Source organism: Dermochelys coriacea, chromosome 10 (assembly GCF_009764565.3).
Source record: "Dermochelys coriacea isolate rDerCor1 chromosome 10, rDerCor1.pri.v4, whole genome shotgun sequence".
Classification (NCBI taxonomy): domain Eukaryota; kingdom Metazoa; phylum Chordata; order Testudines; family Dermochelyidae; genus Dermochelys; species Dermochelys coriacea.
In genome coordinates this window covers 47,350,247-47,489,579 of record NC_050077.1, presented here as the reverse complement: position 1 = coordinate 47,489,579, position 139,333 = coordinate 47,350,247, and the positions used below count along the sequence as shown (strand labels likewise).

The 139,333-nt window shown below is 49.8% G+C and overlaps 2 protein-coding genes across 5 annotated transcripts; both read right to left on the bottom strand.

The window, feature by feature from the left end:
* Positions 1-16,880: 16,880 nt before the first annotated feature.
* Positions 16,881-28,883, bottom strand: CPLX3 (complexin 3). Its single transcript, XM_038418098.2, has 3 exons — positions 28,322-28,883; positions 26,438-26,525; positions 16,881-17,969 (listed from the first exon to the last, which is right to left on the bottom strand). Exons 1-3 carry the CDS (start codon positions 28,480-28,482, stop codon positions 17,745-17,747), a joined length of 474 nt encoding a protein of 157 aa, XP_038274026.1. The 5' UTR covers positions 28,483-28,883; the 3' UTR covers positions 16,881-17,744.
* Positions 28,884-65,253: 36,370 nt separating this feature from the next.
* CSK (C-terminal Src kinase) lies at positions 65,254-134,063 on the bottom strand. Of its 4 annotated transcripts, none has more exons than XM_038418097.2 (13): positions 133,390-134,063; positions 80,052-80,126; positions 79,545-79,658; positions 77,677-77,789; positions 75,109-75,328; positions 72,627-72,720; positions 72,448-72,513; positions 71,739-71,838; positions 71,345-71,435; positions 70,255-70,328; positions 69,006-69,201; positions 68,222-68,308; positions 65,254-66,381 (listed from the first exon to the last, which is right to left on the bottom strand). In XM_038418097.2, the coding sequence occupies exons 2-13, from the start codon at positions 80,064-80,066 to the stop codon at positions 66,199-66,201; spliced, it is 1,353 nt and encodes a 450-aa protein (XP_038274025.1). In that variant the 5' UTR covers positions 80,067-80,126; positions 133,390-134,063; the 3' UTR covers positions 65,254-66,198. The 4 variants fall into 4 exon arrangements, with proteins under 4 accessions (XP_038274025.1, XP_043350227.1, XP_043350226.1 ...); XM_043494292.1 differs by lacking the exon at positions 133,390-134,063 and adding an exon at positions 98,336-98,452; XM_043494291.1 differs by lacking the exon at positions 133,390-134,063 and adding an exon at positions 83,744-83,892.
* Between the last annotated feature and the right edge of the window lie 5,270 nt (positions 134,064-139,333).

The following is a 139,333-nucleotide window of genomic DNA, read 5'->3' as shown; positions in this document are numbered from 1 at the left end:
TTGACAAAGCGCACTTGAGAGCCTGCAAAGAAGTGCAGTTCACTCCATTCCCCCCAGCCATTGAAATGGAAACGAACCTGATTTCCCCACCCTCTGGGCTTTCAGGAGGCAGGGGGCGGGGGCAGCAGCAGCCCCCAGGATTCTTGCCAGCTGCACAATAACACAAAGAAGCCTTCCTGATTTCCCTTGGGGAGTGTCCCAGGGAGGAGAGAGGAATGAAGATGGATTCCAGAAACAACCTCCATCCGCCCCCACCCTCCATACATTAAACTAAAGAATCTGGAAGGACAAAAGGTCTGATCCTGAGAGGTGCTGAGCGCTCTCAGCTTGGGTCCCAAGGGCTTTGTCTGAGATGCTGCCAAACCACTAAAATCAGACTGGGTTGCGTTTCCTTTGAGGCACGCATTGCACCCTGAGAGCTTATCTGCACCGGAAAATTCCATTGTGTTAGAACACGGCCTTGTGGAGTCATGGTAACACAAATTAGCACATGGTGTAGACCCAGACTGTTGTGCATAACATTGTGGCAACAGGTTGTGGTTAACCTTTAACAAGCTGAGAAGACGTTAACTATGACCATTTTTGTCTACACTGAGGCCATGTCTATGCTAAGGTGTGATTCTAACCTGTTACCTAATGGTGTAAATCCTGGTGTAGACAAGGCCAAATTTACATCAGCCTAGGGTTTACCTCAATCAGCTAATGTGTTAAAACTACACTAGGATTTTAGCTGGTGTTAAAGTGATATGTACCTGGTGTTAACACATGTGATGTCTTTATTCCTAGTGGACAATGCCAAAGTTCTAAGTCGCATTTAACATTGTCTTCATTACCATGATTCCTCGAAGTTGTGTTCTAACATGTAGCTGCCCCGTGCATGCAAACTTTCAGGTGTGCTAGGAAGCTTTTTTCAGCATTGATTTGGGATGATCACTTTACTTGTGAGTGGTGGAACCATCTCAGACTCATGACTTCTACAGCTCCAATCCATCATCCATTCTGGATGGATTTTACAGGAAAACTGTTATAGAAATGTCATAAAAAATTATTTGCACTGCTACTAGTCCTGTTTTTTCTATCCTTCCTTCTGTAAAATTACTTCAGGACAGTGAGTCCAACCATTCAGGCCACAACTTGGGAGTCGTGGTGGAGATTCAGCTGAACATGAGCTCCGAGTGTGATGCTGTGACCAAAAGAGCTAATGTGATCCTGGGATGCATAAACAAGGGAATTTCAGTTAGGAGCAAAGAGGTTATTTTACCTTTATATTTGGCATTGGTGTGACTGTGGCTAGAATACTGAGTCCGGTTCTGGTGCCCACAGTTCAAAAGGGATCTTGAAACATTGGAGAGGGTTCAGAGAAGAGCCATGAGAAAGATTAAAGGATTAGAAACCCTGCCTTACAGTGATAGACTTAAAGAGCTCAATCTATTTAGCTTAACAAAGAAAAGGTTAAGGGGTGACTTACAGTGTATGTGTGTCTATCTGGGGAACAAATATATGATAATTGGCTCTTCAGTCTAGCAGAGAAAGATCTGACATGATCCAGTGCCTAGAAGTTGAAGCTAGACAAATTGAGAATGGAAATAAGGCATGATTTTTTAACAGTGAGACTCATTAACTACTGGAACAAACCATTGGAGCAAGGGTCAGGGTGGATTCTCCATCACTGGCAATTTTAAAATCAAGATTGGATTTTTCTTCTCGGAGATCTGCTCTAGGAATTACTTGAGGGCAGGTCTCTGGCCTGTGTTATACAAGAGGTCAGACTAGATGTTCACAATGGTCCCTTCTGGCCTTAGAACCTATCGCTCAATTCTAAGTAATACCTTTTACCTGAAATCACTTTTCCACATATGATGATGGCAGGATGTTAAGGTCTGATATTTTATGATCTATAGCACCACAGTTAAAAGTCCCTGAAAGCAAGAGGAAAGATGGATCAGGCCTAGGACTTGGGAAACCTGGGTTCTCCTCCTAGCTCTACCATGGTCACTTAGCCATTCTGTGCCTTAATTTCCCATCTGTAAAATGGGGATAACAGCACTGCCGTACTTCAAAGGGGTGTTCAAGGATAAATACATTACAGCTACAACAGTAAGGGGGGCCATATAAGTACCATGGTAGATAGACCTTGCTGACTGTAGAAAGTGCCTCGTATTAGCCTGGATAGGTGATAAGATATTGGATCTGGAATCTGTCACTGAAGATTACATGTCCCGGGTCTCAGGTGAGTGTAATTTTGGATGATGATAAGGGGAATCTCACATCCCTGTGAAAGAAGGAACGCTTTTGCTGGTAGTTGTTTTCAGATGGCAGCAGCTGGGATACATCAGGGGCTTGTGTTAGTGGATCTATGCTGATGGCTGAAATCAGGGCAAATCTCCCATCTAGACAAGGCCTGAAATAATGGAAATGTGCTGCATTTAAGTATCTGTTTTCAGCTGTGCCTTTGTTACACTCTCCCATGCATTTTTGGCAAGGTTAGTACAGAATCTTTACACATCAAGGAGCCAGTTTTGCAAACCAGCCCCAAATAGAACTTTGCCTGGAGTCAGTGTGGGCATGGCTGACCTTAGACGCACTTGAAAAATGAGAGGGGCATTCAGGTGAAAGGAGGACTTGCAAGCACACATCTGTCCTGAGATAATTTGTCTCCCACCAATAAAGTCGTTAGCAGCTGTCCTTTTACATTTAAAACAGCTGCTCTCCAGCAGTCTAATAATACTCTTGCATGAGTGCAGTGGCATGGCACAATGGAGGAAGAAACAAATTGCATTAGCAATACTGTGCACAAAAAGGTTATTATAGCTGAGATGGTGGAATCTAAATCCACCAATATGGAAAGACTGGGAGACAGATTCTTAGCTGGTGTAAATGGGTGGAGCTGTATTAAAGACAATGGAAGTACACTGGCATAAATTGGCTTTGATGGCGCAACACCAATTTGTATCATTGGGTAATGCATGGGAGAGGTAGTGGGAACAGCTCTTTTGGTATCAATGGAGCTACCTTGATTCCCCCCAGCTGAGAAACCGGCCCATGCCTTTTCAGGGTCTGCTGCACTGACTGAATGCTGACAGAGCAACATTTCAGGAGACACGGGAGAAATGTTTGGAACTAAAATATAATTGACGCAAAGAAGAAATATAAATTTGTTCCTATACTTGTAGAGGAATGCTGCCCACAAAGGATTGGAAAGTCTCTTCCTCTCTGTGTGCACAGCACCCAGCACATTATAAATGCAGATTAGGGCTTTTGGGTACTACTATTATATAAATAATTGCTAGTTAATCATCCATTTTTTTCTTTTCCTCATTTCAGTCCACAGTCAAGGTGTTGTCTGGATCTGTGTGTGTTTTTTTTTTTTTTCTATTATGCAGCAGCACAAGTCACATCTCACACCGGTGCAGCACAGCTGCATTGGGGGGGAGGGGAGGGTTGCACTTGTTTTTCTGGTGCAAAAAAATCCCAGTGTAGATGGGCCTAAATAGGCTAAACAAAGGTGGATCAAATCTCATGCATCAGGGCCCTCAGATTGCCACTATGGGGGTCAGGAGGGAATTTCCTTCTCTGATGTATAATTGGCTAGATGTGTTATCAGCAGGGATAGATTAACCACTAAGAACAGTAGACTCATGCCCTGAACTCAGGTCATGTGATGATGCTAAAGTAAAGACACCAAAGCCCCAGGCGATAATGTGTTTAAGCCCTGTTTGCCTTAATCTTGCCCTAATGCTGAAGACATTTTGCTTTCCACTGAAATATTGTGGTGGTCACTTTTGTGGTAGCCCCTCATACTGCAAGCAGTTCTGAATGCCAGTGAGATCTCTTAAAAAAAAAAAAAAAAAAAAAAAGGAGCACTTGTGGCACCTTAGAGACTAACAAATTTATTTGAGCATAAGCTTTCGTGAGCTACAGCTCACTTCATCGGACGCATTCGTGAGATCTCTAAATGCTAAAATGTGGGTCAGAGCAGAATAGTTTTGTACCCAGTGTGATGCCAGTGCTGGTGTTCAGAACCAATCATTCACACTCATTGTTCTGTGCTGGAGGTGTATAATGGCTGAGAGGGAATTCTCTACACACCAGATGGCTGAGTGTTCAGATACATAAGTCTGTGCCACGAGTCCTGAAGAACCTTTGAAAGACTTAGCAAAGTCAAAGTTACCTAGCAAAGGAAACTGCTAGATTCCTAGGCTGCATTTTGAACCCACTTGTTAACTTCAGGTTAAGGGGCAATGGCAAAGATATACTTCAGAAAAGCTTCTGCAGATCCCCAGACCTAGGATGCGTGTGAGCCCGAGGCTATTAGATTTTGTGGGGTCCCTGGGGGTTTGGAGTAGGGGAGTGGGTTCAGGGCTGGGGCAGGGGATTGGGGTGCAGGAGGGGTTGCAGCTCCAGCTAGGGGTTGGGCTCTGGGTTGGGGCCAGAGATGGGACAGGGGGTCGGAGTGCAGCAAGAGGTTCAGGGTGAGGGCTCTGGGTGGGAGTTTGGGGGCTCTGGGCTGGGTAAGGGGTTGGGGTGCAGGAGTGGGTGCAGGCTCTGGCCAGGAGGCACTTATCTTGCAGAGCCGGCACTGGGGGTGGGGGCAGCGTGCAGAGATTGTCTGAATACTCCTCGCCTAGGGGCTGCAGGGGCACATCAGCGAGCCGGTGCTCATGGCTCCAGCTCTGGGGGAGGGGGCACCAGGGCTTGGGGTCCAGTGTCCAGCCTGTGGTGCAGAGACTCGCTGCGGGCCAGATTAAAAGAAGCAGTGGGCTGCATGCGGCCCTTGGGTGATCCCTTAGCCTGAGGTCCTGAGCTGGCAACCCCTAAATCCCCTGCATTAATCCAGCCCTGCTGGCTGAATTTTTGTGTTGGGTTCGCTCTGTAAGCCTTCAGGGATAGTCAGTATCACCTGTTTCAGAGTAGCAGCCGTGTTAGTCTGTATTCGCAAAAAGAAAAGGAGTACTTGTGGCACCTTAGAGACTAACAAATTTATCACCTGACATCCCTCTCATGGAGGAAGCGCGTAAACCTCCTGCTGCTCACTCTGTTGAATCGGGCCTGTTTAGTGAGTCTGGTTGTTACAGTCAAATGTATTAAATCTCATATTCAGACATGGTATATGTTAGCTACCGTCCCTATCCCTGAAGGCCCAGGGTCACTTAGATCAAAGGCAGCATATATGACGGGTCACGTCTCTTGCAGATATTTGCAAGGCCCTGCTGGAAACACCATTCCAAGCTTTAGGCAGCACTGCTCTCCAAATTTGGCATCTCATTCTGACGTCCACTTTTAAAGTCAGTCCTCTCCTGGGGCTGGTTATACTGCTTGCTGACCTCCTGAGAGGCGCCAGCCCCAAAGCAGGAGAGTTTACTTACCAAGAACTGTAGTTCTCTGTGTGCTTTGCCTCTGCAGATTCGTCCTCCTCACTCTCCTGTCCCTCTCACTTTGAGTATTTGCGACAGTAGCGTGAGGTAGAGGAAGGCCCTGCAGCGAATGGGGTGGCTTCCTTTTATATTTGTGCCAAACATTTGGGCCCCTAAGGAGATGTGAATGTGCAGCCCCACCCCAGTCATTGTGGCATTGAGGGCACCCAGCCCCAAAGTATGGCGCTACATGGGCAATACACTTGAAGAACTGCAATTACTGGTGGGTGATCTTTTCCCCTTTAATTCACACTTGGAGCAGCTAATATGCCAGACTTCATAGATGCATGGATTCTAAAGCCAGAAGGGACCATTGCGGTCATCTAGTCTGACAATCTGTATGACACGGGCCAGAGATCTGCCCCAAAATAATTCTTGGTGCAGATCTTTGAGAAAAAGCATCCAATTTTGATTGATCAATGCAGACATCAGGGTAGCAAATCCCTTCCCAGCCCTCCTCTCCCCGCCCCCAAAGTACTGGCCACTGATGGGAGTGTTGCTTAGGAATTGGACAAGAGGCCATGTCAGTTGCTGGCAAGGTGGAGGCTGCGAGGTCCTTGCACTTCCCATATCGTAATAGGAACAATGTGTCGCATGAACAACCTGGCCATGATGCATGGGCCCAAGGCTGCTGAGCACACTGCTCAAACCCCTTCCCCTCTATACCTAGATACCAGCCATGGGCACCCGTCAGAGCTTGCCACCAAGTTACTGCCTGTGTGTTCAATCCCCCTTCAAATCAGGTATCAAGCCAGTGTGTATTGTAACAATAATTCTTCTGAACCTACATTTGAATAAAGACATTTTATCAGTTGAATTGAACCTTGTCATAGGACTGTTGTCGTCTGCTTCCCTAAGACAAATGTCAGCAGCCAAAAAGAGATGGTTATTTTTAAATCCAGAGGTGACAGTGTCCTCTTTCAGTATCTCTAAATTGTCTTTGCAGAACAGTCTTGAACATATACCAGCTTGGGCACAAAATCCACTTGCTTAGGCTATTACTGAGGGAACTGCTAGTGATATTTGACTTGCCCCCAGAGCATGGGTGAGTAGCGTTTTGCAAGGCTGATGTAAATGAGCATCAATCATTTGAGGTATTAGAATCAATTGTTTTGCCTGATGGATCCTGCTGTGATAAAGCAGCAATTGTTTATTGTCTAGTATGATTGATTTGGGCTTTCTCATTGAATGGTGCACACAGTTGTGCCATTCCCTGAGCCAATCAGAGAACAGTGGTTCTATGAAAATACTTCTCCTTTTAGCGTGTACAACTCTAATTGGCTGATGTGTGCATTTGTGTAATTTTTTTTTTTTAAGGAGTTCATTGCTAAACCAGGGTGAGCCATCCAGCTGGTAGACTGGTTTCATCTAACTGGCTGGTTCAGGTTGCGTTTGGCATGCCACTGTACTTCTTGTTATCAGATGATAATGGGATTAATCTCCTTCAGCCTTATAAGAGGACATGTCCTCCTTTAGAATTCATAATCATTCATTTTTGTCATGTAACTTTTGATCTATGGCTAAAATAGAAAACGTAAGAGAATTCTTTGCCAAAGTTGCCATGTCTCTAGTTTTTGGATCAGGGTCTTTAGTTCCATTCCCCCCTTCCACATTCACGCGGCCTAATATAGCTGTTGTCTTTTCACTCTGCTACTCCAACTAGAATTTACTTCACTGGCCAGCCATGCTCCTGTTCGGACCCACATCTGCAGAGGGAAAGTGCACTCCTGGATAGATGTGCAGATGCATTCTTAAGTCTAAGTGGATAAATGCATTTTGAGGTTTAAAGAGCTTTCTAATGCTAGCTTTCTCCCCCACTTGTCTATCATTGGCGCAGCTGTGACAGCTGCCCTGGGAGCTGTCTGAAACAGAACTGGGTTGATCAGTTGATAGGCTACCATAGGGGTTGTTTTCAATGTACTTTCATTATCTTCTGCAGAGGACACAATCTGGAACAGAAGGGTAAATCTGAACCCAGATATGCTCTAAAAGAGAGATGCAGTCAGTGGCCATTCTCTAAGGGCATTTTCTTTCCTTCACAGTAGCTTGTTAAGATAAGAGTTGCATGTTGTTTTTGCGAATACAGACTAACACGGCTGCTACTCTGAAACATGTTGTTTGGTGTGTCAGTGGCAGGTGTGTACTTAGCAACTATCCTCTTGGCACTGCAATTATCCGTAGTGTGAACCTGCAGTCCTATCCTGTGCTCTGCTAAATTGAATATAATACATGGTCTGCGCTGTGGGGTCAAGTCAGAGGTTCCTGTCTGGGCAGATCCCAGTCAGCATTTGTCAAGGCCTGAAAAAAAAGCCTCCAAAATGTCACTGCGCATACTGAAGCTAATGACGTGTTGGTCCTGGCAGTGCAGCGAGCATTGCCTTCTGCACGAACTGAGCAGTCTGCGGTGCGACAGCGCGGAGTCAGCCCAGGTGGCGGGCACGCCAGGCCCCTCTTCTGCCTGCGGCATCTGTCAGGCAGGATCACATCAGGGTCAGCATCACAGACTTACTGATGATGGAATAATAGACCGCCTGGATTATCCAGCCTAGAGCCCCTGCAGAAAGCAGGGACCCTGTGCTGTACAGTGGATACACTTATCCTTGCCTTGGGAGGTTCTTTCATGTGCCTTATCAGTCCCACTAGGTGATCTAGCCGTCCTTATCCTCATATAGATTTCTAAGACAGCTGCATCCTCTCGTCTCCTGTAACCTGTTACTTCTGGTTTTATTACTAGCCACAAAGGGGGTCGCTTGGTGACACAAATGGCTGCTAAATGTAGAGCAAGTACATTGACATCCTTGTGTTTCAGCCTGTGGATTACTCTGCCATAGAAGGCCAGAAGGTCAAGTAATATAGCTGGGTTTAAAAAGAGGGGTGGGAGAGATTAGATAATTTCATAGCTGCACGAGCAATAGTGGAATCTCCCTTAATTCTAAATAATCCTAAAGAGCTTTAGAAAGCATAGCTGCGGCAGCACTGAAATGCAGCTATCTCCGGAGTGGAGAGCAGCAAGCAACTAATACATTGCATCTAGGTGAGAGGAGGGAAAATTTTGTCCAGGGACAGAGGAGCAACACCATCTCCACTCTAAATAAAAAATGTTTTGTGATCTTTAATATCCAGACAGGTCAGATAGGTTTCTAAAGTCTCATCCCAAAGACCCCTATGTGGAAAACTAAATTTGATCCTGTGCTCCAGGAAGAGAATACTGTGGTGTATTGAAAACTAGATTAAAATTACAAAATTATTACTTTAAGTTTTTAAGGGTTTTCCTGGTCCTGCTTGCAGGCTAGAGGGCTCTGTAGGGAAGCTTGCGATCTGGGTCTTTCAGCAGTTAGTCTGTAAAGAGCAAGGAGGGGTGAGATGTGCTTCGCTGCCTTAGGGACCAGCCTGCTTTATCTCCCAGCTTTTGGTGCTTGTGTGCAAAGGTTCTGGATTTCAAGAAATAAAGTAGGGGCATGTTCCAACCTTCCAGAAAGAGCATTGTATGTTTTTATCTAATTTCTCTGTTTATGTGTCGAGAACATAACAGATCCTGATTTTCGGGGATCGGGAACTATTTTTGTCCCCAAATAGAGCATCACTCTGTTGTCCAGGTTCATTATGAGTTGGATATTTATTTATTTTTAAACTATTTATTTAGGAAGGTATAACGAGTTTACCAAGTCTTGCTGTATAAATATCAGAAACGAAGCAATCGTTATGCTAGTGAGCTGTTGTTTAAAGGGACATTATAGGGGAATATAATTATCCAATCTTTCTGTTTAACAGGGTGTTACTCTATTACAAGTGAGCATCATTACAACACCTATGTCATTTCTAGTGATTTTATGAAATGGAGGGAAATCTAAATATACATGAATTTAACAGGCCAGTATGTCTATCAAATGTTAATATTCAAAAAAAATTGGATAGGTGTGCCGGGGTGTTTTTTTGTTTTTTTTTGCAGATGAACGTACTTTGTCTGAGTACTGAATAAAAGGTAACAATGAAGTGAGCTGCAGCTCACTTCATCTTATGCTCAAATAAATTTGTTAGTCTTTAAGGTACCACAAGTCCTCCTTTTCTTTTTGCGAATACAGACTAACACGGCTGCTACTCTGAAACCTGCAAATATCTAAGTGTCTCTCTGTCCTCTGTCTGTTTTGTTGGGTATGTAACTGGTGTGTTAATTTTTCCATAATCACAACCTCCCATAGTTTTTGAACCATTCCTCAATAGTTGGGCTATTTTTCTTTTTCCAGTGAGAGACTACCAATAGCTGAGAAGCTACTAGCAGATGAGGGATTAATTCTTTGTTTCCTTTTGTGTGACCGTTTCCATTAGGAAGCCCTAGGAGGTTTGCCAAAGGATCGTTTAGTAATAAATGTCCAACCATTTGTAATATTTGGTTACAGATTGCATCCCAATACTCTGTAATGACTGACCATGTCTGCCATATATGCATAAAATCTTCTTTTACCACAATTCTCCAATATTTGTCCCCATTCAATCTTGCTCTATTTTTTAACCTGACTGGCGTGAGGTGCCATTGAAATGGTATCTTAATTCCATATGAATCATTGGCTATTGGTCACTGCTTGAAGCAGGAGAGCAGGCTTGATGAATCCATGGGTTAAGCCGGTCTGGCAAATCCTATATTCCTATTTGTTTCCCTGATTTCAATTATCGCCCTTTACATTTGCTCTTTTAGTTTCTTCTTCACTGGGGAAAAAAACATGATCAGAAGAGCAGAGCGACTGGAAATGCTGCTCTCTGATAGCAGCAGCTGGGGCCCAGGACTGAGACGATAAAACAAAGCCCTAGAATCAAAGTTTAGGGAATTATATGGGATTTATGGTACAGTTGAGGGAAAATAGATTCTCTGGCTTAATCTCCAGTAATGCTTTGTTTAAAGTTATTAGGCTGTGTTTTATGGCCAGTCCTTTCAGGTGGCAAGAAATCCAGGGCCAGCTTAGAGCTGCGAGACAGTGAAGGAAGAAAGGGTTTTCATGCAGGGTGGGGCCACTTGTCTTTGCGTTGGCAAGACAGCCCCAAGGCTCGATGGAATGCAATGCATGGGATGATGCTGGCAAGTGGGAACTTGTGTTTTCTGAATAAATGGGGTTATTGACCAAACAGGAAAATGGAGTCCTTTTAAAAACAGATTGTGGATCTTCATGGAGAGACTCCTCAGTATTGAAGCCAGTGTGGATCAGAGTTGCTGTGAAGGCCTGTGCAGTGTGCATGTACATTCAAACCAATCTAGAACCTAATATCAGTGGCTGATTTAAGGAGCTGTGCTGTCTAAAGTTGCACCCTATAGGTTATGAAAAGCGCAGGCATTTAGGGACAAATTATTCATTATTATTTATTGGTTGTATTACTGTAGTGCTTAGGAGCCCCAGTCACGGCCCAGGACCCCATTGTAATAGGTACTGTACAAATATAGAACAAAAAGACAGTCCCTGCCTGCAGTCAAACCTATGTAACCCCTCCCCCCCCATTGAGTTCACTGGAATTGCACGGATGGAGGGGGGTCAACTTTTTGTTGATAAGGGTGAATATAGGGATAATAGCAATGGTACCTGTCTAAGAAAGGGCTATTTTAAGAATGAACTGTCTTTCCAACGATGTTTGTGTGAATTGGAACCCCTAAGTGCTTAAGAGAGGTTCTTATTCGTAGAGTCAGAACACCCAGGTGACACAATCTGACTGTCGCAGCTAGGAATGGAGTGGCACTAGAGAGAGCTGGTGAGGATCTAGTGCTAAACACCAGAGAAATTCCCCATCCCATAGTGTAGAGCTACTGCTTTCTGTTGCCTTATCAAGATCAGACACATATAATATGCTGATGCCCCTCTGCTAAATTAGCTGGGTCATTCTTAGCAATCTGCCTAGTAGGTATTTCTGCTGCTCCTGCGTCCATCACCAAGGTATCGGAGCCCAGGGTTTTAATCAACAACACATACAGCTGCTGCCGCACTTGGCAACCATTAATTACTCCCCACGGCATCTGTCTGAGGTAGGTACTGTGAATCTTCTTATCCATTTCACAGATGAAAATGCTGAGGCAAAGGGTGACGTTTTCCAGCTTGGCTTCCTAAACTGAGGAGCCCAGCTCCATACCCAGAGAGGAAGGCTCAGTGGTTTGAGCATTGACCTCTTATACCCAGGGTTGTGAGTTCAATCCTTGAGGGGGCCATTTAGGGATCTGGAGCAAAAATTGGGGATTGGTGGAGGTTAGACTAGATGACCTCCTGAGGTCCCTTCCAACCCTGATATTCTATGATATATAGGCACCAAAATAAATGGTCTGATTTTTCAAAGGTGCTGAACACCAGCAGCCCCCATGGAGCAAGCCCAGAGATGCTGGGCCAGATTCTCTGCTGGTGTACACTGCTGCAGCCCCAGAGATTTAATGGTGCTGGGCTAATTGACACTAGCAGATCATTTGTCCCACTAGCCAAAATTCTATGGCAAGTCCCAGCTTGGATGCCAACACAAGTGCTGCTGCATTGCAATGCAACAACTGGCTGCTCTTACTGCGTATGAAATACTCTGGCATGGCAATGGGCCAGTCATGTTCAGAGAGCACAGGAAACAGCACTGACTTTCTGCTGTTGTGGGGATGACATGTAGAAGACATGCAGTAACTGCAGGTCTTCAGCTTGCTCAAGAGAGAGCCTCTCCACCCCCAAAGGATACCTAAAAGAAAGTGGAACAAAGGACAGTGACCATGGAGGTGTGAGTGACTGCTGGACCCAGACTAAAAGGAGGCTAGTCTGTAAAAGAGGCTTATTGGAACATCTCTGAGGTTTTGTTTTTTTTATTTTCCTGACTTCTCTGTCAATTACAAACGTTAATCCTGTCAAAATGAGTGTCCTGCTCGGAAGATGTTGCTAATCAAGTATGTATTTTCCACCAAATGCATCCGATGAAGTGAGCTGTAGCTCACGAAAGCTTATGCTCAAATAAATTTGTTAGTCTCTAAGGTGCCACAAGTACTCCTTTTCTTTTTTTGAATACAGGCTAACACGGCTGCTACTCTGAAACCTGCAGGGAATTTGTCCCATACTGATCAGTATCCTAGTGCAGGCTCAGAGACTCCCAGGAGTTTGTGATCGTTTACAGGCACCTATGTTTAGTGCATGATCATTCCAGTCAGGATAACATGCTGCTTTCTTGTCACACGACTGGAGGTCATATTGCCTCCTAAAATAAACCAGAGGAACATCACATGGCCTTGGCAGAGCTGAGATTTCAGAGCTACTGGTAAAAAAATCCCAAGCTGAACAGAGACCAGAGAGGATAAAATAGAAAAAGAAAAGGGAGTCAGGAAAAAAGGGAGATTAAAAAGATACACACACAGGGCTAGCTTGTCAGTGAGTGTAAATTGGCAGGTCTCCATTGAAGTCATGTCAGTTTCCACTAGCTGAGGGTCTGACCCCTTTAGTAGGGTGTGTTAGTGTGCACACACTCTGATGCCAAGGCTGATTTTCCCAAAATTGCTCAGTAATTTTCTCTAATTGAATGAAGAATCAGGACTGTTCGAGCCATTGGCAACACTAAGCCCCTATTAATAAAGCCTCTGGATTTGAAATTAGCTGGAGAAATGGGGAAAAAAAAAAAGACAAAGCAGAAGCGAGACTAAGCAAAACACATGGTTTCTAGGAACAGTTTGTCTCTGGAGCTAGTCAGTCTCTTAGAGTCCTCCCAGCCCCTGTATATTTTAACTGTGGGACTGTTTCAGATGGAAATGATGCCTGTTTGGTACAATCATTCAGCCTTCCTGCCCTACAAAGCCTGCTCTACCCAAGCTTTTGGTTTAAGAATCATTCGCTGCCAGTTAAGCCCCTCTCTTTTCTTCCTTGACAGCTGCAGGCCCCACCTTCAGGGAGGCTAGCTGCAAGGGTACATTTCATGGACCTGTAAAGCGAGGCGCACCATTGCCCGCTTCCTGCCTATATATAGCCAATCTGCCGAGCTGCCTGTTATGAATAAGCAATAAGACACAGCAGGCTGCCTTGATGTTCTTTGCTTCTACTGCCCTGAGGGGGGACGAAGCCCATGGCAGAGTGACTTTGACTCTACAGACACCCTAGATGTGGGCGAGATCCTTCTCCCTAAGCTGCTCACTGCTTTTATAAATGGCGTGGTTTAAAACAGAAAAGTTCCTGGGTTAATTAAGACTGAAGTGCAGATATGCTCTTGATTCCTAAAAGCTGAACCCACAACCTGTCATTGCCTAACCCAGCACTTACTGCAGCAAAAGGAAGTTTTATTTGTGTTGTTATTCTTCCTTCCCCTCCCTCCAGTGAATGTATCTGTGGCAGGCTGACAGCCCTAGGTGTTGCACTGCTCAGTACAACCTCAGGATAAGCCAAGAAGGGCCTGCAACCCTAGCAGTTTCATCCATGCTTCTCCTCCAAACAGCCTCATTCTGAAGGTGAGACGATAGGTCAATTTCTATGTCTTGCTTTGTGGCTGGGATGGTAGGTGCAGGCTCCAGGAGGCCCTGTGTATGTGATGATTATGACTTGGTTATGGTCCAACCATGCCTTCCTCCAGCTGGAAATTGGGGTTCACCCTTATTCCCACCAGGGTGGAGAGGGCTGGTCCACTCATCGAGACTGATTTCAGATTTCCCGGTGAGAGATTTCCCTGCATCTGCTGGCCCTCTCTGTCACAGGTCATTATGATCCTCCAGATAATTGGTATTCAGATGACCTGCGACCGAAAAAGCACACCAGGTGGAGGCTAGAGTACCTTGGTGAGCATCAGTGGAGACAAAGAGAGTTTTTTAAGTCTTGTGGTGAGGTTGTGTTGGGGGCAAAGAGCTAGCTTCCTTCTCTAGAGTTCACAAAGGTCCAAGTGGTGGAGTTACTCCAGATAGCAGACAGATAAATTGAGGAGTCCAGGCTTCCCCACTTAGAAACAATGTGAATGTTTCTTGAGCGGAGTTTTCAGTTCGGTGGACAAATTGTTCAGATTTGGACTAGGCTAGCTGCTGCGGTAGTGGCAAATCCACATTGACAAAGGCACCCTCTTCACTGCTGGAGTTCCATCCAGTTTTGCTCAGGGAAGTTCTAGGTATGGGGGAACTTGCTGAGAACAGAGCTCACAATCTGGATGTGTGTCCCTCTCATCTAATAAAGCCAACCAGAGTGGATTGTTGGTGGAGATCATGAGTTTAAAGTCAGACATGACCGTCACATCATCTAATCTGACCTTCTGCATATCACAGGCCATCAATACCATCCAGCCACTTCCACTCCATGTTCAATAATCAGAATTAGATCAAAGTATTACAGCTCCCAGGACATAGGCACTGACTCCATGGGTGCTCTGGGGCTCAAGCACCCACGGAAAAAGCCAGCCGCAGCTGTTCAGCAGTGCCACAGATCAGCTGTTTGGCAGCTGGCAGGAGGCACTAGAGGGAGGGTGAAGAGCAGTGAGTGGCAGGTGGGAGGGGGGCTTCAGGTAGAGGAGTGGAGTAGGTGCGGGAAGAGATGGAGCAAGAGTGGGATCTTTGGGAGAGAATGGAGTGGAGGCAGGAAGAGGTGGGGTGAGGGCAGGTCCTTGGGAAAGGGGGTGGAGCGGGTGTGGTAAAAGGTGGAAGGAGGGCAGGGCCTTGGGGGAAGGAGCAGAATGGGGGTGGGGCCTCAGGGTGGAGCACCCACGAGGAAAAATAGAAGTCAGCATCTATATCCCAGGACACTAAACTATGGAGTGCCACAGGCAGAGAACAAGGGGCTGCTCCAATGCAATGGCAGGGGCTAGATGAAGCGAGCTATGCCCAGATGATCCAGGCTTTCCAAAGGAAAGGCAAGATGGTGGCTTCCTTTGCAGGAGCAGTCAGTCATTAGGTCCGTGCTCCAGAAATGTCCTGTGTGGCTGCGCTTTCCAATTATCACCCCACATCTCGTGGGGAGGCAGCTTTGATGTTATCCCGAGAGGCTGCAGACTTCCTCCATCACAGCAAATCCGACCTCTGGGCTGCGTGTGACCTGTGGGGCATCCTTGATGGGTGCTGTCTCCCTGGCGCTGTCTCTGATGAATCTTTCAGAGGGCTCAGAAACCCTGAATACAATTGGCCACCAAGATGTGTTGAATGGGGAGAGGGGATGTGCAGATATTTTTTGTACTATTCCAATGTTTGCTGCAGCTGATCAGGACCTGCTGTGGTTGGAGCTAAAGCTTCACTTCATACTCCTGAGCCTCACCGCTAGGTCGGCCTACATTTTAAGTGTGACCAGGCCTCATGCTAGATCGTGGGTTCTCTACTTTGGGACCAGTCGGCCCTTCCCATGTTGCTAAATGGGAGAAGGGGCCCAGCTTAACCCTAGCTAGATGGGAAGATGGTCCCACACTGTAAAGAGAACCGCTGGCCTTGGTCTGCACTTAAAAATTATATATCAGCACAGCTTTGTTGGGCAGTGGTATGAGAAAAACACACCCCTGACTGACCTAGCTATGCTGGCAAAACCCCCAGTGCAGATGCAACTATGCCAATGGAAGAGCACTTCTGGTGACATAGCGAACGTTTGGGGAGGTGGTATTCCTGCACCGCTTTAGGCAGCATCTTCCCTCGGGGGGCTATGCCGGCACAGGCTCTGTAGTATAGACATAGCCTAAATGATCATAATGGTCCCAAATGGCCTTAAAATACAAGAAATAGCCCTGTGCCTCAATTTCCCTATCTGTAAAATAGGGATAATAATACTTCCCCCTCTCCCAGGGGTGCTAAGGCTCACATCTGTAAAGTACTTTGATGGAAGGTGCTTTGAAAGTGCAAAGTATTTCTTACCATCGTCATTATGAGATGTGGCAGAGTTGCTTGGAGATTTAAGCATTACTCACCTGGACAGGTTATCCTTTCCAGACATTATTTCACCTGGAGAAGGCATCTTTTAGAAATCTTGGCAAAGGTTGGAAAAAGGCTAAGCACTTCAAACATACACACACCCCACAGACAGATCTGAGTCCACTGAGTTAAATGAGGTTGGGAATGAGCGGCAGGGAATGGATCACTTGATGCTTACCTGTTTTGTTCATTCCCTCTGGGGCACCTGGCTTTGGCCACTGTCAGAAGACAGGATGCTGGGCTAGATGGACCTTTGGTCTGACCCAGTATGACCATTATTATGTTCTTAATGCTTTTTAAAAGGGATCACAGTCTAAGTTAGTTCGCTGAGTCCATCCTTGGCTACTGCACAAAGAACACTGACTGTACGGGGGGGAAAAATGGCCCATGCTGGACCACCCATCTTTTTAGCATGGCGATACTGGTGAGACAGAAATGCATAGAGATCTCCTGGTATTTATTCCATCAGCTATATCAATACCATAGAATAAGGAGGGTATATAAGGGGTAGAAAGTCAGACAAAAACTTGGCATGGTTACATCACAATGTATAGATAGATTTTCCTCTCATTACACAGAGTTGAATTATCCTCTTTCCTTCAAGGAACATGAATTCTAGTAGGCCCCATATTGTAGAAGTGACACAGCATTTGAATGCATTTCCAATAAGTGACATTTCTTACACCGAAGGGGATTGTGGTGTAAGCTGACTGAGCCCCAACTGGTCTGAGCTCTATTCCTGACCCTGCCACTGATTTGGGCAAATAGCCTAACCGCTCTGTGCCTCAGTTTCCCCATCTCTAAAATGGGACCGATATAGCTGTCCCTTCCTTTGCCAAGTGCTTTGAGATCAATGCATGAAAGGTGCTATCAAGGCAAAGTAGTAGTATTATTTCTTGGCCTTAATTACGTGGATGTGGGAAATTTCCCTGTCATGGCTTGTGTCTGGAAAGCAAAGGGAACACCGGTCATCTCCTCCAGGAGATTTGCTCCAAATCTCCTTCACCAAGATGGGAGTGAAGGCAGAGCAGCAATGCCAGTCTGCTCCTCTAAAGAGGTTCTTTGCTCCCATTCCCAGGCATGGTTCAGCCACCCTCATCACAACCCTCCCGCCCTTCTGCACTAAACGATTCAAATGGACAGAGGAACATGGTCACCCCCGTGAGCAGTGGTACAGGCAGTTTTAGATCTGAGCTCAGGAGAAGTGGTTGGGGGAGGACAGTGCTGCCTCCTGGCTCTGGCCTTGCACTGGAAAACACACTTCCAAGAGGAACAGGACACGTAAGACTGTTTGGGGGAATCTAGGTGGAGCATGGGTTTAGAAAAGGTATCCAACTCACACAGGTAAGGGTGACAAACTCAGTGGGGTTCCCACTGGTTCATTTTCATACACCATCGTTTCCCCCAGACCATCCATTGCATCCCTCCTCCCTGCAACATTATATGGTTAAGAATAGGATGTTATGTCGAGGGAACCAGCTGCGTCACATAACAGAACACTTTTCAGCTGACTGCTTCAGGTCCTCTAGTGCGGCCTGGGCTTTATCCTTCAGGGAATCAAGGTCCAGGTTCTGGATGTTGGTCAGCTGTCCGATAACAGAGTCCTTTTCCTCTTCCTCCTCGTTGTCTTGCTCGATCATCTTGGCCAACTCCTTTGGGAGCTCCACATCCCCTCCTGCCAACTGGATCTGACTATCATCTGTTTCATTCTACAGGAAGGTCACATCAATCAAAGAGAAGAGCATGAGTGAGTAGTTCAGAATCAGACTCTGGGACAGAGATAAGGAAGGAGAGAACAAGTAGGAAGTGGACGAGATTAGAAGCCCCAGTTCAGCATTGAACTTAATCACTTGCTCAGCATTAAGACTAACATGGCTGCTACTCTGAAAACTGAAATCAAAGAGAGTGGAACATATGCCTCAATGTTTTGCTGAGTAATGCTGGATTTCAGCATATGCTTAACTTTACTCAGGCGCTTAAGTCACCTGCTGAATCAGGACCAGATTGGGGGCATCAGTACACTGACGAACCACAGGATGACTTTGAAAGAGTCGGCACAACAGCTGGAGAGGGTCAGTAGCTATTGCAGAAAAGATTCACGGAAGAAAATTGCCTATGTATTCAAACAAAAATATCAATGCTAATGAGAGCTGGGTGAAAGAGGCAGAGAGACTCGTGAATTAATACATGTTCCTTCACTTTGAACATATTTCCCCCTCTTCTGTGTTTACAGAAACAAACACCTGAGCGATCCACTTACCTGTCACTAATGTTGGTAGAAAATGATTTTTGCCCTGTGTATAAGATGTGCATGTCTGTTTATACACTAGGGACACTGAAACAATATCAAGGGACTGAGCTGACCTTTCAAAACTAAATCAACACAAGGGCAATTTAGAATATTCACAATCAAGTCAGAGAATTTTTAAAAAGTGCTTTTTTGTTGAATGCACTTAAAGAAACCTTAACCTTAACCCTAACCCTAAGTGCTTGAGTTAGTCCCTGAACAAAGAAGGAGACTGAATTTTCATAGATTAAATTGTTCCCAGTGAATCATTTATACAGCTCTAAGCAGACGTACCAAAATAGGAATTAGCCTAAGAAAGAGCAGGTGAAATGGAGGGGGGAGGCAATGCCGGTTAAAGGAAGATATTATTACTCTACTGTCAATTAAATCAATGGGAATTAGGTGCCTAAATACCTTTGAGGATCTAGACTCAAGTGACTGACTTCAGTGGAGTTTCTCCTGATTTGCTATTTATATTGAGGTAGCAGCCAAATCCCTGGTGAAACAGATCAGAAAGAGTAGCTACACAATGGGGCTTTGCAGACAGAAAGTGATTTTGAGCAAGAGAAGGTGAGTTGACAGTACAGCATAATGGCTCACATGACAGATTGCCAGAAAAAAAGATGTACACATTGGCCTATTACTAATTGCCACTCAAAAGGACTGCTGTCTTCTGGCCAGCCGGACAGGTGGCTGCATAGTGCAGTGGTATTGCTAGCGGCTAGGCATTAGCAGGTGAGCATCAGCAAAGGGTTCCCAGTGCAGAGCTGTAGGGAAGGCATGAGAGTGTTGCACTGTGGTTTTTAAGAGGCTGCAGAGCTGGTATTGTATCTAATCCACCAGCCAGATATAAAAAGGAGTCTGATTAATGAGTTAGAGGAACCCATCAGCTAGATAAATGGCATTGCTGTCACATTAGATGCATATCTGGTGGTCATCACTGGGGCAGATGGAGATGCTGGTAGTGGTGCCGTTTTTCTATATCACGTAATGTTTAAATGTCATCAGGGAGCCAATCTGAAGGAAACCATAAAAAGGATCATAACTTCAAGATACATTGTCTAATTTTGATCAAAATTGGCAGAAAACTTCTAAATACAATTGATAGCGCAATTATATACTCAGAACAGTACTGGTTTGGAAAATCTGGGAAATATTTATCCCCAGGTGATATATTTGATGCATTTTCTTGTCCTTTTAGGCCTTTGGGTAAAGCAAAAGTCTGTAGTCACACAACAGTATGAGCTTGTTTCTACCATGTAATACCTCAAAATGTTTGTCCTTATTTGTAGAATGGACTGATATTGAGATGTTTTTCAGTCTGCTATTTTATATTTTATGACTATGGGCTATTGTCCAATGACCCACCAAATGAAATTAATGAGCAGCAGGTTTAAAACAAATAAAAGGAAGTTCTTCTTCATTCAGCGCACAGTCAACCTGTGGAACTCCTTGCCTGAGGAGGTTGTGAAGGCTAGGACTATAACAGGGTTTAAAAGAGAACTGGATAAATTCATGGAGGTTAAGTCCATGAATGGCTATTCACCAGGATGGGTAAGGAATGGTGTCCCTAGCCTCTGTTTGTCAGAAGGTGGAGATGGATGGCAGGAGAGAGATCACTTGATCATTACCTATTAGGTTCACTGCCTCTGGTGTACCTGGCATTGGCCACTGTTGGTAGATAGGATGCTGGGCTGGATGGACCTTTGGTCTGACCCAGTGTGGCCGTTCTTATGTTATTCCTGCATTGGCAACTGATGTTAATGCAGCATATACCATGATGATGAAATATTTTGAGGAGATGCTGCACTCTCTGAGCCAAGACTGGGCCTATGTCGTGTATGATGAAGCAATCTACTGCAAAGCACAGATTATTAAATGGAGGAATCAAAAGGAATTCGACCATGACCACCTTGATGTGGGAGGCATGCATCGTGCAATGAATTTTGTGGGTGATATAGGTAGTGTGATGCAGGAAAGTGGGTTTGAAGACATCCTTGTGGAAGCCAGCAACTATGGTGCTTCTACCATCAGCCATACTCTAAGAGGGAGAGCATATAACTGTGGTGTTTGAATCCACAAACTTATAAACGAGGCAATGAATTGCTTGAAATGGATGGCCCTTGGCCATTCCATGAACAATGGTGAGAAGATGAGGAGAGATACATCTTGGAAAAAATTCAAACCTTCATTGAAGCATTTGAAGCTGTGGAGAAGGCACACAGAGAAGACAGAGTGGAAGCACAGAATGCTGTGGCAGACTTCATGAACAGAAACCAATCAGCTCATGGGACATTTATGTTACCCAAGGAACAATCTGTTCAGATACATTTCTGTTCTGGGAGAACTATGTAATGGATTTCTCCCAGCTACTGATGGATTACAGAGCAGCAAAGAGAGATGATAACAAGTCTAGGGAACTTGAGACATTTGCAGTGTGATCACGTGAATTATGCTAGGTGGGGATGTGTAATTGTAGCAGAAGCCAGATTTCTGGAGGAGAAGCCAGCTAGATATCATGCCCTAGCTGATAGCCAAGGAGCAGTATACCGAGTGGCATATGGCGTGACATGGCCATTGAGCAATCTCTCGGCAAGGACTGTGGGAAGCATCAGCATCTTTGACAAAAGATAAGGTTCTGACTGAGTATTACCTGACTTCACATTTTGAGGCAGTTGTAACAGCTATGACAAAACAAATGTGTGGAATGCAGCCTTCAGCAACAGAGCTCCACCAAGAAGCTACCACACAACGCATGGCTGCAGATGAAACTGCTGTCCCAGATATTAGAAAAGTTGTGACTGAATGACAATTCCTTTTAGCCCTGAACTTGGAATGAGCCCAGATGACAGACAGCCACATGTGAACATTGTAACCTCTACTAGGGCCCCACCTGAAACTGCAGAAACTTTGTGCATGAGAAGAGAGAATGGCCCACAAGAAAGGAAGCAGTTTGTAACCAGTAGGCTGCAAAGGGGTGAGATAGATCTCTTTGATCCCATAGAAAGGTCTAATCTCAAATCATTGGTAATCTCAACAAGACAATCAAACAAAAGAAGCAGCAGACAGCACAAGGGACCACTATTGATTGTCAGATATCCCGCAAGCTGACAGTTATTGCCTAGCGCAGAGATGTTGGTAGCCAGTGTTTGATGAAGTGTGAGCTGGCACCTGTTCCACTTTCCCTCTTCAACTTGGAGGGAACTCTAAAGACCCCAAAGAGCAGCACACTGTCTTGGCTGGAGAAAAATCTATCAATGGTTGAGTTACCAGCCACCTGTGAGCCAACATTAGCTATTACTGACATCATGAGGATTTTGCTGATGCTGTGCACCAATCCTGCCAAGTCAAAGTCTTTCGGGAAGATGTCTGATGAGCTACTGACTGGGGAGGGAGGTGTCCTAGCCGTGGGTTCAAGAGTGATTCACATGTTTTCTGTGACCCAATACATATTTAATAAAAGGGGGAAGTTGAAGTGGCAGACCCCTGTTTGCACCCTTTCTCCTCAAACACAGAAGAGAATGGAGCCAGGTCTTCAACAGCCCAGCTGAGTGTCCTAACTGCTGGGCTAGAGAGGGCTTCTCATGCCAAGCTACTCTTTTGATATTTAGTTAAAGTGGATCAGCTTCAACAGGAAAGATTGAAGAAGCTCATGACTTGTTTCTCCTCAGGCAGCTGGAGGAGTTGAACGAGGGACTTTAGCATCCCACCTGAGTACCCTAACCACTACAGAGGGCTACTCTTGCTTGTTTTTGCCCAACTGATATTTAATTAAAGCCCAGGGGAGCTCGCTGTTCAAATTGCTTTTCCTCATCAGGAAGCAGGAGGAATCAAACTAGAGTCTCCAACAGGCTAGGAGAGCACCCTAAGCACAGAGGGCTACTTTGGCTGCTTTAGCTCACTTAATATTTAATTAAAGTGAAACAGCTGCAACAGGAAAACCTGTGGGAACCCCACTTCTGAACACGTCATCGCCCAGCTGTTAGGACAGTCACTTGTGAGGTAGGAGAGCCCTGTTCAAATCCTGTCTCATCAAGCAACAGGGGTTGACCCAGAGTCTCCCACAACCTGGGTGAGTACCCAAACCACTGGCCCACTGCATGATTCTCACACTCTCTCTGGCCCAATGAATAGTTCATTATGGAATTAAAGTGGATCAGCTTTGACAAGAGATGAGCCCACATCAGAAGATCCCTTAGTTCAGTGATTAGGGCTCTCACTTGAGCGAGGGCAGCTCTCTAATCAAATCCCTTCTGCACACCAGGCAGAGAATTAAACTGACCCAGTCTCTCCTATATTCAGGGTACATACCCCAGCCATTGAGTTACAGTCTAAGGGTGGCTATCTACTCTCCCCCCTCCTTGTATGGTGTTAAGTGGCCTATGAGCCTGGCTACCAGAGCAAGCCCCACAGGGAAGCTATGCAGGGCCCTGCTTATTGCCCCTGGTTTGAGAATCGTGCTGGGGCTTAGGCATGAGCAAGGCCTCTGGTTCCTAGCAGGAGGTAGCAGTGCCTGAAACTGAGACTTAATGTCCTATGTCCCTTTTTGGAGCTGGCTTTATGTGCCTTGGTGTGGTCTGTGTCCCCATGCTTAGCACGCCTGAATTCTGGGCACACACATGCTCAGTTCACGCCCCAGCTCAGCACTGCATGCCTGCTGCATCAGTGCTGTCTGTACCACCGCCTAAAACGCTGCTGGAGTTCTCTCATTATAAAGCCAGGTCAGGGGAAAGGGCAGCTCTATTCACCAAATGACCCCCCAAACTGTACCCCAGATGCTATTTGGGTCTTCATCAGGCATACAAGGTCTCAAACCAAGCTGGTTCTTCATTTGCATTTTACAGCATTTTAAAATTAAACACAAGTCATTTGCCAGGAAGGGAGTTGTATCCCAGGAGCCCCTTGACCATGACCTCAAATTTGCACCACACACATGGTACCCAAAGCCTTCTCCTAGCATATATATTTCCAAGCCAGTCTTACTCTGCCTGTGACCTATAGAGTATCTGGCATTCCATGTCTGGCTCACAACAGCACCACTTTGTAGAACCAAAGTCGAATGGTGCTCAGATTCTTGGCCGTCGGAGTTGTGTGTTGGTCATCTCAGGGGAAGGCTGGTGAGATACATTCTGTATGAACACTGCTCATTTCCCCCTTAGCTTTGTGCAAAAGAAAAATGATTCTTCCCATCCCAAGAACAAGTGGGAAATACCAGCTGTGGTGTGTCAGTAACCTAACTGCAGGCTGTCATTTATAAGCCTGGTCCCATTACCCACAGGATGAGCAGTTTTGAGGGCAAAAAGCAGAAACACTCAGCCATGGTCACACATCAAAGATGATCTGACAGTCCAGGAGGTAGCTCTGTCTCTGCCTGTTGACGGCTTATTGAATTAGGCCCATTACTTTGAATTCATGGAATGGACAGACCTGACCTCAACAGAGCGGTAATGGGGACCCAAGCAGTAGCTGAATCAAATAGCCCTTGCTCAGGATATTAGGAAGATTTGAAAGTAGCTAACTGCAGTCCAGCCCATTGCTGCTTTTTCAGAGGCAGCAGCCTCAGTCTCATTGGTATCTTTGTTACAGTGTGATAAGAAGGAAGCATCTCTGCATAATGGCACTACCCGTTGTTTGCTAAGGACAAAACAAATGAGAAACTGCCATCAACAACGGCCTCCTTCAGGCAGCACCTGAAACATGCTAATTATCAGTCACACATATGAAATCATGCACCAGTTCAGTATCTTTGTGTCCCCTGTCAATAACGGATGGGTGATGGATAGCAGGGGACAGCTTGTTCCTAAAATGATGGTGTTGGCACCTGCTCCAGAAGCCACACTCACCTTTGTGCAGTGTGGCTGTGAGAGGACCTGTGCAACAAGGAGATGCACGTACAACAGGGAAGCTTTGGTGCACTCTGGTGCATGCAGCTGTGGCAAGGACAAGTGCAGCAACAGCGTTTTGAACACATCAGACACAGATTCTAAGAGGGAGTAGAAACGCTTCAACTACCTGCAAATCGTGAACTATTTTAGGGAGTAAATATTGCTCGAAGGGGTGCTGCATTAGCCGTTTAGTGGCTCATAGTTATATGAAGGGGTTATGTAAGCATACATGGTTATACTTTGTTATGCACACGATATATCAGACAAGACTTTCTAAGCCCTTCTTCTAAGAGTTATTACTGTTATATAAGCAATCTACAGATATTGTCATTGTAGTCAGTGACAGTAAGATGATAATAATTACTTGAATATTGCAGGTAGTTCTGGTCACCTCATCTTAAAAAAGATATATTGGAATTGGAAAAGGTACAGAAAAGGGCAACAAAAATGATGAGGGGGATGGAACAGCTTCCATATGAGGAGAGATTAAGAAGACTGGGACTTTTCAGCTTGGAAAAGAGACAACTAAGGGGGGATATGATTGATATAAAATCATGACTGGTGTGGAGAAAGTAAATAAGGAAGTGTTATTTACTCCTTCTCATAACATAAGAGAGAGGGGTCACCAAATGAAATTAATAGGAAGCAGGTTTAAAATGAACAAAAGGAAGTATTTCTTCACACAACGCACAGTCAACCTGAGGAACTTTTTGCCAGAGGATGTTGTGAAGGCCGAGACTATAACAGGGTTCAAAAAAGAATTAGACAAATTCATGGAGGATAGATCCATCAATGGGTATTAGCCAGGATAGGCAGGAATGGTGTCCCTAGCCTCTGTTTGCCAGAAACTGGAAATGGGTGATGGGATGGATCACTTGGTGTTACCTGCTCTGTTCATTCCCTCTGAAGCACCTCGCATTGGCCACTGTCAGAAGACAGGATACGGGGCTAGATGGATCTTTAGTCTGACCCAATATGGCCATTCTTATGTTCTTACAGTTGTACCATGAGTGCTTTAGACTTACATCTCCAGCTGAGCAGATAACCATGTTTTATAATTAAGGGGTAGGGGCCTTATTATTTGCATAGCTTCATAAAAATAACAGACAGAAAAACATTTCTCAAATTAGTCCATTCTACAATTAATGACAAATATTTCAATGCATTACATGGTACAAACAAGCTCATACTGTCGTGCAACTACAGATTTTTGTTTTAACCAAAGGTGTGGGGGGGGGATGGGAAAATGATAAAATATATCACCTGTACTCTTTTGAGTATGTGGTTACATTATCAATTGTATTTCAAAACTTTCTGCCAATTTTCGTTAAAATTAGACAATGTTTCTCTGAGTTATGGCCCTTTTTGTGAGTTTCTGATTTTTTTCCCAATTGGATGCCTGATAACATTTAAATATAAAGTGATATAGAAAAAACTGCACCACTTCCAGCATCTCCATCCACCCTGGTGATGAGCACCAGACATGTGCCAAGCCTGTGATAGCAAAGACATTTTTCTAGCTGATGGGTTACCCCTTAGTGCCCCAAATGGGTCTGGGCCGGTAGACGGGTAGGTAGACAAGGGAAGCAGCAGGGCAATCAATTACAGTAGAAAGGCCTGTGGATAGAGGAAGGCTGAGTGAGAGAGGATGTGACTAGAAGCACAGAGTCTTGCCTTAGTGGAAGTCTTACCCTCCTGGAAACTGACTAGAGCAGAGGGTTCTTAGGAATGCAAACCCTGACTCAGCTGTAGATAGGACACAATCAGCCAAGCCCAGGGCTGATCCCCTCTCTGAGCTCATGCTTCCCCAAGAGCGTGGGGGCGGTGTGGGGCAGGAGTCCTACCTCCTGTACCCCCATCCTGGTGCTTAGCTGGTAGCCAGCCCAGAGACAAGCAGTTAGAAAGAATGCTCTTGAGGAGCCATGGGATGGAATCCAGAGTGTTCCCCCTGAATGCAGGGCTGCTGACAAGGCCACCGAGCTGGTGAGCGCGTCTCGCTCTTTACCTTGGGGAGCCGGTACTTGTCTCTAAAGTGGGTCCGGAGCGTGGCTCTCTCTGCTTTGCGCTGGGTGAACTGGGCATCCCTTTCCATCCTGGAAACAACATTAGAAAACAAAGGCTGTCAGCCTGCTCCCGTTCTGCTCACTAGGCTGGGTTGGGTGAGGAGGTATCCAATGCAGGTCACTAATGCCCATTCCCCGAGCTCACACATGCACTGAATGGAAGCCCTGATCTGATGTGTACCGGTCTTAATTTGCCAGATGGGGCTTGAAGGCTGCTTTCCAACTGGCATCCAAGAGAGGTTTCCCCCACCAGAGCCTCTGTCTCCATCAGCCACACGCAGGGGAATACAGCAGCAGCAGGGAAGGAGTTTACCGCCAGTTTCTATTGCAAACGCCTGCCTGGGCATTATACACAATATAATTAGCACATAACACTTGAGGAAAAAAAACCCGCCAGTGTTTACAGTCAAGAGCAAATACATCGATGAACCTCCCAGGGTTTGCAGCTATTTTGAGCCATCTCTCAGGATCCTTCTAAGTTTAGTTTATTTAATGGTCAGTCAACTGGAGGCTAGAAAGCTGGAACTGGACACAACCTTCTCTTCAGCTTGCTTGATTATTTCTTTCTTCAAGTCAATTACCTTTTCACCTGAATTTCATTGCCACAGAAATCAGTCACTGCATGAGTCCAGTTTGAGCAGCCAATGGGGTGCAGCAAGCGGGCCTGGACAAATTCAGTGACCAGACCGAAGCCCTATTGGGCAGGTGGGGGTAAGGGAGGCGCTTTCTCCAGGCTTGTTTCTGTCAGGTTTGAAGGCTCTGCGTGTGCCGAGGAAGTCTGACTACAATCTGGCCCAGATTGTGGTGACGCCCTTGTGCATGCTATTTCACACCCAACGCCTTCAACACCTACAGACACTCGCCAGCCTTCGCCCAAAAAGCAGGAACCAGAGACACCAAAACAAACTTCGGGGGAGCGCCATAAAAAATAACGGTAGGGGAATGTGGCCCGGGAGGAGAAGACAAACCCATCTCGCCGATGCGAAAGCGGATTAAAAAATAACGGGTGCCATTAAAACTGCATCACTAAAATCCCCCGCCTTCCACAGCCATTTGAACCTATTTATCGCAATGTCTTCTGCCGCTTGGCGTTTCCTTTGAAAAGGCGAAGGCAAGGCGGCCATCTGCTAGCCCTGGGTGTAAACCAACCACCCAACCAAAGACCCCCCCCCCCCGGCCCCGCTTCCCAAACTGCAGGTCTACGCTGGCTCCACTGCGAGTTTCGACCCACGAACACTCGGGGGGTTGAGGACGCGCTGAAGTTAGTTACAGCCCCGCCGCGCGCTCTGCCATGGGGTGAGCTGGGCTTTTAGCCTAATTAGCTAGGAACAATGAGCCTAATTCAGTGGCAGCCCGCCGGTTTGCTGGCTTACAGGAGCGCTGAGTTAGCTGAATGCCTGCTCTGGCAAGGCGCTGCTATAGAGGCAGAGACGCTGGGGAATTTCCCGTACTTCCCCTCTTCACCACACCCCGCGTTTTCCATGCTCCCTTGCCATTTGGAGAGGATTCCTGTCTGGCATCTTCCCTGGGGGGCAATCCCGATTTGCTGGCCAGGAGCCCCTTGATGCATTGAGCAAAAAACCCGAACGCCTCTGACATTTTTTGGAGGGGGCGGGGGGCATGAATCTCGTGGACCAGTTTAACAGGCTTTTTTTAACCTGCTCCTGAAGGGAAAGCCCGTCAGGGGAGCAGAGAAGGTGGGTGAAGGGCTTCCACGGTCCGAGGGCATCTGCCCTAGGCGGGAGATGGAGGTGGCCAGAAGGGTTAGCCGGAGCGTCACACACCGCAAGCCCCCCAGGCGCGCTCCGGGAGCCCAGAGCACTTACTTTTCCTCCACTAGCTGCTTCTGGTATTCTTCATACTCCTCCCGCGTCATCCCCTGGGCTTCGGCCGGGGACTTCTCGCCATCCCCCTTCTCCTCGCCGCCCAGCCCCCCGGCCAGGTTCTTCAGCTGGCCGCCCACCATGGACTTCACCATGAACGCCATGGCGGGGCGCGAGTTGGGGCTCGGCTGAGCGAGAAGCAGGGGCGCGGCTGGAGCGCTCTGCGTGCGCTCGGCTCTCGGCGCCCGGGCTCAGACCAGCCCCGCTCCGCCTGCCATGGGTGAGCGGCCCCGCTCTGCAGGGAGGTTTCCGGGTCAGCACCACAGCCGATGGACAGCTCCGAGCGCCTCCGCCTGGCTTGGCCGCGCGGCCAGCGCCTCTCTGGGATGCGCTCGACGGGCTCCGGGACAAGGTTCAGCACCGCAAGGCGTGGACAGCTCCAGCGGCGCGGGGTTGCGTGTGGGCCGGAGAGGGGAGAGGGCTCCCCGCCGTCTGGAGGGGAACGTGACTCCAGCGGTGCTGAGCTAGTCTGAGCTCAACTCGCAGCCTCCCCAAGCTTTACTCTGCCCACTCGCTCCCCCTCCCCACCCCACCCACCACGCCCCTTTGGAAAGGAGGATTAACTTGTTTACTGGTGTGACGCCAGCAGACCACATGGCTCCAGCCCCAGGCTCCAGTTTACAACCCTCGCCCTCGCCCCGTGCAGCTAAAACATGGGGCGGAGGAGAGCGAATTAACATCGGGAGGCTTTTTTCACACCCTGGCGGCAGCGTGTGTGTGGCTGAGAACGAGAGCGAATAGCTGGAGATGTATGCACGTTCTGCAGCGCATCCCTATGGGCGAACAGCGGGCAAAAGAAATCATCCGCCAAAATTAAAATCCGGCCTCATCGCTGTAAGAGCGATAAAATCGGCCCCCTCCCCGCCTTTCAAGAGTGAGTATTGGCGCTGAGGGCAGTAGCTTGCCTCGCTAGAATAGTGCTAACAATGGCAGTCATGAAAGTTTCCAGTGTTTTAATGGAGGGGTTCTCAAACTTCATTGCACCGTGACCCGCTTCTGACAACAAAAAATACTACATGAGGGCGCGGGGTTGACCGAAGCCTGAGCCCACCTGAGCGCCATCACCCCAGGCAGGGAGGAAGGGGGGGGGGACGGCTCGGCAGTGGGGCTTGGGCTTTGGCCCCAGGGCCCAACAAGTCTAACGCCGGCCCAGGTGACCCCCTCTAAAATAGGTCACACAGCAACCCACTTTGGGGTCCTGACCCACAGTTTGAGAACTGCTGTTTTAATCTGCTAGATTAAAACCAAATAAATAAAACAATTCTACTGAGCCTGAGCAGGGGTTTTGCTGTGGTGGCCATTACTGATGCTTGGGAGACTCGTGTGTCATCAGTGATGGCTCCCAGTTCAGCCTGTCTTGGGGATGCTTGCTAGAAAGTGAGAGGAAGCCATTTACAGAGGGAACTGCTGTGTGCCACGTGCAAGATAACGCCAGACGTCAACCCTCCTCTTCGATTTGTTGTTTGGAAAGAAGGCGGGGGGGGGGGGGGGGAGAAAAAAAAACCTTGCAAAGATAGAGCCATCTCAACAAGCCAGCCAGCTCTTGCAGTCACTGCTGCTTCAATGGAGACGGGGTAACTTTCACAACGAATCAGTGACCGCCAAGACAAAGTGGTTTCCAGACAGCAGCTTCAGCACCATAATACATTTAATCACCCAGACCACACGTTAGCTCATGGACCACAACACACAAACGTGGTACAATGGCTCCTTTACTTTAGCTACAGTCCCAACATCAAACGGGAAAAAATGTAATTGACATAGACAGTGGAGCCTTGCCCCAAATCTATCAAGTTCAGAATAACATATGCTCCAGTCCGTTCATTGAAGGACACAGCCCAAGTTATTTGCAGGAATAAATATGTTTTTTCCCCCAATGGAGGGTTTTTCCTGATTTAGACTTTCCCCTTTAAAAAAAAAATCATTCCTTGATGGCCCCATCTGCTTGCTCACTGCAGTGAGCAACAAGGAAAGCCCTTTCAAATGCATTTAGAGAATAGAGAGAGAGCTCAGAGCTACAGTTAAAGAAACCTTCCTTAAAGCAGGTTTTAGAGTAACAGCCATGTCCCCACTGTATTTTCCACTGCATGTATCTGATGAAGTGAGCTGTAGCTCACGAAAGGTTAGGCTCAAGTAAATTTGTTAGTCTCTAAGGTGCCACAAGTACTCCTTTTTCTTAAAACATCATTCCAAGGGTACAGGGAGGAAAAAACTCAGCTGCAGTCAACAGGAGTCTTTCCACTGACTTCGTGAGTTTTGGATCAGGCCTATATAAGAGAGTGATGCTTTAACTAAATGTAAAAAAAGTACTGGAAATCACATAAGGCTTCATTAAAGTGCTCTCTTAAGTCAAGAGGAGGCATAAGGGAGATCTTTGGTTTCACTCTATAATTCTTTCCTCCCCTTTCGAGTTCATGGATAATAATCTTATTCTGACCCCTCTATTGAATCTTTTACCTACTGCAATATCACAGACTTGGGATGGGGGTAGGGGGGGTGCAGCTAATGATATTCCCCCAAAAATGCACCTAACTGTCAGCTGGCATCGTTGTGATTAATATACATTCTTTGCTCTCTCTTTCTCTCCCAAAACTGTGTAAAGAATTGTTTTATTTTCAGTAATGAAATCCCCGTTTGTGGCAAATTGTTTAGATTCCTGAATTTAAAGACAATCTCTGGAGATTAAAATGACTGAACAGCTGTGACTCCACAGAACATGGTGAAGGGGGAGGGGAAATGACTATGCCCTCAGTATAGCTACAGGCAAAACTTTCTCTATTAAAAATCAAGATTTTTTTTTGCTTGAATAATAATCTGGGATTTGAAGGTCAGTCATTAACTATCAGGCAATGGTGCATTTAAGGACAGAGGGGTTTGGAGCTCTAATCAGTCATCAGTGTTGTTATGAGTCCCGATCTGCATATTTTGTATGCCTCAGTTTGCCATGGTTGAGATGTCTTAAAGGAGGCTGCTTTTAGACAAAGATGGCTCAGCAGTATCTGAAAATCAGCTCTCTTTAAGGCACCTCAAGTTGGGCACCCCAAATCATTAGTTACTTTGGAAAAAATTAGGCCCCTTTTCTTTCAGTAGGAGGCACCCTTCTCAGCTGTCCAGAGAGGCTAAGCAAACCATTTTCACTGGCTTTTGGGGTATTTTTCTCTTCCAGTAGTCCCTAGAGGGCTCAGTCATAATCCCTGATCTGAAGGTCTTACGATCTAATCTACATTACCACATTTACAGAAACAGCTCTTAACTTTATTTTTAATTTCCCCAGTGATCCGGCGTTCCTCATAGTAGTGAAATGGCTTTAGAACAATGGAGACCCTTGGAGCTTTCTGGCTGGCTGCTGGTGATGTCATACCCATCGCTGTAATGCCCAGGTCTGACTGTTTTCCTTATGTGCAAATTACAAAGCATAGAAGCCAGTGTTACAGGTCTAAGAGTCACTCAGCTCTCAGTTCACTATGCCTATGTGGAGTGTATTGTTATGGTCCAGCAACATTCCTGTACTTCTTGGCCCTCTTGATTACTTAATGATGCACTAGCAACCAATGCAAATAACAGAGTAAGCAACAGTTTAGAGTTTTGGGGTTACTACCTCAAGTCCAGCTGAATTGTGCTTGATCAGAGAGGGTGGGGAGAGGCAAAGATGATGGTACTTTACCTATATCGTTCCATCCCCCAATCCTGGGCTTCTTTGAACCCTGGCTCAACTTCAAGCAGCCTCCAGACCTAACAGGTTTGAGGAGCTGGCCCTTGGTTTTTATCAACCCCTGATGGAAGGACTTTTGCTTATTCAGGATATCTAGGAAAGGTTTATAAACCCTGCTGAACTTTTCATTCTGTGGTAGCAAAACAGAGCAGCAGCCTGAGTCTACCTTCAGGTGGATTTAATGGGACACATATGGTCCCATTGCCATTTCTTGTTTTGCACAGATCTGAGACCAGCTGTGAAGTCTGGACCCACAGATGACTTATCCCCAAAGTACAGGGGTATTTGAATCTAAGACTTTTGTTCTGGTCTCTCTCTATCATTGTTAATTGAAGTTGGACTCCATAACTGAGTCAGGGTCTCCATACCTGCTCTACACCAGGGGTTCTCAACCTTTTTCTTTCTGAGACCCCCCCCACAACATTCTATAAAAACTCCATGGCCCACCTGTTCCACAACAATGTTTTTCTGCCTATCTAGTAGATTAAAAGCCAGGGCTGGCATTACAGGGTAGCAAGCAGGGCAATTGCCTGGGGCCCCACATCACGGGGGGGGGGAAGAAGGGGGACGGCACAAAACTAAGTTGCTCGAGCTTTGGCTGCAGCCCAGGGCAGTGGGGCTTGGGCTTCAGCTTCAGCCCCAGGCTCCTGGCCCTACTCTCTGGTTTATTTTGGCGGACCCCCTGAAACCTGCTTATGGCCCTGCAGTGGACCCCGGACCTCTGGTTGAGAACCACTGCTCTCGACCACAGCACATTAACCAGAAATCTAGGGCACGTAAAGTGCCCAGTTCTGCTTTGATGCATCAGATGAATCCTTCAATTCCAGCCAAGAGGGAGCATTGTCTAGCAGTTAGAGCAAGAGACTTGAAATCAGGACTGGTTTTTTCCCAGCTGGATCAGAAGCGTCAACTAAAGTGTAGCCTCCTTGTCTGAAAAACTAAGTGAAAGTGGCTTCCGATGAGCTGCGCTGCTTGGCTGACCCAATCAGGGATGCAGGAGAAACACCAGGTGACAGGAAACCTCCATGGGCAATTTGCAGACACAAACAACACTGGAGTGAACCACAGCTGGCTAGGGATGTGGGTCAGACACAGGTTAATTCCAAATACTTCTGTGGTCCAAGCCAAACAGCTCACACCACTCAGACAATACAACTTATTCACAGGGCTCTGATGAGGCTTCATTAGAAAATAACATTTGGGGGCTGATCCTGCCCCCCACTGGCTGTAGCTCACAAAAGCTTATGCTCAAATAAATTTGTTAGTCTCTAAGGTGCCACAAGTCCTCCTTTTTCTTTTTGCGGATACAGACTAACACGGCGGCTACTCTGAAACCTGGATACATATAAATACAGTTAAAGGCACAGGATAGAATTTTCCTTGTGTAGGGCAGCTGTATGCTGCTAGCTATCTTCAATACTTACCTAACCCCATCACTACAGTATCTGAGCTCCTCCCAATCTTGAATGAAATTTATGCTCATGACACCACCACAAAGAAAAGTGGCACTGCTGTTCCCATTTTACAGATGGGGAACAGAGACAAAGAGAGGCTAAAGCCCAGATCCTCAAAGATATTTAGGTACCTAATGCCCATTGAACTCAATGTGAGATAGGCACCTAAATACCTTTGTTGGTCTCAGCCTTTGTGGCTCACCCGGGGTCACACAGGATGTTTGTGATGGAACAGGAAGTGAGCCCACTAGCCCAGGCAAGGGCTCTAGCCACCAGACTATGCTCTGGTCCATCCTCCCAGCCTTCTTCAGCTACCACCTTACGTGATATAGCTTGAGTGGGGCTATAGGTGGGAAAAGAACAGGATCTATAGGAGTTCTGGGCTGCTCCAGGCTGCAGCCCAGCCCACAGGCATCCCAGGTAAGGCTGCTGCCAATTAAAGTAGCCCCTGGGTTGTCTGTATTTTACAAGGGGGTTTCACGGGAGACCCAGAATCCAGGAGTCACAAAGATGATTTAAAGTCACCTTCCCCACACCTTCCTCTGAGGTGTGGCATGGAATCTGCCCTGTGGAGCTTCAGGCAGGAGGTCCAGAACATCTTTTATAGTGCGGGGGGGGGGGTACTGCTGATGGAAACCATGTACTTGGTGTTTGTTATTACTACTTCAAGCCAGGGGTGTGACAGCCCCTCCAGCACCCCTAGTTCCAGCACTATGGCCTCAGGTGCAATGAGATACATCAGTGAAAACATCATATTACTGCTTATCAAGGTGTACATTTGCCACATCATGTTTTAATTGTGGTTATGTAACTTACGTGTTTGAGAAACACGAAATGGGGAGCTACAACATCACCCCCCCCCCGGATTATCACTGACTGCCGAGCTTGGTGATAACTGATCCACACTGCTTAGATTAGGAGGGAAAAAAGCAGGAGGGCCCAGATCCTTAAATGTATTTAGATGCCTAACTCCCATTGAAATAAATGGGCATTAAGGCACCTACATACCTTTGACGAGTTGGACTGAGGTGGTCTTGAGACCCATAAGAAGAAGTAAGTGCAAGCAGAATTAAGACTAATACAGGCTGCAAGCATGAGCCTTAGGTTAGTTGCAGAAGGCTGCAAAGATCTCCTATCTAGGACAATGTGCCTGGACTGATGTAGGTGTTACACAGATCAATCAACAGCACCCCGACATTTACTTTTATGGAACTTGGGGGCAACTTTCCCCACGGCAAGATCTTCCAAATGCCCCACATTGGTTGCCTGCCTTTCCACCCCATTTGCCAGGTAGGCCAAGAAGCGGTCAGGATCGAGGTGAGAGGTGGAAGAGAGAGAGAGAGAGAGAGGAATATGAGGCTTTAACCTCTCATCTTTTGACAGGTTGAATGTTCTCCACTTCAGTCCCCTCTGTGCTAAGGGTGTCTCCAGGCTGGGAGTGCCAGCATACTCCTCCCTGAATTAGAATACTGTCATGGCAACAAGCTTCATCTGAGGACAAGAAGGCGGTCCCCCTCTCACCATATCAGTCAGTAAGGGCTATGGGAGTGGCTCAATGCATCTCCATCCCCCAGGGGTGGACACATCTTCTCCCAAAAGCTTTACATCTGGGCTCTCATCTTCTGAAGAAAGGTCGTCTGGATGCTGGGGCTAGAACTCACATCCCCCCTGGCGTGAGGTCTGGGCTGCTCCATGGTGGGAAATTTAACACTCTCTTTTCTCTGGGTAGCCAAGCTGTTCCTTAGCCAGTAAATATATTCCAGTAAGTCCGAATCATCCTTCCGCGAGGACTCTAACCTGTAGTACTTAGAGATGTAAATCCTTGCATGACCCATTATATTAGCTTATGCTCTATCACATATCTTCATGGATTATAAGGAGAGGGGGAAGAAACCTCACCCAGTGGAAGCCAACCTAACACAAGTTGGCAGAAGTTAAGAACATCCTGGCCTCATTTTGACATCTGATTTGAATAGGAGGCAGGGCTAGGAGCAGAGCCGTTTGCCTCCCATGCATTTGCTGCTAAAAGCACTGGCATTCAGGGACTGTTTCAACATAGACAATCATAGAAATGTAGGGTTGGATGGGACTTAAAAGGGTCATCTAGTCCACCCCCCTGCACTGAGGCAGGACTGAGTAAACCCAGAGCATCCCTGACAGGTGCGTGTCCACCCTGTTTTTAAAACCTCCCATCAGGGGATTCCACAAGCTCTGCATCAATATGTGGGTCTGAGGAGACCTATCTCCACCAGGCCATGAGGAGCAGTCAGGATCCCCTGCATTAGAGCATGCCCCAGCGAAAGCTCACGTTCACTCGGCACCGAGGAGAGATTTGGAGAGGACTAGACTTCTCGTTTCTCTTCTAATGTGGAAGGGTTGTTCCTCAATGTTATATGGTATCTTTGTGGGGATTACTTAAGCCTGCTATGTTGAGGTCTCTCTCTCTACAGGGATCGTTGTCGTTCATTCATGCCTGATTCTGAGGTGTTTGGACAGTGATGAGAGACATAAGTGATGAGAGACATGATGAGAGACATAAGTCACTAGATCTTCATTTCCAAAGCTCGTGCACCTTAACTTCTCTGCCTCCAGTCTTCCAGCAGAAGGAAGGTTAATGCTGGGAGTTGAGATGCTGGATGTGATTAATGAGAAGCGGTCATACGTATTTAGAACCCGAAGCCCAAGACACTGCACCCCTTGCAGAAATCAGTCTCTGTAAGGTCCCTGGGAGCATCACCAACTCCTTTCAGCAGGTTAATGGTCTCCTCAGTGGGACAAATTCTCCTTTCAATTACACCAGTGTGACTCCACTGAAGTCAATTAAGTTGCACCAGAGGGAGAAGTTTGTCCAACACGCATATAGCAATAGGTCCGGTGAGGAAGTACATGGTCTTGACTTTTGATGTGATCTTCAAAAACCTTTGCCCTGTGCCCAGAGGAGGAAAAAGGAGGAGTCCTTAGATGATGCCCACCCCATTTCCTTTGGGCATTTACTTTTAAATCCATGGGGAGATTTTTAGACATTCCAAGACTCTGGGTTGCAGAGGTCAGTCCTTGAAAGGTATGTGTTGGAGTCATCAACGCGGGCGAGGAGGGGAGGGAATGAGAAGTCAACTCTTAAAAAAAAAAAAAAGAAAAGAAAAGCAGAAGATCTCTCTGCCTGGAGAAGTCACTTTTCTTATGATCAGGACAGTTATTGTGATATAGGAGCCTAGATCTTCAGCTGTGTCTAAGGGTATGTCTACATTGCAATGTAAGCCCAGAGTTTAAAGTCAGGCACTAGCCTAACCCCCTTTCCGTCTACTCTCAAATAAGGCTAACCCAGGGGCCCAAAGCTTGTGGGGCCCCAGGACCCTATGGAGGTCAAGTTGGGACCCAGGGTTCAAGCCCTATTGCTTTGCAGTGTAGACACAGCCTCACTGGACTCATGCTCTGGGCATCCACCAAAAGTAACCCACAACCCCACGAGCTGACTTTCTTTGTCCTCTGGATGGTCAAGTTTATTGGACTGGCAAGTTTCCCCACACTGCACCACAAAGAAAGGGCTAGCGGAGCCACATGTTGGGAGGGCACCAGGATGTCTGGGATGTGGGTGGTTGGCCTCAGGCCCACATAATGCAATGTAGACACTGGAGCCCCAGGGTTCAACACTTCCTAACCTGGGGTTACAAGTGAGTGTAGATGCTCAAGCCGCATGTTAACAAACTCAGGGTCTGCTAACTCGAGTTCTACTACTGGCCTTACATTGCAGTGTAGACATACCCAAAGGGGTTACTCAGCAATATGCAGTGCTGTCAAGCCACCTTAATTCTCCCTTGGTCCTGGGCTGGCTGTGCATTGGGCTAGCCCCAGCATACTTTAGAGCAGCCCAAAAGCTACCCTAATTGGTGCCAGCTGCCAACAGCTCAAGCAGTCATCCTGGCAACCAGGCACCACCAGTGTTCATGAAAGCATTAGCCATCCTCCCTTCAGCCAGCTGTGTCCCTAGACTGATGGCAGGAACTGGCACGCTGGTGCCACCCTGCATTGGGGTGAGCTTCCTCCAGGCAGCCATGCCAGCTTTGGTGCAATGCAAAGCAGCCTGAACATAGAGTAGAATCTGGGCAAGAGTTAAAAATTCGTGCCCTACACAGTCATAAGATCAAGTGGCAGCTTGGAGTGAGAACAGTCTCCTCCCTCACCCAGACAGCATATGGGCAGAAGATACAGAGGAGCTCAGTGGTGGAAAAGGACAAGCTGTTTTTGTACTGAAAGCAAAACAGGAATAATCAGACTGAGCCGTTGTATGGCACTTACCAATCTCTGTGCGCTGCAGGGACATTAACAAATGGATCCAAGGAAAGGAGCATGTTGCATGTAGGCACAATATAAATATTGATTGGCAAGCTTAAAATAAAGGGAAAGGAGGAGGGAGAGCTGGGGAAAGTCTGCAAGCGGTGAGTCACTTTCAGTTGATTTCAGAGTAGCAGCCGTGTTAGTCTGTATTCGCAAAAAGAAAAGGAGTACTTGTGTCACCTTAGAGACTAACACATTTATTAGAGCATAAGCTTTCGTGAGCTCACAGCTCACTTCATCGGATGTTTTCCCTCTCTGATGGAGTGAGTAAAGGTTCCACAATGCCCCGTTCCTTTCAGTGACAGCAAACACCAGGCCCCTGGGGCCAGTACATTAGTGAGCAGTAAGGATTGAGGACAGGAGTGATCCTCCCACCCAGGTGGGTGCCCGGGATTCCCAGATCTCACTCGCCGATACTACTAAGTTGGCCGCAGAGCAGAGCGGCCTGACCTGGAGAACTCATAGGCTTGCAGACAGGTTGGTCTACTTGGTAATACCATGCCTGTACTGTCCCACCCATGCTGGCCTCGTGTGCCATGCAATCCATACAAATCCACATTTGCCCCTTTCCCCCAATCCTTGGAGCTTGGACAGACTGGGGTGGAGGGCGAAGGGGATAGGGTGGAACACAAAGTGAGTTTGACATCTTCAATGTGACTGGGACTTCTCAAAGTTAAATGTAGCCCAGGCTGTGGAAGCCCCTCCAGAAGGATGATCACGCCAACATTTATTCTAAGTCACCGCACAGGACCCTAGCGAGGCTCCCCTGAGCAAAGCTACTGAGGCACAGCTAACAAAGGAGCAAGGATTCTCCGGAAGCTCCATGCCTTCTCTGGTGATGCCATGTCACGTAGACACCAGAAAGAAACAGGACACACCATCTTCTTGGGGCTCTCCCATCACCGCCACACACATACCCTTGGCCACAGGAAGGCCCAAAGCTGAGCCCTGCTACAAAAGGAGATGCCAAGATAATGCTAACTGTTGCTACAGGCATCGTTGCTGACCCGTGCTGACAAAGTTTTATCCCTTTCAATGTGAAGAAATTCATTTAAATTACAACAGCTGTCTGAGCAAGGACAAGCATGCACAGTAATCCGCACTGCAAACAGCCAAGTAGCCTTTTCGGCTTTCATGCGGCTGCCTGATCTGCACCCTTTGCAAACAGCACCCCTGGGGGCTCTTTTCAGGGCACTGGGCATGCTGTCAAAGGCTGAGCTCCAAGCGGGCAGGAATGAACTCACGGACACGACACACACGAGGCATACGTATGCACAGCAAGTGACACAAACATGCATGGACAGTCACATACAGCAGTGGATCGAGCCATGTAAACAGGCACATGGGGGAACATGTGCTCCCTAAATACCCAGTGGCAGCTAGCAGCTCCTGACCTCAGAGGAGCATGAACACACACACACACACACACACACACACACACACACACACCAGAGGTTTCCCCATAGGGGAGCTTTCCATAGTTCTAGTTTCACCTGTCTCTCTCCTAAGACTCAAAGAATGTGACCTACCGGGGATATGGATGTCTCTGTACATCACGGTAAAAATATCCACACATGCTGTGGGCCATGGGGAGGTATGGGAGCGCACAGACGCACGCTCGATCTGAGAGGGTTTTGCAGCATGGGCACAAAGGACGTGACAGAATGAGTCTGACTCTTCGATTGGACCTAATTAGAGCCAGCAGTATCTGCTGAACAGTGAATAAAAATAATTAGGCAGGCAGATTGCGAGGGAGCCCTGTGAAATTTACAAAATGCTTTTCTCTGGCAACTGTGACATACTTAACCCCAATCCACATCACAGGCATTTCCAATAGATGACTGGGATAGCACCTTAAGTGGATGCAGCACTTTATAAGAGAGGAGCAAATGGGCTGCCTGCCCTCAATGGGTTCACAAGTCTAAAAAAGGCAGGAGCAGGGGGGGAAACAAGCAGGACAGAAGAAAAAGAAAGCTGCGCACAATCATTACAGCTGGAATTTCTCACGGAATAGATGGGGTTTCAGACATTTTTTCAAAGAGGGAAAGGGAGGGAGCTCGGCATACATCACTCAGCAGGCTGTTCCAAGCATACGGGGGCAGCACGGAAAAAAGCAGGAATTCAGGAGTGAATAAAGAAGACAAAGGGGGCAGGCAGGAGATCAGCTGGGTTAGGAAGATAAGGAGTAGGAGGAGATAAAGGTAGAGATGGTGTCAGAAGCTGGGTCCAGGAGAGCTTGGAAGGGAAAGAGAAGAGGAGAATTTTACAGTGGAAGCTAGTACCGAGACAGAAGAAGTGAGCAGCAGAGAAGAAAGAACTGGCATTCTGGGTGAAATGAGGAAGGATAGGAGATGGGCAGGCTGGCGAGAAGGAGGACGGAATAGTTGAGACAGGAAATTAGTAGAGTAAGAACTAGAGTCGTAGCAATGGGGGTGAAGAAGAGACAGAAAACTCTTGGAAACAAAACTTGGACTTCTGGCAAAACCCAGGATGGAAGGTGAGTCCCAGGCTCAAGCCAGGGGGCCTGGAAAGCTGATAATGATGCTGACAGTGATGGAGAAAAGGGAAGTTAGAGCTTGGGTGGGAAGATGAATAAGGGCAAGACATCCAAGAGGAGATGGCAGAGAAACAAGTGGAGATGCAGGTCCAGGCAGATGGTGGAAGGCTGAGGGGGTGTTTATCACATGCATTTAATTCATTCCTGATTTTATGCTCTCATCTGCGCCTGTCTCAAGGTGCAATATTGGTGCAGGATCTGACGTGCTGGAGTGGCACATGCAAGTAATTTTAGAGGATCTAATATAAAAATAACAAAGATCATTGGTGTCTAGCGATTTCAGTACAGATTTGAAATTATTTCTGTTTGGAATCGCCATGACTTTTTGGTCAAGCCTTTCACCTATACTGTCCCTCGCTACCTGGGACTGAAGGCAAAAGTCACAGGGAGGGGAAGCTAATCCACCATGTGGTGGCCCAACTCCTGAGAAGGATAGTCTAACACTAGATATCCACCGCCTCCCCTGGCTTCCCACCCAGATGGTCCTCACCTATGGAGTCCTTAATGGGCTAGGTCCATGCTATATAAGGTATCATCCTCTCTCTCCATGCTGTGCTGTGGTAGCTATACTACAGCTGATGGAGCCCAAGGCCGAGGTAGTGGCAGGTCTTTCACAAACCAGGGACCTGCCAGCCAGACAGAAGGATCAGCCCCTCATCTTTATGGCCTCCCCTTACATCTCTCTGGCAGTGTGAAGGGACATTCAAGTGAGTGTCACTGTAATTTCCTCCCATCAGAAGGGTGTAAAGGGGCCGTGGTGCAATGAGAATCAGGCCCATTATTGTTCAAAGAGCTGATGCAAAACTCATCACGACATGTAGGGCTCCCTGAATGACAGAGCTGAAGAGAAGCCCAGAAGCCCATTGGTACAGAGGGCAGCTTATACTGAGAAGAAGGGAAGGGCAGAGGTGTCTGATCCTACTTCAGACAGACTCATCATGATTCTCAGGCCCTAGGTTCAATGGTGATGGGCACTTTAGAAATGTTGAAAAGGACGGGATGAGGGAGATTCAAAACGTAGCCAGCACACTGGTCCCTCATCTCCTGCATTGACTACTACACTCCCCTCCCTTCCAGCCCCCTGGAAGCCACATTGCTCCCCTCCAGCCTTACCATGCATGTAGCTGCTAAAGTACAGTTCCTTTCCCATGGGTCCCGTTAGCCCTTAAAGTAACACACTGAAACGTAGGGAAGCACCGAGTAAATGCACGTGAAACACACAGTCAGCCCGTTCAACTTCACACCTATCTCTGAGTGATAACTGATGCTGCATCATTACAAGCTATGCTGTTATCATCTCCAGATCCTGGACCACTGACTATGCGAGGAGGATAAAAGTGCATACCCTTGGCTGTGCATTTAAAAGCAGCCAGACAGCTGTATGAACTGGAATTTGCTATTTTTAAGACACATCCTTTAAACAGGGGCTTTCCCCAGTGATGGAGTAGCAGACCCAGAAATTATTGGCTGAGTTTCTCTGGTTTGTGTGATGCAGGAGGTCAGACTAGAGGGTCACAGTGGTTCCGACTGGCCTTAACATCACTGAACCTATGAAAACATTTCTTATGGAAAACCCACCTCTGAGATGAATCCCACTTGAGAACCCAGCTTCAAAAGGGGAGGAAAGCCTGGTTCCATCTTCAGACACACATGACCGTGACCCTTAAGTTTTTATATGGCAGCTAGACCCTGCAGTGATGGGTAGATAGATGAGCCCGGATAAAGGCTGTCTTCATATTAAAGGGCTGTGTCAAAACCATAGGCTGAGCCTTGGAGCTGCACACAGCAGGGAAATGAAAACCAAATCAAACCACAGCATCTCAGAGATACAAACTCTCTGCCTGGTGCCAAGGTGCATAGTTGGGGATTAATTTACCATCACTACCTTGAAAGCCTTTCTTCTGCTGGGAGCTGCAAGCCAGGAGCCAAGAGCAATTGCAGCACACTAACTGGACCCTCCTTGGTATCTAGAAATCAGGACAACTGGACAAACTGGAGAGAGTCAAGAGGAGAGCAGCAAAAAGGATAAAAGGTTTAGAAAACTCAACCTGTGAGAAAAGGTTAAAAAACCCGGGCATGTTTAGCCTTGAGAAAAGAAGATGAGGGGGGACCTGAGAACAGTCCTCAAATAGATTATGGGCTTTTATAAAGAGGACGGGGATCAATTGTTCTGCATGGCCACTAAAAGTAGGACAAGAAGTAAAGGGCTTAATGTGCAGCAAGGGAGATTTAGGATAGTGTAGCAGACTATGTACTCACCAGTGCGGTGCCTCCTGCTGGTTGCCTTGGGAATTAGCTCAATCCCAGCTCTCAGAACGCCCTCTGTTGGCTGGTTTCTCACCTGCCTCAGGCCCTCATGTCCCTCCTGAACCCCGTGCCCTTTACCTCGGGGTTCTGCCCCTAGCAGTGCCCCCACACTCTGGGTCTCCCCTCTCAGGGGAACCCCTCATCCTCTATACCACCTTGCCTCAGTGGCTACTGCCAGTCATCATCTAGCCCCCTTTCTCTGGAGCAGACTGCAGTCTCTACTGGCCACTCATCACTGGCAAGGGGTTTGGCCCAGTTGCCTCTGCCTATCCCCAGGCTGCACCTCTGTAGCCACAGTACTTGCTTAGATCTTATAGTCAATTGTTTGACAACACTGATTCTTTATGAAATGTATTCAAGAGACCTATGACTACACTACATACAAATAACCAGTGTCAGTCACCTTTATTACTATGGTACAGGAAAAGGTTCTGTAAAACACCAGTCTCCGAGGAGCCATCCAGTGCAGTAATGTTACATTCACCTTACGCGGAAGGTGTGATCTCCACATTACTCATTTCAGCTGGTATCATTTGTACAATTTTACAAGTTACACATCTATTTACTGGTCACTAAATCCAGCCCATCAGTTTGCCCCAGTTCTCTAACTGTTTTTCTGTTCTTTCCCCATCTTTTGTTTGGATATCAGTATTTAAGGTACTGGTTCATGGAGGTACTTCCCTAGCTTGTACTAAGACATAGAACGAAAGTATCTCGAGTTTGACAGGTGTCCCATCTGCTTATGCCAAATGCTTACTTCATCAAATACAAGGAAATATGGGATACTTAGCTTACATGAACAGGAAGATGGTATAAGCCAGTTTACGTTATATCACTGTTACAATATTCATGCTTAATATTATTGGTGCTTAATGCTTACTAACATAGATGGTGTGGATAATGCATATTATTAATATGATATATATTTATATGCTAGCCAACATATATTAGACAATAAGTTTAATATGAGAGTATACGGGGGAAATTAGAGCCTGTGATATACAGGAGGTCAGATGAGGTGATCTAATGATGCCTTCTGGCCTTAAACTCTATGAAACAATGCAACTTGCCATATAGTTTGGGGTGGTTACCCTCGCTAGGTAATAAAGTTGCAGTCTGTTTATTTAACCATACTATGGTGCCTACATCTCACTGTTTTTGTGGCCATTTCAACACTTACTTTAAATATTTTCTATTAAGAAAGATGCACTCCCCTGCTATAGTTGCTTTTTATCCCCCCAAGGTCATTGGATCATGAGTTAATCAAAAATTTAGAGGGCAACTACATGAATGGCTTTTTAACTGACTCAATGGCCGTCACAGCTGATGGTCAAATGGTGGAACCCTTCCCTGGAAACTCACAAACTAATTCACTCAGAGAAAACAGGGGCATGGTCAGAGAGCGCTGGAAAAACTAGGCCAGGCCTACACTAAAAAGTTAGGTCTTCACTAAGGGGTGTGAAAAATCCAACCCGCTGAACGACATAATTAAGCCAACTTAATTCCTGGTATAGACAGTGCTCAATCTATGGTAAAATGCTTCCATCAACCTAGCTACTGCCTCTCAGGGAGGTGGATTAGCTACAAGGATGTGAGAATCCTTCTCGTGGCTGCAGTGAGTGTCTACACTGATGCATGACAGCAGTGCCGCTGCAGCATTGCTAGTGAAGACATAGCCCAAGCAAATAAAGTCCAATACATTTCATATGAGCAGCACCAAATTCAGCCCATACCTGTTGGCTGCAGGCAAATGACTTTAGCTCATAGTGAATAAACAAAATAGAGGAAAACTAAATGGATCCAAATGCGCTGGAGATTTGCCAGTGTACCTCTGCTGGTACTTGCTTAAGGAAGCATGTGTGGTTGTGTGTGGATGGAAAGGTGAGTGGGTAAACAGTGTTATGGGCTGGGTTAAAACCTCATTGAAATTGGGGGTGCAACAGCCCCTCTTCATTATTGACAAATATAAGAAGAAAAAAAAAGCTCTTTTAATGAACCACATAGTTGAACTAACAGCAGCCTCCACCAAAAACATAGGCACAGACCACCATCCAGAACAGAGGCCAAGCAAGGCACATGAGGGGTTTGGTGGGTATTGTTTGGTTCAGGGGTGTGAGAGAGAGAAAGAGAGAGAGAGAAGCTGGAGAAACAGCAGAGCAGCTGAGAGGAAAGCAGCAGAAAGCCAAGGACACAGGCAGAACAAGCACTGGGAACGTAACCCTGAAAAAAGACCAGAGAAAGAGCTTTTGGGCTAAGTGCTAGATGGAAAGAGGCTTGGAATGGTGAGCAAAGAAATAGTCTCCTGCTGTGTTCAGGGAACCAGAGCATGCTATATTCTTTATATATGGAAACAGGATTGCATCAGAGATCCCTGACGCCATCATCAATTTCTCCTCCTAACTGAAACAGTCCGCAGGAGCCCAAATTTTAGCTAATCCCCTGGGTCAAAAAAGGGTAACCACAGGATGCTGGGGACATGGAAGAACTGCTGTGCGCTCAGACTTGCTGGAGGCAGAACGCTGTTGGGTGGGGTCTCCAGTGGGCCGTCTGATACACATTCCTGTGCGTGTGTGTGCACGCGGCATTCACACAGGCAGAGAGACCTGTGAGACTCTGATCTACACGTAACGCTTCAGAGGAGATTGCTATGGTGCTCAGTAGTGCCCTGCTCAGGGAAGTGGTGCTTCTACAAAGATGGGGAAAAAAAACCCTTCCAACATTGTAGCCTGCATCTACACGGCGGGGTTACAGTGGCATAGCTACAGCACTGAGGTTATGCCACTGTAGTACCCATTGTGTGGCCGTGACTTGGAACTGCATGTGAGTATGTACATAGACCAGAGAGCTACGTACATGTGCACAGTAAGTGTGCGGCAAAATTACATGGAGGTGTCATTTTTGTTTTTTGGCAGCTCCTGTCAGGGTCTCACTGTTCTAGGTGCTGTACAAACATGCAACAAAGCGCTAGACCAGAGGTGGGCAAACTACGGCCCGCGGGCCACATCCGGCCTACGGGACTGTCCTGCCCAGCCTCTGAGCTCCCGGTCGGGAAGGATAGCCCCCGGCCCCTTCCCCACTGTCCTCCCTCCCCCTCAGCCATGCTGCTGCATGGGCAGAGCAGTTTGCACCCGTCCACCTCCCAGACTTTCCAATAAGCCTGTCCAGCCACTCTGAGCGGCCTGGTCAGGGGGCAGAGAGCAGGGGGCTCAGATAAGGGGCAGGAGGTCCCGGGGGGCAGTCAGGGGATAGGGGGCAGTTGGGTGGGGTGGAGGTTCTGGTGGGGGGGCGGTCAGGGGACGGGGAATGGGGGGGAGGGTTGGATAGGTGTGGGGGGGCCTGTCAGGGGGCAGGGGGAGTGTGGATAGGGGTCAGGGCAGTCAGGGGACAAGGGGGGTTGGATAGAGGGAGGGAGATCCCGGGAGGGCGCAGTCAGGGGACAAGAAGCAGGGTGGGAAGGTTAGATGGGTCAGGGATTCTCAGGGGGGCAGTTGGGGGTGAGAAGTGGGAGGGGGTGGATAGGATGTGGGGGCCAGGCTGTTTGGGGAGGCACAACCTTCCCTACCCAGCCCTCCATGCAGTTTTGCAACCCTGATGTGGCCCTAGGGCCAAAAAGTTTGCCCACCCCTGTGCTAGACCCTGCTCAGTGGAGCATGTACCTGACCAATACTGGGCATTACATTTGTGTTTGCAGACATGCCTCTGTGCCATGGTGTCATCTGGAGCTAAGAGAATCCAGCATTCGGGGCCATTCAAGCAAACAAAAGTGGCCGTGCTTTGATGGTTCTTTATTTATTTGCTTTCAGGGACCATTTATATGAATGAACTTTTGTTGACAAGAACCTTCACAGAAGGAGAAAAGAGTCACAGTTCCTTGATGAATATGTAGCTGTATAAAGATTCAAGCCAAAAGGCATCACCCAGCCATCTGTGGATCTGGGAATCACCCACTCAGGGAGCAGAAACGAGACTGTGTGACCAATTGGCACCTTGCAAAGAGCAAATGCTCAAGCTGAAGTTGTGGGCAATAGTCTGAGAGCAAATTTAGGTTTGTAGGAACCACTGTGGACTATTTGGGCACAATGAACAAATTAGTTAAGTTCAAAATCTACGCCTGCATAATCGAGCAGAGAAAAAAAAAAAAAGAGCGAAACTAATGCCCGCATGCGCACTGAACTTCAGGCGCACACACATCTATGCAAGCAGGTTGGTTGAGGAGTACGGATCTAGAGGCGTGTCCACGGGCAGCGGAGTCTGGGAATACTTGGGGAAGATATTGCTGTGAGGAAATATTTCCTATAGCTCCAGGGAGGCCCCTTGAGCCTTCCTGCCAGTGAGCATTGCCCACAGTGACACCCCCCTGCTCCAAACCTCCCTGGGACCTTTCCACAGCTGCAGGAGCAAAAGCTGGAGACTGTCAGTGGAATGAGGGTGAAGGTTTCAGTTACCCTGGATGGGGACAGACCCTCATCAGCATGGACCTGGCACCTCAGAGCAGATCTGAGGATTTTATGACCTGTTCCCAGTCGAGGAGGGGATGAGTTACACAACATGCCCCCCAATCCCATCTCCCCCATGCACCCCACAGACCCAGGGTGTTAAGAATGCATCCTCAGCCTCGCGGGTAAATGGCCTCTTGGCTTGAACTCAGACAGGTGAAGCAGCCGGGGGAGACGTCTACTGCACTAAACAGGTGGCACATCCTCCATGGTCCCTGTGCTTGGAGCTTAGCCTATTACCTGGTGCCTCAGCTGCTCCGCTCCTGCCCTCACCATCCAGCTCAGAGTCTTAGTGCTCCTGTGAGCATCATGATGGGGCTCCATCATGCTCCATGCTGTACAAACACCTAGCAAGTGGCAGCCTGATGGTTGGTGGTTGCCACTGCTTGATGGGCGCCGCCCCGTGGAGCATAGCAGAGGGTGGAGCTAGAGCTGGGAGGAACAGCCAAGTACTCTGGACAGTCACAAGTGAGGAGGAGTGGCTGGAGAGAGATGGCAGCAAGGTGTCGGGAATCAGGGTAGGGTAGCAGGTCTTCTTATGTGACTGGCCTATTGACATACCCAGTATATTGGCTACAGCTTGCACAGTTTGGCATGGGCTCTGGAGTTCCAGGACGGGGTTTGGATCCAGAGTCCCTTGTGTTCTCATTCCACCTTCTAGAGCCAGGGCCAAGCTGTTTACAGTGGCTTGGGTAGTGCTGCATCACGACAGGGCACTTATAATGCCATGCTCCTAGGTGGGTTGTTGGCAGGAGAGATTGAACGTAGGACCTCTTCAGCTGCCTGCCTGAGCTCTGCTACCTGTTAGCTGAGGCCATAGCAGGCTCCTCAACCGCTTTCTGTGGCCCTGCCACCACTAGGGGGAGACAGAGGGCCACACCAAGCGCGACACACACAATACGTTGCCTGGCAAATTAGCTGCCGAATAAGCCAACACAGATATATTTAAATGAGTCAGGGTCAAGCAGTAGATGCCCAAAGAGTTGTAGGCCCTTTCCCCTAAATGCTCCCTTCTGCTCCAGTGTCCACTGAGAATCTGATGGATTTGCGATCCCTTGGCCAAATCCTGTTTTTGTTTAGGGCTGTAGAACCGAATTGACATCAATGAGCCAATTCTGCTGTTACCCCAGTGTAACACTACTAGTGTCAGTGGGGGAAGCACAGGGTGTGAGCCAAGGCAGAACTGGTCTCAGTTGACTTGCATGATGTCACTGAGAGCAACAACGTGGCTCCCAGGGCTCTACAAGTTCTCAGTCTACCTTTCATCAGGCACATCCAGAACATGGCACTTCACAGGCTGAGCACTGCAGCTTCTATTCTGTCGCCTGTATGTGTCTGATAGAGGAGGTGCAGGTGACTAGAGCTGGGCAAATAACTGATTTTGAAGTTTGTTGTCAATTTTGAAAAAATTTAAAAAATATTTTGGTTTTGAACAAAAATTGTAGGAAAAAAGAAAAGCTTCAGATCAACATTTGATTTCAAGTTTGATCATTTGGAAACATTTTTGAATGTTTAAAATAAAATTAAAAGGAAATTGACCCAAAAAGTCACTTTGAACCAACCTCCCCTGAAACATTTTATTTCCTTCAGATTGTTGTTGTTTTTAAACTGATGAACGAGGCAGAATTGACATAAATTTGCAAAACAATTCAGTGTTACCAAAAGAAGTTTTGGTAAAATTTTTTTGACCAGCCGTGATTGTGACTCCACCCATGGCTTGACAGTTTGTGCAGCAGAGACCTCTGACTGTTGAGCAGAACACCTTAACAAGTCAGTGCCATAAGGAGAGTGTGGCATTCTCTGCTCCAAGCAGCACCCTGGCCCCCCCATATTCACACTGTCATATAATTCCGATGTGCCTTGTGAGGTATCATTCTAAAGTTCTTGATCTGTTATATATTAATATGCTGTTGGATATGTACTATTATTGTATGGGAAGTTATGAAGTTTTGCTATATATGTGTTACTGAAATATACTGTAAGATTGGGAACACTCACAACCAGCCTTTCAGGTGCAACAGTGGAGCAGCCAGAGGATGTTGTGAAGGCCAAGACTATAACAGGGTTAAAAAAGAACTAGATAAGTTCATGGAGGATAGGTCCATCAGTGGCTAGTAGCCAGGATGGGTAAGGATGGTGGCCCTAGCCACTGTTTGCCAGAAGCTGGGAATGGGCGACAGGGGATGATCATTTGGTGATTACCTGTTCTATTCATTCCCTCTGGGCATTGGCCACTGTAGGAAGACAGGATACTGGGCTAGATGGACCTTTGGGTCTGACCCAGTATGGCCATTCTTATGCTGGTGGTCCATTAAAGGGAGTTCACACTCACACCCACTATCCCAGGAACCACATACAATAGAGACTTCTCAGAGAGAGCACATAAACAATGAAGACTACTTGACCCACCTTATAGCAAAGGCTTTTTCCAGCAAGCTGGAAGAAGCTATAAAAGTGACGTCATCAGTTGGCCTCACCCCCCACACAAGTCAGCTCCTGGAAACACATCTGGAGGACAAAGACTGAGCTGGGGAGGTTTACAGCTTGTCACAACATCACAATGTGAGAGGGAGCCCAGGTTGGTAAGCCAGAGGGCCCAGTGGTCCCCAGTTCCAGGTTGCATGCTGGGGAACCTGTCACAGAGAGAAAAAGGAATGGCATGGGCTTAGGCCCTGGCTACACTAGAAAGGGTTTGCTGATAGAGCCATTCTGATGGAGATTAATTGGCAACCTCCAAGTGAGGATGCAGCGTATACCAGCAGAAGAGTTCTAGCTAACCGGTATAGCTTTTAGCAGCTCCCAGAATGAAATGAGATGCAGCTATACTAGGGCTGTTGCCAGGCCACCTGTATCAGACAGGAGGTGTGACTGATAGCTACGCCAGCAAAAACTTAAATGTAGATGTGACCTTAGATTTGTAAACCCTTTGGCCCAGGGACTGTATGTGTGGGGTCATGACCCTTGACTGGGGCACCTCTACACTGCAATAAAAACGGCATGGGACCAAGTCTCAGAGCCCGGGTCAATTGACTTGGGCTCGTGGGGGTTGGGCTGTGGGGTTAAATGTAGCAGTGTAGACATTCAGGCTTGGGCTGGAGACTGGGTTCTGAGACCAGCTCCCTAGGATTTCAGAACCTGGGCTCCAACCTGAACCCGAATGTCTACAACACAATTTTCAACCCTGCAACTTGAGCCTGAATCTGCTGATTTGGGCCAGCTATATCTGTGCCATGGGTCTTTAATTGCAGTCAGTGGGCGTTGGACCAAGCCCATGGCTAGTGTTAAGTTGCTTCCTTTCCCTTCTTCCAGCCTAAGAGGAGAGTTTGCCCCACCCTCTGTTTCTAGTGCTGAGGCCCCAGCTGGGTTCCACTGGGAAGTGGAGAATGGCTGTAACCATCAAAAAGGCACAGATGGCCCACCCAGAGCAGGGTGTTGCGCAGGCAGTATCATCCTAATAAATAGTTACAGAGCAGCCAAGGGAAAGAGACACACAAAAAGGTGCAAGGAAGAGAAAGACAGAGGGTATGTCTACGCTAGAAACTTCAAAGCGCTGCTGTCGGAACGCTCCGGCGGCAGCGCTTTGAAATGCAAGTGTGGTGGTGCGCGAGCGAGCTCTCCCAGTGCTCTGGGTAATCCACCTCCATGAGGGGATTAGCGACGAGTGCTGGGAGCGCAGCTAGTTAGAGCACTATAAAATGTAAGTGTAGACATACCCAGAGCTTTTCATACACAAGAGATGGTGGCTGATGGAGCAAATAGAGGCAGACCACATGGGCTGCACTGGAGAAGGCTCTTGCGCTGACAGAGGTGAGATTGTGGGGAAGGATTGAGCTGAAGGAGAGCAGTGGAAGACTGGGGCTCAGAGGTAGGTCAGAGCAGACCAAGGCCATAGACACGGCTAGGCACAATGGTAATTTGGAATCAGGTGCTAGAAGGCCTGATCTGTATTTGAGGGAGGCATGCTACTCCATATGCACCTATTGTTCAAGACAGGGCAGCGGGGGAGGGAGACTGGAGCTAGCAAACGTAGAGGATTTATATTTGTCCTTAAATCTGTGACTTGTTCTCTCCCAGCTGACATATCTTCCTGTTACCTGCGCTAAATGAGATGATTAACAAGGATAAAGGCAGATGTAAAAATATTTTGAGAGAGACAGACTCACACACAAAGGAGAAAGGGAAAATATCTTATTTTTATCCACAGGGTGAAGCTGCCGTTGAATATTTTGCATTTTAAATGTTTAAAGCATCACTCCTGTGGCTTTGACTCTAAATTATTTTAATCTTCATAAGCCCTAAAAGTAAGCAGCTTATGGACCTGCGGGCTGCTGGAGCGATGAATGAATTTGTGGGATGGAGGGGACTTATGCGGGGCTGGAAGTAATGCCATGAGCAAATCAGACCCCAAAGCCCCCTGGCCTAGACTCCTTTAGGCCTCAGGAAGGCTGGGAGGGAAAGGGAGTGGGGCCCACGGAATCAGTTGTTGTAACCTGGGCAGCACCTTAGCAGATTTCTTTCTGGACACTAGAAAGGATTCTGGTTTCTCCGAGGAAGGCGCTGATTTCAGAGGCTCATGGGAGCTGGAGTAGGAGGGAAATGTTCCACTGGCTTCCTAGGGGAGTGGGTATAGTGGTGGGAAATCTCTTTGCTAGCCAAGGAACACTCCCAGGAACAGTGCTGGCAGCCTTCGGTCTAGACAGCCCCCCTCCCTCCCGGGGTCCCGCCCCCACACACCTGACCCTCCCATCACACCACCAGGGTCTGGGAGATGGATGGAACCCCACACATATTCTTTTCTGAGGAGCCCTGGGTCAGCCAGGGTGATCAGGAGCCTCCTGGGGGTCTGCCTCGATGCCCCATACTGTGGCTGGAGGGTATTGTGGCCACACAGTGAGTCTGTGCAGTTGGGGGTGGATTTTCCTAACCCGCCACCCCACTCCCAATGCCCCTGACTGAGCCTCTGAGTGGTGTCCACCCTGCTTGTGTCTCTCTGAGATAAGGCGACACATTCTACCGCCCGCCCCCGATTCACGTGAGGAACTGGTTGCTGACTGCCTCTTTCCAGGATGCCAGCTGCTCTTTCTCCTCATCAGCAAGAGCCAAGCCCTTCAGTGAACTGCTCCCCAGCTCACTCTGCAGCCAGGATCCCAGGAGCTTCCTCCCGCAGCACATGGGCAAATCAAAGCACCAAGCCCAGCAACAAGCTCCTGGGGAGACAGTGGAGGATACTAGGGCCTGCTCCCTCTAGGGAGCGCGCCCGGGACATACCCCAGGCTTGGCTGGAAACGGTTTCATTAACACCTCGTCATTCCCACTGGGATTTGTTGCTGCACAGCACAAGAGAAACCGTCGTCTCTACAAGCAGTGTCCTGGTGCCATCCCAGTTTGATAAGCTGTGAGGAGCAGTGGCATGAGTTCTGCTAGGAAAGTGTCCCATTGCTTAACAGCAGGGAAAGAGCCCTGACCCATCAGGACTGGAGTCCTGGCTGCTAAGGTTCAAACCCTGCCACCATCTGGGGGTCACTGCCTGCAGACCCAAAGCTGGTCAAGGCAGGATTATGGGAGCCACTGCACCTGCTACACAATGCAAAGTCAAGGTCCTTCTGGATTCCAGCCCAACAGGGCCTGGTAGCAAGTGCAGAATCAGGGATGGCTAGGATGCAGAGCCATGCACTGTCCCCAGGGGGTTAGAGCTGAGAGGGGGTTTCTGCAGCAGTAGCAGCCTTTCAGCAACTCTGTTGTCTCTGTGAGGGTTGGACTCTCCTCCACCTTTCTCCCTATCCCTAAAGCTCCCCTGCGCAGAACCCAACCCAACTCTCCTAACACTGCTCTACACTTGCACAAACTAAACATACTTAAAATCCGGCCTGATTTCCCTCACCCTGACAGTTCCGAGGCTGAACTCTGCTCTGAGTCGCTGGTGAAGCAGGCAGGATAGAAGTAAGAGCTTTAGGCCACAGAATATTTGTTTAACACTGAATAATTCTCCTTGGCGGAATGGAACTATTTTAAACCTGCCAAGCTCCATGTGAGAACAGGCTCCAGAATGCATGGCACCCTCAAGCCGATTCCCTTAAGGAGACAGGCAGAGCTGCTAAAACCTCTGTGTCAAACCCTCTTCCATGTCAACCATTCTGGCTAAGAACCCTCTACAGGGATAAACCTGCAGGGCTGGATTATGGAGCTTTATTGGGGTGGATTCTATCTGGTCTCAGCAGGCTGAGTGGCAGGAGCTCAGTTCTAAAGGGTTCACAGCTCTGAGATAGTGTCCTTACTTTGGAAGAGGCTAGGAGCTGGAACGGACCTGGGCTCAAACTCTGATCCCAGACCATAAAGATGGGCCTCTTCTGAGCCAGATGATGGCATCACACTTGGGTAACGCCACCGGCTTCAGTGGAGATGCTCTGGCTTTATGCTGACTCCAAGCAGCTGAGGGGTTTTATCCTTTACTCCCAAAGAGTCTCCAGTTCCCAGAGGAGTCAGCCTGAGGCTCTTCTCAGCTGCCTCAACCATCATTCCAAGGCGGTTACCTCCTGAGAAGGCAATAGCAACAGCTCCAAGACCTGCCCTTTAGAAGGGACACAGGCCGTGTGACCAGGTGCAGAGCTCTGGTAATGGGATCCCAATAGGAGACACCTGGGACTTGTAACACCAGCAAAAAGCACCGGAGCCTTCTCAGGATCTTCTCCCTAGAGAGCAGAGGGAGTGCATGGAGAGGTTTCTGTTCATAGCATCACTTGCCACTGTAAAAACCAATCTCTTCTTTGTGTGGGCAGGAAAGAAAGGGTACATGGAGATCGCTTACGCAGACAGCTGTGAAAGGTCCATATTCTCCAGCTACCCTGTTCCCAAGGGTTCCAACCCATTCCACAGCAGCAAACCCAGCTAGCTGAGAATGGCACAACCTCCTATGGGCTCTAAATACTGCCAGCTCAGTCACCTGATTAACATTGCAAGACAGTAGTAGGTGTACAACGTGCTCAGTCCTTGCTCCTTATCCACCCACTATAAACAGGAGCAAAATCAGAGTGGGAACCTCTGAAGGCAAGAAAGTTCGACTGACGGAAAAAGATTTGCCCCCCCCCCCGAAATGTGGTTTCTCAGTGGGGACTCTTGTTTGCTAGTGGATAGAGCACTGGAACTCAGGAGATGTTGGTTCTATTCCCATCTCTGCCACTGTCCTGCTGGGTGCCTCAGTTTCCCCAGCTGTAAAACCAGGATAATGACACTGACTTCCTTAGTAAAGCACTTGGAGATCTACTGATGGAAAGTGCTGTGTAAAAGATCAACAGCTCCCAGTTTGTTCACAGCAGCAAGGGGCATTTCTTGCTAGTAATAAAAGGTAAGATAGAATTGGAAAGCGAGTGCACAGCAGCCACCATTGCATTGCTCCCTGGGTTCTTCCATAGCCCCATCACTGTAGTATTGGCACACCTCACAACCAGTAATGTATTTATCCTTGCTCTTCCCTGTGAGGGCAGGAAGAAATTTTATGTCTATTTTACAGATGGGAAACTGAAACATGGAGAGATTAAAAGAATTGCCCAAGGTCACACAAAAAGCTATGTTAGAGGCAGGATTAGAACCAAGATCACTTGAGTCCCAATCCTGGTGCTCTTATGGATGGAGTCTCTTAGGGGCCTGCCAGGCATAGGTAGGTAATATTGTCTCTCCATCCTTCTCTCTCTTGGCTTCTGATGAGATCTGGGAAATTCCAATGGGGTTTCTCTCTTTGCCTCATGGGTTAGGAGAGAAGTTTGCATTCCTTAGTGCTTCTCAAGAGCAGAGGTCTCCATTCCTGATCTGCCTAGAATCCGTGGGATGTGGAGGCAGGGGCTGAAACACAGCTTCCCTCACATTAATGGAAGTCACCAGGTGGCACTGTCACACAGAGTATTATACATTCTGATAATCAAAATGTATGGGAGTTAGATCTTGAAGAAATGCTTACTGTCCATTGTGATGCAGTTCTTTTTAGAAACTGAGCATCAACACCAGTGAAGTCTTACTTTCCTATCTTCTGAGTGAAAACACCCTTTCTTTTCAGCGTAGCGCTGTCGCCTACAGCTATAGGCATATACCCATGCGAGCAAACAAATTACAGTGCAGGAACATGACAGTCTCATAACCACACAAAAATCTGCTGTCAACTTGCTTTCGGGTCTCAGCCACCAGGATGAGAATGACTGCTCTAGAGAAGCGTGGCTTTGGGACGGGACCTAAAAGCAGAGGCATATGAGGTAGACACCTCGTTTGCTAAGCAGCAGCTATTCCATTGCATTAAAATTTATTGCAGAATTAAGCACATATTTTGAAGTGTCATTTCCTCTCGCCACCAGATTAGAATTAAGTGATAACAACCTGGCAGAATAAACTGGCTCCAGAGTGGATAAACATCCAGGCCACAGGCAGAGCAGTTTATCCATATGACAACCAGATTGTCGCCAAGTAACACATCATGGCAGCATTGTTATGACTGTTACATTACCTGGGCTTCAGCGAGTGGCTTTACCCTCTATGGGAAGCCCCGGGGGCGAGGAGGCAATTGGAGGAGACAGTCTAATCATCCCATGTGCAAAGTGGCCCTGTGCCAGCAATGGAAATGTTCTGAAATTAACGATGGTCTCATTTGGGGCCCAAGTCCAAGTCCTGCCACGTTGATTGATAGTAGCAGCAGTTGCAATTGAAATCAACAGGAGTGGGTAGAAATTGAGGAGGGGCTTCACAACTAGGCTCCTCAGCTGGGGAGAACCGCAGTTGCTTTCATGCTAGGATAGCTAAAATAAAAATGACTATATAGATGACCAGCTCCTCAGCTGGTGTGAATGGGAGCCATGCCGGTTTACATCAGCTGAGGTGCTGGTTCATTATTTTAGCAATCTGAGATCGAAACCAGCCTGGAGTCCTGGAAGTTAGTGATGGACTGCTTAGGGTCTGCTTAGGACTGCTTAGGGTCAATGCAGGATTGATCCGTGCCATACAGTCTGGAGTCCTTTGTCCTGCCCCAAGTGACAGAGCTCCCAATGCTGCCCTGGGGAAGCTGTTCCAACTAGACAGAGAGCGTAAGTAGAACTGGCTGCAATATGGACTTCCAGTTCTGTGACAAATTTTGAAAAAAGTCCCAAATGGGGATGAAAATCCAAAAACTTGGATTTGGCAGGGGAGCATGAGTAGAATTTTAACTCTGCAATATTTTGCTGCAGGTAGGTTTTGGCATTTCCAAAATGAAATATACTTCCAGACTTCTCAGCCCGCCAGGCGGGCAGCCGAGGAGCCAGGCAGGCTTGCAGGAAACCAGGCAGGTTTCCAGCAACATCTTTGAAATCAATGTGTTCCCACTGTCCGTTTCAAGTCTGATGAAATTGGCAATTTCTAATGGGAAAACTTTCCACCGGAGAATTTTCCACCAGCTGGAATCTTAAATGCTGTCACTTTAGGAAATATTAATGCAAGAGGCTCACCCTTCCTCCTGCCAACAACGCTCACAACACCATGCTGATGCCCTACATAGGCTCCCAGTATCCTGTTCCCCAAACTATTGGGAATCGGGGGATGTGCCCATGCTCATGGTTCTGTGAAGGAGCCACCAGCTAATATCCCCACTGGGCTGTGGGACCAGGGTGGAATACAGACTGGCCCACTGGGACTCATCCTCCACAGGTGGTAAGAGGTCCTGCCACTTGGTGTGGGATAAATGGTAGGATGAATGGCATGGAGCACAAGCATGTACAGCTGTTTCCTGGGCGCAGTTCAGAAATGGATTAGCTGCAGGTCACACAGCCAGCTTGGGTTTTTCGGGTGGGAGGGGGTGGAACAGGGGCCCAATGACAATGTCCAGAGGGACAGGAGTGAGGGGTGGGTAGGGAGCACTCTCCCACTGGACCCACTCAAGGAAGGCCTGAGAGGTGGGCGATAACAGCATAACCTCCGAGTGCAGCAGAATTGTGCCTTCCAAGCCTGGGGGGAAGGGCAAGGTTTGCTCTGTCTATGCGTACACATCTGTGTATATCTGCTCTTGGATACTGCACCAGCCTCCTCTTTGACTTCCCAGATGCACACAACTCCCCCCACTTAATACATACAAAGTGCAATCACTAAACTAATTTTCATTGACTGTCCATTGGAAATACTGTGGTACTGTTTTACAATGTACTTTCTTTCCAGGGGAGCAGTTGCTAACATGTGGGAGACTGCTCTCTGCCTCAGTCTCTCTAACTTAGAGTTGAGTCTTTGGGTACAGTTGCTGCCTAGGAACCAGACACTGATCTTTGAGTTGAGCTTGCTTAACGAGGGGGCTGGCTGTGCACTGTTTGTATCCACCTCTGTTCAGGGACTGGTGTAAATAAAGCAAGTCACACACAGGCAATACCTGAACTCTGCCTTATTGATGTCTCCACCACTGGAAAACCAAGCTGCAAGATCCCAGCATTTGCTATCACGTGGCAGAGAGACAACACTAATAACATGATGTGTATTGATTTGAATTTCATGCCTGCTGGATCATAAAGCACCATGCTGCACACCTAAATAATATTTCACAATGCTATTAATGGGATTTACCCCTGCAAAAGAGATCAGATGAGTCTCTAGCACACCCTGGCAAATACGTCCCAATAGTGAGTCACAGAGGGGGATAATAGGGGTGGGGTGAAAGAATGGCCATTTTTAGTCCCATCCATTAGCTCTCACCCTGTGCCTCATGTCCCCCTAGTGCAATCCAGCCAGCATTGATAGTTGTTTCTAGTAGGGCAGGGCTGGGAATTCCTTTGTCAACTGACAGCCACTCTCTCTTCTTTTTGACAGCTGGTCCCTGATTTCGCTCCTTGATTAGTTATGGCTTTCTACCTGATTTCTCTGCTGGCAGCTACATCACTGCATGGGCCTCTCCCCTCAGCCCCACCAACTCTCCTCTTGCTGCCCTACATCTTTGCTGGCCTCTGGCTGGCAGACACTGCTCTTATATTGCACTGCAGAAATTCCCTAAGGCTCCTCCTTCACCTGGTGCCAGGGACGTGCACGGCTCTGGCACTTTGCTGCCATGCGCAGGATCTTCAGGGAGGGCTTCAACCACAGACCTTAGCTCCCCGCAGAGCTCGGCTCCCTGACAGGCCCAGCTCAGCCAGAAGGTAGGTGCTGAGCAAGACAAAGCCTGGACTCTGACTAGGCAATTGTCAGTAAGGGAGATGGATAAAGAGGCAGGAATCCCCACCCTGGAATGTACTAAACTAGTTTAACAAGGGGAATAACCTTGCGAGTTCAGGGCTGTTTGCCTTGTAAGCAAGACAGGGCTGTGTGTGGCGGACACAGAAGCATGGGGACACGCATATGCTGCCTCGGCATCTCTGCTGCACTGGAAAGCTACAGAAGCACCCCAAGCAGCCCACACTCACTAACAGGCACTGTGCACTTTGTAGCTCTGTTTCGCTTGCAGGCCAGGCCCTTAGGCCAGCACCTGTTCTGCCTCCAATCATGCTTAGCACCTCCCATCCTCAGAGCTGTGCAGAACTGGTGGACTAACCCTCACAGCACCCCAGGATGGGAGTTGGGGGAGCAGTCTCAGCCCCCTTTAGAGGGGGAAACTGAGGCATGGAGCAATGAAAGCCCCAATCCTCAAAGGGCTTCAGGCTCCTAACTTCCATCGAAAGGGGGAGGAATAGCTCAGGGGTTTGAGCATTGGCCTGCTAAACCCAGGGTTGTGAGTTCAATCCTTGAGGGGGCCATTTAGGGATCTAGGGCAAAAATTGGGGATTGGTCCTGCTTTGAGCAGGGGGTTGGACTAGATGATCTCCTGAGGTCCCTTCCAACCCTGATATTCTATGTTAGGAGCCTAAATCCCTATGAGGATCTGGGGCTAAATGACTTGGCCAAGGCCATCCAGTGAGCCAGAACTCAGGAGCTACTCACGCCCCGCTCAGTGCTGCAGGGGACTTGATGGGTGGAGCTTGGGCGGGATAGGCGTGAGCCGGAAGGCATAGTGTGTGCACCACGGTGCACTGTGGGACAGCGAATGAACCAGACGCAGCCCTTCTCCCATCATGCAAAGGGGATGGAGAGCCGGTTTGACCAGCCAGCTGGGGAGTGCCCTGGGGCAGGATTCCCAGCCTTAGCTCTGGGCTAAGGGGACGTCTGGGCACAGCCAGAGCCTGTGGAACAATCTCTAGGAGGCTGCGATTGCTGGAACAAGCTGGAGTAGCTCAGCTTGCAGCAGTTCCGCTTCTGGGTGCCCCCAGTATTGTGCAGGTAGAAAGATGCTGCAATCTACCCAAGGCCTGGCCCTGTGGGGGTAGGGATGGGGTGCACTGCAGCTGGGATGGATGGGCAACAGAGCCCGGTGAAGCAGTGGGTATGGACAGCTGGGGTGTGTGTGGGGGGGTGTATTTGGTGAGCATGTGGGGGTTTGTATGGTGCAGTGGGAACAGGACCTCCCCTCCCTCAAAAAACAACTTTCGAAAGACCCCCATCATTTGACGTGATAACGGTGCTGGGCCAGTGTGCTTAGGCTAGGCCCACAGGCAGGTCACTATTAGTGCTAATTAGAGAAGGCTAAATTAGTCAGAGACTGGAGCTAGTGAATCACTGAGCCAATGAGCCCATTCACAGGGAAACTGGAGAAGAGGTCTCGAGATAGCATGCATGGGGGGAAGAGACGGACTGAACCAGAAGACTAGAAAAACCTGGCCAAAAGGGTCCTCTGAGTAGACACCCTTCACCCTGCATCTCCAAAGGGGGGCAAAGGCATGGAGACGCTGTTCTGGATTGGTGGAGGGCGTAAAACCCTGTAAATAAACAACAGCGGGGTGTTTGCTCTGAGCCCTTGTGCCGGCAGTCTGTGCTCCTGGAAGAGGTGGGGGTGCAGCAGGGCCGGACCCATCACAGGTGCACAGAGCCAGGCTCCCTACCTGCAGCCAGCTCTGAGAGGACGGGAAAGTGCCCCATCACCCCTTAGGGCAGGAAAGCCCTCAGCGTCCTCTTAGGGCCAGGGGCAGGGTCAGCTTGCCAGCTGATGGAGTTCAAGCTCTGCCTGGGGAGGAAACGGCCCTGTCCCTGTCTGTTCTTGCTGCAGCCGGGAGAATCAGCTCATCTCCTTCCACGAGTGATTCAGAATTGGGATCTAAAACAAACAGCTGCTAGGCCAGGGGCAGGAGCAAGGTGCCTGTGGACAAGACAGGCCCATGGGCCTTCTGCATGGCTCACTTACTGCAAGGGTCTTACGGCCACCTATGTAAAAGGGGATTACTTTGGTCTCATAAGCAGCAGAAGGTGGCCCTTCCCCCAGCATGCAGCCACAGAGACACCCAGTGGTCACACTCATATTCCTCCCTTACTCCTTGCTGCCCTGCACGTCCTTCTAAAAGGAAGGTGATCATCCCCCAGTGAAGCGGCCCAGCTCCCGGCACAGCATCCCTTGGAGGTTCCTCCTCCATTCTCTCAGCCTAGCCCTTTCTACAGGGATGTTTCTTCTGTTCTGGCCCCCCTGCTAGAACCTTGCCCCTCTCTCAAAATGAGGGCTGGATTTTGAAACGACTGCAGCAGGTTCCAGCTTCCCAAAAGCGGTGCAGGGGAATAGCTGGGATTGGTTACATTCCCAGGGACAGACCTCAGGAAGAGGCAGAAGCATTGACTGTGGTAGGAACACGCTTGCTTTGACCACAGGCAACTTGGCCAGCACCAGAGCAACCAGGCTGGCCTTCTCCAGCAGCCCCTAATGCCCTGAAGCACAAGCTGTGAGGAGAGCCCCAGGCTTCTGAACCCCGAGTGTTGTAACCAGATGAAGATGCCAGTGTCAGCTCAGCACCCACCAATACTAAAACATGACAGCTGCTGGCATGCTGAGACCATTCGACTGCTTATGCTGACCAACGGTGTCTCATTGGGATCTGCCATCTTCTGTCTCCACCTGCTGCTTTGTCTCCTACTGGAGCGGTCGCTCTTCGGGGCAGGGACCTGTTCTGTGTTTGTTCTGTCGTCACAGGGATGCAGAGGTGCTACCACAATACAAATAAAGCAAGACATCAGCACATTCAAAAACAGAAATTCACCAAGCGTGGGAGCTGTTGCAGGGTGGACAGGAGTGACCCAGACCATGGCTTTTTAAGGCAGAAAATGTCTAAAAAAAAAACAGTTTGATCACAGCAGGCAAAGCTGTGACCCAGCATCCTGAGAACACCCGGGCAAGAACTGTTCCTGCCTTGTATTCCTCTGGCCCAAACAGATCTGTACCTTTACCCTGCTATTATCCCACTCAAGGAGGGATCCACCTCAGCTCAGAGAGGACCCTCCCCATGGGTCCGAGGGGGGGGGGGGAAACAGGGTTCCCTGCTTGATCTCCAAGCTAATACACGTAAGCAAGCTGCTGCTGGAGGCCCCATGTTACAGTGCCAGGTGCTATCACTGGGATAGCAGCATATGTCTGCTCAGCCAGGGGACTAAGCTGATTCCAGACACCCACAAAGCCTCATGCCCTTAGAAACCTGGTAGTGTCTCCCACCATCCCCCACCAACATGGGCCCCAGGGGCATGTGTGCCAGTCCATAAGGCACATGGATTCTGAGCCCTGAATCCTGCCTCCACACCAGCTCTGCTTCCTCTCAGCCCAGAGAGCCTCCTGGCAGCACAGCTGACCCACATCTTTTCATGAGCCTTCGACTCCAGCAGCTCCCGACGCTCCCCTCCATCTCTCCTGCAGCTTCTAACTGAAGCCAACACAGCCGCAAAAAACAAATGCCTTAGCCCAGATTTCCTAGCCCATCAGTGCATCTACACAGGATGATCCCCTGACCTTGCATAGTGTTCTCTCAGAACCCAGCTGCCTCAGCCTAGCTTTGCATTTCCCCTGGTTATAAGTTCAGCCTGAAGCATCAGGAAAATGAGATGGAAGGGGGAAGATCATAGAGTAGAGGCTACTGGGAGAGTGCATAGGAGGGAGGGTGGGATTGGCTCAGGGTTTCAGCAAGGGGATATGGTGCTATTCACCTACTTGGATCAGGCCTCCCCCTTGAGCTAAAGAACTTCCCTAGCTAGCACTAGTAGCTTCTTTGTTGATCAGCCACTAGCAGGCACCATGACATCACAAACCAGAATATCACACTGGGTTCCTCCAGGCTGAGTTTGCAACACAGCTGAGGAAACACTGGGAAGGTGTTTGTTATGTTATCCCTGCCTGGGCAGTGTTTGCCTTATGTATAAAGGATGCCAGTTTCCAGGCGGCTTAGCTGTGTCCCTTTTATGATCCCTAATGTACTTTGTATTTAAAACATCATTCAAGTAAAAAGCTGCAAGGAGACAAGCTAAAAAAATGACCCAGGTGCAGGAGAGCCTAACGTAAGGCAGCTGCAAAAATACAGGCTAGACGGTTAGCTTTCTCCAACCCCTCTCAGTCCCTGGAGCTAGCAGTCCACTGCCTCAAGCTGCCGGAAGCCAGAGAGCTGCAGAGGCATCTGGCCAGGAATTTCCCAGCTAAACAATTTTCATCAAAAAATGCCAATTTGCACAAAACAGAGCCCGCTTGGGAGAAAGGCGTGATGGTGCCTAATCTCCCCCTTCAAACACTTTTTGGAGGGGAAAAAACTGGTTTCGAAATTGGCTGCCCCATTTTGACATCTTCAAACTGTTACATTTGTTTTTGGTTTTTTTGCTTTCGTTCACCATTTATACTAAAAAGGTTAAAAAAGTGTTAGAAGGTGAAAACTAAAAGGAAACATTTTGGTTGATCTGATCTGAATTCCCTCCCCCCGGTTTAACAATTTGCAACACTTTTTGTGCTGGATTTCCCCATCCCCACCCCACCCAATTCAGAATGGGAACAAATTTCAGAATCTTGAGAACTGGTGGGACGAGAAAACCTTTCCCCACCCTGCCATAGCTGCTGTTAGTCACTGTACCACTGCCACAAGGAAGCAGGGAAACCACAAGCTGAGACATGGCCAGGGAGACGCATACGGGTAATTCCTGCAGACAGGAATGAGCAAAACTGGAGAGCTTAACCGGTCTTTAAACAGCCACCCTGTCTTGCACATGGGACTATGGATCCAAAGCCAGATCAGAAATCGGGGGGTTCAAACTCCCACAAGAATCTGGCTCAATCTCACTGCAGCCATGGACAGGTGGTGGAACAAGCTGGTCGTAAAATGGCAAAGCTGTTTTGGCCTGGACATTTACCTGGTGTGAGCAACGGGTGCAGCTGAGCTGGGGACGGACACATTTTCGCTGCTCCGTGCAGCTATCCCATTGCCCACACATGCAGCTAAACCACGTTCAGCCTTGATGCAATTGCACCTATTGCTCATGTATTGTAAACGATAGGTAACTTTATACCACAGACAAGGCTTGAAGGTTTAACTTAGAACAAGCGTGGCTCAGTGGCTAGTGCACTGGACTAGTGCCTTGAAGAGACAAGAGTTCTAGTCCCAACTCTGCCTAGGACCTTGGGCACCCTGTGGAACAGTTGTGGTCCTTGTGCAAGGATATGGAGTTGTTATCCCTTGTGAAAACCCCACTTTTAATGCAAAGAACACAGGCATGTCTCTGGCTCACTTTGTTCAGCTGTGAAATAGGATTAATGACAACTCCTTGGGAAAATACTTTCAGATCTAGGGCTGAAGAGAGCCAAGTATTAATATTCATTCCCGTCGCACTTGCACTGGCCTATGCCAGGATTAACGCCAATTAAGTCAGCACTTACCCTGGTGGGAGAGAGACCAGAATCATGCCCGAGGGTCACAGAAAGGGGTGAGTATAGCAGAAAAGCAACTAACCAGGAGTAGAAATAAAAGCAAGGACACTTCCCCACACACCCCTTCTTAATCCTACCCTCAATATACCTGCAATATGGCCATTCCGTGGACAATCACCGTCACCAGATGTGCCAGACAAGGGTAAATTTGCACATACTTCTAACCATATATAACTCAGAAGGGAAACTGGTCTGGCCTTGAAACCAGAGCTCAAGACACAGCCTTTTATCTGACTGTAGTTGAGGTGTTAATGTTACCTACCTGGGAGACAGGGAGAGAAGCACTGTCCGGACAACTAATACTTCTGCGATGTATAGTTTTCTTTAGAGCTAGAGCCAATCCCACCAAACAAGTAGGCTTGATCCTAACACGAACTCCTACAGCTTTCCCACTCTGCTCCTCAATGGCGCAAGTAATGGCCTGATCCACCCATTGCCATCAGTTATCATCTTGACTAGCCAGCTTGATCATTTCCCGGTACAAATGGAGTCCTTTGCCACCTCTGCGCCAGATTCCTTCAATGCTCATTCACTGCAGTTAGCTTCAGGGCTGCAGCAAGATGCTGGTTCCGTACACCCTGCCCGCTTCCTCTTCTGAATGTGTGGAGTATGTTACATTGCCGTGCGCTCTCTGCAATCCACGGCACTGCTGTAGAGCTAACCCAACCCAAGCAGCCTGGCCCCCCCACCTACGATGCCATCTCCCCCTTCCCAGACACCTGCTGGACCTCACCAGAGATTACATTACAAGTCATTAGGTCTGACCTTTCAGGAGCCATTTTGCTTCCCCTTGCAGGATCATTTGGACCTGAGTCCGATGACCTCCCAGGGACAGTGCAAAACCCAGCTGTTCACGTAGGATTTTGCTTTACAAAGGAATGGCCTTGTGGTCAAAGAACCGGATCGGCACTCTAGAGCACTGGTTCAAGGGCCAGATCTGTCTCGGACTCCCTGAGCAATCAGGGGCAAGTCAATCTCGCTGTGCCTCCATTCCCCATCTGTAAGCTGCCCACCACTTGCAAAGCACAGAGATCTGCTGCAGAAAAGGGCTATATAAGAAGTAGGTTTTCGTATGCCTGGAGGTTCGTTACAGGAAAAGATTGGGCAAGCCATGCAGATGGCGGTTGGGTCCCTAGGGTGGCAAAACACCAGACGTGAGATGCATCCCCATCATGACTCACCGTCAATGTCAGGCAGTGCAGTGCCCTTCTCCCTCAGGCTGGCCACTGGCTGAGCTGCGCCCCATAGCGGGGAGGCAGAGAAAGACACGCCTGGAGTTATGTGTCCTTATGGAATGGTTTTATTACAATTTAATCTCACAGTTGGCAGCATTACATGAGAATAAAGCACTGGACAGGACTGGAAAAGGCCTCTGAAGACGGCATGCAAAACACTGCAACAAGTTATAGCGAAACAATTCAACAATCGCCCTTGGTTTCTCAGTTATTTCACCCGGTCAGTTAGCAGACTTGGGATTTTCCTTCCTTTCAGGTGGGTCGATTTGTTTCTTTCTTTTTTAAACCTTTTTTTTTAATTTTTTTTTTCAATTACATTAAAAAATAAGAGATTCGTACTTTAGTAAAACCCCAGCGCTTGGCTGGCCCGTTTCCATTTGAAATAATAAAAAATAACCCAACAAAATCCAGAGAAAACAACTGAATCGGAAGTTTTTAAGCAATCGCAGGAATCGTGAGAGGAGCGGGAAATACCGTCAGCAATAGGACACCCCCCATTTATCCTCTCTCCCCTCCCCCACCCTGGCTTCCCTCCTCGTGCCACATCAGTCGTCCCCACCCTGTGCCCTGCTGTCGCGATCCTGTGAGCTGGAGAAACGGAGATGTGATCCCAGGGACAAATCGAGGAGGAGAAACTCTGTGGGAAAGGATCAGTGGTTGGGGGCAGGGAGGGAGTGTGGGGGTAACAACATGCCGCTAAAATTTCCCAGTTTGATTTCTACAGGGACAAGGTGGTGGGGGCAGCCTCGATCAATCCATCTCATTCCCACATCACCAGCTGGCCCAGCCTAAGAGACCCGGGGAGGGGGAGGCAGACCCAGGGCAGGGATATGCACAAGTCCAATATGTCTCTTTAGGATAGTTCCATGGGTGGAGCAGGTCCAGCAGCTCGCTCAGTCCTTCTCCCCTCCCCCACCCCGCTACCTGCGCAGGGGGGTGGGGCGGGACTGAAGGGAGAAGGGGGGTGTCTTCAGGAAGCCCCGCCCCCCGTCTCACAGGTAGAGCTCGTTGCCTTTGATATGCTCTAGCTGTTCTCGTAGTTGGTGGAAGGAAGGCCGGATGACGGGGTCCAGGGTCCAGCAGTTTTTCATCACCTCGTAGACGACCTGGGGGCAGCCATCTGGGGCGTCCATCTTGTACCCCTTCTCCACGCGGGGAACGACATCCTTCAGAGGCTGCGAGAGAGAGGGAGGCTGGGAAGACGGCTCCTTAAGCCCCTGGTCCCTCAGTCATACTGCAGTAGCCCCCAGGGGCCCCTACCTACCAGGATCAGGCCCCCGAGCGCTACCACTGAACACAGCCCATGTTCCCTGTCCTGGGAGCTCACACGCTTTCACCCCCTTCCCCTTCGAATCTCTCCACTGGTTCCCCTCTCACCTGCGCAGACAGAGAGGTGAGGCTCCTCCCGGCTTAGCCCCCAGATCTACTCTCTTAGCCAGTCGCCCTCCTCTGCCTTTGCCCAGCTAACACTTCCAGCCCATCAGTCTGCTTCTTCCTCGGCTCCTAGGGAGCTTAACCCTCCCTGTTCAGCCCTAAGGGCAACCTCAACTAGAGCTCCAGATGGATCTCTGTGGGGGTCTGGTTCTGGGCCATCTCCTCCGGGGGGGGGTCTTAGGCTTTCCTCTGCAGCAGCGGCAGAGATGGGACGCTGCACTAGATGGACCTCAGAGCCGAGCCCAGCTGGCCACACCTCCCTGAAACCAACTCCCTGAAGCTACATGCCAAGCCAACCCATTTCTCCTCTTTCAGACACACCACGGCCATCCAGTAACAGCCCGGGGGCTGGGGAACTACACCTAGTCAAGCTAGTCTATAGGAAAACGTGCTTGTGGGATAGATACCTTGGCCTCTCTCTCTCTCTCTCTCTCTCTCTCTCCCCAGCCCCTAATATTTGCGTTCTAGCAGCACCCAGAGATCTCCAGGCATGGATCAGGGCCCCATTGTGCTGGGTGCTGTGCGGACACTCAGGGAGAACGAAGAACTTGCAAGCAACAGAGAAGGCTGAAAAGGGGCAGGAGAAACAGGGCCAGTCTCCTCACTCTATGTTTGCACGGCACCTAGCACAACGGGACTCCAATCAGGGCTTCTAGGAACTCCTACTACAATCTCATTTAAAGCAAGATGTGGCCAGATGTCGCTGTACCAACCAATAGGAGGGCAGGTAGCTGGGAGAAGGCTGTGTGGTGTCCCCAGACGCCCGCCCCCGAGGAAAGCTGTGAGCACCGAACCCTGGGTCTCCACCGCTACTTGGCCAACGTCTCGTCAGCGCCTGAGGGGAGGGATCTGAAGAAGTGGTTCCGTGGACGGCGCGCCACGGGTACGAGGCAGAGCAGGAGGAGGGCGGATGGGCTGGGGCAGCAGCGGCCCGGTGAGTGGAGGCAGCTGGTGCTGTTGGTGGCAGTAAGGGACAAGAGCAAAGCTGCAGGGAGGGGCAGCCTGGATCTGGAGGGGGCGCTGGGCCAGGAGGGCGATCTCAGCAGCACAGTGTGGGGGGGGGGTAAGGTCGCAATCATTGAGGAGGGGTTGGGGGAGGGTTCCAACAGGGAGAACAAAGATGAAACAATGGGCAGGGCCTGGGGCTGCCTGGATGGGTGGGGCAAGAAAAAGGGAGGAGCCAGAGACCTGAGTGACAGGTAGCTCTCCCACTCAAGCAGGTCTCCACTCCCGCCCCAGGGACTCCCACCCCAAGAAGTGGCTTTCTCCACTCGCCAGGGCTCCTGTTAGCCCCCCACACAGAGGGGGCTGTCTCCACCCCCGCAAACGCTGCACAGCCCCCAGACAGTGGGGGGGCTGAGGGCTCACCCCCCTTCCAATCCTGTGCCTGGCTGCTTTCTGCGCAGCATCTCCAGCAGGCAACACCTGCACTTCCAGAGGGACAGATGTTTGGCAGATTGTGAAAACCCCAGAGCCCCCCCCCCTCCACCCCAAGATCAGGCCAAGGTGGCTCAAGCAGAGGGGCCGGGGGAAGGAGGGAGGGAGCGGGAAGCTGCGCCCTAGGGCTTTGCCCTCACTTACGATTCTCGGATAAGGCACTCGCCCGAAGGAGTAGATTTCCCAGAGGAGGATCCCGAAGCTCCACACGTCCGACTTGGTGGAGAATTTCTGCAGGGGAGAGAGCCGGCCGCAAAGGGGTCAGGGGGATAGCACAGGGGGGTGGAGCGGCTGGCCAGCAGGGGAGGACCCACAACCAAAATGGGGAGGGCGTCAAACCCTCCTGTTTAATTCACGCTGTGTTGCCCACCCGCACACGCTGGCAAGAGTGCCCTGTGCTGGGAGGTGAGGAGAATCCCGGCTCCACCCTGGCTTTCAGCTAACTGCCTTTATTGCAGGCAGCAGCAGTGCTTTTATCTCACCATTGCAGCTTTCCAAGCAGCTTGGGGCCTCCTGAAACGCTGGAGCAGCTTCCCCAAATCCACAGAGGAGGGGGATTAAGAGACTGAGTCCCCACCTCCCTCCCTGGGCAGCAGCGTCCATAACAAGGGAGGAATATTTCTGGGGGGCAGCTCTTCCATGGATCCCTGCCCCCATGTCCTCTGAGCTGCACAGGGGCGGAACTGTTCTGCCTTGCACAAGCCTGTCTGGCCCTGCAAGGGGAGGACACATCTCCCCAGCCAGACACACCCAAGAAGGAGTAAGCCCATGGGCAAGGTAGGTGACCATCTCTCCTAGTCACTATGGAAAGGCAGAATCTAGCCACTTATATACAGAGCACAGGACTGTGGGCACTTGATCACCGGGGCAGCACTTGGGGGGGGGGGACAATGAGGGGATTGGGGAGCCTGCCCTGTCCCCCGCTCACCTTTTCTCTAAGTGCTTCCGGCGCCGTCCATTTCACCGGCAGCTTCCCTGTGTCCTGAGTGGATGACGCCTCCTTCGTCAGTCCAAAGTCGCTGACCTTGGCGATGTTGTCCTCTGAGACCAGCACATTCCTTGCCGCCAGGTCCCGGTGGACGAAGTTGTTGGCTTCCAGGTACTCCATAGCTTCACAGACGTCTCTGGTGGGTGGGGGAGAGCGCGGCAGGGTTAAGAACCCAGCGTGGTTTGGGGCTGATTGCTGGCTGGCTGTTTATCCACAGCAGTTAGAGTGAGGGTGTCCCACCGCTGCTGGTGAGGCTGAAAGGGACCCCTTTTGAGGAGGTTTGTCCCTAGTGATCATTCAATCCACAGCCTCCAAGAAAGCCAGTTCATGCCAAGGACCATGGCGGTTTGGTGCCTTCTAGGAACTGGCCTGAGACCCACCTCACTCATTTCACAGAAGTCACTGACCAGACATCCAGTCATAACAACTAAGTCACTGGCTGGATTTGAACCTGTGACCTAAGGGAGAATGTATGCCAGAGTCCCATCAACGGTCCCCAGGTGGTACGGGCCCCCTGTTTGCTGTGAGCCCTCCCGCACCCCTGGGTCCGAGTCACTCTACATCACCGGAAACCCACCAGGCTGCTTGTGAAATACCCAGCCGGTGGGTGCAAGGGGGAGAAGCTACCAAAGAGCAGCAAGCCCTGGGCAGGACTGGGCTAGCCATGGAAAGGCAAACCTGGAACGTGATTGCAACATCACAAGCCATCCTGCTGATGGAGGAGACGGGACAGAATGGGGCTGTACTGATAATGCGGGGCCAAGAGGAGGATACTGCAGGACAGAGATCAGACTCCAGGCATGCCCAGGGGGCAGATCTGCTGTGCAAGAAAGTGCCATTCACGCACGAGAGCTAGATCCTCACAGGGCAGAATCAGGAGGGCTGGTTGGGATTCCCGGTGCTGCTACTGGATTCTTCATGTGGCTATGGGTCACCTAATTCCTGTTTGCCTGAGCTGCCCCATCAACCCGCACAGGAGGCGGGCTGGGAGGCTAAGCTCATAATGCCTGTAGAGCATTTTGAGATACTCGCACAGGAGGTGTGAGGAGAAGCACAGTGTTACCATCACTAGAGGCTCTGATGCCGAAAGGCTCAGAGGCATGTGGTGAGCGGATCATTGGTAAGAACCTCTGGCTACCCCACCATGCACTCTGGGACCCGGGTCATGGAGGCCCAGCTGCGTACTTACAAGCAGAACTTCAACAGGCAGTCAGCCCCCAACACAGACCTCCCTCGGGATCGCAGGTAATCGACTAGGCTTCCCTGGTGAGAGAGCGAGACAGAACTATCAGAGCCCGCCTGCTAACCCCCGACGCTGCCTCGACAGCCTCCAGCCACTCTGGCGCCCTGCCCAAGCAAAGCAGAGCCTGGTTGGATCCGGAGGAGGATGGAAGACTCCTCGGTGGTGCTGGGGGGAGCAGATGGCTCTCTTCTCTAGGTCAGTAATGGCCAACCCACAGAAAGCACCGGGGGCACTGAGTTACTGTAGGGGCTGTGTCAAACGGGCAATTGCCCACGGTGCCTGTCACAAGCCGGGGCCTCCCAGCTGAGCTCCCCCTGGGATGAAGGCATCCTGTATCGCCCCTTGTCTAAGCAGCTGTGGGGTGATGCACAGTGGGGACCAACCCAAACCTGCCCCCCAGTGGGTGCCTGTGCCAGGGCCTCCTGTTTGTGCCCAAGCACTAGAAACACCAGGCCCCACCCCTCAAGCGCCTGTGGAGAGACAATTGCAGCCAGCGCTCCAGGGGATCCCACCCTCCCACTGCAGGGAGGCTGCCAGCTCCATTCACAGGACCCATAATGCACCAGGAGGTGCCCGGGATCTGCCAGGAGTCCCCGAAGCATCTTTCCCAGTGCTGGGCAGAGACGCCCCCTGGGGCGTCCAGCGACTCATGGATGCGCTCGGCGTGTGCGCATTACCATGGCTGCCGGAGGGCGTACGGGAAGCGGCTTGGTGGGGTGCTGTAGACGCAGGCATGGGCCAGGATCGAGTGAAACTGACTTGGGGAAGGGGCAGCTAAAGGGAAGGAGGATTCCAAGCCTGGGCAGCTTTCTATTGGCTGCGCTGCTTCCCGCGTGCACTGGCAAACTTCTGGGGGCAGGCTGGGGGGTGGGAGCAGGGGCGGCCGGGTCTGCCGGCACTCAGCGGGTCAGTTCTACTCTTGATGCCAGGGAAGGGGGCTGTTGGATTTAGCGTGGAGCCTGTTTGATCCCTGCTGCCAGGCCTCACACAGGGCCCCCAGGGACCGGCTGGCTCCCCCACAGCCGCAGAGCCTCACCTTTGCCATGTATTCAGTGACAATGTAGAGGCCGCTCTTCTCCTCCACGATCACCCCCAGCAGCTGCACCAGGTTGCTGTGTCGGAGCTGCCTGCAAAGCCACGGGGCACTAGCTCAGAGCCAGGCAGCAGCGGGCAGATCTGCGCTGGCCCCAGGGAACAGGGACATGGCTGCAGACACAGAGCTGGCACTGGGTGGCTCGCCGTTCCCACGCACCATCCACCCAAACCCCAGTCACACCAGAGGGTGCTCCTTCCCCCCAGATCCACCCCACCCCACTGCCCTAGGCCTGCTCTCCTCATGCCCCTCCCCCCCGGCACTGCATAGAGCTCTCAGCCTCCCCTTGCGCCCCCTTCCGTCTCCCTGTCCCCTGCGCCCCCCCCACGACACTCACGTCATCACTGAGGCCTCCGCCAGAAAGGCCTGCGCCGTGGCGTCATGTTTGATGCACTTCACGGCGACCTTGTTGCCGCGGTAACCACCCAGCATCACGTCTGAAAGGAGGAGACATGGGCAGAGGGCGTCTCACAATGCCGGCACCCCGCCTGGAGAACCCCCCCCCGCCAGGCTGCCCCCCCCCCCCGGCCCAGGCCAGGCCCCTGAAGGTTTACTCGCTGGGGCGGGGAATCAGTTTGAGATTCAGGCGTAGATTGAGGAGTCCCGAGTTCTAATCCCAACTACGTGACCTCAGCCACGTCGCCTCTCTGCACCTCAGTCTCCCCCAACCCGTAACGTGGGGACAAGACCAGCCTACGATCTCGGGACAGTGCAGGTGCAAGAGCTGAGCCAGCCTGCCGCACCGGTGGGTCAAGACACTGGGATCATCACGGCCCCGAAGAGTTTCGGGAGCCTCAGCTGGAGGTGCCGGGCATGGGCAAAGGGTCACTACAGCCAGAGCCAGGAAGCAGCCAGACACCCACTGGATTCCTGCTGCCCCCCAAGAGCATCACCCCCTCAGGGTGGAGAAGCCAGTGGGGAAGGAGCCGGAGGGAGCCCAGAGCTAGATCAGCCTGAGACTGGATCCCTCCTCTAGGGGAGAGGCTCAGCCCCCAATTCCCCTCCCTACCCCCAACGGCAGAGCACAAGAGCCGAGCCCAACTGACCTCCGAACTCCCCTTTGCCAATGGTCTGCAGAAGCTTCAGGTCCTTCATGTTGAGGGCCCAGCCACCTGGAAGGGGAAGGGAAAGGGAAAGCTGAGCAGGCAAACAGACCAGGAGGGATGGATGGGGTGGGGGAGGGGAGTTGCTGACCGTGCAGCACCCCGCTCAGGGATGCACTCACTTCTGGAGAACTCGTCCTGAGCCGCGATCGTCCCCTCCATGAGTTTGGGTTTGATGAGGCGTGTGCAGAGCCCATCGGCGTCTGTGGTGTAATGCTGGCGGGAAGAGAAGGCAGGAGGTGAGACCCCCACCCAGCCTGACTTTGGAGACCTGGGGTCTGATTCCGGCTCTGCCACTGACTGGCTGTGTGATCCCAGACACCTTTGCTCCACCTCATGCACGGTTTGAAGCCTGATGTAAGGCCCAGCTCCTGCCATCCCCACGCAGGGCTGAGGGGAGCGGATACCCCAAGGCACGTCTGTGGCTCCAGGGGAGAGTCCAAAATGGGGAGGGCGGGGGGAGGCCAAATGAACCAGAGAGATCTCCAATTCCCCTTCCCATGTAAAGGATGGGATAGGCCAGGCAGACTGATTCTCCAAGGGAAACAATCTGGGTTCCTTCCCCCTCCCCAGCCAGGGCAGCAGCGCTGGGCTGCAGGGGCTCACTGAGGGAGGCCCTCTATTTAACCCAGCTCTGCCACCACAGGATTTGTCTAATGTTCCTCCCCAGTGATTTTTAGTGCTCACAAAGGCAAAGGAGCGATACTGGGGGGTCTGGCAGAGAGCACCATGGGGCAAATGCCTGATCTGTCTCCTAGCTTTAAAATCCAGACTGACAGCCCCCACCTGCACTTCAGGTCTGGTCCCGACCCCCAGCTCTGCCAGCGCCCCCCAGTCCTGATCCGCAGCCCCTCCCCTGCCCTGCCAACGCCCCTCCTAGTCCTGATCCGCAGCCACTCCCCTGCCCTGTCAACATCCCCCAGTCTCGCCCTGCAGCCCACCAGTATAGATATTCCACCCCTTCCCCCAACATTCATGCTAATGGCTCCTCAATTCGGACCTGTGTTTCCTCTGGCTATTTGAGCCTTGCCGGTCTGTGCCAAACAGCTGGGCTGGTTTCTGTGGCCTGGCCAAGCATTTGCAGCATGCAGCGCACACGGGGCATCAGAGTTCCAGGGACTGGGCAGGAGGGGGAGGAATTGGCAGAGATACCAGAGGAAAAAATGTGGGTTTCCAGAGTGTTGCTCAAACGGTGCAGTGGCACAGTCTGCCCACCAGGGGGTAGCACAAGGACAAGAACTGACCAGCTGGCCTTAGCGCAAGGGCCTGCAGAGCAGCTTGTCTTGCAGGCTCCTGTCTGAGCCCTGGAAACAAGGGTGAATTGGGGAACACACACGCTGGGCAGATGACCCCCTGCTCCCCAAGTGCACCCAGCCCAGAGCTGCCTGCCTTCCTTTACAGCACCAGGTGTTGGCTACAGCAAGGATTCCGGGCTAGGCTGATCTGGAGGGTCTGCTCCAACCAGGAGATGGCCACATCCTCTCCCCTCCACCCCCCAGGGCCATCTCTGCCCCAGGGAGTTCCAATGGGCACTCAGAACCAACACCAGCAGAGCCCAGCCCCCACCCCAGAGCTAACCAGCTGGAGAGGGGATCACAGACGGATGGGACCCTATCAGCTCATGTCCCTTCACCCCCACGTGAGCCTAATGGAGCCCTGGTGACCTCAGATCTGCCATGTCCACCCTGACCTGGAGGGCATGGAGTTGTTCCTGGCCGTGAAAGATCAGGGTGCATAGGGTACCAGGACCCTGCCCACCTCCCAGCCATGTCAGGGCCTTTCCCATTGCCCGGGGAGATGTGTCGGAATCCTCCTGCGCTCACAAGCCCTGCTCAAGAAAGAAACCAATGCAAATCTCCCTGGGCTACTCCACCCTCTGGCAGGCTCCCCACCCCCTTGGAGCCAGCCCTCTGCCCCAGCGCACTCGGATCCCAGGAGGAGAGGCACGAGACTTTCAGATTCCACCACACAACGAGGAGCCTCTTCCTGCCTGGGCTGGGGGCGGGGCAGGGCCCTGAGAGGCAGGAAGTGTTCAGCAGGTTTGTCTGAATCATTATCAGGGCAGAGCCAGGCTGAGCCTGGCTAACCGCAGCCTGCGCGGAGCGCTGTGGGGTGGGGAGGCTGGGTTCCTCAGCATAGGGAGGGGAGGGCGCAGCTACTTGAGTGCAGATGGGAGGTATCTGGAGAAACTGGTGGCCTGCGTTTGCCTCCAGGGCCGGTGCAACGGGAACCTCCCCACGACCCACTGCCCTCCTGACACACCGCCACCCTGAGTGATAGATGCCCTCTCTAGGGCTGAAAGAGAGGAGTTGAGTCTCTGTGATCCCCTCTGCAGAGTCCTGACAGCATGGAATGGTGGATGTGCGTGAGACAGAGATCACCATGTGCAGGGGGGACAGAGCGGGGTGCCTGGAGAGCGGCACATGGAGAACAAAGGATTTGGAAAGCAAATCTTTATGCAAACTCAGTGCTGCTAGGCAGGTGGCTTGGGGCAGTGACTGCACAGAGGGGGTGCTGGGAGTCCAAGGCTGTGGGCCATTCCCATGGAGGGCTGGGAGACCTGGCCAGGCTGAGCTTTTGAAGAGCCCCTCCACCACAGCTCACCTCCACCAGCTGCATGAGGTTCTCGAAGTAGACCTCCTCATCGATGCTGAGCTTGCTGGAGGAGTAGATGATGCGGTAATGCTCCACCTTCCCCTCGCAGCTCACACATAGGGTGTAGTCCCCCGGGTAGTTGGTGCTCTCCCGCACCAGGAAGAGGCCCGTCTCTGGGGGGTACAGCAGCCGCTCTGCCTGCTCCCGTGTGATCTTCCCATGGAACCAGCTGGGGCAGGGGGAGAGAGAGCAAAGGGGTGAATTCACTGCCTCAGTGTGTGAGGGACACAGCGAAGACAAGGGTTCTTACGCACAGCTCTGCCAGTGCCCCTCAATTCAGACCTGCAGCCCCCATGCTATCCGAGCCTGGCGCCCCCACAGCTCTGCCAGCCCCCTTGCGATCCCAGCCCAGTGCCTCCACAGTGCCCCTCAATCGCAACCTGCAGCCCCCCTTATGTCCCAGTCCCAATCAGAAGCCATTGTCCAAGGGGGAATTGTTCAGGGGACATTGCCAGTGTGGGTGTCACTCAAGCCAGGAGGAGGAGCTGGGGAGGGTCTGTAAGGGAAATGCAGGAGGGTGACAGCACAGATGTTAGAGAACAGAAACAGCTTCTTAGGCACGCTGGGAAATGGCCCCTTCCCCATCTGCTTTGGCCACGTCCCACCCTTGGTGCTGCCTGTGTGAACACGACTGACTGTGCCCCTCACACTTGTTCAGGAACGTGCATCTTCCTGTAAGCCCTCAGACCAGTTCAGCCACTGACACCGAGCCTTGGCTGCAGGACAACAAGGTGCTGAGGTAGGCAGAATGTGCAAGCCAGGCACAAGGCGAGAGATGATAAGAAAGGCGTGCACACAGGAAATCCTCTGAGAGAGTAGGAAAGGGACCTAGCTAGCTGGCTGTGCAAGTTTCCTGCCGGGGTGCAGGGTATTGCCGGGGGCCAGAGCATGCACATGCTCCCAGGCAAGGAAGCAAGCAGATGCACAGAGCCCAACAAAGGCCTTAGGGTGTTAGCACAGCGTGGAGGAGCACCCAGAGGCAGAGAGAGTGCTGGCACCCAGACTGCATGAGATGAGTACAGATCCAGGGGGCAAAACACCAGCAGAGAATTGTAAACCACACAGGCTCAGGGTGCTGCTGATCTGTGTAAAGCCCGGCACGTCCCAGGCCTGTGGGTGCTTCCTCCATCTCCAGAGACTCGTAACTTCCTAGAATGGCGGGACCAGCTGCTGAAAAGTGAACCCAGCTGTGGGACATGGATCTAACTTCACAGTGCTCCAATGGGAGGAGAGGTCAGCGTTTCTGGCTGGGAGACGTGTCTGCAGGACACTGGGAGAAGGAGACCCAGGCACCCCAAACAGACGTCCCAACCCCACATGCATTTCCCTCTGCGTAAGGTGCTCCCGATCGGCCACCCCCAGCGCCTGCAGCCCTTACAACCAGAGCCTCCTGTAACAATCGGCCAGGCCACAGACAAGCACTCTTGTGCCCAGAGCCCCAGGAAATACACACGTACACACGCGCTGCTGAGACCAACCCAGCCCCAATAGGTATAAGCACCAGGAAGTGCAGAATGGAGTCACCAGAGCACGTACAGATCTCCCGGCTTCAGCTTTCGCTACTGACCCTCCCCTTACATGAGACACCGCCCCTCACTTCACCCCCCAGGACTTCCTCTGCCCTGTGTTCCACACACTGCCCACTGCGCCCAGCGTGAGCTGGTCTGCGACAGCCATTTGCTGCAGGCACTATCGCCACTACACCAGCTCCTCTGGATTTAAGCCATCATTAATTGCTCTTGCTAACTGGCCTGAGCGCCCTCTACTGGTGAATGAGAATATAATCCACCTGTACACTGCCCCCTATACCCAAAGGAACACAGCTAGGTGTAAGTCCCACACAAGAGTGGACTTGTATTTGGCAGCTATGGGTTAAGCAAGCCTAGGATGAGGCCACTGGACTGGTGACCCATGAAATGGGAGGTAGCAGGCATGAGGGGCAGCATCACAGGGGCATTTTCCCCCCGCACACTTGGAACATTAGGGGGATAAGGGCTCAAAAATCCCATGTGCCTTCTCTCTTCTGGCTGGTGGGAAGCCTTTATAGCTGCAAAAAAACCTTCCAAGTGTGACCCTATACTGCATTTGTCTTCTTTAGTCTGCAGACAGATAGCTCCAGTGCCTCTGTAGATGCTCATAGCTCTCCAAAGCAACCATAGAACAAAGTTAACAAGATTATGGTCAGTTTCTCTGCTGTTACTCAGAGCCCCAGCAGTGAAAATGACAGAAACCAGGTCAATTTCCCTCTGCAGCTGAGAAAGCCATGAACTCAGGTACTGATGCTGTTGCATCTCTTTGCTGGCTCTCTCTCTGGTACAGCAGCTTTAGCCCTCTGGTTTGCAGGTCTCCAGTAAGTTTTTCAAGCCCTGTGTTAGGCAGCACTCAAATCATCAGTCCAGCCTTGCTCCAGATCCACCGTCCTGCTGCCCATGACCACCAAAACGCAGCATAGGATCTGTGTGGCAATTGGTAAGACAGGTCTTGTTCCTAGTTCTGCCCCTTCCTCTGGATACTCACGGCATCAGACTGAGTTTGGTTCCGGCTTTCACTCCTTCCCTCTTCTGAACGTAGTTGGCAGGGATGATCCCCTCATGGCCCACCTTGTTTTTGGCTTTGTACCAGTTGGGATCCTGGGAAGGGAAAGCAGAAGTGAGCAGAGCCTCCCGTGTGTCTAATGCCACCCACAATACTATCCCCTTCTATCCCACTGTGCAATGCACTGCCATAGAGAAACTTACATCTACACAGTGCCTTTTATCTTGGGGAATCCTAAAGACATTATGCATGCAGCCACCTCTGAGGTGTCACATGGCAGTTGTTTAACAGCTCACAGTATCACTACACAACGGTTTAGCTCGGGCACTGAAGACGACAAGAGTCCATTTACGTTTGCAGAATGTAATCCCCAGGTCTGGAATCCGATCAAGACAACAGGGTTAACAAGCCTGTCCTTTCGCAAAACAGAAAGAAAAAAAATGCTCTGGCACCTCGAAGGAGCTGCAGCGCTTAGTGCATCAGCTTTTCATCCCATCTGTAGCAAGGCACTGCTAATAGCCCAGCACCTCTTTGCATTCCAAGGCACTGGCTTCCCACTGATGCAGGAAGAGATATCCCTCCACTCCGACTGAATGCCTGCTTCACTGCCTGCAGCACCTCTGGTTTTCCTGGAGGTCCCCCACCCAAGCACTCACCCAGCCCAACCCTGTTTAGCCGATGAGACAAGACCAGAGAAGGCCTGGACCTACACAACAAACCAACCACCGCTGCCTGCTCACTACATGGTCTAGCTCATGGCCAGACTGCCATCCTATACCTCTGAGCTTGGGAACACTCGAAATGCAAGAGCGGCACGGCTGCACTTCAGCGTACACACAGCCTACACCGAAGGGAAGGGGAAATAAGCCACCTCCCTGAGAGGCAGCAGCTAGGCCAATGGAAGAGTTCTTCCCTCAACGTGGCGCTCTCTGCACTGGGGTTAGGTCGGCTTCACTACATCGTTTGGGACACACATTTTTCAGAGTGACGTCACTGGGTCGACCTAACTTTTTAGCATAGACCTGACGTCTGCCTGCAAGGGACATGCTGGCCATGCCACAGTTCCACCATATGACTATAGAGGCCCAGCTGAGGGGAAGCAGACACTGGTCAGCCCCACCTTCCCTCATGAAAAAGGCCCCATCAGATTTACCACCTGACTGCCATTAACTGCAGACCAACCCCCTGGTCTCCAGGTGTCACTGCTCAGACCCTGCCCGTGGTAAGTCTAAACGCAACACCCCAGCCATCTCTTGGACCAAACGCAGGGAATCTGATGGGTCGCAGCATCGCCCGTGCACACAGAGTCACTCCTGACAGAGTCTCACTTTAAACCCACGTGACTGCCTCCCTGGGACCCGCCTGAGCAACTTACATTTTGGAGAAGTTTAAATAACCATCACATTAATTAAAAAGGCAGCCAGGTTTCCTGTCTCTTCTGCTCCCCTGGGGAGAGAATCCAGGCAAGGCTCCTGCACGAGTGTACCCCTGTGGGTACTGGTGGCATCGCATCTCTGTGCAGTGGGCCCCCCTCTGACCCCAAAGCCAGCAAGGGGGTCTCCCAGTTTTTCAATCTGTGGATCGCTTTCTGATCAAATTAAATCATCTCCCTTCCCCCACCTCCTACTATTTGGGTTTCCAAAACTTTCTGTCCAGCAGCCCACACCCCTCCTCTGGGTGTCTGATGGTGGGGTGGCTATTCCACCCCTCCTTCCTGGACTGCAGCCGAGAACCAGCACTGTGAGGGCACTCCAAGATGCACAGACCCAATCTCTCCAGCTGCCTTTGGGGTTGCCCCAGGGAGGGCAGCAAATCACTAGCACCCCGAAGCGAAGGGCGGGGCAGGTTACCTTGGTGACGGCGACGATGGTGAGCACGTCCCCTTTGCTGAACGGAAGGTCCTGCTCGGCGGTGCCATGGAAGTTATACTTGGCGATACATTCCGTACCGGACGGCCAAACGGCCTGAAAGAGGGACAGACAAACAGGGCCTCAGACGCTGAACGTACTCGGCTCCCACCACCAGAAGGAGCCAAACCTCAGATTCAGCCCCAGGGGTGGAAAGTCACACATGTGGGATCCCACGTGCCCAGTGAGTGTGCAAGAAATGCTAGTGGAGGGATGGAGGTTATGGGCTGGGTATACATGCTGGTTAATACATGCAGCCACCCTTAGCTGTGGGCTGGCCCTGGCCCTGTCACTTGGCTTGAGAACTCCCAAGGGCCCTCGGCTACCTGCCAACCGAAACATGGCTCCGGCCTTTGCCTGTCTCTCCTCCCACCCCACACAGGCCTCAAGCAACTCTGGCCTTTCCCTGTCCCCAACCCCCATCAAAGCACAGGTGGCTCTGGCTGTTACCTGCATTCCTGACATCGTCTCAGGCAGGTCTGGGGATCAAATCTCACAGGAGGGACACGTCACTTGGCATGAGATCTGGAGAAGTGAATGAGAGAGGATGTGCTGAGAACGAGCTATGTCACGCACCCAGCCCCATGGGCAGCTCCAGAGGCCCCCGCCCACCCCAGGAATAACCATCTTATTCTTCAACACACAAAGCAGGGCTTGAAAAATGTTGCCAGACACCTACTACCCTGAGGCAAGGCAGGAGCGGCATCCCCAGGGAGGTTGCAGAGCAACACCCTGGCGGAGAAGCCAGTCCCCACCCTCCAGCTGCCAGGAAGGTGGTGTCTACACTCCCTGCATGGGGAGCTCCTTGTTTGGATCTATCTCTGCCTAGCGGGTGTCTGATGAATTCAAAGGCCTGACCCTCCGGCTCCTGGGTTATTAGAAGGAAGGACCTTGTACTCTCTCCCTTCCCCCAGCCATCTCAGACTCATAGCCTTGACTGCTGTATGCACAGAAGCTTTCTGCTGTCCTACCCTGACACAGCTTCCTGCATGCTCTGTGGGGATAGCTATTCTGCTCTTGTTTCATTAGTCCTTCCCCTAGAGACAGCTCTAGGCCCTGTCCCTGCACCTAGGAGCTGCAGCAGAGTGAACCGACACAATTCTTCCAGGCTCCTCCAGGGATGGGACAGCAGTCCTGAAACTGACCAGGCATGTCAATTACATGCTTCTGCCTCTTGCTGGAAGAGCAGGGCTGCATCAGGACAGATTCTGACCATGGCAAAGATCAAGAAGGGCTGGTTAAGTTCGGTAGGAATGGATGGCTTAGCCCTGCCTCCCACTTTTCCACACATGCCAGGAAAGCATCTTGCTCACCGCCAGGGAGCAGGTGAACGGATTTCCCAAACAGCTTCTCCCACTGCGGTGACACTGGGTGGGGGGAGAAGCAAGGGCAGAAGCTGTAGCTTCATGCAGGCAGCTGAAGCCTTGGAAGACAGCCGCTAGCACCAAGCCCTCCCCTCACCTCACCCAGTCTCCGTGCTGTCGGTGGCAGGAGATGCGATGCTGTGAGTACCCCAGGGCACCAGTGTGATTTGACAGAACAAACAGGAAGCGGTTGGGGTAGGCGGATGAGGCTGCTGAGCGCCATTCAGAAATGCAGAGGCCCGATCTGCACCCAAGCGAGCTGCGGCTGCTGGGAAGAGGCCTCCCTTGTGTGCTAGCTGTGAAACAAACCGGGTTCTTCTCCAGCGCACATGCTGCCTGGTGGAGGTTTCTCCCCACTCTCTGGGATGCTGCGGGGGGGACCGACAGGGTGGGGATCATGCAAGTTTCACTGCCCCTCCCCCCAATCTAGGTCTCAGCCAGGCCAGGGAGGGGAGGGGGCGCGCGTCTGTGGGAATTAGCCCCGTCCCCTGGCTCAGTCTTTCAGACCATTGCTGGCCTGATGGAGCTCTGGGAAGGGGCATGGCATGGCCTGTCTCAGCCCAGCTCTGCTGCAACAACTCCGTCTGGTGAGGGGAGGATCCAAACCTGAATGAGGATTTTGGTTTCAACCACTTTCAGCTGCTTCAGGTCTGGGGGAAAAGGGATGTGGTTTCAGTCCCCGACCTCCCTGGCTATCCATTGGGGGGTGGGTGGGTGGAGCCAAGACCAGCATAGGCAGTGGAAGGTCTCAGCTCAGCTTAACCCACTTCCCATTCAGCTCTTGGGCCAATGAGATGAACAGCTGTCCCCATCTGGCAGGGAGGAAGGAAGACAGCCTCCACCTGCTCCCCATAATGGTGCTCCAGTAGGTCACTGTGCCAGAGCCTCAATACAGCAATGACGGGCATGTTAAGAGTGGCAATGGATACTGGGTATGTTGGCAGGGCAGAGACCAAGATGGCAGGAGCTGACCTATAAAACAGGATAGCGTTCTCCAACTTTCTATGGGGGTGAGGGTGGAAGGTGTAAAGGAAGGAGATGGGAGAAAACGGTTTAATTTGAGGGTAGCTATTGTATCTGAGTTTGGCTGGCTACGGATCCACTTCACTGGTTAGACTGGAAGCCCATGAACTCGGACTAAGGGCTGAAAGATCCCCCCCACCCACCCCCCCAGAGAGATTCCTCCCCCAAAGCTGGGCAAAACTAAATGATCCAAGTGTACCCAGCCCCCGCACTGGGAGCGGGCTACAGAACACACTTTAAGGCAGGTCAGGAAGGGGAAGGACACCCCTCCCCACCCCCACCCCCACTCCCCCACCAAGGGACACTACTTACACACACATAAGAGGTCAGAAAGTGGCAAAACAAATTTGTAACCAAGCCAGATACATCAGTTACATTCCAAATCATCCAAACAGTCTATGAACTGCCACCTCCAGCTAACAGGTTCCTGGTCACTGAACCATAGATATGAAGGCTAAAGAGATTACTGCGATCCTCACTTTTCTGCACGGCGCAGGCCAGAGAACCTCGCCTAGCAATTTCTGCACCAAGCCCATAACTTCAGCACTTCTGGAGGAGCCAACAACCCAATTCACAGTCCTCCCCTCTACAGATGGCGGTGATCAGCATTCCCAGTTTGTGCACGGAGGGGATGTCCACACTGCACAGTACCCATGACACTCAAGCCCCTGCTCGAGCATCCCACTCTGCATTTACAGTTGCTGGACCCAGCTCTCACAGCCGTGCTAATGCGCCCGTATTGCACTACACTGACCTTCTGACTCGCAACTGCAGCCTGACCTGCCTCCACACTGCAGAATGACAGGGTTTGGGCAGGACTTGAGCTTGGCCCCCACCCCCAAGGTGGGTCCTAGGACCCACGTGCTGAGTGCTTGCAGACCCGAGTCAGAAAGATGTGTGTGTGGACAGGGGGAAGGGGATTTGGGCTCAAACCGGAGTCTCGGGGTGTGGCTACCCTGGAAACTTCAAAGCGCCGTGGTGGGAGCGCTCCCACAGCAGCGCTTTGAAGTGCGAGTGTGGTCGCGCGCAAGCGCTGGGAGAGAGCTCTCCCAGCGCTCCTGGTACTCCAGCTCCGTGAGCCAGCAATCACACCCCTGAGCCAGCAAGTTAGAGCGCTATAAAATGTAAGCATAGACAAGCCCTCAGTCTTGGTTTACAATGCAGTGTAGACAATCCCTTAAAGTAACAAGGTCACTGCTATGGGAAAGCCCCACGGGGGAACTTTTTGGTGACGCTGTCCCCAGTGGGTGCAGCTTGGGAGCTATTTTTGCAGGTAGCTGGGTGTAAACAGCAGTTAGTTCTACCATTTCGAGTGCACAGTACACACAGCCCCGTCTCCTGCTTCCTGGCAGCAACGGATCCCTGGATTCCCCCAGAGCAGTGGTTCTCAACCCGTGGCCCACTTGTGGCCCAATCAGCACACAGTTGCAGCCCACGTGACATCCTCAGGGCCATACAGGTAGCATTGGATGCAGCCCACAGTGGTAAATAGATTGAGAACCACTGCCCCAGAGGATACACCCCCCCCCCATTACCAAGTGTAGCCAATCCTCTGTGCTACAACTGGTGCTGCTGATTAGCAACAATCAGCCACCATGTGGGCTTGGATCCTTCAGAAACAAAAGGCTGGCTCTTCCTTCCAAGGGAGGAGGGATAAAGCTGGCTGTGTGTCCCCCCTTCTCCCTGTTCCTGGCTTGGGAAAAGTTATTACAGCCAGGAAGGGCAGTTCTGGGGACCTTTCTCCCCAATCCCCACCTCAGTTATGTCCAAGGAATTGGGGGTGTTGGCGCAGTATCTAAGCCCCAGTTCAAGTCTTCATGCTGTTTGCCAATTCCATTACTTCTTGGGTGTGTGGGTGGCTGATTACCAGTTATGTAGCATTAAAGCAGCATCCAGGCATCAAATCATCCTGCAAGGCAAGGAGGTATCAGCCCCATTGTTAACAAGGGGAAACTGAGGCACAGAGCAGGAGCCCTGCTCGAGTCAGCAGCAGAGTCTGGATCAGAACTCGGAAGCTCCAAGTTCCTTACCCAATCCACTAGGTCACAACACCCCTGGCCCACATCACACGCCAATCAACGGAGCTGGACTCTAAGCACAGCCCCTCATGCACTGTCAGCAGTGCCAACCAGGAAACTGCTCGCACGCACGCGTACCACACACACTAATGCTATTCACTAGCTAAAGGCTCAGCTGACACAGGTACCTGTGCAGGCAAGAGGCATAGGCAGCTACTGAAAGGTGTGTAACTGGAGACCAGAAAGGAGAACATTTCTCTGCAGGCCCTGCTCCAGAGCGGCAGGAGGTTGGTTGAGAATCAGACTGGGATAGGGAGGGCTTCTATTAGGATGAAGGAAACTGAGGGCACAGGCAGCCTTGGGAGGCTGAGAATCACCTTCGGTTCATGGGGGCTTTGTTGCCAGCCTGTTCTGTTTTTCATCAGCATTTGCAGAGGATGTGCTGTTCTAAGCAATCATTCCCCCAGTTCACCAATTCACAGAGCCACAGATGGCACCTGTTAGGTGACCCCCTTCCATTCCATTGCCAACTGTTCACATTGCAGCAGTACCTAGGACTCCCTGATCGAGATCAGCGCCCCACGGTGCCAGGCACCATACGGACACACAGGAAGAGACATACAGAAAGGGGAAGTGGCCTGCGCACACTGGTTAGTGGCAGAGCCCTGGTCTCCCAAGCAACAGACCAGTGTCTCATCCACGGGACCAGTGCAAGATAGAACCCAGGAGTCCTAACTCCCAAATCCCATCTCCCACCCCGCTGGTGCTCGCACCACTAGATCCCACTTCCCTCACGAAGCCAGGATCAGAACCCAGGAGCCCTGACTCCCAGTCCCTTCTACTCTAACCACTAGACCGTTCTGCCTTCACAAAATATCAGGTAGGTTTCCTGGGCTCCCTTTTTCACCATGCCTGCCTACCAGGGATGTACGTCTATACTAATATCTCTGTCCTGTATGTCCCAAACTCCCCCTTCCTGCCCAATTCAGAGATGCCGTAAGCCAGCCCGGGTGGGGTTGCCATTTGTCTTAAAAAAAATAAAGGAGACATTTGCTTTGGAAACGCAGTGACTGCTTCTGGACGCTCCCCCGACATACACTTTGTTTTACAATGCCCCGAATAGCGTTCCTGTTTACAGATCAGCCCCTTTGGGGAGCACTGAGGCTCAGCAAGAGCATCCGTGATCCGGTGAAAGCCAGAGAGAGGAACACTGTAAGTTGCTGCACCCTTGGTGAGAAGTGCGATCCACAAGCTTTGAAGAGCAACATCAGAGATTGCAGAACCTACAGAGGTGCAGCTGGAGTCCACTACCAGCCAGCAAAGGATGGGAAAAGAAAAGAAGAGAAGACTTGAAACACCCTATTGTTCTGGTCAGATGCTCATTCATTCCAACACCAAGTAGAAAGGAGAGGGGAATGATGGTCCAGTAGTTAGAACACTAGTCTAGAAGACCTAGGTTCAAGTCAGTGCTCTGCCACGGACTTCTTGTATGACCTTGGGAAAATCGCTTAGTCTCTATCCGTCAGTTCCCCATCTGCTCAATGGCCCACAAGGATGCTGCGAAGACAAACACATTAAAGATCAGGATGGGCTCAGATAAGCATTAAAACAGAGAGCTTTCAATTCAATGCCTTGGGCTCCAGTCACCCAGGCCAGTTCTCCATCCCAAGAGGAAGCACAAAAAGTCTGGTTGAATTCAGTTTCACCAGTCCAGGCTTTCACAATCACCACAGTTTGTTTGATATCTAAGCAAAAGTGGGACAGGGCATTTCTCATACCTTAACCAGGGATCTTCACTGAAGTAAAGTCTGGCTAATTAATATTTCACTTATTAAAGCTTTTCTAAAACCCCAGAGATCACATTTCTTTTTAACTCACGACCAGCCACTGGAAAAGTTCACTGTCCTCAAACCACATGTACTGATTTCAACACTATTTTTAGTCCTAACAGGTCACCATTGTTAAATGTATCGATTTGTATGTTGGTAGTGGCTTGATTAACAGATCTAGATGTGATGGTGCGAGGCACTGTACAAACATATCACAAGAGACAGTCCCTGCCCAAAGAGCTCACAGCGCAAACAGACATCACAGACACATGGCCGTAGAAAAGCACTATCCTCGTTTTCCAGATGGGGCTCTGAAGCACAGAGAGAGGACGAATCTGAGGGCTGAAAACCTGGGCATTACCTTAATTTATTAAAGCTTCATTACATGCTGACGACTGACTTTGATAATGCCCTTTTGTGATTCGAGGGTTGTTTTCTCTCTAACCGCACAGCTCGGTTCCTTCTAAGTGCCAGCCCCATACAGTTAACTTGGGTCAGGCTGGCGTCTTCCAGGCTCACGCGTCACCAAGAATCCAGATTCTACAACTGGCATTTAGTGAACAATGTTGCAGCCGATGCAACAGAATCCAGAATTCTGGAGTCAGCATAGAATCCAGCTCCCTCTCCCACTGCTGTGTCCGCTCTATGCCTGGCACCAACATCATTCGTCACTCAAGTCAGCAGAGGGCGATTCTGAGTTCACCCAGAAAGCAGATCTGGGGAGTGACAAATAAAGGGAGACAACTCTACTGTTAAAAAGAAAAGGAGTACTTGTGGCACCTTAGAGACTAACAAATTTATTTGAGCATAAGCTTTCGTGAGCTACAGCTCACTTCGTTGGAATGCATCTGATGAAGTGAGCTGTAGCTCACGAAAGCTTATGCTCAAATAAATTGGTTAGTCTTTAAGGTGCCACAAGTACTCCTTTTCTTTTTTGCGAATACAGACTAACACGGCTGCTACTCTGAAACTCTACTGTTAAAATCACATTCTTCTGGCTGCCATCTTGCTTCACCAGCTCACACTTCAAGGCTGGCATCATTTTGGCAGCTAGTATCTTGTGACCACTTGAGTTGGAGATTGAAATTTAATACCATTTGAAAGTTATGAATCCCAGCTGCTTTCACAGGACATAAAACACCAGTTTCTAGTGCTACCTGTTCCCTAGATAACAGTTCCCAAATTCAAGCTGGAATTAAACTGGTGGAGAGATAACAGACAAGAAGATAACCCAGGCTTTGTCTACATTACCCGCAGGATCCAGGGGCAGTGATCGATGCAGCAGGGCTCGATTTATCGCGTCTAGTCTAGACATCGCAGTGAGTAGATCTAAGCACGTCAACTTCAGCTACATTATTCACGTAGCTGAAGTTGCATAACTTAGATCAATTCCCATCCCCCCAGTGTAGACCAGGCCCCAGAGACCATTTAAGATCTCACATCTTACAGTATTACAAGGGCTGTACCACTGAAAAGATACGAATCCCAGATCTTCAATGCTGTACAGCATTTGTTTCCAGCACGGGAGGGTGGGAGGATTCACTAGGTATCAGAGCTTGAACTGTCACTGGTCCCTCAGAAGTAGCAGTGCTATTTGAAACTAGTCCAGGACTTTTCATAGTCCCAGAACTCTGAGCCCCACCACTGTAATCCCTGCTAGAACTGATAAGTAGAAATCTTTTCATTATTAACAAGATACAAACCAAATCAAAATAAAAACAGGAGTTTACTCAGTTCCTACAATGTCTGCTAAGATGGAGATCATCCATCCTTCCTCCCATCCTTTGTCTTGTCTATTTAGATTGCAAGCTCATCAAGGCAAGGACTGTCTCTTACTAGGTGTCTGTACAGCACCCAGCCTAGGTAGGGCACCGATCTCATTCCAGCCTTGAGGTGCTACAGTGCGAAGTCATCATCATCATCAACCCAAACCCTGCAGCACACAGCTAGTCCACAGAACTGGGAAGAGTGAAACTGACCAGCTGGATGTTGCTGCTTGGAATGACTCAAGGGCAAAGACTAAAGCAGCTAAGTGATGAACTGCTCAGTAAATGTTTTAAACCCTGCCGTTTAAACCATCTCTGGTGTTGCCGGGGCCAGAGCACATTAGGGTTTTTAAATATGATTTTACACTTGGCAGCGACACTTTACGAACATTTCTGAGCCTTTTACTTTCCGTTCAAATGCCGCCAATGGCTCTGCTTTAACCTTTAGTGACTCAGGCTAATGCCGACGGGCCAGAGCCACAGCTGCTGCAAACGGGGAGCTATGGTGATGTACGCATGCTGAGAATACAGCCCGTGGTGTTTAACACTCTGGGGGCTAAGCCATTTCCAGTTGGGGGGCAGCCACTGGAGGACGCTGAACTGGGGCGGAAGGACTGACAGAGCCCCATCTGTCCATGCTCCTGGCGTGACTGCTTCCATCTGGTCAGGGACCAGCAGGGTGGGAAGTGGCTTCCACAGGGAGCAGGACCCAGAGCACAGTGGAAACAGCCTCTGCTGGCAGCAGAGCAGAGGCAGACAAGGAAGACGAGCATAATGTAGGTGGTGGAGCGAGGCAGTGGGCTGTTCAACCTCTGTTTAAGAGAGGTGTCAAAGGGGAAGCAGTCTCACAGTTGGCGTGGAAGCAGGGCAGCGGGCTTTGTAAAGATCACAGGGGAAGGCAACCCAAATACATACAGTCCAAGGGTTCGTGCTACAGCCTGCTGAAGTGAAAGCTGGCAGGGGGCGTCCGGCAGCATGTGGACGTGCATCTCTTCTGGCCATGGGAGTTGGGGCCTGCAGAAAGGTCTCTTGGCAAAGAGCAGGTGCCTGTTCTCCCATCATTTGGTGGGGGTGGAAAAGCACACGCACAAGCCTGTGTGCTCCCACGCCAGCATCACTGCGGCAGACACAGTCAGTTCAAGCAGCATGTGGGAGACCAATATTTCAACAAGTGCAGGGGATTGGATCCGTTTCTCCTCCTCCTTCATTTGTTTCAAAGAGGAGGGCAACAAGGCAGAGAATAACGCCGCCCACTTTTGCATAGCGCTTGTCCCTCAGTAGATCTCAGAGCAGCTCACAGAAGAGGTCAGCTTCATTTGGCACATGGGGCCATGGGGCACTGAAGTGACTTGCTTGAGGTCACCCAGCAGGCCAGTGGCAGAGCCAGAAACAGAACCCAGGTCTCCTGAGTCCCAGTCCAGCTCTCTCTTCACTAGGCCACACTGCCTGTACTGCTCACTCAACGTAGGGCTCGGACCCATCAGCCTGAGAGTGACAGAGCCAGTCAGATGGAAACTGAAATAGGCCAACAAAGCCCAAGCAGAAGTTTCTTCCGAGTTCTACCCACATAGTCTTACTCCACCCTCACGTGCAAGGGGTGCTCTGTTCCAGCTGGGGGAACCCCCGGCACTCCATCTGTTGGGGCATTTCCCTTCCCTCCCCGAGAGTGGCACGTTATCGGTATTTCTCTCCCTCACAGTTTCAGCTGGAGCATGAAGGTTACCTGAGAGTTTCCATTATAACCCTCCTTTCTCAGTCACTCTTAACTAACCCAAACTCTCATCTTTTGGGCTGAAATTTTCCAGGCCTGGTCTCTGACTGAGGGGGAACTGTCTTGGGAAGTTTGAGTCAAAACCTATCTGGCTTTTTGTGAGATCTAGGCATAGGTGACGACTCCGAGAGTCATCCAGAAAAGAATTAGCGGGTGCTTAGCATCATCTGCAGCCCGCTCCCCCCTTGCCCCCAACACCTCTCACCTGCGGCCCTGCTGATCAACTCCTCCCTCCCAGCGCCTCCTGCATGCCACAGAACAGCTGTCAGCAGTGTACAGGAGGTGCTGAGAGGGAGGGGAAGGAGCAGGGACAGGGTGCGCTCAGGGGAGGGAAGAGGCAGGGAGGGGGCGGAGCGGGGGTGGGAAGAGGTAGGGAAGGGGTGGGGACTTGGATGAAGGGGGGAGTGGGGGCAGGGCCTGCGGCGAAGGAAGTTGGCACCTATGGAACTAGATGAGCTGGGCTGGGGATGGTGGGGGACACTAGTTTTCCCACAATAAAGAAATGATCATCAGCTTTATAGGGCACGGACTGTCTTTTTGTTCTGTGATGTACAGTGCCTAGCACAACAGGGGGCTGGGTTCATGACTGGGGCTCTTGGGTGCTGCAGGAACACAAATAATACATTCTAATAAACAATGGCAGCTCTGTCTATCCAGCCCTAAGCACATGCTCAGGGAGCGACTGCTGTAACTGACGTGGCTCAAGGCTTTGTGGCCCTGACTCTCCACTCCTTGGATCCGCAGTGGATGCCCTCATGGCAGGAGAGCTCTGTCACCATGGGGGGGCTCTATCCTGGGAAGCAGCGACTACGATTTGTAGGTTGTGGTGGATAATCGGCTGAAATGAGCTCCCAGTGCGACACTGTGACCAAAAGGGTAACTGCAATCCTGGGATGTGTAAACAGAGAATCTCGGGAAGCAATAGAGAGGTTATTTTACCTCTTGTAAACTGTGGTGTGACCGCTGCTGGGATACTCTGTCTGGGTCTGGTGCCCACAATTCAAGAAGTGATACATTGGAGAGGGGGGTCAGAGAAGAGCCATGGGAATGATTAAAGGATTAGAAAGTCTGCCTCAGAGTGATAGATGCAAGGAGCTCAATCTGTTTAGCTTAACAAAGGTTAAGGGGTGACTTCGTTACAGTCTAAGTATCTACATGGGGAACTAATATTTAAACAAAGGGCTCTTCCATCTAGCAGAGAAAGGTCTAACACGACTCCATGGCTGGAAGCTGAAGCTAGACAAATTCAGACTAGAAATGAGGTGTATGTTTTTAACAGTGAGAGTCATTAACCACTGGAAGAACTTGCCAAGGGTCACGGTGGATTTTCCATCACTGACCATTTTTAAATCAAGACCGGCTGTTCTGCTAAAACCCTGCCCTAGGGATTATTGTGGGGCAGGTCTCTGGCCCGTGCTGTACAGGTCAGAGTAGATGGTTCCTTCTGGCCTTTGAATCCATAACTATGAATCTTGCGGTGTCTCAGCTAACCAGCACCCTCTTCCCTCTTCAAACCTCCTTATCCTGAAGTGAGTTGGTCTCCACTGTTGTGAGAGGCCAGTGCAGGATTTCAGCGTAATTGGAAAAGGCTCCCCAGGGCACGGCAGTTAGTGCTGAAGTGCAGGGGAGAGATTTAATGACAGCACCATATGGGCCATTAGAACAAATGGGAGGCAACCACGCCACTCCCAGAGGAAGGGCTCAGTGAGGGGAGAGGTAACGCACCGCCCCCATGGAGAGGGGCTGAGGCAGGATCTGGACCCCTTTCCATGGCCGCTGGGGACTAGAGCTAGGATCTCCCTTTGCCCTGGGGCTGCAGCAAGCCACTTGTAAACAGGCAGCTGGGGGTGGGGTGGGGCTGGACAGGGGATTGGAAACTCATGCCCCCAGTCCAGCCACATTAACGTTACCCTCCCATCGCTATGTAGCACACCCCACTGCCTGCAGCATGGGAGTACCCTCTCTCACAATCAGCTCAGTCCAGTCCCAAACCCACACAGGCCTGGCAGGGCCCCTCACATGTCGGGGCAGACACTCACCCCCAGCAGACTAGAGCTCACGCTGCCCAGCTGGAGGGAGAGCCATCAGCTGCTGCATGGGGAAAATGAAAGACTACCTCCCGCTGGTAGCAGCCAGAACTACAGCCTCCATCTTACACCTTGATTCCACCATTGTCCACTCAGCACAATGGGGAGAAACAGCCACCTCCTTCCACTATCCTGCCTGAACCAAGGCAGCTCAAGAACTAAACCTGGAAACAGAACCCGCCTCCGATCAGGGCAGCTTCGATGGTTCCTCCCCACTCCCCACTGTTAACACTAGCCTATCTAGCCCTGAGCCATGCTAGAGATATCGCTCCCTGCTGGCACTTGGAATTCTTTGAGCTCTGCGATCACTTTGTCCAATGGTATCGTCCTCCACCCACTAACTCTCCACTGTCACAGACTGGTGCATGTGCGTGGAGAAGCAGCAGGCGGTCTTAGAGGATGCTCGATACGCTACGGAAGAGAAGAAAGGACAGACCAGAGCACAAGGGTTTTCCCTCGCAAGCCCCAAGAGCAAGGATGGCCCAGCAATTTGGCCTGGGGTGAGTGCTCTGGCCAGGTGACCATCAGAAACCACAGTAATGGGCTGAGATTATACTGGGGTACGTATGTAGGTGAGGGAGGAATGGGGATCTCTCAGAGAGATTCCTTCACACAGAACTCTGGGAGACTCAGCAGGTGAGGGAACAGCCACACAAACCCATTGGTTCCTGTAAGGATCCTTCTCCCAGACCATTACACTCTGACTCCATGCCCTGGGAAGCCCACCTGCCCCCTCAACCTCCCAGACACCCCCATACGGACCCTTCTGCTGCAAAGCCCAGCACACAGCAGAATCCCGAGATTCCAGCTTGCTGGGTGTCAACTGTGCAGGGGTTGAAACCGAACAAGTTGGGGGGCCAGCCAACTCGGGATCCCTTCTCCCACCCCCAGAGATCTGTGTACACGAGAGATGCTACAGGCCTCACACCCTAGAGCTCCAGGGTAAATGGCCCTCGGACCCAATCTCGGCTAGAAATGCATCCTGCAGCCTGGCTGGGGGAGGCCAAGGGGACGGTGACGTCAGCTGTGCTCTGGCAAGCTTGAGGCCAGCGCCTGCCAAATACAGCTGGAGAAAAATCCGCTCCTCGTAATAGAAGAAACAGCTGCAGGAACTGGAGGGGGGCGGGCGGGGGGGCTGATCCATCGGGGAGGAGGCAACTCTCTATAACCCCTCCCCCCAAATCCTACTGGAGAGAGGAGGGTGAATCCATAGAGCATAACTCCCTTAGGTGAGAATTTCCCAGTCTCCTGAGCCCCCCACCACCTTGACTGCCACCACTGCACCAAAGAGATGCCCCATAGATTCAATAACCAAAGCTCACAACACCCCAGGAAGGGGGTGGGCTACCACAGATCAATGCCATTACTCCCAGCCTCATCTTCCAGACAGGGAAACTGAGTCACACCTTGTCTGACTGACATCCTCTGCATGTCCAATCACACAACTGGAAATAGAATCCAGGTGCCCCAACTCCTAGCTCCCAAATGCAAAGCAACACCATGGGCAAGTCCTCTTTATGATGCCTAGAGGCAACCTCAGGGGGGTCCCCCAGCTCCGCTGCTTCATTTTTAACCTCAGACTACCTAGTCCTGGTAGTCCTCCTCTCTTGGTCCTGGGGGACTCCGGAGGCAAGCACAGAGCCACCAGTACTTTGAAATCCCCTAGAGCACAGGGGGATCTCCTGAGATGGGGATAGGAAGAGCTACATCTCAGGTGTCAGCTGCTGGCCCCCCATCACAGCCGCATCTGAGCACTCAGATCTTTGACGCGTTTCCTCTCACACAGCCCTGGGAGGCAGGGCACTTCTAGTCCCCCCATTGTACAGATGGGGAGCTGAACCGCAGGGAGCCAGTACACTGGCTCACCTTGAACTCCCACACTGGCTGCTGGGGCAACTTCCCCGTCCCTCATTGGCCTGGCAAAGTATCCGATGGCACCTGCCCTCCTTCTGCATCTCTGAACCCAGAAGATAGATCAAGCTTACCCTGCTGTTGGCTGAAAGCCACCTGATCAGAAGGCATAACAGGCTTGCCAGCTGCTTCTTCCCATCCCACCCACGACACCCGACCCTCTGCCCCCAGTGGCTATACTTAGTGTCTCTGCAGCACGTGTGCCGCTCATCGAGGGGAGGTCCCCGGCACAGTGGAGCTAGAACCTGCTATAAATAAACATGGTGTTAGCAGGCATCTGCTTCATCCCCCAGACAGCTGGGAGGAAAGCTCCCCACCGTAGCAGGTGCATCAGCCCAGGGGCTGGACGCCAGGTGCTACTGACAATCAAACAGCAGAGCAATTGGCATCTTGAGCACGAGGAGCCACCGAACTTCCCGGGTGAAACGGTACACACGTGGAAATGCGGCTTCATGCCTGGGAGATGAGGTGACTGCGGTTTGCAATGCCATGGACAGGAACAGATGGGGTACCACCTTAGGCTAAATCAGCTCCTGGGCTGGACACCGGCTTGCTGTATTCTACTGCACTGAGCCAATGCACGGCTAAGGAAGAGGGGCCACTGGGCCAGGAGATTAAAAAAATCTATGCTAGCCAGCATGCACCAGACAGGGACTCCTCACTATGTGGGATTTCTCCCTAAGACAGAGTGAGCGGGCAGCCCTTCAGGGGGTCCTGACTCTGCATGGCGGCATCAGGCTGAGAGAGGCCCTGCGCTGGGATAAGTCCCCTGCTGTGTGGGACTCTTAACAATCCTCGCTTTGTTCTTGCCGTCTTGACCCCTGGAGACACATGATGTCATTGGCCAAAGCATCAAATGAGCCTTTCTCGCTCAGGCCCGTGTGCTGAGGGCGGGCGAAGCGTGGGTGCCGAGCAGCAGACTATTGATTTAACACAGCCAAGAGCCCTGGAGCAGGGAGGAACGGAAGACAGACCCTCTCTGAAATCTCATTCCCAAAGGGCACAGAAATTAAGAGTATTAAGGATCTACTTTAATATAAATCCTGCTAATTAACGACATACGCACACACCCCTCTTGCCGTTTCATATTTTTGAAGCACTTAGAGGCAGTGCCTTTGAAATGCTTGGCTCCAGGATTCACGCCAACTCCCACAGCTGGCCACAGCATGCCAGGAACTTTGCCACAAAGAGGGGCAGCAGGCAGGCGGCCTGCCTGGCTTGAGGGCTGGGCCTAATTTGCAAGTGCAAACAGAGGAGTTTTAAGCAAAAAAACCCAAAAACCCTCAACATTTGCATGTGCTCCTATCTTCCTGGAGAGAAGCCCAGGGATCAGCCTTTAGAACCAGGTGCAAAACTCTCTGGGGGCATTCTCACAGCTAGGGCTAGGAACAGCAACAAGCAGGACTGAAGGCCGAGGAGAAGGCGGAGAGACAGTGTGGACCAGTGGTTAGGGCACTGGACCATGAGTCAGGCGTGGTGGGTTCTAAACCCAGCTCTGGCTTGCCGACGAGTCACTCCTTTCTGTGCGTCTCTTGCCCCTGTCACCCTTTGTCTGGGGACACTGACACACAATACGCTGCAGCTACATTGCTGTAGCATTTCAGCATAGACATTACCTATGCCAAAGGAAGGGGTTCTCCCATCATCATAGGTAATCTAGTTCCCTGAGAGGTGGTAATTAGGTCTCTATAGCTCGGAGTGCAGATTTTTCACACCCCCGAGACACATAGCTATGCTGAGGTAAATTTCTAGTGTAGACCAGCCCTCGGCCTTGTCTAGATTGTAAGCTCTTTGGGACGGGGATTCTCTCTCATTATATACATAGCCTAACATGATGGGGCCCTGACCTCAGATGGGGCTCCTGGAATATACCTAATAATGGGGTTGTGGCAGGAGCAAGGAACAGGGGAAGGAGAGGGACAAATATCGAAAACCCCTCGGTGGCAGCAGGGCTGGAGGAATATTAGACCGCTGGCCTTTCTGGGTTTTGAACTCTGCCATACTTAGATACCCTAGTGAGAGGGGCAACCTACAAACCCGGCAAGAGTGTATGTGTGTGTCCCCCTGGGCCTTGCCGCACTAAATACAGCTCTGCAAGCCTAGACAAAGCCTGGTCTTTAGACAAGCACCTGTCAGGGCTGGTCTAGGTACACTCAGTCCTGCCTCAGCGCAGGGGGCTGGACTAGATGACCTCGCAAGGTCCCTCCCAGCTGTACATTCCTATAAGTCAGAGTCTGTGGTCATCAGCTTCAGTGCCCACATCCAGCAAAGCACCTCTGGATGGCCACTAGCCACGTTTTGCCTCCAGGGTGCAACAAACCCATCACCATAAAGGAGATGTCACTATCCAGAGAAAGGCGGTGAGGAGAAGGACCCACCCGGGCCCAGAGAAAGAGAACCAGCAGCACCCAGGGAGCAGCCAGATGGAAGCCAGCTATTGAGCGCCACTATCAGAGGGGAAGAGGAAGCTTCCAGACAAATAAGGCAGAGGGGCACTCACTGTAGCCTAAGGCGTCACTTCCCCTCGGTGAGTCAGTTTCCCCCATCTATAAAACAGAGACGACTCTGCAAGCTGCTTTGAGATCTAGGGTGAAGAGTGCTACGCGGGTGCCATGCAGAGCTATTCTCCGAACTGGACCCCCCAGCTTTACGGGACCCCCATTGCATCAATCATCCTAACAGGGTGTCTTGTTACAGGCTAGAACAACACTGTGCAGTGCCAAGACCACTCAAAAGCCTGGCTCCTTTCCCTAGTGCGTAACATGCACACAACATATCTCGCAGGTTGTGATCCTGGAACACACATGCCCAAGGGGCAGGATTGAGACAGGTGCTTTAACAGCACTTTGCCCTCCTGCTCCCCTTCATCAGCGGCTCTCCAAACACCTTCACAGATATTCCCAAGCGCAAAAGCCTGTAGTGAGTATCAACTGGCTCTAGGAGAAGAACTGTCTGTGAGCAGAGAAATTATTCCAGAATAGCGTGTCTACCCAGGAAGTTAGTCCTCTATAGCTAGAAAGTTAATGACACTGACCTTTCACATGCCAGACTTGAGGATCACAATGGTCTATTCTGGCCTTAATCCATGGATAGTTATTCTAGTACATGTAAATCAGTCAGTTTCCCTCTGTAGACAAGCCCTAGTTCTCACAGCAGCCTGGGGACGTGGGTAAATAGCACCCTTCATTTTACAAACAGGGAAACTGAGGCTAAGAGACTTGCCCATGGTCACACAGCAAGTGGGCAGCAAAGCTGGAAATAGAATCCAGGAGTCCTGGCTCCTGTGTCTCTGCATTAGCCGGACAACACCCCCTTCTCCGTCGTTTGGTTTGAATTAAATAGAGTTTTTTGAATAAATGAGCTGAGAATTTAAAGATGTTTTTTATTGGGAACTAAAGTGGAAATGGATGGGGAAACGTGGATTCAGACAGCCCTGCCTGGGCATCACATGCTCACATGGCTCAAGGTGCCCACACCAAACCGACATGGAGAGCAGAGAGGTGTAGGGCTCTTGGGCAGCGTATGGAATAGGGTGTGGAATTACCCCAGGGTTAAATACAAGCTAATGCCCTCTTCCCGGATTCTGGTGACCTCAGTGTGGCAAAGCTCAGTCCACACGACTTTCCATGGAATGGCAGGATAACCCCAGGCTACAGAGGGAACAGGACACGACAACCCCAACTGCCCCAGAAATGCAGACACCCCGTTCCCTTCATGCCGCCTGCTGTGGAACACTCCCCGCCCCCGATTGCTCTGGCAGCCAGTGAGGTGGAGAACAAAGGGCAGTGGCTACACAAAAATAGAAAAGTCTTTATTAATTTATAGGGCAGATTTAGGGCAGTTTGAAGCCTCCAGGCAGCAGCTCCTCCTCACGGCCCCGACAACAGCTGCTCTTGAGGGCTAAAAATACTAAGGAAAGGGGAACTGAGACAAGAGTTGTGAAGGGGGGGCCGCTCTGCAGGGAGGAAGAGACTGGAGCCAAGATGCAGGCGTGTTACATAAGAGCCCGGTGTCCAGCAGAGACACTGTTTCATTGCTCACCCTGTTCCCATGCAGCACCCCGCAGGGCCAAGACAGGGCCCTCTCATGGCATGGCACCCGGGAGCCAGCAGCACCCAGAAATGGTTTCTTCCTGCTATGGCACCCAGCTGCACCAAGATGCAACCCCATCCCGTACACCATCTCCCACGCTGTGTCACAGCACGGCACCAAGGAACTGGCAGTGCCAAGAGGTGCCTCCGTCACGCAGGCAACCGCAGCACTTGGACCCGGCGGCATCATCTGTGCTGCAGCTCAGTGAGCTCCCCAGGACTGCAGCCTTCCGATCCAGCGGCACCTCCTGCTAGGAACATAGGAGCAAGCTCAGCGCGGAGATGCCAGCCCAGTGCAGGAGCAGCATGGGAGGGAGAGGCCTGGAGGTGGTGGCCAGGCTCCAGCAAGGAGAGATGGAGCAGCAAGAGACGGAGCAGTGAGAAGTGTGCCGGGGGACACGCTCTCCCTCCCTTCCCAGCGCCTCCTCTGCGGCAGGCGGCCCAGGTTGGCCCGGCCCATCAGATGCTGGTCAGGTGAAACAACCCCTCCCCATTCCAGTGGCTGTTCTAAGGCTGTGGGTATGTCTCGGAGCCAGCCGGGGGGTAGGGCTGTGTACACTGCTCCGGATTGAGAACCAGGCGCCACAGGGCTTCCCTAGGGGGACCAGATTCTCAATGGTGGGTCGATCCCCAGGAAATGCTCCTGCCCTCCCAGTACCAGTTTGGAGCCTGCAATTTACTGCCATAACACTCAAGAGCTGATGCAGCTTCAAAGCACTTAAATTAACCAGCCTTTACCCAACTTTGCAGTGCCCCTATGTGGGGGGGCAAGTGTAATTATCCCCACTCTGCAGGCATGGAAACCAACGCACAGAGGGAGAAGCGGACCCTCCTCTAGGTCCCAGGATCCTCGCACCCAATGCTGTTCTCTCACCATTGTTCAACGCTGCCCTTCTGGAGAACAACCATTTTGGCCATTTCCAATGTGCCTCCTGCCTTGGTCTCCAAGTGCCAAAAGCAGGCAGTGTGGTCTGCCCACACCCCATGAGCTGGAAGGCTCCAGCCCAGCTGCCGCCAGACTCTGGGCGCATTTTGTGCTGATGGGACCATTTTCACCCAGTGCTCTCCTCTGGAGATACAAATCGTGCCCGCCAGCCCTTGGCTGCTCATAGAGCCCGCGTTCAGAGCCGGGGCAAGAAGCCAGGCAGCAGCTTCACACCCACTCTCCCAGCCAAGCTCTCATCCCAGCCACACGTCTCTGCCATGGTTTAATGCATCAGCCAGCAGCTCTCCCCCTCCCCCACTCCACGGCTATCCGGGGTAGCCTGGCATGCTCACCTGGGCTAGTTTAGCCCCAAAGTTGGATTTTTCCTGGGGGGGGGAGTGGGAGGTAGAAAGGGGGGAGAGGAAATGGGAGAGGCTGTAATTTCTGCAGCTGAGCAGTGAAGTTCTCAAGCTCCTCACCTCCCCAGAGCAGGGCAGGCTCTTCTCAGACACCAGTTCCCAGCAGATCTCTCCCCCCTAAGGCCTGGAACCCCCAAGAGACAGCAGGTTTGGGAGTTTGGAGAGGGAGGGCAGGGGGGTGTCAATGGGGGGGCAAAACCCTGGTCTCGGCATGTGGAGGAGTCACCGTTCACAGCCCTTCGCACAGGTGAGGGGATTTCCCCCCACCCCAAGCCCTCTATGCATTTCTCCTCTCCCCAGCAGCAAGGAACAGGCTCAAAGCTACATGCTACCGACCCACAGCAACTGATGCTAACTGAGGCAAGCTTTCCCTGCCGTGCGATGGAGGGAGCAGGGAGCTCAGAGTCTGGGGGAGAGCAGGCAGGTTTCTGAAGGGATACAGAGCACAGGGAAGACAGCAAAGACCTCTTAGTGGTGGGTGTCCAAAAGAAATCCAGGAACAGAAGCAGCAGCAGATGTGGGGTGGAAAGAAGGTCACAGTTGCTGGGTGGGATGGGAAGGTCTAATGCAGAGGCCCAGTAAAGCTTGTCAGACAAAATGGCAGAGTCAAGCATGATGCGACAGCCTGACTGGGGAACATGGGGGAGCCATTAGTCACAGCTGGGAGGGATCATGACCTGACCCGAAGAGGAGGAGAGATTGCGCGCAACTAGCCAGGAGAGCCAGGAGAGGCGGGCAGAGGATGCGCAGTTCACAGGCACCTCCAACTGGAGAGTCGTGGATCTGGAGAGCCCTTGACACGAGCCATGAGGGGCCAAAGGGCTCCTGAGCCAAAAGGCCCATGGAACACGTGCCCCAAAGCAAGGAAAGAGCACAACAGGGAACCCGACTACTTCCTGGAGGGAGAATGGCAAGGGACGTGATGGAGGCTGGGGGGGGATTTATCAGAGAAGATTAAAAGAGCTGAATGTCTTAGCTGCATGCTGCAGCTAAGTGTGTGTGTGGGGGAATCATTTAGTGGGCTACATTGGCATGTTACTTAGCTGCAATGGGATGGAATTTGTTGAATCTTGGGGCGGGGATGACTTGCTAGCTGCTGTGGTGTGGAAGCCCCATTGCTTGGGACTTCAAGCCCAGAACATACCCGGAGGGGGACGATCCCACACTGGCCCGGAGAAATGGTCTGGCTGATCTGATGCCTCTTTTCTATAGAAAGAAAAGCAGTACTTGATGAAGTGAGCTGTAGCTCACGAAAGCTTATGCTCTAATAAATTTGTTAGTCTCTAAGGTGCCACAAGTACTGCTTTTCTTTTTGCGAATACAGACTAACACGGCTGCTACTCTGAAACCTGTCTTTTCTATAGGAAAGTCATGAAGATTCAGTCCCCTTTCCCCATACGGGCACAGTACAGCTGCTGATAATCCTCTGGGAGATTTCCCAAGCATTGCTCGGAAGGCTTTGCTTCTACCCTCCTTCCTGTCCAGTCTCTTGGTATGGGCCAATATCAGCACAGAGAGACCAACAGGACCATTAACCCATCGTTAACCTCCTACTGAGGCTGGGGTCATTGCAAGGGATCTGCTGCATCTGGAAGGCAAGCAGGCAGCTCTGGGGACTTGCTGGAGCCACCAGCTGCTAGGTGCAGCAGCAGATAGATAAAGGAGCCATTTGCCCTCCCGCTGGCTGGTGGCCGGGCTGTTACGCTGCAGCCAGGCAAAGGATGGGACAGCGGGAAACTCCCAAGGATGACGGAGCAGGTCTCAGTCCCTTTCCAGACCGATCTGCGTGGTTGGGGACAGGATGGGGAGAAAGGAAAAATCTCATACTAGATAGAGAGAGAACATAAAAATACTTCATTGAGCAACGTGTGCCTGGGAAACTAGACACCGCCTGGGAGAGGCCATACCTCAGCCAGATCAGGAGACCCATTGCGCTCAGTGCTGTACAGACATACAGGAAGAAATACCTTTGCTTCAAAGAATTTGCAAGCTAAGGCCCCCCCATCCTACAATCAGATCCAGGCCTCGCACCCGGGCATTGCTCCACTAAATTCAGTGGGGCTCTGCAGAGGCTCACCTTGATGATCCGTGCACAGGTGCATGGCCTAAGCTTGTCAATGTAATGTATAAGCCCCGAGGCCATGTTTACACACACAAAAAAAAAAGTGCGTTAGTTAACCTGCATTAAAACCTCACCATAAAGGTGCAAGTTGTAGTTTTAACACATTAGCTAGTCAAGGAAAACCTTAGGCTCCCGTCTAGCACTGGCCGTAACTGCTAATAAGTGCTAAAATACAGATGGTCCTGTCTACACTGCTAGCGAACACATGTTAAAAAATCCACCATTTTTCCTAATGCAGACAAGCCCTAAGACTTGAAGAACCCGGAAGCTGTAAGTTTGGAAGGAATCTCTGTCACTTAATGAGACTAGAGGAAATTCCCTCTGCACTTCAACAAACGGGAGAAGACAGAGACTCAGAAGAGGTTGTTTTTAGTGTGTATTTAAATATCTCTCCCCGCCCACAAAAAATAAAAAAAAAAGACAGCCACTGTCAGAGACAATCTGTGCCTGCCAATGGGGAGGTGGGGGGCAGAGGGAGGGCAGCTGGCTTCAGCAGTGTTACGGAGCATGCTCAGTCTGTGCATCACCCATGCATCACCTCTGGCCACGGGCACCATATAAATGGGAAATATTGCTTTTCTTTGCAGCCTGTGGCCAGGATTTTTCAGCTCTAATTCACTGACTAAAAGCCCTTTGTTAACAAAGGGGTAAAGTTGCCCTACCACAGCATCCAGCTCAAACTTTGGAAAACAAGGAAATGAAGAGTTACACTACATGCCCACACAACCTTACCTCTACGCCCACACAACCTTATCTCTGCCCCACCGCAGCGGGCAGTGCCCCTGGGAATTATTTGCATGCACTGCAGCTGCGACGGCTGCGTTAGGTGTAGCTAGACAGCGTGACGGAGGAATTTGCGGGAGCAGCTTGGAAGAGCTGTGGCAGTGATCTGAAGGGCTGTGCCCCTCTAGGGGTGGGTGAAAACCCCTCTCCCTGACACCTGTGTGTGTGATCATGGAGATGCACCTGTACTTTGAGAAATGCAGACTGCCTCTTTTCAGCACTGTGCTCATCATCTGGACCCATGGAAAAGAAGCCCTTGAGGAATTCCACCATGATTTCAACAATTTCCATCCCACCATCAACCTCAGCCTGGACCAGTCCACACAAGAGATCCACTTCCTGGACACGACGGTGCTAATACGCGATGGTCACATAACCACCACCCTATACCAGAAACCTACTGACCGCTATTCCTATCTACATGCCTCCAGCTTTCATCCAGACCACACCACACAATCCATTGTCTACAGCCAAGCTCTACGATACAACCGCATTTGCTCCAACCCCTCAGACATAGGCAAACACCTACAAGATCTCTATCAAGCATTCTTACAACTACAATGCCCACCTGCTGAAGTGAAGAAACAGACTGACAGAGCCAGAAGAGTACCCAGAAGTCACCTACTACAGAACAGGCCCAACAAAGAAAATAACAGAACGCCACTAGCCATCACCTTCAGCCCCCAACTAAAACCTCTCCAACGCATCATCAAGGATCTACAACCTGTCCTGAAGGATGACCCATCACTCTCACAGATCTTGGGAGACAGGCCAGTCCTTGCTTACAGACAGCCCCCCAACCTGAAGCCAATACTCACCAACAATCACACACCACACAACAGAACCACTAACCCAGGAACTTATCCTTACAACAAAGCCCGTTGCCAACTCTGTCCACATATCTATTCAGGGAACACCATCATAGGGCCTAATCACATCAGCCACACCATCAGAAGCCTGCACATCTACCAATGTGATATATGTCATCATGTGCCAGTAATGCCCCTCTGCCATGTACATTGGTCAAACTGGATAGTCTCTATGTAAAAGAATAAATGGACACAAATCAGACGTCAAGAATTATACATTCAAAAACCAGTTGGAGAACACTTCAATCTCTCTGGTCACTCGATTACAGACCTAAAAGTTGCAATCTTTCAACAAAAAACCTTCAAAAACAGACTCCAACGAGAGACTGCTGAATTGGAATTAATTTGCAAACTGGATACAATTAACTTAGGCTTGAATAGAGACTGGGAGTGGATGGGTCATTACACAAAGTAAAACTATTTCCCCATGTTTATTCCCCCCCCCCCAACTGTTCCTCAGACATTCTTGTCAACTGCTGGAAATGGCCCATCTTGATTATCACTACAAAAGGTCCCCCCCGCCCCCTCCTTGCTGGTAATAGCTCACCTTAAATGATCACTCTGGTTACAGTGTGTATGGTAATACCCATTGTTTCATGTTCTCTGTGTATATAAATCTCCCCTACTGTATTTTGCACTGAATGCATCCGATGAAGTGAGCTGTAGCTCACAAAAGCTTATGCTCAAATAAATTTGTTAGTCTCTAAGGTGCCACAAGTCCTCCTTTTCTTACTGCAGGCTTGGTAACTTAATAGGGTGCTAACTGAGTGACAGCTGTAGATAAAAAGGGAGCACAAATGGTCTCCATCTTTTCCCATGTATTGAAAGCAAGCAGTGACAGAACAACAGTGAATGTGACACTCAGAGTGTCCTGCCATTAGGGTACTACCAGCAAGTTAGTAATATAAATGACTGCCAGTTACTGTCTTTGTACGCAGCCATGTCAGTCCCAAGATATTAGAGAGACAAAGTGGGTGAGGCAGTATCTTTTATTGGGCCAAACTTCTGTGGGTGGAAGTGACAAGCTTTCGAGAAATACAGACCTACTATTCTGGGAGAGAGCAACAGGGTGTGGAAATCTGTGGAATCAGACAGAAGCGAATTTCTGCCCTTCCGGCTCACTGGTGCCATTTACATTAACGATAGCTGAACTCATCTCGTACTCCTAACGTCAATCATTTTCCTGAAGTTTCGTCTACGTCTTCCACCTGTTTAACTTTCAGTTAGTTTAAAACCAGATTTTAGTTAAACCAGCCCCAAAACTCTATTGTAAACACTTAACTCAATAAGGAATCCATTTAACCTAAATCGATATATGCCAGGTTTAAATCAGAGTGTCCACAAAGGTCTTGCACTGGTTTAAAATTAACTGGTTTAAAACCTTGCCTTTAATTAAACTGGTGCAACTATAGGCAGGGTCTTACTTGCCTCTATACTTCAAACATGGGTGTAAAGGAAATTAACTGCCCCAAAACTGCAGTAGACTCAGATCTACACACTGCTTTGGAAATATGCAGATTGCAACCAGCTGTTCTCCAAAAAATGCTATTTAAGGAGTTAAAAAAAAAAACACAGAAAATCTAAATATAAGTCACTGGAGTTTCTCTATTTAAGTGTATCCCTGCAGCTATAGCAACCCAAACATTACAACACGATGAGATACAGAAAGTAAAATTGACCAGTCTAGCATCCCCACCCAAGCAGCAGCATGAATGCAAAAACCACCATATTATCACCAGTGCAAACACTAAGGGCTTGTCTATGGTCTGATCTACACCTAAAACTTAGGCTGATCTAGCTACATTGCTCAGGGCTGTGAAAAATTTAAAGCCCTGTGCAACTTAGTTACATTGACCTAACCCCCATGTCTGTAGACGCAGCTAGGTTGATGGAGGAATTCTTCCGTTGACCGAGCTATCACTTCTTCCATAGCTGAATTAACAGCATTGATGGAGAAACCCTTCTGTCAATGGAGGAAGCTGTGCTGCTGTATTACAGACATGCCCTCAACTTAAAATGTTTCACGAGAACAGCAATGTCAGTAAAGGGTGTGGGGTTTTGCTAACAGAGCAATGCCAGTAAAAGCCCTACTATAGAGACAGTTATACTGGGATCAAAGCACTTTTGCTGATCTAGTTTATTTCACTCATCGAACTGGTAAAAGCTACACTAGCAAAAGCACCGATATGCTGGTACAACTGCAATGTTTAAAACTTATCACCAATTTATAAAAACAAACAAACAAAAAAACACCACACCTCTGAGTCAACAAAGCTATGCTGGCAAAACCCCCAATGCAGACGCAGCTACGCCAACAGAAGAGCATTTGTGGCATAGTTAATGTCATTTGGAGAGGTGGGGTTAGAAACTCCTGTGGCATACGCTGCATCTATCCCAGGGGGCCATACTGGCACAGGCTGTAGGGCAGACATGGCCTGCGTCCACACTGGGAAGGTTTGCCCCGTATAGCTATATGTGCAGAACTCAAGCGTAGACAAGGCCTTAGAGTCAGAGTCTAAGGACAGAAGGGAACAGCAGACGATTCTATCTGACCTATCACAGCCCACCAACGCCAGACCCAGCACCTGCACACAAAACCCAATAACGGAAACTAGACCAACAGGAGACTAGACCAGGGGTCAGCAACCTATGGCACGCGTGCCAAAGATGGAACGCAAGCTGATTTTAATGGCACGCTGCTGCCTGCCGGGTCCCAGCCACTGGCCCCGCTCAGCCCGCTGCCGAACCCAGGCGGGCAGTCGGCTGAGCGGGGCCAGTGGCCGGGACCCCGGCAGGCAGCAGCGTGCCATTAAAAATCCTGCCCACCCCAGCCCGCTCTTCTCTGCCCCCCTCACTGCAAGGGCTTGGTGAAGAAGCTTGGTCCTGCCCGCTGCTGCTGCAGGACAGGCAAGCTCCCCCTCCCCCGCCTCTTCCCCCAACGTGCTGGGTTCCTGCCCCTCCTCCTCTCCCTCCCTGCTGCAGATCAGCTTATGGCCCTTGCGAAGGAGGGAGCCGCAGCATGCTTGCTGCGACAGGGTGGAGGCGGAGAAGAGGTGAGGACGGGGGTGGAATCAGGGCATATCCCCTCCAACTCTGGGCAGGGTGCTGGGAGCACCCCCATGACCCTAGCCCACACCCCCAGTCCTCTGCCCTGACCCCTACACCCCCCCATACACCCCAGCCCTGACCCCTGAACCCCACCACACACTCCCAGCCCCCTGCCCTGACCCCTGCACTCCCCTTCACACACCCCCAGCCCTGTGCCCTGACCCCTGCACCCTCCTCACAGACCTCCAGCCCTCTGCCCTGACCCCTGCAGCCCCCCACACCTCAGCCCCCTGCCCTGACCCCTTTGCCCCCCACAACCTCAGCCCTGACTCCAGCACCCCCCACACATACCCAGCCCCCACACATCGCATGCCCTGACTTCTGCACCCCCTCACATACCCCCAGCCCTCTGCCCTGACTCCTGCACCCCCCCACACATACCCATCCCCCCACACCCCATGCCCTGACTCCTGCACCCTCACATTCCCACCCCCATCCTGAGCACCAAACGGGAGCTCCTGCACACACCCCACATTCCCACCTGCACCCCTCGCACCAAATGGGAGCTGCCCAGGTAAGCACTCCACACCCAAACCTCCTGCCCCAACCCTGAGCCCCCTCCCTCATTCTAGCTCCTGGCCAGACCCAACCCCCAGCCTGCCCCTTCACCCCCAGCCCTGTGCTCAGTGCACTCACACCCTCAGCTCAGTGCAGAGAGAGAGAGAGAGAGGGGAAGAGAATGGGCTAGAACCAGGGAGAAGGTAGCTACCCATTCTATGGGGGCAAGGCCGGGATCCCAGACCAGCAGCGGGGTAAGCGGGGCCAGCAGCCAGGACCCTGGCTGGCAGGAGCCAGTGGATGGAACCCCAGACCGGCAGTGGGCTGAGCTGCTCAGCCCGCTGCTGGTCTGGGGTCCCGGCCGGCGGCCCCGCTCAGCCCGCTGCCGGCCTAGGTGAACGGAACCCCAGGCTGGCAGCGAGCTGGTGGCGCAAGATCAACATTTTAATTTAAATTAAGCTTCTTAAACATTTTGAAAACCTTGTTTACTTTACATATGACAATAGTTTAGTTATATAATATACAGACTTAGAGACACCTTCTAAACAATGTTAAAATGCATTACTGGCACACAAAACCTTAAATTAAAGTAAATAAATGAAGACTCGGCACACCACTTCTGAAAGGTTGCCGACCCCTGGACTAGACTATTATGTACCACAGGCAGAGAGTAGGAGGGATCCGGGTACACCAGTCACCGCAATGGCAATGATTATGTGAGAGATACTCAGATAATTCTGGCAAGTGACTAGCACCCACTTGCTGCAGAAAAAGGCAAAAATCCCCCCGTCACTGCCATTCAGACCCCCAGAGGGAGGAGGAGGGGAGAGTCTCCAGTTTTAATCACTGCAGACATCAGGAACACTTGAAAATAGGAATAACCCCACAGGGTCCCTAGAACTACCCCTGGGGCCTGCCCGCAGCAAGAGGGTCACACAGTTCAACTTCCCTCTTATTATTTGCACTCCAGCAGCACCTACCAGCCCCAGCCATGGATCGGGATTGCATGGCACTAGGCGCTGTCCAAAAACAGAACAAAAAGTCCCTACCCCAAAGAGTTTACAATCTCTGAGGTTTTGTTCTTTCCATTACCAGTGCTTAAATAATGTTGCCATTTAAATGCTCCCCCATCAGATGTGGGCATCAACACCCGTAGGAGGCTCAGTATGCCCTCGACTCCTGCAGGGGTTGGGCACTCGGCACCTTGCAGGATAAGGCCCTGCAGTGAGTGAGGAAAGAAGAACACAGAGCATGCATGTCTTTTGCTGCTCATGTTTGGAGACAGTCTTCTACACAGCCATCTCACCAAGCAACGGTTACAACAACCAGTTTTAGGGGAGACCAGCTCCTCGGCTAACAGATCCACAAACATTTGGGTGGCATTTACAGAAAAATTCATTCAGTCAGAAGCAGAAAACAAACAAACAAACAAAAAAAACAAAACGTTTGGATTTTCTCCCCTCCCCATATCCAGGACATTCCAACCACCAGGCTCCTCGGCAGGTTTTCAGAATAGCTGCACAGTGTTTGATTACATAATATCTTCTCTACTGCTCTCATTCAGCTCCCATAAGCCCTTGCATCTGCAGAATCTGAGATCATGACGTGGTGCAGGCCAAGAACTGTCACTATTAAATGGGCCAGTCCCATGACTTTTAAACTGTGCTCATGGATAGCAAGGTGATGGTGTAAAACCAGCATCTTACTGAACAGGTCTGCTCCTTGTCTGTATTCAAGGTTACATCCAGTTACCGCTGTGCCCAGAGTAATTTTTAACAGCAAGCTGGACTGTCGACAAGCTTCTGTCTGCAGCATCTTTCTAACTAGAAACAATGCACAAGCTATAAAGATCACAACTTGAATTTGCAAGTAAAAAAAAAAAGTTTGTCTAACTGCAAGCCCTGCAAACTCAACCTGAGACCTCAAACTGAGCAAGTTTAATCTGAAATCACGTAGGCACGATCACTGCGGAAGTTCACGGTGCCTTTTGCACAGAGCAAAATGGCTTTTTGAATGCAAAGATCTAAAGTTGAGTTTACAAATCTGACCACACAGGCATCAGGAAATGAAAAGTTAAGTTTCCCATAGCAGCACTAACCTCACCCACGCTGCAAGTACTAAATATATTCAGAGTGTCCTGTTTGCAAGGGTTTCCCCCTGATTTTAGGCTAATTATGGCTCATTTTTTATGAGCTAAAAAAAGCTGTTAATCAACAATTTTTTTAAAAGTTGGTTTCTTTAAAAGATTCCAAATCTGTCACTCAGCCCCCTCTGAAGACATGAATTCGCCCAGATGATCTCTTGGTGAAGGTGATTACAGGAGCATTACTATGGCTTGGTATATACTACAGGGTTGGGCTGATGTAAGGCATCTTATATTGACTTAATTATGTCAGCGTCTACACCAGAATGCTGCTTCTGCCAAAGTAAATGGCCTGCTACGTTGACATAATTCCGCCTGCACTTACGTCGGTGTAGTAAAGGCGATGCAGTGGTTGTGTAGCGTCTGTGTTACTTACATGGCTGTTGGCTGTCATTCTTGTCAGTTTCACAGCTGCCTCTGGCTCAGAGCTGCAGGTGGGGCTCACAGCTGGAGCTGTGAAACTGACAGGAATGTCAATTTCACTACTGGCAGGCTACCTGATGCGAAAATGGAGCTGGGGCTGGGTTCACAGCTATCCCTCCCAGCTGTCAGCTAGGCACTGGGCTCACCCCCACCCCAGGATCAGAGCCCAAGCTCAAGAACTTACACAGAATAGAATCAGGTCATGCATGTGTCGGGTTCTGCTCAAACACAAAATAAAAGGCTAGCCAAACTACCAAGCCACCAGCCCCACCACAAAAAAAACAAAAACAAAAAACAACAATTTGTCCACACAGCAAAAAGATTGGAGATGTTGGGTATTTGATAAAAACCTTCTCTTATTTTTTTGTCTGCGGGCGGGGGAGCAGGGAGGTATCCCTGTTTTAACATCAGAGTGAAAATCCTGGTTGGGCTTTTCAAAAGCAAACAGCAATTTTTGGGTGTGCAGGTCTTTTCAAGGTGCCTGAAGCTGATTTTCAGGAAGCACTGAGCAGCTGTGGTCTGAAGTTCAAATTAGAAACAAGGCACAGAGTTTGGAAAGGGAGAGTGATTAACCAGCAGAACTGACTCCCAAGGAAAGTGGTGGATTCTTTCTCTCTTGATACCTTCAAATCAAGACTGAATGTTTTTCTACAAGATAGACTTCAGCCAAACAAGTTATTGGGCTCAATATAGGGTGAAATTCGATAGCATGTTTTAGTCAGACTAGGTGATCTAATGGTCCCTTCTGGCCTAGAAATCTATGAAATTATAAATCTATGAAAGTCAGATCCCTTTAAAGGTGCCTCCAATTGGGTGGCCAAAAAAATCAGGCTCTCAAAAATCACTGGTCACAGTGGAAAATCTCGACCTCTGCACACATTAAAGCCATACACTTAAGATGAGAGTTTCAAAAGCGCTCAGCATTGTGGGTTAACGGGGGTTTTACCACAGACTTCAACGGGAGCACAGTCTGGCCAGTCTCGATCACCTCTGAAAATCTAGTAATCTAACATTCACAGAGCACACGTGTGTGCCGGACCCAGCACATATGGCTACAAGAACTTTCACTTTCGTGCAGGTGCTCTAGCGTGGAAGCATAATTCATCACAAACTATGCTTTTGGCATTTAATTTCCTTGTATTTTGTTACAACTGAAAGGACAAGCAGAAAAAACCCTGTGATAACTGCAGGAACCTGATGCTGTAGGATTGTGTCTCACCCATCGCTGCAGCTTTCAAAGCACTCTGCTCCTTAGAAAGGTGCACAAACCCTCACTGTGGCTCACATCAAAAACAGGGAAGCAGAAAACAAATCTAAAAGCTTAACTATTGCCAAAACTTTGCTATACCCACTCACATTCAAGTTTAGACCTAGGCACGCAATCATCACTAGCCTCTTAGGGTAGCGGTTTTTAAACTTTTTTCTGGAGACCCAGTTGAAGAAAATTGTTGATGCCTGTGACCCAACAGAGCTGGGGATGAGGGGTTCAGAGTGTGGGAGAGGGCTCAGGGTTGGGGAGAGAGTTGGGATGCAGGAGTGAGGGCTGCACAGTGAGGCCAGGAATGAGTGGTTCAGGGTGTGGGAGGGGGCTCTGGGCTAGGTCGGGGTAAAGGAGAGGCTCAGGGCTGGGGATGAGGGGTTTGGGGTGCAGAAGGGGCTCCAGCTTTGGGGGAGCTCAGGGCTGGGGGATGGGATTAGGGCATGGGCTTACCTCCGGCGGCTCCCGGTCAACAGCACAGCGGGGGTGCTAAGGCAGGCTTCCCACCTGTCCTGGCTCCACGGACCATGCTGTGCTCCAGAAGCAGCCAGCAGGTGCGGCTCCTAGGCGGAGGCGCGCAAGTGGCTCTGCACAGCTCTTGCCTGCAGGCACCACCCCCACCCCAGCTCCCATTGGCTGGGAACCGGGTAGGGATTACTAGTTTTACTACTAGTTTTTACTGACCAGCCACCAGGGTCCCTGGGTGCTGAGCACAGCAACCCAGTGCCTTCCATTCCACAACCCAGTACTGGATTGCGACCCAAACTTTGAAAACCACTGTCTTAGGGTATGTCTACACTGCAATTAGACACCCACGGCTGGCCTAGGCCAGCTGACTCTGGCTAAGGGGCTGTTTAATTGCAGTGTAGCCATTTCGGCTCAGTCTGCAGCCCAAGCTCTGGGACCCTCCCATCTGAGCCTGAACTTCTGCACTGCAATTAAACAGCCCTTAACCCAAACCCCAGTAGCCTGAGTCAGTCGCCACACAGCAGTCACAGGTTTAATTGCAGTGTAGACATACCCTTTGTAGAATATGCCAAGGGACTGTATTTCTCTTCCTTCCCCCACTCCTGCCGCTTTGAAGGCTGTAGAAGATGAGTGCACTGAAAACAGCTAGGATAGCTGGAAGTAACACAATCTGCCCAGATCCCCTGAGATTCTGAGTGCTTTCAACTTTTGGATCTAATCTAATTTATTCTGCTATTTTCTGACATCCCTTCCCCCCAAAGCAGACTCTCTTCTCATCCCACTCACTGTGATCCACAAAGCAGCAGCTGCTTATAGCTACTGCTAGGAAAAGGATAACCTATGCAGGATGGGGGGGGGGGGGAAGAGAAATGGACACAGAGGGCAGAGTGTTGGATTATCAGCTTGATTAAAATTGAGACCAGCAACCCTGCAGCCCTTCTGCCCAAGCTGTGAGCTAAGCAGGATCAGAGACCAAAATGCTGCTGGAAGTGCTATTGATGATTTGTAGATAGGGCCCTACTTTCTGAATAGGCACAGAAGCCAGTACGCTAGGGAGGTGCTGTGCTGTCGGAGGTAATATCTTCTGAAGACTTAAATCTGCACTTCCTTGTGACTGTTAAGATCCCAGAGTGCTTTGTAGAAGAGTTCATCCATGTTGCCTGCTTAAAATTCCCCTTACAGAGGAAGAGGAGGAGGAAGTAAAAATGCTTTCAACAGAAGCCCCAGTGCTGCATGCTTTTGTTGGCGCAAAATGATAGCTGCATGACAGTGGCAGGTGATGCAATTCCGTCGTACAGGGTCTTCAGATCAATCCTCTGGAACGAAAGTTATTACCGACAGTGAGTGAGTCCTCCTCCCAGCCCATCCCGATTCCCATCAGATCTCTCTGCTCTAGTCTAAAAGCAGGTTTTGGGGATCTACAGATGGAGCAGGCTCAGAATGATCCAAGAGCCATCTTCTGTTGTGTGTGTGGGGGGGTGGGGGGATAGAAGAGAAACCCTGGAAGAAGCTGCTGCCAGCAGATCAGGGCTCAGCTAATTTGAGTGAACAGGGGGCATTAACTTGATCTGTGCTTTCTTAATAAGGAGACCCTAAAAGATAACAGAGGGATTTGGTGCAGGCAGGATAAAGAATGCAGTTAAAACACCTGCACAAATTCAAGGCAAGTGGCCTTAATCAACATCATCTTGCGACTAAGGCACTGGACTAGGTGTTGGGAGATCTGGCTTTGTTTCCTGCTCTGTCACATCCCTAGGCAAGTCACTTAGTCCTGGTCTACACTAGTAGTTGAAGTCGAATTTAGCAGCGTTAAATCGATTTAACCCTGCACTCGTCTACACGACAAAGTCCTTTTTTCAACTTAAAGGGCTCTCAAAATCGATTTCCTTACTCCACCCCCGACAAGAGGATTAGCGCTGAAATCGGCCTTGCCGGGTCGAATCTGGGGTACTGTGGATGCAATTAGACCGTATTGGCTTCCGGGAGCTATCCCAGAATGCTCCATTGTGACCACTCTGGACAGCACTCTCAACTCAGATGCACTGGCCAGGTAGACAGGAAAAGGCCCGAGAACTTTTGAATTTAATTTCCTGTTTGGCCAGCGTGGCAAGCTACAGGTGAGTGCAGAGGTGACCATGATGGAGTCCCAGAATCGCAAAAAAGAGCTCCAGCTTGGACCGAACAGGAAGTATGAGATCTGATCACTGTATGGGGAGAGGAATGCATGCTATCAGAACTCCATTCCAGTTTTCAAAATGTCAAAACATTTGTCAAAATCTCCCAGGGCATGAAGGGCAGAGGCCTTAAAAGGGACCTGAAGCAGTGCCGCATGAAACTTAAGGAGCTGAGGCAAGCCTACCAGAAAACCAGAGAGGCAAACGGCCGCTCCGGGTCGGAGCCCAAAACATGCCACTTCTATGATGAGCTGCATGCCATTTTAGGCGGTTCAGCCACCACTACCGCAACGGTGTTATCTGACTCCTTCAATGGAGATGGAGGCAACACAGAAGCAGGTTTTGGGGACGAGGAAGATGATGATGATGAGGTTGTAGATAGCTCACAGCAAGCAAGTGGAGAAACCGGTTTTCCCGACAGCCAGGAACAGTTTCTCACCCTGGACCTGGAGCCAGTACCCCCGGAACCCACCCACGGCTGCCTCCCGGACCCGCCAGGCAGAGAAGGGACCTCTGGTGAGTGTACCTTTTAAAATAGTATACACGGTTTAAAAGCAAGCGTGTTTAATGATTAATTTGCCCTGGCATTCGCGGCCAGTACAGCTACTGGAAAAGTCTGTTAACGTGTCTGGGGATGGAGCGGAAATCCTCCAGGGACATCTCCATAAAGCTCTCCTGGATATACTCCCAAATCCTTTGCAAAAGGTTTCTGGGGAGGGCAGCCTTATTCCGTCAACCATGGTAGGACACTTTACCATGCCAGGCCAGTAGCACAAAGTTGGGAATCACTGCAGAACAAAGCATTGCAGTGTATGTTTGCTGGCGTTCAAACAACATCTGTTCTTTACCTCTCTGTGTTATCCTCAGGAGAGTTTTCAGAGTAGCAGCCGTGTTAGTCTGTATTCGCAAAAAGAAAAGGAGTACTTGTGGCACCTTAGAGACTAACAAATTTATTAGAGCATAAGCTTTCATGAGCTACAGCTCACTTCATCGGATGCGTTTGAGAACAATTCTCTGTGTGTGTATATCAATCTCCCCTCTGTTTTTTCCACCAAATGCATCCAATGAAGTGAGCTGTAGCTCACGAAAGCTTATGCTCTAATAAATTTGTTAGTCTCTAAGGTGCCACAAGTACTCCTTTTCCCTCAGGAGAGTGATATCATTCATGGTCACCTGGTTGAAATAGGGTGCTTTTCTTAAGGGGACATTCAGAGGTGGCCATTCCTGCTGGGCTGTTTGCCTGTGGCTGAACAGAAATGTTCCCTGCTGTTAGCCACGGGGAGGAGGGAGGGGCTAGCCACTTGGTTGCAGGAGGCAAAATGCGATATTGTAATGAAAGCACATGTGCTATGTATATAATGTTAACAGCAAGGTTTACCGTGAAAGAGTGTACCCTTTGTTCTATAAAATGTGTCTTTTTAAATACCACTGTCCCTTTTTTTTTTCCTCCACCAGCTATATGCGTTTCAAGGATCACAGGATCTTCTCCTTCCCAGAGGCTAGAGAAGATTAGAAGGTGAAAAAAAACGCACTCGCAATGAAATGTTCTCTGAGCTCATGCTGTCCTCCCACACTGACAGAGCACAGACGAATGCATGGAGGCAGACAATGTCAGAGTGCAGGAAAGCACAAAATGACCCGGAGGAGAGGTGGTGGGCTGAAGAGAGTAAGTGGCCGGCTGAAGAGAGGACTGAATCTGAAAGGTGGGGGCAGCGTGATGAGAGGAGACAGGATTCAATGCTGAGGCTGCTGGAGGATCAAACTAATATGCTCCAGCGTATAGTTGAGCTGCAGGAGCACAGACTGCCGCTACAGCCCCTGTGTAACCAACCGCCCTTCTCCCCAAGTTCCAAAGCCTCCTCACCCAGACGCCCAAGAAAGCGGTGGGGGGGCCTCCGGACACCCAGCCACTCCATCCCAGAGGATTGCCCAAGCAACAGAAGGCTGGCATTTAATAAGTTTTAAAGTTTTAAACTTTTAAAGTGCTGTGTGGCCTTGTCCTTCCCTCCTCCACCACCGCTCCCAGTGCTTCCCTCCACCACCCCTCCCTGGCTACCTTGGCAGTTATCCCCCTACTTGTGTGATGAATTAATAAAGAATGCATGAACGTGAAGCAACAATGACTTTATTGCCTCTGCAAGCGGTGATCGAAGGGAGGGGGGGAGGGTGGTTAGCTTACAGGAAAGTAGAGTGAACCAAGGGAGGGGGTTCATCAAGGAGAAACAAACAGAACTTTCACACCGTAGCCTGGCCAGTCACGAAACTGGTTTTCAAAGCTTCTCTGATGTGCCCCACACCCTCCTATGCTCTTCTAACCACCCTGTGTCTGGCTGTGCGTAACCAGCAGCCAGGCGATTTGCCTCAACCTCCCATCCCGCCATAAACGTCTCCCCCTTACTCTCACAGATATTGTGGAGTGCACAGTAAGCAGTAATAACAGTGAGAAAATTGATTTCACTGAGGTCTAACCGAGTCAGTAAACTGCACCAGCGCGCTTTTAAACCTCCAAATGCACATTCTACCACCATTCTGCACTTGCTCAGCCTATAGTTGAACAGCTCCTGACTACTGTCCAGGCTGCCTATGTACGGCTTCATGAGCCATGGCATTACGGGGTAGGCTGGGTCCCCAAGGATAGCTATAGGCATTTCAACATCCCCAACGGTTATTTTCTGGTCTGGGAAGAAAGTCCCTTCCTGCAGCTTTTGAAACAGACCAGAGTTCCTAAAGATGCGAGCATCATGTACCTTTCCCGGCCATCCCACGTTGATGTTAGTGAAATGTCCCTTGTGATCCACCAGTGCTTGCAGCACTATTGAAAAGCACCCCTTGAGATTTATGTACTTGCCGGCTCGGTGCTCCGGTGCCAGGAAAGGGATATGGGTTCCATCTATGGTCCCGCCACAGTTATGGAATCCCATTGCAGCAAAGCCATCCACTATGACCTGCACATTTCCCAGGGTCATTACCCTTGATATCAGCAGATCTTTGATTGCGTTGGCTACTTGCATCACAGCAGCCCCCACAGTAGATTTGCCCACTCCAAATTGATTCCCAACTGACCGGTAGCTGTCTGGCGTTGCAAGTTTCCACAGGGCTATTGCCACTCGCTTCTCAACTGTGAGGGCTGCTCTCATCTTGGTATTCTTGTGCCTCAGTGCAGTGGAAAGCAAGTTGCCAAGTTTCATGAAAGTGCCCTTATGCATGCGAAAGTTTCGCAGCCACTGGGAATCGTCCCAGACCTGCAACACTATGCGGTCCCACCAGTCTGTGCTTGTTTCCTGGGCACAGAATCGGCGTTCCACCGCACGAACCTGCCCCATTAGCACCATGATGCCCACATTGCCAGGGTACGTGCTTTGAGAGAAGTCTGTGTCCATGTCCTCATCACTCTCGTCACCGCGCTGACGTCGCCTACTCGGCCGGTTTCGCTTTGCCAGGTTCTGGTGCTGCATATACTGCTGGATAATGCGCTCGGTGTTTAATGTGCTCCTAATTGCCAAAGTGATCTGAGCGGGCTCCATGCTTGCCGTGGTATGGCGTCCGCACAGAAAAAAGGCACGAAACGATTGTCTGCCGTTGCTTTTATGAAGGGAGAGAGGGAGGGCCTGACAAAATGTACCTAGAACCACCTGCAACAATGTTTTTGCCCCATTAGGCCTTGGGATCTCAACCCAGAATTCCAATGGGCGGCGGAGACTGTGGGAACTGTGGGATAGCTACCCACAGTGCAATGCTCTGGAAGTCGACACTAGCCTCGGTATTGTGGAAGCACTCTGCCGAGTTAATGTACTTAGAGCATTTTGCGTGGGGACACACACAATCGACTATATAAAAACGATTTCTAAAAAACTGACTTCTATAAATTCGACCTAATTTCATAATGTAGTAAGTGTACCCTTACTCTCTCTCTCTGCACCATTGCCTTTCTCCCACCCTTTGTCTGTCTTGTCTATTCAGACAATAAGCTCACTGGGCAAGGACGTGCTGCAGGTCTGGACAGCACCTTGTACTATGAGGACCTGACCTCAGCTGGAGCTTTCAGGCATTACCCCACTGGAGAGAAACAACAGGGTGGAAAAAATTTAACTCGATTTATTTATTTTTAAATCATTGATCTGAGTCAGGTCGAGGCCTTGTAAAACCAGTGTGAAAATCTGTGTCACCGCAATTATTTTACTGCAAATTTATAATGAACTCACTGATAAATGCTTTTTTTTTTTTTTTTTTTTTTTTTTTTACCACCACTTCTGTTAGGGTATCTTAACTGAATTTTACAAAAGCAGCTTAGGTGGCATGTGAACCGCCGGCTGGGGGAGCCTAGCCATCAGCCCTTTCCCTTCCATCCGAGGCCCCGCCCACTTCTGCATCCGCCCACCCTGGAGCCCAGAGCTCCCCCAACCGCAGCCACTGGCTCCCGCCCCAGGCTAGTGCCCCAGCTCTGGAGCACCCCCAGCCCCTGAGCGCCAGAAGGGCAGGCAGCAAGGTTTGAATCAGGGCCACCTGCAGGGAGACTGGACTCACTGGAGCCGCGCCAAGCGGGGGGGAAGGAAACCTGGGGGTGGAGTGTGGGCGGGGCCACACCTGGCTATTTGGGGAGGCAGAGCCTCCCCCAGCCTATGATACCGACTGCCCATGAAAAGCAGTATAATTATGTAAATGACATGACCCCCACTACCACAGTAAGTGAACACCTCTCAACCTAACGTATTTATCCTCACACACCCCTGGTCAGCAGGCCAGTGCTATTGCCCCCATTATACAGATGTGGGAAACTGAGGTACAGGCAGATTTGAGGGTATGTCTACATTGCAAGTGAAGGTGTGGACTGCAGGACAGATAGGCACATCTGTGCTAGCTTTCATCTAGCTAGCACCAGTGACAACAGTAGTGACAATGTGGCAGCCTGGGCTAGAAATCATAGCACATATCCCTTGTCCCCAGTGGGTTTGTGCTCTGAGCATGCTCACTTGTGCTACAAGCATACCTTCACTTGCAGTGTAGACATATCCTAAGGGATTCAGGCCCAATTTCTTAACAAGGGAGGGTGATTAACCACTGGAACAGACTATTCAAGGAAGGTGGATTCTCCAGCTCGAGAGGTCTCCAAATCCAGACTGAATGCTTTACTGGAAGAGACAGTTTAGCTAAACACAAGTTACTGGGCTCAGTTCAGGGGTATCGGGGGTGAATTCTCTGACCTGTGTGTTATACTGAGGTCAGAGTAGATCTAGTGGTCCCTCTGGCCTTAATCTCTATGAATCTGAGTCACTCAGTTTGTGGGGTAGCAGGGAATAGAACCTCGGTCTTCCCAACAAAATCTTGACAGTAAAGGCCCTGATCCTGTGAACACTTCAGCGTTTAGTCATGTGAATCATCCCACTGATTTCAAAGGGAATACGCGGGTGCTTAAAATAAAGCATGTGCATAAACATTGGAAGCATCAGGGGCTAAAATTGTATTTGTATTAACAGCCTCTCACAGCAACATAAAATCTTTGTCATTTTCAAAACAAAATTGAGCTATTTAGACTTTCCGTTGGCACACTTCCTGGGAACTTTTTTATACACACAGGCTGAAATTTCAAAACCAAGAGCCTGAAGTTAAGATGTTACACTCATATTTAGGTTACCTATGTGCTTATGAAAATGCCACCTTATGTAGCGTGTAGGAACAAGAGGCCCTTGACTTCAGACTGGAGGAGCACAGCGCAATCAGAGCATTTCACCTTTTGTGGCTTGAGGAAATTCAGTGGCTCAGAAGATGATCTTGGTTACAAATATAGCACGGGTTATTTGCTTCTCCATTTTGTGCTTGCATTTATGTAGTCCTCACACTAAGGTGGCTAATGAGGCTCTGGGCTTGTCTTTTTCAGCACAGTTGAGCATGTAAAGCGTGAAACTTCATAGTAGAAAAAAAAACCTACGTAAAATCAAAAATCCCCACTCATGGTTAGGAAACTAATTAAAGAATCAAATACAAAACATCCCCTGCAACCATTTAAGACTATAACATGGGAAGAAAGCAAAGACTTAGGAAGATATACTTTTCAAAAATCTGATTAAAAAATCAAATCACATTTTTTCAAGAATTCACTTTAAAAACATTTAAATATTATCAATTATTTGTACCCACACTGATCAACAGCAGCAGCACGACCTTACCGCAGAGTGGGAACTGTCACTTTTAGAGCTAGGTAAATACCAGCTAATATATTGGTGCGTGATCACCGTTGCCGCAAGAACTCTAACACCTGGTTTCTTACTCATACCACAAGTTACTCCTTTGCTTGGGCTATGAGTGTTGCTAGTTTGCTCGCCCCTAAAGGCTGAGGTGTTTGTAAAAGTGTTACAAAAAGCATTCCACAGCTTCTTTTTTTTTTTTTTATTTTAAAAACTACTAATTTACATCAGTTGTGCTTGCATTCCCCTTTGCATTTGCTTTCCATTATCATAGCTGGGACTGAGTTTTACAAGCACAAATCCTTGAAGAAAGTGAATTTTAAGCTCACCTGCTCGGAGGCAACTGTAAAAATCACATTCTGTCTAGCATTTACATCAGAAGCCTGATTATAAGAATTACGCGGCCAGTGACTGATCAAGAACTATACAGCTCGAATAGCAAGCCAGAGAATCAACAAAATTCATTACACATTTGGAATCTTTTCTAATACCTGTGAGAAAAATCATGATCTGCTCATTGATATTCTGTGAACGGAATAGGTGGCAAAATTGAATAAGCTCATTATGAATTATTTGCTCGATACAAGCTATTTTAACACATCATAACTCTCCTCACATGTGCTCCTCACAGTGCCGACTCCCAAAGCGCTTTACACTTTGGATCACCTCATCCATATTGAAATGCAGCCACCTCAGATGGAATTACGGATACTGTTTATAAGGACACACTAGCACCAAGGGAACAGTTCAAGAGAAGGGGCAAATACAGTGTCCAACAAAATGGGGAATTTTAGCAGGCAGAGTTTAATTACCCATTTTCTTACAGAAGTGCCATAGGAACTCTTAGGGTATGTCTACATTGCAAAAACAAATCAAACCCCCATGCTCTGAGTGTCCCTAGCCTCTGTTGGCCAGAAGCTGGATGTGGACAACATGGGATGGATCATTAGATGATGGCCTGTTCTGTTTATTCCCTCTGAAGCACCTGGCACTGGCCACTGTTGGAAGACAGTATACTGTGCTAGATGGACTACTGGCCTGACCCAATATGGCTGTTCTTCTGTTCTAACCCCAGGGCAATGAGATTCAGAATCCACGTCTACAGACTCAGGCTCAGGGGCTCATAGCAGCAATGTAGACAATTCGGCACAAATGGGAGCTTGACCTCTGAGACCCGCCCCCGCTTCCTGGGATTCAGAGCCCAAGCGGGAACATCTATCCTGCTATTTTTAGCCCTGGGGCAGGGACCCAAGCCTGGAGACCTAGTCTCTGAGCAAGACTTGCTGCACTGGGGATTTTGGGAGGTTTTTCTGCAGTGGAGACAACCTTGATGGGCAGAACGTGGCTTTTCTGGCTCATCTCTAAGATGGTGCCTCTAGCTGCACATCACCCCCTAACAAAAATGCTAGGGAACTGCTTCTATACGGACAAAGAAAAGAGAGCCACCCGACTGACTGACTGTAGCAGCTCTGTTTTCCACCAATGTCTCCCCTGCAAGCAGCCCCCATAAATGATCCCATTTAGCTTAAAAGCACTGAAGTGATCACAACTTGGCTGCAGGCAGATGCACCTTCCACTGCGTCTCCAGCAGTTCTCTTTTCTTTTCTCTTCTAATTTTTATAACTATTCTTCCTTCCACCCTGCATTTATTTTCAGGATGCAGTTTGGCTCTTATTACTTAGCAATTTCATTTTCAACCCTGCGGCTCAGAATTTCAGGAGGGCAAGAGAGGGAAACAGCAATTTAACCCTAAGAACAGAAAAGGTCGCAGCTCTGGGAGGGATTAAATTGAAAGATCAGCCAACCATCAGTACCCTCTAAGAAAACTGAAGCCTCCCCAAGACACTAGAGCACAGACAGAATTCACAGGATAAAGGATCAGAGAGGGAAAGAGAATCCAGTTCAGTTTCACCACTGCTCTGCAAGGTATATGTCCCCGACAGACGTGCAACCATGGTTCTGAATTCCCCTGCTGCTAATGCGGCAGTGCCACTTGCGAGCACCATGTCACCCACTCTCCCCCACGAATCCCCAGGAGATCCTGCCGGTAAAACTCCCCAGTAAAATTAGACGTCACCCATTCTGCACTGAAGCTGTGAGAGCCACTTCCCCAAATGTAGAAATTTCAGTAAAAAAGCCATGACTGGCTCAACCGCTACTGTCTAGTGCGGTTGTGTCAGCTTTGGATAAAATTTCCCCCACATATCTAGTCCTACTATTCTTGGGCCTGCCTCAGTGGGAGAGTCCGGAGCCGTGGATTCTGTCTGTGCTCATGTTGGAAACTCCTCTTCACTGAAACACAGCTCGGCCGGATTCAGAGGAGGGGAACTCAACCTACAAGGCATTGCTGCAGAAGGAAGCAAAAATATAGCTGGGGTATGAAGAGGAAGTTATCGACCTTTTATCTTGCTGTGCCAAGGCTCAGCGCCAGTTGCCTTCTCTCACCCACCCTGGGAGAACATGTTGGGTAGTTCGATCCCAGAGGGAACAGTCCTGTCATAAATCTGTTGCATCCTGGCATTGGGAAGCAATTCACCCTATAGCAAAGCAAACGAATTATCTGCCAGGCAGCTCAGCAGCCTAAAAAGGTTCCTTAAAACTCATTGGAAGTGGATTCCCTGCTAGCGAAAGGTTGACAGCCGTGGAGGGCAAAGTCCCAAGAACAGGTGCAACATGGAGATTGGCAGAGCAAGCATCCCCCCAAACCATTCCCTGACTGTATCCCTCACAGTCCTAACCTGTAGAGGGGAGCTCGGTCTCCATAGCCCATTCAAGTTCTTGGCCTGTATGAGACAGCTAGGCAGGAGGCCTGTTGTGACCTGGACACCATAGCTGGCTTTGATAGAGAGACAAGACACATCTCTTGCACATGGATGGCAATCAGGTTAAGAGTGGGAAGCTCGCACCATCCTTAACATGGAGAGATGATCCATCTCCATGATAAAGAGGATTCTATATAGAGGCTGAAGGACAGTGGTCAGCACTTGTAATGGTCCCTAGTTCCTTTGCTGTCTGCTCTCACCAGACAAGCCTAAGCAGTCATGGAGCCAATAGGAACTGGACTTCAACTCACCAAGCATCCGCACAGCCTCTCTAGCGGATCTGAACTGCCAGCTGGTAATCGATGCTGGCAGGATGCCAAACGGTATTCTCTGTAATGCACAATGGGCCCAATCCAAGGCCCAGTTAACAGAAAGCCCCCCACTGATTTCAATGGGCATTGGATAAGGCCCTCTGAGAGCAGAAGGAAACGTGGGACTCCCATCAACACGGAGTTGTTGAACTGAACAGAACTAGCTGCTCTTCCAGACTTGAAGCATCCCCCAGGGGCACCCAAATTCAACCCAACTTGCTTTGGGAGCTAAATCCCTCAGCACTGCATCCCAGCGCCTTCCCCTCTTTAGGGCCCGCTCACCTATGTGAGAGAACCAATAGGATCACCAGATAGACTGGGGCATTTTTCCTGGCAGCAATTTGAAACTGACAGGACTCAAGGAACCCGTGTCAGTTTCACACCCTCACTCCCCTTCTCCCCCACCCCAGCCCAGCAGCTCCCCTAGAAGGGCACAAAGGCAGAAGAGCACAGACCCAATCGCACAGTACAGTCATTTGGACATAAAGGAGAGAGAGAGACACAGGGAAGTTGAGGATGGGAGGAGAGAGGATGAGCAAAAACAGCTACTGGTGATAGAACTGGTAGCTGGAGGGAAAACGCCCTTCAAAAATACAACCACCAGCAATTATTTTGGAGTCTCTATGCCCCCATTAGGAAAGGGGATCTGTCAGACCAAAGGGGAAGGGGGGAAAAAAAACAACAACCACCCAAAGAACAAAACCAACAGACACTGTCAAGATGAAAAAAGGCAGCAGGCAGCATGAGCTAATGGACAGAGCACTGGACTGGAACTCAGGACACCTGGCTCTTATGCCTGGCTCTGCAACTGATTTGCTGTTTGGACACTGGGCAAGTCATTTCCCCTCTCTGCGTCTGTTTCGCCACTCGTCCTTTGTTTTGTCTATATAGGTTGCACCATCACTGGGAAAGGGACTGTTTCTCACTGTGCATCTGTACAGCAACTGGCACAACAGAAGCCCAACTACTACTGTAGTATAAATATAATAAACCATTTAAAAAACTAACCCTCCCTTTTAATTCTGCACCATAAGCCAAGATTATTAAAATGGAATATTCAGGGAGGATTTGATTTAAATCAGTAGTCAGGAAGACTCGATTTAATCATGGATTTCTACATAAAAGTGCATTCTTGTTGGTTGTTTTAACCTTTATACATATTCTTCACAACTCAGAGATAGATATAGGTTTCATTTTTAGAAGGTACACACTATACATTTTTAGTGATTTATTTTGAAAACTTTTCAGATTAGTTTTACAGGTATAACAGAAAAGGAATGATTGTTTGGTTATTTCATTTAACAAGGCAATTGAAGCAGATATTGATAAAGTCACTGGGAGGTGAACTATCTCCAATTCAACAGCTTAATCATTAATATTTGGAGGATTTTCTTGCCACGCTGTATTAGGAGGAGAACATCACCAGTCAAACATTTAAATTGATTTAATTAAAACAACAATGTTATGTATTTTGGATTTTTTTCTTCAACAGCAAACATAGAATATTTTAACAAAACAAGCATATGAATTTTTGAATTTAGTTCAACATTTTAAGTTTTTTAAAATCAGGTTTGTTTTTCTTTAATTGTTTTTAACTAAAATAGGTAAAAAGATTTTTTTTTAAAAAAAAAAAAATTAAATCGACTATGTCAACCAGGTCAACATGAGAAACTTAAAACATTGGCTTCTGCAGCTGAGTCTGTCGTCTTCACCTTTGTTTTCCTGTTTGTTCATAATCTGGAAAAGAAGAACAAGCTTTCCTACTTTTTCAGGTCCCAAACGATTTCTCAATTTGGAATGAATTAGTCCAAAGGAAGAAAATATTCTTTCTACACCGGCAGAAGAAGCTACTGCTGTTAAAAGTGAGATTATCACTTCAACAGTCTCTGAATCCAAGTGCTTAAGTGACTTCCACCAGGTCATTGGTGTGACTTTCTTTAAAACATCAGCAGCATACAAATTTTGTGAATGGTTCTTATTCCCAAACTGGGTCTCTTATGGCCTGCTGCCATTATAGGTTTTCCCTTCTAGTTAGAAAATGGTATGGTAGATCTCAAATCAACGAAGGCTACACTGAGAAAGACCTCAAGACTTCTGGAATATGCTGCTCAAACAGTTTCACTTTTGTTTCTACGGCCTGTCCCTCCCTTCTCACATTCATCTCCAGACTTCTTCTCCGTGTCCAGATCTATTCCGCCCCCAACAATCTTCTAGCCATTGAATTTTTTGAAACTTGCACTTTTAGAGAGAGGTAAGGGATTGACTCTGTGTACACAAATTTTCAGAGAGACAATAGGGTTGAGATCTTATTTCTCACCTCTGTATTAGTTTGTTTTATTTATTTAAAACATTTTTTGCTGTTAACAAGCATGTTATCTCTGGAGACACAAATCCACAGTTTGAGAACTGCAAAACTAAGCATCTCTGATGGTATCTTCTAGGCTGAGCACTGAGTCCCATTGGGTAGACAGAACGATTAACCTAAATAATCTATACAGAAGCCCCCTGGAACCCCATAACATTGGGTCTCTAATCCATGAACTATTGGAACTAATTGACAAAACTTTTCTTAAACATTACACGAATATATGGTTTCATACTATAGAATTAGAATTTATAATCCCTATTCCATGATGAGGTATCTCTAAGCTATAATGTATCTATCTTTAGATAGTTTTTTTTCCTCAAAAAGCATTTTATCAAAAAAATCCAATTTAAATAAAAAAAAAATCCATTTTTTTTAAATCATTGATTTTTATCCACCCTGAGAATATTTCAGCTTTAACTTTTCATCTTTGGTGTTATTGATTTACTGCTTGCGGTGGCTTGGAGACAGAGTAGGGCCGTGCCTATTTCATTGCCGGGTTCTCACGCATTGGCTCAACACTGTCCACTCAAATCTGGCCCAAAGCTTTGATCTTTGTCCTCTGTAGAGTTTGCACTGCAAACAGTGCCGAGCTGAGAACCTGACTATAAACAAGGGTGAAACTGATGGCACTGATTGGTTTTCCCAAGGTTGCCCACTGTCCCTTTCCATTCCTCAGTTTCGCCACCTGTAAAATAATGATACTGACCTCCTTTGCAAAGTACTTTGAAAGCAGCTGATTGAAAGTGCTGTATCAGAGCAAGGCATTATTATGTGTTGTCCAACCGTTGGGAAATGCAAACAAACTGCACAGAGTGCAACATTCACCAAGTTCTAAAAGTGTTTGCTGTTTTAATAGTCTCAAGAGCCTTCAATAACACATTATTTCTATTATTTTTATTAATATTTGGAGAGGCATGAAGACGTCCTGCCAGGGTAGATTTTACTACTCTCCTCTCCCCCACTTTAAACCAAACCGTTCTAAAGCCTAAACTCAGCACACAGTGCTCTGTAATGTCTTGGGTCCTGATTCTCTTCCCACTTACACCGGTATAAAACAGAAATAGCACCACTGAAGTCAGTGAATAGCACGAGTGTAACAAAGGAGGACAAGGCCCATGGTGTAAGACCAGCACACCGCTGACACCAGGACGCTCCATAGACCAGTCACACTAGCTGCATCAGGAATTTATTGTGTACATCCCAGGCCACCCTCTGCCCTCCCATGCACCTTATCAAGGTTCTTATACCACATCCATGACTGAGATCTGCACATCTCCACCTTCAATTTTATCACAAACACTAGCAGCAGCTTTGTTTAATTTTCCAGACTTTTCAGAGTTCTCACTGCACAGTCACTATTTATAATTATCCGACATTCATGCAGACAACACAAGCCTCCTTTGGAGTGGTAAAGGTGGCTTTAAGCCACCTTTCTGCCATCTTGATTCTGGGCTGCTGTGGGGGTCCAGATAGGCCCCAGCCTCCCCAAAGTTGCCTATGGATTGCATTTCAGCTCAGAGTCCCCAGAGCACTTAGTGCAGTGGGACATCCCCTATGCTGTGGCAGCAGAGAGCTGCTTACATCAGGTCTACGCTGCTCCAATGCTAAGGGAATTCTGCCCTGGCATGCCCTTATATGCACTGCAGCAGCATGCCAAGGTTGGGGCATGGCCCCAAATCAGCCCTGCCATACACACATCTGGACAACTTGGAGATCACATTGGGGGGTTGGGAGAAGCAGAGGGAAGAGTTGACTGAATTTAGATCACAGCATGAGACAGTCATTTGCAACACAGGTATTTCTAGATCCTTGGCTATTCCTAGGTGCCCAGGTAGCAGCTGTGGCCAAGAGCACATTTCCCACTTGCACCAAGGTGCAACCTCTTCTCTCCAATGCAGGGACCTTGCCACCATGACCTACGTCTACGCCACCTCAAGATTCGATTGCTGCTATGTACGCTACATGGGGCTGCATGCTGAGGCCACCCTAACTCTGTGGCAAGTGCATGGTGCCACTGCAGCCCTCTCAAGAGACACTGCATGTCAGGACCCGTTACCGCAGCGCTCCGGGAGCCGCACTGCCTGCCACTGGAAGTCCATGTGGAACTCAAGGCAGTGGCACTAAGCTATAAACCTCCGAACAATTTGGCACCTGTGAGATCTCCTCTCTCCACATGCCATGCTGCAGAGTGCAACAGACTGAGCCGGAGCGCCCAGCTGGCAGGACATTCCAAGAGTGGATCCTCAATCCACCCCATCCTTCAAGCCTAGTGCTGCCCTTTCTCCAGCATTCGCAGCCTCTTCCCCACCTCCCCAACTCTGAGCTACTTGCCCCAGCACCTCCCGAGCAAGTGGGCTGCCCCAGTGAAACACCATCAGCGGCTCCTTAACGCATCGCCCTGTTGACGGGTGAAGGGATAGAGCCAGGGCTGTAAGGCCAGGAGCGTTTGGTCTCCGTTCAGTGCTGAGTCTCTGCAGCATGGGGCCCAGCCAGCAGCCTCTCAACGAGCGTCAATTATTTATGAATTTTAAAGGGAGAAAGGGAGAGGAAGAGTGTGTGCGCGCGCCGGGGTGGGAGTGTGGGGGGGGGGGACTTACAAGACCAGAGCAGAAGCAGAGAAGCATCTTTCGTTACATAACAGAAGAGGAGCAAAGAATCAGTGAAACGGTGGCTGGGGCTTTGCTTACAGACACCCCTGCCCACCCGCCCAGCCCCTTCTCCCTTATCCTCTCCTCTCATCTCATGCGGTTCTTCCAGCCAGATGGGGGAGGGCACCCAAAAAGTGAAGAGGAGCACAGTCCCTGCTGCAAGGGGAAATCCTGCAACAGCAGCCAAGGCTGCAGCAGAGAAGACAGCAATCGCATTCTCCTCAGTACATCAGCTTGTGCGCTTGGCAGTCGGAGGCTATCAATTCCAAGCCCCACCGCAAGGGCAGTGAGAGCGGGGGGGGGGGGGAGGGAGAACGGCGTATTCAGATTTCAAACCCAATTAGCAACTTCGCTGCACACAAAAGGGAATTTGCTCCAACCACAAACGGCACAGCCTTTGCCGAATCCACGGGCCCCTTTTTTTAGAGACCTCCACTCAAGCTGATTCCCTAATTCCACCGGAGGACAAAGTGCCAGCTTCTTCCATGTCAGGATGGATGGGGAAAGGTGGCATTGCTTCTCGCAGAACTCTGTCAAATCACTGAAATTACAGCTAGACGAATCCTGGGGAATTAACTACAATCTACCGCCTTTGGCTGAAACAGGGTTATACCCTACAATCTTTTGTCCAGCAATCTGTGCTACCTTAAAAGAGAGTCTACTTCTAAGTGTCCCATATAACAGGAGCTTCCTCCCAGCTCCACTGGGAGACTATTCCACAGCCTCCGGATACATGGCTTGGAACAGTCAGTAGAGATCTGTTAGCCACAAAACCCACAGGCCAGTGAAGAACATGAAGGGCAGCACTGCCAAGAAGTCTTAGGGTGATAAATCCAGTCCTCCAGCACCAACAGTCAATCTCAACTGCTAGGAAGAGGGAAAGTGCTGGGATTCTTACCCAGGTGCTGTCCATGGAACCTGTTCAGCAGTAGATAAAACAGGAGAGGGCGCCAAGGAGAAGGGAGTGACACTTACCCAAGCCAGGAGGAGAGAACAGCTGATGCTTTGAACAGAGGTGGCAGAGCTATGCTCTCCCCCATTTACTAAACCCATTACACAGGAACCCATCTATTGTATCGGCCTCCGGCTAATGGGAGTCGGATACATTTGATGTTCCCCCTGCCCAGGACTCCTGGAATGAAGGAGCTCTCTCTCCCCCTTAGGCTACAGACTCCTGGCACTTTGAATGGAATCTGCTGCTCTATCCCTTGGCTGCTGCGAGGGGAGTGCTTCGCTCCTCTACTCATCTTCCAGTACCCATTTCTGAGTCCTCCCCCATCACAAATCGCTCCCGTGCCTGCCTCTGCTGCTGAGCACAGGCTTTCCCCATGAATCAGCAACGTGAAATTGACCCGACTGTCACTTTCACCACCTCTCACAAGCCCCTGAATAGCAAGGAGTAAAACTGACCAGAGTCTTGTCCATTTCAGACTGCCACTGGGCAAAGCTAGGAGCAGCAGCAGATGCACGAGAGCTGTCTTCCTGAGTCTACAGACAGACACCACCATATTGTCTCACATTTGGAAGATTCTTCCTAAGAGAAAGACACTTTTTTCTTTGAATGAACATTTAAATTGCTGTAGGAAATGACGGCTAGCCCCCTCCCCCCCCCCACCTAGATAATGCATCCTACTTATCATGGACCATTGGGTTTGTCCACCCTGGAATCAACAGACTTCAGCATCAGAAACTCTTCATAACAGTCAACCTAAATTTCCCCTTTCTTAAAGGGAGACTTAACTCTTAATAAAAATAAAAACCCACCAAGGAATCACATGCTCTCTGAAAGATTTTATCTACCTGTTACAGAAACCGCCTGCAATTACCATAACTGAAAGATCAGAGTGAAAAATATGTTTTCCCTTGAACTCGTCAATGGATTGGCTGTGTGCACTTAACAGCACTTTGAGTATGTAGCCAGTTTCAATGCCTCTCTCCTATTTAATCAGTTTGGGAGGGCCTTTCACAAACCAACTAGGGTGAGAAGAAACATTTAAAAAAATGTTATTGTAAAACCACAAAAATCTGCTCTCAGGGACAGGTGGAGGACCTGAAACTATCTGAAACTTGGTTTTAGGTCCTCATTGTACTGTTTGGATGTTTACACCAGCGTAACATGACCTGTGTGGATGCCCCTACACCTTAATCTAGGAGCACACTGGAATAAATTGCACCTGCATAACCACATTTTTCACTCTGTCTCTACATTAGGGCTTAGCACCAGTTTAACTGCACAAACCCAGGGCATAATTCCCTAAGCTACCCTCCATGTACCACTCCAATTCCTCCACCTCAGATATTTGTAGGTGGTCGTCATGTCCCCAGCTCTTTAGGACTGGTTTACACACAGTTTGCGTGCTAGTTTAACAACATGGATTAACCCCTAGTGTGCGCACTCTTAAGTCAGTTTAAAAGCTAAAGTGTCATTGGTTGAGCATAAATTCATTATTTAGTTAAGTGAAAGCACAAACAGTAGGACATAGACCAACCTTGAGGTTTAGAACTTAAAAAAAAAAACAAAAACACAACAACACAAAGCTACAAAGCCAGGACACAGAACTGAAACTGCACCTTTAACTCACCCTGGGGATTGCAGCTCATACATGATCTCTAGCTCTGCCAAATACTATCCTGATCCACAATACAATAGAGGCAGATCGCAGCAGGAGTGGCTCTGTTTTATACAGTTAGCTAACCCATCAAGTTCCAAACAGATTTTTTGTTTAATTTTCCTTTATTTCCAGCTTAATGCTTAACAGTAACCAGGACTCCTGTGTGGTACGCCAGCAAGTCAACCTCCCAAAGAGGGAGCACTGTACGCCTGACAGTTGACACAGGTTAGAAAAGCATCCACTGTCTCCACTGTTTAAACTACATTTTTCCAGAGAAGCTTCCTACCATCAGCGGAACTGCACAAGCGTCAGTAACTGTAGAAGCGCTAGTATAGACAAGGCATCCGCTGGGGTTTTAGCCACCTACACCTGCTCTGACTAGTTCCAGGCAAAATGCTACTGTAATTAGACTATAGTGGCCAGTTGCAGCCGGGTCTCTGCTAGTGCTCCCAGCACTGCTATAGGTTGGTGGAGCTGAACCAGTGGGAAACTTTTGGGGGAAAGGCCAGAATAGACAGCCTCAGACCATACACAACGCATTCTTGTGCAATGATTGTACAGGGAAGCACGCCCCATGAAATGAATAGGATTCATACGCAGACTCAAATTCAGCCCTGGGGTAAGCGGGTGCAGCTCTGTCCAAGTCAGACACTGAATTAGCAGCCACGGCAACTGAAGGCTTCTGTTCATCTGCAGGCAGCAGTGCAAGCTTCCTCTGTACAACCCCACCAACATGCCTTACCGCTGCTTCTTTAGGGGTGCGATCCAGCTCAGTGGCCCATTTAATCTTTCACTGTTTAGGGTACATCAACTCTGCAATATAAGCCCCTGCTCACATTCAGGCTCAAGCTCAAACCCCCCTTCTGTCTACAGACATTTCTGTCTGATTCAGGCCTGGGTCTCAGGACATTGAAGGGGTGGAGGGTTTGAGCTTGAGTCCTGGGGCAGCTTGGGTTCATACTCCATCATTCTGCAGTGTGGACGCAGCTCAAGCCCAGCCCCCGCACCCCAGACTCGGGTCCTGAGAACCCGCCAACACTATCCCACAATCCCATGGGACAGTGTCCTTTGTCCTTTCTATCCCAAGACTGGCCAATCAACATCCAGGAAAGAGAAGCAACACCCTCCCCCCGCATTCAAGTACAGCTGCTCGGTGTTTAACTCAACAAAGGGGGCAGCAGCGAGCGATTTTGCAGCAGAGACATCTGCCCCTCGGAACTGGACTCACACCATCTAGTCCTTTCTCTCTCTTTCAGCTGCTCAACAATTTTACAGATCAAGCTTCTTTTTTAAATTCAGGGAAAAGAACAGCCAATGACACAACCGATCTTAATTATATTCCATTAGCTCCTCAGCATCCTATCCCGTTACACACTCGAGAGCTATGAACACTTGCAGAAAGGTTCTATAGCACTCAAAGGCTTTGAACAGGTGGGCCACAGTTGTACTATACAACCCCAGGAGGCCTGTGGTTGTGATCCTGCAATCGGAGCTGCATGGACACACACATGCATCTGAGTGGGGTCCTGCTGACTTCTGTAGAGTCCCTGATTCCTACCTGAGTGGGGTCTGCACAGATGGAAGGATCCACTCACGTGGATCCAACTGCAGGACTGGGACCATCGTAAGATGCCGAAGAGACAACAAAAAGATTATTGAATCAAAACAAGTAACCCTGCACTGGGGTCAAAAATCCATATACCAAAGCTCCATCCCAATATAATTTGAATGAGTCAAGAGATAAGCCTTTGACAAACAGAGTTAATGATGGAAAAATGTGACAAGAGGAACATGCTGAATCTAAACACTGATTCCACTGAGTCTGGTATCCTGCCTGCAGCATACAACATGCTTCTGGGGAGCCCCTGTTGAGGTACACAGCTACAAGTGAAACTGTGTATATGTGTGGAGCAAGGAAAAATTCCTTCCTGACCCCTGAAGTAACCAGTTTATGCCATGGAGCTTGAGATTTGATTCCTGTTCTATTACCAGGCAGAACTCCCAATGATAAATGGCCAGACAACTATCCAGACTGGTCTGAATCCCATCCATGCAATTTGGCTTTTTGATCTCCCACTGACAGCCTCGAATTCCATTGGCCAATTACACCGTGCGAGGAAACAGTTCCTTTTATGTATTCTCAATTCACTTGGCCATCGCTCTCAGCGCCCCTTGAACCCATTTTGTAATGTGATATTAAAGTTTTCACCGGCCCCTTCATAATCTTAAATACCTCAATCAAGTCTGCCTTCCACTCACCACCAATGCAAGTTAAATAACACTAGATATTTGAAGAAATCTCATCATACCTTGAGTTCCATGAAACCTATGCTCAGAGCACCAACAAAGGCAGCACTACTGCGCTCGCCCATCAGGGTGACATACAATAATGGCTGTTAGGGGATTGCTCTACGATGGGAGAGGGTAATAACACAGATCTGCTGCTTGTCCTACAGACAGACGGCTCAGTTTGCAACAATATGACTCGCTTATTGTTCTAGGGGGCAGAGAGGGGGGCGAGAAAAAACCCAAACTCTCCACATTCAATACCTTTGTTGGTTTCCACAATGTGGCTCTGAAAGGCTAAGACTGGCGAGCGCTGTAGCACGGCTGTCTACAAGGAAACGCACATTAGGTGACAGCAGCAGCCTACCATTCATACTGAGTCAACATGGTATTTCAACAGAGCCAGGAGTTCTAGGGCCCTTGATCCTTGAGCTTAGAGAAATCTCAGTGAATGGAATCAAACGAGCCTAGGGGCCCCGGATCCCCATCCACAACCCTGAGCACATGAATCTTGGGTTAGAATGAGCTCTGCATATGCAACCCCATTCTCTGGGCTCCCAGGCTCACCATAGGAAGGAAGAAACGGTCAGCGTGGGGAGGAGGGAGTCCCCATTGTCTCAACTGCTGTCATCTCGGGCACTGTCAGAATGGCTGAGAGAACCGAGCTGCGATTGTCGCCCTGAGCAGCTACAGACAGGGATGGGCAGCCATGGAAGGGTCAAGGTTTTATCCAGCGAATCTCCCCCTTCCCACCTGTGCAGTTAGAAGCCTTCTAGGGCTGCAGAGGAAACTTGCAGTTTGACCCTCCATTTGTTTGGAAGGGAGGAGTAAACTGGTAATCCAACCATTCAAATCCACTTCAGCCACAAGCTGCCAGCCACAACAGATTTCCAAACCCAATGTACTGGGGTAAGAAACGGATACATCTTATTCATGCGGAAATCACCTATGCAAACACACCTCGGTCTGATTATGGGAAGAAAGGAGATTTTATTTTGGGAAGGAGGGGAAGAGATCACAGGCCTAGTCCAAATGGGAGAGTGACTGAAGCGCTCCAAAGATCCACATTCCATCTGAAAAGTCATTTCTCTCCCTGCCTCCCCATTCCGCAACTGGTGACAAACCGGGTCTAGGTTCCACAGCTGGTACTGCCCCAGGCAGATCACTCCAGGGGGCATGGCCAGGAAATTGTCCATCTGTGCCTGCACAGGGGTTACAGGCCTCCTGCAAAGTCCCTGATGGCTCACTATATGGCTGGGCTGGAGTCAAAGGACAGGACTATAATCACATTTGAGCATGGGGTGCACCCTGAGTGACAGAGTTCCAAGAATTATTCAGACCCACCAGAGGAATGGAAGTTGGGGGAAACTATGATCCTGGGGTACATCCACCTAGGTGCAGCCTGGGGGGCTGTGGAACAGCGAGGAGGAGGGTGCAGCCTCGGTCCCTGTAGTAACCACTCCCATCCCGCCCCAAAGTGTGAGAGTAGTGGGGGTCTCGGGTACTCACCTCTCTGCAGGCTCCAAGCTGCCTCCGGCTCCGCTTCCCCGTCCGGGAGCCGGCTTCTCAGCGTGGGGCTCAGCCAGTTGCCGGATATTCCATGCGGCGGGGGGCCTCCCCGGGCGCTGCTGGGCCGGGGCCGGGGCCGGAGGTGAGGGGAAGCGGGAGAGGTACAAAGGGGTGGGGTCGGGGTGGGTGTTCGGACAGCAGTGGGGCCGGGGGAAAGAGGGATCGGGGAGAGGGGGTGGGGAAGAGGAAACAATGTAGCAGCGGCCGACAGGAGGATTCCAATTTCGAACGCTGCCGGCTTCCTTGGAACGCGTCGAGCGTTCGATCCCGGAACGCCGCAGCTCTGGGGATTCGGAGTGCGCCGGGAGCAGCGCAGGGGGCACGGGAAGGAGGCGGTTCAGCCCGCTACCGGCCTGGAGGGAGCGGGGAAGCCCTGCGCGATCCCGGGGGAGGGAGGCGGTGCGGTCGGTGCGGGGCTCGCTCTCTCCCCCACCCCGCTCCCTCTCGGACTCCGTTGGACGCGAGGTCGCAGGGCCTGGTGAAAGGAAACGGAGCCCGGTCCCGGATCCGTCCGCCTCGAGCACCGCGCCTGCGCCGCCGGGGCTCGCCCCGCTCCTCGGCGAGGCGTGGGCAGGGAGGGTGCGCCACCTGCTGGGCATCACGGAGCATTGATTCGGGGTGGTGTGGGGGAGGAAGGGGACTTACATATGGGACCGGGACCGGGACCGGGAGGGAGGGAGATAACTGAGTTAGCAAATAGGGGAGGGCAACAGGTTTGAGACTCCTAACTGGTGGTGGATGGAATGGCCATGTTTTGTCCTGCAGGCTGCGAAAAACTTGCTCAGTGGCCTGATGCTTGTGCGGGGCATGGTGACAAGATGCCAAATCACGTTTGCACCGGGCTTACACGACCCCAGATTGACCCTGGATGCGTTTAATATTTCCCCAAGTACATCCAAATACATCTAAGAGCGTCCGAACGTGCCCGTCGCTGTGCTATCTAGGCACCTTATACACACCTTTCGGACCACATTGGGTCCATCTGAAAGGACTGTATTCTTCGTGGGTGATGCCTTGAAGTGTGGTGTTCTCCTTTTGTCTCCACGTGGGAGATTAGCTATTCTACAGCCGTTGTCAGTGACAGGCGGCTTGCCCAGAGGGCGTGTCCCAATGGTGGCTCACACTGATCTTTGGTGGTTGGGAATGCCACAGTCCGACTCCACGGCTTTCATTCTGGACTCCAGCTGCAGCACCTCTCCTGACCACAGCTGTCAGAGGGGAGCAGCAAGAGACAGGCTCCCCATAACTTTTTTAGGGCTTTGAAGAATAATATAGGACTAATCCCCTGAGATGGGATATTAGATGGATGGGATCTGAGTTACTCAGGAAAGAATTTTCTGTAGTATCTGGCTGGTGAGTCTTGCCCATATGCTCAGGGTTTAGCTGATTGCCATACTTGGGGTCGGGAAAGAATTTTCCTCCAGGGCAGATTGGAGAGACCCTGGAGGTTTTTCGCCTTCCTCTGTAGCATGGGGCATGGGTGACTTGAGGGAGGCTTCTCTGCTCCTTGAAGTCTTTAAACCATGATTTGAGGACTTCAATAGCTCAGTCATAGGTGAGGTTTTTCGTAGGAGTGCGTGGGTGAGATTCTGTGGCCTGCGCTGTGCAGGAGATCAGACTAGATGATCAGAATGGTCCCTTCTGACCTTAGTATCTATGAATCTATGAATCTATAATACCACATCCTAGAGGCCAATACCGGGAACTGGCGTGGGAGCCAATATAGAGTTCGGAGCGCTGGTGTGATGTGCTTTCCTCAGTCTAGTGCGGTCCTGCAAAGCCGACCACTGTTGTTGGATTTACTGATGCTTCTGCCCAGCCTGGATGGTGACAAAGATATGGATCAGAGTGGCTAGGTCTGAGACTGGGGGGAAGAAGTGCAGCCTTTTAGCTAACCGAAGGTGGAAACAGGCATTTCTGGCTACACCTGCTATTTGAGCGTCAAGGATTCTTTATTATTATTATTTTATTTTATTATTTTATTATTATTATTCATTATTATTGTAGCCACTGGAATGGGAGCCGCATTGTGCTAAGCTCTCTCCAAAAATAGCAAAACAGAGTCCCAGCTCCAAAGAGCTTAATAAACAGACCGGGGAGGGAAGGGGAGGGTACTAGCAATCTATGAGTACCTTAGCTACCAGGTGTTTATACCACAGTGGGGTCCTGTTCTTGACTGGGGACTCTAGGTGCTACTGCAAATACAAATAAATAATAATAGGATATTATTGTGCACTACCTTGGCAATCAGGTCAGTCAGAGAGTAAATACCTACCTCCACATCAGATGTCATAGCTGCTTCTATTTCCTCAAAGAACTTCTCCCTTCCTACCAGTATCATTTCTGTTTTCCCTGCACTGAGCCTGAGCCAGCTCCACGTCTCACCCACAACTTCCCTCACTCAGGCACTGTCATGTCTGAGAAACATCACTGTCCGCAGCTGATGCACATGCTACAGGGATGGATGTCATCAGTGTATGGTTGGCAGAGGAGCCTATTGGCATTTCCATAGCACCTTTCATCTTCAAAGCACTGTACTAGCATGGACTCATGCGTGATTCCTGGGGTTGCCACATCATGTCGTGATATAGTGTCTCAATGCATTGTACCAGTCCATAATGTATTTCAGGGCACTTTAAAAGGTTTCTAAGCCCAACTTCAAGGTCATGGGACTGCCACCTCAAAATCAGGAGAATCCCCTCAACATCAGGACAGTCCAACAGACAACCTTGGCTCTCAACCCCAGAGACCCTCCATAAGAAGCCACAAAATCCAAAAAGCACAAACATATTTAATCCAATTCCCAGAGAGTCATTTGATTCTGAAAAGAGCAAAGTCTGAAGCCATCCCATCTTGTGCTGCATGCTCTCATAAGCAACATAGGATCAGGCCAGGTCAGCATTTGGGATGTGAAACTCCCAATAAAAAGTCAAGATGCTGCATGAAGTGATGCTGGCAATTCAATCATGGGGAACTCATCCCTTTGATTCAGTACTGAACAAAAGCCCCAGCCTGGTGCTAACGGGCATTGTGCTATGAGAGGCTTCATGTTTTGATGAGATATAAAACTGAGCTTCATACCCCATGTAATCAGTAAGGTCCCACAGAGCCCTTTGTAAAATTAAACCTGTTATTCTTTTGTCCTGGCCAAGCTGCACCTCAGATAAGTACATTGTGACACCCTAAATCATCTACAGATTCAATGCAGGAAAGTAAAGGGATCTGTCGCTTCTTGTCCTAAATTGCAACATACTGTTGCTGTGTGCTATGGAACATGAAATAACATGTGCATTGTTTGCAGATTGGTTTTTAAATTGCTTTGGACACACGCTGGGTTAAAGGCATTGTATATGTATAAAATGATTATTATGTACAGAATTGTTTTACTGATGTGATCAGAAATAAACATGGTGTGGCTGCAACCTGGGAGTTTAGATGAAATGGTTAAAGAAAATAACCTAGATTTGTCATAAGGTCAGGTTAAAAATGATGAACCAAGCACTGGAATAAATTGCCTAGGGAGATTGTGACCAGATTTTAAGAGCAGGTTAGACAAATACCTGTTGGGGATGGTCTAGATCAGGGGTTCTCAACCTTTTTCTTTCTGAGTCCCCATCCCACAACATGCTATAAAAACTCCACGGCCCACCTGTGCCACAACAACTGTTCTGCATAGTCAGTAGATTAAAAGCCAGGGCTGGCATTAGTGGGTAGCAAGCAGGGCAACTGTCCAAACACAATGCCACAGGGGTCCCCGGTCCCCATGAAGCTAAAATGCTCAGGCTTTGGCTTCAGCCCCACATGGCAGGGGTTGGCCTTGGGCTTTCTGCCCTGAACCCCAGCAACTCTAACACCAGCCCTGCTCTCTGGTTTATTTTGGTGTACCCTGAAACCTCCTCACGGACCCTCTAGGGGCCTCGGATCCCTGCTTGAGAACCAATGGTCTACTCTAGATAATACTTAGTCCTGCCATGAGTGCAGGGGACTGGACTCGATGACCTCTCGAGGTCCCTTCCAGTCCTACAATTCTATGATTTACACTGAGGACCCTTTACACTCTGCTTTTGTTTTGTGTTTGTACAGCGCAAGCACTGTGGAGTCCTGGATCAAGACTAGGGCTCTTACGTGCTACCACAATTCAAATAAATAATAGTAATAATAATACTGGCAGAATAAAGAATCTAAAGTGGAAGTAAATTACAGTTCAATGAGAATCTGGCCCAATTAGCCCAGTCCTGGGCTCAGATATGAACACACTGTCTTCCAAGGGAGCGACACAGGTTTGTCTCGGGTATATCAGAAGACAGGATTGGGGCCGCAGCGCCTCAAAGCAGTACAAGAACTCACTGTTTGGGCTCTTACTATAGACCACTTGCTGGAAGGTCCATGAACAGCTGTCTAGTCACATGATGCTGGCTTCACCTCTTTGTTTCCAGCTGTTGTGTTGCATTACAAGAGGCACATGTACATTAATTACCTTCTTAATGTTACATGTTCATCGCTGTAGTGGCCACCAGGTATTATGTAACCATGAGTAGGAAAGGAAATGGTCTGTGCAACTGGGAAGGGGGTGGGGGTCGGGGGGTTCATCCGATTGGGGATGAGCAGGTGTGTGATCTGTGTGCTAGTGAATGGGAAGGGAGGTGTTCGGTTCGGGGCGACTTTATGAAACAATTTGAGGGCTTCTTCTTTCTGCCTGACGCAGAAATTACTGGGTGAGGTTCCTTGGCCTGTGTTATGCAGTTCAGGCTAGATGATTGTAATGGTCCCTTCTGGCCTCAGAGTCTCTGAGCTATACAACTGTCTGGAAACAAATTGTTTCTGGACTTCCCCGCATCAACTCAGACCCACTCAACAGAACTAGCATTTCAACTAACCCACGGTGCCATCATTGGGGCTTCTTGCTCCTTGGTCAAGCAGGGGAGGAGGGAGAGGTGCTGCAAAGTCAACACCAAGGGCTGGGGAAGGGAACACCTCCTGCCACTCAATAGCGACCTCCCCTGGCCAATGAAGAAGTTCCATTAATGGGCTCTGAGGAAGTTCTATCTAATCCATCACATATAGGAGGATGGAGACGATGATGACTTATTTTGTGGGGCTGTTTGACAATGAGAGGTTCTGATGGCTCCAGACAGGAGGTGGAGACCCTCATCCTATAGCAGTTAGTTTCTAGCTATTTTTATTACATTATTTATTATTTTATTATTATATCACTAGTGTGTATTACAGTAGCTCCCGAAGACCCCAATTAGGATCAAATCACTGTGCTAGGTGCCCTACCAACATACCAACATACAATCATACAATCCCTACCGCAAAGAGTGGTCAGTATAAATAGAGACAAGGTACAACAGGGTGGTGTAGAATGCAAGTCCTGATTCATCCTGCTGAGCAGTTGCTCACTCAAGCAGGCCCATTGAAGTCAGAGGATTACTCACATGAGTAAGTGCTCGCCAGTGTGAGTACAGACTCCACAAGCTGGAACTAAGCGTTTAACTAGAAACTTCATTGGTTTGATTCTTTTAAATAAGCGAACAAGGGATATTGATGAGTCACTAACAATCCAATCCAAGGCCTGCGCCCGCTCCCATTAAAGACAATGGGAGTCAGATCAGGCCCTGGTTGACTAGGCAAACACATTCCAGACTTCCTGGATGTGGCGTAATTAGGACACATTGAGGCACCAGTCAGTTGACTCTGTTTCCCAAGATGTATTATCAGGGAGTGGCAAAGGGCAGTAGAAATATCAGCAACCTGCTGTTCATCCTGCAACCAGCAACAGCACACAGCAGCCAAAAGAAGAGGTAAAACCAGTACATGAGTCTATATGTATGCTTACACATGCATGCGCATACATGGGTGGAATTGTGATTCTGTGATTGGG

Excerpts from the sequence above, each read along its gene's own strand:
- CSK (XM_038418097.2), bottom strand. Across the intron at positions 72,721-75,108 it reads ACCTCATGCAGCTGGTGGAG|CATTACACCACAGACGCCGA; the intron begins GTGAGCTGTGGT and ends TCTTCCCGCCAG. Across the intron at positions 70,329-71,344 it reads TCACTGAATACATGGCAAAG|GGAAGCCTAGTCGATTACCT; the intron begins GTGAGGCTCTGC and ends CTCTCTCACCAG.
- CPLX3 (XM_038418098.2), bottom strand. The coding sequence starts at position 28,482 with ATGGCGTTCATGGTGAAGTCCATGGTGGGCGGCCAGCTGAAGAACCTG. Across the intron at positions 26,526-28,321 it reads AAGCAGCTAGTGGAGGAAAA|GATGGAAAGGGATGCCCAGT; the intron begins GTAAGTGCTCTG and ends TGTTGTTTCCAG. Across the intron at positions 17,970-26,437 it reads ACAAGTACCGGCTCCCCAAG|AATGAAACAGATGATAGTCA; the intron begins GTAAAGAGCGAG and ends ACCTTCCTGTAG.